The sequence below is a fragment of the Anabrus simplex genome, chromosome 2 (genome assembly GCF_040414725.1).
Source record: "Anabrus simplex isolate iqAnaSimp1 chromosome 2, ASM4041472v1, whole genome shotgun sequence".
Lineage (NCBI taxonomy): Eukaryota > Metazoa > Arthropoda > Insecta > Orthoptera > Tettigoniidae > Anabrus > Anabrus simplex.
The window spans coordinates 740,577,190-740,721,368 of NC_090266.1; the positions used below are offsets into that span (position 1 = coordinate 740,577,190).

General features: G+C 40.1%; 1 protein-coding gene across 1 annotated transcript; it reads right to left on the minus strand.

Annotated features, from left to right (window-relative positions):
* Positions 1 to 7,243: 7,243 nt before the first annotated feature.
* LOC136864424 (23 kDa integral membrane protein) lies at positions 7,244 to 88,237 on the minus strand. The gene is made up of 5 exons (XM_067141402.2): positions 88,079 to 88,237; positions 62,363 to 62,551; positions 34,189 to 34,362; positions 26,807 to 27,010; positions 7,244 to 9,839 (listed from the first exon to the last, which is right to left on the minus strand). Exons 1-5 carry the CDS (start codon positions 88,136 to 88,138, stop codon positions 9,768 to 9,770), a joined length of 699 nt encoding a protein of 232 aa, XP_066997503.1. The 5' UTR covers positions 88,139 to 88,237; the 3' UTR covers positions 7,244 to 9,767.
* Positions 88,238 to 144,179: the final 55,942 nt, after the last annotated feature.

Below are 144,179 nucleotides of genomic sequence, written 5' to 3' on the forward strand. Positions count from 1 at the left end.
TACAAGCCCTGTTTTCTTATGAGCTAATTCTTTACTTTATTTTCGTTAATTATTAGCGGAAATACACACAAAATGTCGCTCGTCGCGGCTAACGTATTTGCATAGCGCCACAGCAAGTAGTGGGGACTTTGCATATGCTGTGAGAAAGGGTACCAGGGGTATAACTTTTTGCCAGGATCATACAGAAAGCAAGACTGAGATGGTTCGGACATGTGAAAAGAATGGAAAAGGAATGGGTAGCAAGAAGGAAATTGGAAAGAGAAGTAAAGGGAAAGAGACCAGTTAGAAAGCAGAGAAGAAGGTGGATGGAACAGACTTGGGAAGGACATTGAGAAGCTGGATTGGATGTGGCAGAAGTAATGGAGCAGGAAAAGTGGAAGGACAGAAAGGACCACACCCGGGCGACTGGAGTGGAACATTGATGATGATGATGATGATGATGATGATTTTGGTCAACACTGAGGAAATGTCATGCCAGAAAGAAACCGTCCTAATTGATCTGTGCAGGAAGTCTAATTGTGACACTTTGTTATTGCAAGAGACTCATTGTGGTCCAACCAGTTCTCAACCAAATTGGGTGGGATGAGACTGATTCTTGAAAGACCATACAAATGCTGGGGAAGTGCATTGTTTATTAACCCTAGTGTGGATGTTCCTTTTGCTGCTCTTAAAGAGCAAATGACAGAGATATTTTATACAGGTGTGTCCAATTCATCTGTTACATCAGTATGCAAACCACCTGATAAAAACTTCAGTTTTCTCTCTTCTTTAAACTTTGAGGCTCATCAAAACAAAGTAGTGATGAGTGATTTTAACAGTCATGGCACCAGCTGTTATTGATGAGAATGGGGGGGCCTTAGGGGAATGGGCAGGTACAAAGGATCTCACTTTAATCCATGATCTAAATAACTTCTTTTAACAGTGGCCGATGGAAAAATGTATATAACTCTGATAACATTTTCACCTCTAGGGGTATAGCTGCTGTATATAGGAAAGAGGTGGACCAGCCAATCACAATAACTCAACACCATCTTATTATATGCTTTACCAAACTGTTTATCAAGACTCTACAACTGTCATTTAAACAACTACTCTACTTCAGGGAAAGCAAAATGGGAAACTTTGGAATGTGAGCTGGATAATGCTATAGATAACATTCCACCTAAACCAGAGTTCTACAATTACTTTGTTGAAACATTAACGAAGGTACAAAAAAAAAAAAAAAAAAAAAAAAAAAAAAAAAAAAAAAAAAAAAAAAAAAAAGGAGGATGTAGAACTCGGTACATTCCAGGCATGAGTGTTAATATAAACTGTTACTGGACAAATTCTACCAGCTTTACAAAAGTGACCCATTTTCTGATGTGGCAATTGCTGCTAGAGAAACACTGATGCATGTGGTCTGAGAGTCCTGTAAAGAAAAATGAATATTACCGCTGGAAAACCTCCATATGAAACAACAGTAGGCGAGCATGGCATATGTTGAATATTCTTAGCAGTGATTCCACAAGTGCTGCATGAAACTTAGGCCCTGTTCTTGCAAACCAAGTGACATCACAGCTCCTACTCAGTGGAATAACCAAGAAGAAGAAGAATATTGAGGAAAGAATTATCAGTGATAAGACAAAAGAAGTACATTTTCTCCAAAGCCCATTCAGTCTTGAAGAATTAAAGAAAGTCATGTCCAACTTGAAACATAACAGGCTGCTGGTCTTGTTGACATCAGAGGTGAGCAGTTAAGGAACTTTGATTCTAAAGCTCTTGAATGGTTACCATCTCTTTTCAACACATCTGTTACCACATTGTAATTTCCTAAATTGTGCAGACGAGCCTGGATTGTCAGTTAGTTGAAAGCAGGGAAGCAGCCCAATAATATAAAGAATTTCCTGCCTATATTGCTGTTGTGCCATATCTTTCTCTTGGAAAGAAGGATTCTGAATAGAATCTCTGCTATCATTGATGAAAATATTATTCCTGACAAAGTCGGCTTCAGATCAGGGAAAGCCTGCTGTGACCAGTTACTAAATGTAGACCACTTATATAAGACAGTTTTGAAGAAGGAAAGATTACTGGCCTTGCTCTTGTTGATTTAACTGCCACCTACAAAACACGAAACCACAAAAAGCTGCTGCAGAATCTGTACCACTTGATGATTTTCTCCAGAATTGTAGATTCTATATCGATTTATGAGCTTGCATTCGGGAGATAGCGAGTTTGAACCCTACTGTTGGTAGTCCTGAAGATGGTTTCCCATGGTTTCCCATTTTCACACCTTAATTGAGGCCATGGCTGCATTCCTCCCACTCCTAGTCCTTTCCTATCCCATTGTCACCATAAGACCTATTTGTGTCAGTGCGATGTGGAGAAAATTGTAAAAACAAATACAAAATGCACACCTTCAAAAATTGGCTACCTCAGCGAGGATTGAACCCATGGGATCACTAGTCTTACACACCACTAGTGATCCACTGAGGCAGCTGTTGGTGATGAGAGAGAGCTCCTGTATGTGAAGGTGGCAATGTACGAAGATGTGCTGTTTGTCCTTGTCGTTTTCTACTTTCCTGTTTATCCTGGTCTCTTCGTTCTGTGATTCTCTCTTCCCAATCTGAGACCTGTCATGTTTATACTACTAAATATTCTTATCCTCAATTCAGTGTTTGTCTGTATACCCATTAGTCCCATTTCTTGATACAGGGTCAGCGATGAGGAAAGATGAGTTTATATGGCACGTTTTTGTGGCCAGTGGTCCTTCCTAATGCCAACCTCAGTTGAGTAGCTCATGGAGATAGGGAGTGAAATTGGGTAAGGACTTGGAAGGGATCAGCTATGGCCTATGAATAGGAACTGTTGCGGTACTTGCCCGGAAGTGAAAATGGGAAGCCACAGAAAACCATTGTCAGGACAACAGGCTGGTTTCGAACCCATGTGTCTCCCTAATACAAAGCTTGGCTCCATAGTTGAAGCACGTTTATGCGTGTGGCCACTCTGCTCCCTATCCTTATTTCTGTATTAGATTTTGTTTACCATTAGGGCCTTCCTAGCCGAGGAGGTAAAGGCATGCTGGTTCACCTGGAAGAATGTGGATTAGATTCCCAGTCAGGAAATCAAAAAATTTAGAAATGAGATTCCACTTTTGCAGAGGCACATGGCCCTGAGTTTCACTCAGCTGACACAAAAAATGAGTACCAGGTTAATTCCTGGGGGCAAAGGCAGCCAGGCATGGAGCTAACCACTGTATCCACTTAGTGCTGAGGTTTCTGGTAGTGGAAGCTTTTACCTTCCACTTGTCCATGAACCTTCAGGATCTGTACAGAGATGGCTTTACTTAATCAGGCAAAATTCTTATACTCTGGTGTCTCTCAAGACCATTACTAGGTGAAGGAATATTAGAATTATTATACTTCTGAAGTATAATTAAATATTATACACAATATATTCAACAATGTTTTCAGAGGTAAAATGTAATGTGTTACAGAGAGCTGTTGGTTCTGTGCAGGAATTTCTCCAAACACATCTTTGTACTTTTTGTTGACCCAGCCTCTTTTTTGTTGTTCTTCATTTTAAGGTATGTCAGTATTCGTTAAAATCTAGAAGACACCTGTAAATGTACTGTGGAAGTAACTATGGGTTGACTGTGAGTACACGCATTGGTATAATAAAATTATAGTATAAAGATATTGCTGGGAGGAGTGAATTACAGTATACCTCTAATAATAAGAATGTTTTGCTGTGACGCAGAATATTTTAATTCCTGACTGGCCTGTAATGATCTACTTCATCACCCTTTCCTTTGTACATGGCCTGCTATAGATTTATTGTTACAGATTCCTGCAAATTGCTCTTGAATTGCCACATTTCTCTGTTTCCTAGCCTCCCCTTGACAACGCCAAACAAAGCTGCATGTGTTGTTTATTTGAAAGAACTAAAATACATCAGCAGAAATACTTCTGAAATGATCCAGTACTTAAAAACACACACTATCAGGGAGGGGAATCATCACAAAGAACACATCCGGCCTGTTCTGCATCACAAGAAGCTACTCTGTTGACAACAGTTGTGAGGTATCTAGGTAGTTATACATCCTGTCTACAGTTATTAACAAATAATACAGGATTATTCAACTAGGATGACCACCTCAAAAATCTCTTCAACTGTTTAAGATATTGACATTCTGTTTTCACTTTTGTTTGTGATATTAAGTGACTCATAGTTAAACCTGCAGTACTTTTCCAGGTTGTCAATATCTAATGAGATAATGGTAATAATTTTGCTCACCGGGCGAGCTGGCCATGCAGTTAGGAGCGTGCTGCTGTGAGCTTGCATCCGGGAGATGGTGGGTTTGAATCCCACTGTCAGCAGCCCTGAAGATGTTTTTCCATGGTTTCCCATTTTCACACCAAGAAAATGCTGGGGCTGTATCTTAATTAAAGCCACAGCTGTTTCCTTCCAATTTCTAGCCCTTTCCTATCCCATCATCGCCATAAGGCCTATCTGTGTCAGTGCAACATAAAGCAAATTGAAAAGAAAAAAAAAATGCTTTTTAATATAACTACCTTAATTTCTACACCTAGGCTTAAACTTAGTTATTACAAATTCAACACTGTGATTATCTTGAAAATCGGTCAAGTATTTCTTCAATGACACGTGAGCTGTTGACATGTAGTTTTCTTTCACCTTCTTCTGATAACTAAGCATTTGTTCGTCAGTGCCCATAAATACTGTATGATAAATTATATGATTTAATGCTCTTCATCTTGTCATAGGTAACAGGTAAAGGAAAAATGAATTCTCGACATTTCTCGCAAGAAACAGTTGCTTGGACTAGTGTCGAGACCCCGTCTCAAACTGCCCGTCGCTACAAAATAGCATAGTTACATTAAAAAGCAGTTATATATATTATTCTCAAAAATGATTGGAACTTTCTTGACGATCTAATATATTCTCTGCTGTTTTATATTTTAAAATTAATTAACAAGGGTTTTTTTTTCCTTATCAGCTTTCCTTCAGGGAATCCAAAACCGTACGTTCATAAACTTTGATTGTAGTATCCACCTATCAGCTGTCACACTGAATATCTTTGCAAAGGAAGCTGGTTAAACCAATTAGAGGTTTACATGAAATAGATATAATTTGAGTCAGTGTGTTTGCCAAATTCAATATTCCACCAGCTTCCACCAGGCTGTAGACAGAACTCTATAACCAATTTTACCACAGTAGCAGGATGGTTTTGTTCATCTTGATAATCAGAGCAATTTCCTGGAAAGGGCAAGGTTCTAGATGTAATTCTTTGGCGTATTGCATCATTCTTAGCTCTGTATTGAACATCTGTATGAAATCTACTTGCTGTATCTACAATGTATGTGTTTTGCTCCATTGTTTTCCCAGTCAACATTTTCTCATCTTACCCTTCCTAAATTTTCATTACATCTCCTAATGCCACTGATGTTTCTCCATTTTTAAAGATCACAAACTCGTAAACACATCTGATATCATCTTGACCGAGCCAGTTCAACTCCAGTTACTGCTAATTGCATCCCATTTTATGGTATTAAAGTTTCTTGTTTTTGGTTTGAAATCTGTCATTATATTATTATTTATAAGTTTCATATTCTGTATTGATTGGATTCAATGTAATAGACAAGAAAAATGTTCCACCGATCAATACATTTATTGTGAATGAATTATTGCACTAGTACCGGTTTCGGCCTATCTTGGCCATCATCAGCTAGCACACAAATTTACAGTCATTAGACAAAATTACAAAGATGTTACGTAAGAGCATCTGGATATCTAATGAAAAATGGAAGTAAAATATATTGCAGTATGTTGCGTTAAAATATCTCTGATTAAAAGTGGTGATGGTTAGAATAAACTAAAATCTATTGATTGAGCATGGACATGAGTACATAAACACATTAAAATATATATGCCACATCATAAGACACTAAAAAATATAGCACATTAAACACATTAAAACATGGTATATTTTAAAAACGTCTATTAAAATTTGAGTTCATGTTGCGTTGCATTCATTCTTCAATCCTCTTGTAGTTCTTGTGTTGATTAAGTTGTATTAGGTGAATATTGAGAATGTTCTATGGCTGATATACTTTGTATTGGTATGTTATAAGAACTCTTGTCATTAAAATTTGAAAATTGAGTACTGTGCAATTCAACTGTTGATGTAGTCAGGTAAGATTTATATATACAGCAAGATAGGGTTTAATTTTAGAGCAGTTGGTAGTGACACTTCTCTCGTCTCTGCACATTATATAGTTGTTATTGTTGTTGCTGTGGAGGTTGTGTACCGATATGTTTGGAGACTACATCAACAGTTGAATTGCACAGTACTCAATTTTCAAATTTTAATGACAAGAGTTCTTATAACATACCAATACAAAGTATATCAGCCATAGAACATTCTCAATATTCACCTAATACAACTTAATCAACACAAGAACTACAAGAGGATTGAAGAATGAATGCAACGCAACATGAACTCAAATTTTAATAGACGTTTTTAAAATATACCATGTTTTAATGTGTTTAATGTGCTATATTTTTTAGTGTCTTATGATGTGGCATATATATTTTAATGTGTTTATGTACTCATGTCCATGCTCAATCAATAGATTTTAGTTTATTCTAACCATCACCACTTTTAATCAGAGATATTTTAACGCAACATACTGCAATATATTTTACTTCCATTTTTCATTAGACATCCAGATGCTCTTACGTAACATCTTTGTAATTTTGTCTAATGACTGTAAATTTGTGTGCTAGCTGATGATGGCCAAGATAGGCCGAAACCGGTACTAGTGCAATAATTCATTCACAATAAATGTATTGATCGGTGGAACATTTTTCTTGTCTATTACATTGAATCTGTCATTATAATTATTCTTTTATATCTCTAAGAAGTTTATATCTCAAATCACTTTTGAGGGAATTATGGCAGTCTATAAGTATTTCTCTCCCTCTCTATCTGTCACTGTAAAATTTTGTTTATTCTGTTTCTAACTGAAAAATGATTTTCATCTAGTATCACTAGTACACTCTGCTTTATGAATAGAAAACTTGGGCCTAATTGTCAGACTGTAAGAATGTGTGAGAGATGGGGATATAGTGAGTATGTTGTGGAAAAATGATTTGGCTCATGCCATTGACTGGCTCTCTGTGAAGCCAAACCTATTATGAGATTCCTATACTTTTTTTTGTATGTAGATGTATGTATTAAAACTGATTTGTATATCAAATATTTTATTTTTGAAAATAATACAGTTATATATAGACAATACAAATGTATAAAACAAGGAACTAAAACTAGGGTGTTAAATAAGAAATTTACACCATTTATTAGCTATCCATTTGAATTCCATGTCATTTAAAAAAAATATATGTAAATTGAGGAATTGTTAAGTGTTGTGGACATTGGAAAATGAGATTAGTTTTAGTTCAGTATTAGCCAGATCCAGGGGCAGCCCAAAAATCTGGGTAACCAGAACCACTGAATCACCACTTGTATACAGTAGAAACTGGTTTATACATAATTTAAGGGGAACAATTTGAACTAATAACTCAGAACTATGTATAATTAAGTTTGTGTTTAAATAAATTTTCTAGTAAAAACAGTATCAGAATTAAAACAAGAAAGATCCATTACAGCATCAGGGTAGTGAAAGTACAATTAAAATAATTTTTTAAATCTTAATTTGTTTTCACCAATTTTTTAAACAGTACTAAGTTCAGAAAGTACAGGTATGTATGAAAAATGACCATATTTTGAAAAATATATGCACAATAAAACAAGACCAATCACAATCTGCTCTATATTTTTTATGGGTTTTCCTCCACTTCTCAAATACATCTCACTTTTCTTCTAAAAAGCTACATTCTGTTTTCTATCGCTCATGGGCTCATGCCTGTTGTACACACATTGATCAATCATTTGTACTGACATGAAAATGAATGAACTTTTATTCCCATATTATGTAGGTCTGTCATAATAAAAAGTCACCTCTCAGTGTTTCTCTTTCATGCAAAAATGGAATGTCAGTATGCACAGCTCATCTTTGAGATGTAAGGTAAGTTGGGCATAAATAATGAGGATTATATTAAAATCAGTCATGAATAACTCAGAAAAATATTGTATTGTGATACAATGTTGTTTCATCAGGACTTGTAAGGACCTATACTTATTTCAGAACCATGAACAACTAGGTTACATATAAACCAGTTTCAACTGTATATTGTTTCTAAATCCTGTTCATCTTTTCCTGTCCTATTACTTGACCTGGAAGAATCAGCTTCTGAGGACCTTGGTTTGACTACCATTGACAAGGTCTGTGGAGGTTTGCTGTATTGTATTCAGAGAGGGAAGTCGCCACTATATGGTACCATATCTGTTTCATTGTTAAACATGCATTGAACCTTGATGATTAATTACACCTCTTTGCTGTTTTTAATAAGTGGAAATATTCTGGTTTATATATAGAATACATCCATAAAAAGAAATGAAATTATTTATTAATAAGTATTTACTGCTAGTCTTTTAAAGACTTTTATTTTATAAAATCCAAAGCATAAACAGTAAGCACAAAAGCAAAATATATTGAGGTTAGTCCTTGTTAGCAGGTGTGTCATATGTTGATATACTTGCTAGCTGGTATATTTTTTAACTCTCTTGAAAATGTGTGGTGACTGACCAGCAGTTTTTCAAAGCTGGATGACTGTTGGTTGTGGTCATTCATATAGTCTTGGCCATAGGGAATCATTTTAATATTTCCATATTAACTAGAATTTCTGGAAATGTAACCAAAGTATATTTCTTTTGCTAGTAAGACATATTCAAGATGTACTTTTCAACAGGGTGGCCTGTAAATAATTTAGAATTAATCAATCATCATACTTCTGGTAGTTAACTTACTTGTACATAAGAGTGAGAAGTTTGGTGGTATTTGTAATTTTGCCATTAGATAGTTATTTAAATTATTTGATGTAGGATAAGTATGCAGGTGGAGATATATTGCCCACAATAATACATGTCACTGGTGTAGCTTAGGCCTAAGTGCAATTTGAAACAGTCGACAGTGGAGGAAAAGAGAATGTGTATTTTGTATTGTACAGAATTTGTATATTAGGTCAAGGAAAGAAGAGTACATATGTTGTCATCCTTGTTGCCAAGCAAAAACATTTCATAATCATTTTAAACACTAGACCGTCAAGTATGAAATTATTTCTAGATACGAGCGTACCATACTAAATGATCATAATCTTTTTAAAATGTAAATCTGTTGTATTTAAAGATCCTTACGACAAACTGAGAAAGGCAATGTTATTGTTATTAATGTTGTGATATCTGTTTTTGCTGGTGTGATGTTAAAGTGGTGTGGTTCAATTTAAGAAATGTAATTCAACCACATACCGTAGTAATTATTAGTGACGGTCATGTTCTTTAATTGATATCAAATGAGCTGTTATTGCTTGGCAATTTGTCTTTCATCATAAAAGGTATTATGAAAGACATATCACTTTTTCTTTCACAAAGTGTTGTCTTATTTATCAATAACTAAATGACTTTACTTTAGTTATTTCTTCTATCTGTTATGTATTTGGTCACAATTACAGATATACAAGGTTTTCTTTTATTATGTTGTTTGTGAATTAATATTTTTCTATAGTACTGTTCTTTTGTAAAAGTGTAGTTGCTAAGTATATAGCGTTCCTATATACACAGAAGTCTTATTTTCTTCTTATTCCAGTCCATTTCAAACAGCTCTTCTCCTCGAGTTGTTCTTTATGGTATTGGCCAAACATAATGCAAAGACAATTCCAACAAGCTGAAACAGAAGAAAGAGTGTGTCATGTTGAATACAGGAAAATTCATGTTTTCCAGTCAATAATAAAGAAGTGCAAATAAAGAAAATAGTGCATTGAACTATGCTAAATTACATTTTAGTCTCAGAATTACACCAATAAGCAATTGAATTAGGGATGGCTGCTTTCTGGAAAATTGTGCTGTGGTCGACTCAGTGACTGCAATGTTGTCGGACCTCATATTGGCCATTTGAGTGCCAGATGTTCAGATGATGTGCATGACACGAGATCTCTGCATATTTAATTGTGGCCAGAATGTAGGTGTAAGATTTATGGGCTATTCCATCTCCAAAGTTGCGCAAATATTGGGCTGTCCTTGAGCGCATGGATTTGGGGAAAACCAACCACCACCAGGGTCAACTGCCGTGGTGTACACCATGATATTACAAAGGTCACCATTGACTAGCTCCGGTAGTAAGAGGAGACAGACAGACCTAGAATGCAACAGATCTCTCGTCAATTCAGTGCTGGATAGAAATGAAGTGTGAGCAGTCATACCATCGAGAACTATCTCCTCGCAATTGGATACAGAAGCCACTGTTCCGCAAGGGGACTCTGCTCACCACATCTCAAATGGCACAATGAGTGACATGGCCAAAGGATCTCCGCTTTGGGATTTCTGAATTGTGGAAAAAGGTTGCCTGGACCGATGACTCGAGATGTCAGTTGGTTCACGACGACGACAGGCTATGACTGCTTCACCCAGCTTGTGAGACAATGGATCTTTCTTGCCAGAAGTTACAGTTCAACCGTAGTGGTGGTATCCTCGTATGAGGACTGTTCATGTGGGATGAAATGGGACCCCTGCTATATCTGCCAACGTCCCTCACTAGTGAATGTTAGGAACTTGCTGTCAGATCATGTCCACCCATTTGTTTGCCTCGACCACCCTGCAGGAAACCTTTTCCCGTATCCATAACAGTGGCCAATTGGTTCAGTGAATACTTCACAGACATTGAGGATGCTTGCCTAGTCCTGAAGGTCACCCGACCTCAGTCCTGTTTTGTACCTCTGAAATGCTATCAAGAGGGATCTGTGTGCCCTGGACTCTACTCCAACCAATCTCCGTGCATTATGAGAGGGTGAGCAGTGGTTTTGGATCAGAATGACTCCCCAATGCCTTCGATATCTTGTGGAGTCCATGCCCCCCACGTCACAGCCATCATCAGCGTGAAAGGTGACACTACACGCTACTAGCGAGTATCTCTGATTCAATTGCTCATCAGTGTGTTTTCTTAGAAAAGAACTGAGATACATACATACGTACATACATACATATTAATTATATAAGCCTTCGAAAGTTAACTATACACCTCCACTATTTTCTACGAGGGCAAGTCAATAAGTATATGCAATTTTGCTCTAATTATCTTTAGGTTGGCTCTGTGGCATTGTGTGCTCACCAGCTGCTAGATGGCACCATTGTCTATGTCTGTGGTAGGTTTCACCGTTATCAGATCAGTCAGTACAGCCTGCGCCATTGCGATGTAAAGATGGCCGCGCCACTCTCTGTTTGCACCAAGGAAGAACATCATTCCTTAATCTGTTTTCGTTGTCTGATGGTGTATCAGGAGTGGAAATTCCTAGAATTCTTTCAGTACAATACGGGGACAATGTTTTGCCACAACGAAGTGTTTATATCAGTGGATTGAACAGTTCAAAAGAGGTTGTATGAGCCTGAAGGATGAGGAAAGATCCGGGCATTCATCTACAGTCGTAACTGATGCCAATATTGAACAAGTGCATGATATGATCCTGAATAACAGGAATCTCTTGATGACGTGGCAAACCATATGCACATTAGCTATAGTTCTTCGTTGATGCAAACAGAGAGTGGCACGGCTATCTTTACGTTGCAACAGCGCAAGCTGTACTGATCTGATAATGCTGAAACCTACCACAGACGTAGACAACGGCGCCATCTTGTGGCTAGTGAGCACTTAATGCCATAGAGCCAACCTAAAGACAATTAGAGGAAATTGCAGATATTTATTGACTTGCTTACATATTTGCTACTAGCTCCGTTGCCTGATTTACTTACACAACTCTTATCTTTTAATCTTTAGAAACCGAATCCTATCATCATATTAGTCTCCCCCTGCTTCTCTTACCCTCCATGATTGAGTTAATTATTCTCCTTCGTCATCTATCCTCCATCTGTCTCATATGACCCCACCACCAAAACTGGTTTGTATCAAGAGCTTCAGCCATCAAATTCATTTGTAACTCAGCCTTTATTTCCTCATTCTGAGTACCCTCCTGCAGCCATTCTTCCCATCTACTTTTAGCTGCAATCATTCTCACTACCTTCATGTCTATTAGCTCTAACTTAAGAATAAGGTATCCTGAGTCCACCCAGCTTTCAATCAATCGATCAATCTGTCAATCCTGATCTGCACTTAGGGCAGTCGCTCAGGTGGCAGATTCCCTATCTGTTGTTTTGCTAGCCTTTTCTTGAATGATTGCAAAAAAATTGGAAATTTATTGAACATCTCCCTTGGTAAGTTATTCCAATCCCTAACATTAGTCATGGTACTTCCTTGGTGCAGAGAGCGGCACGGACAAATTTATGTCACAACAGCACAAGCTGTACTGATCTCATAACGCTGAAACCTACCACAGATGTAGACTATTGTGCCATCTAGTGGCTGGTGAGCACACAATGCCATACAGCCAACCTAAAGACATTTGGAGCAAAATGGCAGATACTCCCATACAGTAAAGTTGGTCTGAAAACAGATCGATAAAAAGATAATTTTGTCTGAGAACTTGTGTCTTTCTTACAGAATACCATTGTTCCCAAATGTAAGCTCACTTCATTAACTTCTGTCACAGCTTGATTTGATTTGATTTGATTTACTGAACTTCCATCCTGGGGAAATAACCGTTCTAAGTACTTCAAATAATCCACCTGTTCCACTTTTGCATTTCCTTCATTACATTCAGTCCTCTTATGTTTCTCCCTAACTGACATCGCTTGGAGTCTTGGGGAAGCCAGTTTTCATGTCATACCTGCTGCTTCATCAGTACAATAAGCCTATAGGCTGCAGTGCATCAGGAGCAATGCCGATGGACCCTTGTTAAAAACACAACAACAAAAATCAACTTCTCTCTTCAAGCTCCAAGATGTTGGAATGTAGGCATTCAGCACAACCTCACCATTAGGATCAAATCATTGGCAATGGCTAAGGTGTTCACTACATTTTTGTGCAGCTGAATTCCTCCCTGTCACTTTATTCCTTTCAGTAAATGATCCATTATCTTTAGTTTTCAAGACAGGTATAATACAACAGTAATTTTTTTTTTACAATCTGCTTTATATTGCACCAACACAGATAGATCTTATGGTGATGATGGGATAGGAAAGGGCCAGGAGTGGGAAGGAAGTGGTCGTGGCCTTAATTAAGGTACAGCCCCAGCATTTGCCTGGTGTGAAAATGGAAAACCATCTTCAGGGCTGCCAACAGTGAGGTTCGAACCCACTATCTCCTGGATGCAAGCTCACAGCTGTGCGCCCCTAAGTGCATGGCCAGCTCACCCGGTAATAGTAAATGAATTTGGATGTTCTGTAATTACTGTGGATTTACAAAAGTAATGATATGCATATGAAGAACTTGAAGAGGGAGAAGATATAAGACTTTGTAAAGAACTTTGAAGTAGTTTTGTTTTCTAGTCGCTATGGAGATTTGTCATTTTCAAACTACGTGCATCAAGTTTAGAGAGTCAGGCTTTGACCAGAGAACTGTTATACATGACTCTACGTATAGTGTGATTCAGCAACCCCTTCAAATATTTTTTGCTGCAGCCCAACTAACATGCACATGGTTGTAGGAGTGCTATTCCCCTGCAGGTGTACTGTATGGTACTAATGTTCAGTGAGCACATTTTGCACATGATTCTGAACCCTAGCAAAATGTATATCATCCATTTGCAAAACATGATGCCTTGAAATCATGTAGCAACGTCCTTTTACCATTTAACTATGTTAATGTGCCGTGCTTCGTGACTGGGTGTAACAAAGAGGGAATCAATGCATAAAACTAGGTAACAGTGTAGTAATTAATGTCTTAAACAACAAACCGGATGACGTATGTACTCTGCTCTTGTTGTACTACCAGCACGTTTCCAGTAGTGTAGCAGATGTGGTTAGGCATTCATCTAACAATCAACGGAATGTGCCAGCGGTGGTTTGAATCCTGCATCATTCAGATATTTTTGCATTGGTATAATGTTTGAATACATAAACACAGGCCCATATTTGCCACATTCAAACAGTAGAATGACACTGTTATTCATCTTGTGCCCTGCGCATACTCTGCTGGTTAGGGCCTAAATGTATTGTAATCTCTGCTGTTATTTGGTATGTTTTCCACAGAGGAATACGTTGACACGCTCCTCATTTATGGGGAAGCAAGATAAAATGCCTGCGAGGCACTGCGTCTGTACCAGGAACAGTATCCCGACAGGTGACTCTTGGCTGCTACGACATTCCGCAGTGTTGAAAGGCGCGTAAGGACAACAGGCATGATTTCCAACCAGCCACCAGTCCGCTATAGGCCCGTTACGTCAGGTGAAACAGAAGAGGCCATTCTGGAGGTAGCTCATAATAATCCACACATCAGTACAAGGGCGTTTGCAGACAGGTGAACACCAGCCAGCCGTCCATCTGGCGAATACTGCATGAACATAAATTTCACCCATACCATCTTGAGCTACACCAAGAGTTCCATGAGCGGGATTTCGAAGCTCGAATGGAGTTCTGTCGGTTTGCTATTAGGCAGGCTGGACATATCTTGTTCTTGGACAAATCGCACTTCCACAATAATGGGAATGTCAATTGCCACAACATGCACTATTGGAGTCCAGACAATCCTCACTGGGTGCAACAGGCGGCCCATCAAGTACGATGGGAAGTGAATGTTTGGTGTGGAATCTCGGGGGGGATCATCTGATTGGACCTTATTTCTTTGAGGGCCATTGGACAGGCCCACGCTACTTGCACTTTCTGCGTCAGGAACGTCCACTGCTGCTGGAGAATGTGCCCTTGCATGATCATTTGATGATGTAGTTGCAACAGGATGGAGCTCCACCACATTTGACTTTGCCCGTTTGTAACCATCTGAACAAGAAATTGCCAGGGAAATGGATAGGACGAGGAGGCCCTGTTTCTTGGCCCACCAGATCACCGGATTGAACTCCGTTAGACTTTTTCTTGTGGGGACATTTGAAGAACGTCATTTACACTCAAGCGCCGGAAAACCCCGACCACCTCCGGCAATTCATCACGGACGTCTGCCGAGCAATTACACCTGGAATGCTTCAGTGTGCAAGACAATCTGTTGGACACCAGGCCCAAATGTGCTTAAACCAAAGCATCGAGCATTTGCTGCAATAAAACCTTGTTAGGGCAGTTGTGTTCCTATTATTTCCGGTCTGTATATGTCCGGCCTGCTAACTAATCAGCCCTTCTTGGGGGCCACAAACTCATTCATTCATACACAGTTTGCATGAAAGTGGGTATTGAACTTACATTGCGTGTGGTATGTATTAAACAAGTTTTTAAAAAATTTGTTATCTTCGCCCTGGACTCGAACCTCACACCTGACATGCAAGCCTGCTCCACCATGCCTTTACCAACTACACTACGGTTCCGTATGGCACACTGGGAAGCTTATAGCAAGTATTAGGTTTACTGTGGTCACAATATCAATTTTGTGTTTTGCCTGCATGTCAGGTTCATATGATCTAGAGGGCACGCTCATGTCTTCCAGTGTTTAAGACGAGTATAACATTATGGCGTCCTATCATGGTGAGGCGGTAAATAGCAAGATATCTGTTTGTGTTTGCTGACCATACTGGCAGGGCAGATAATTTCAGAATGAATATGGTGGGTTGCATAAAACTACATTGTTGGAAGAGGCGGCTGAATCACGCTGTATGCACATTCTAGCCACCTGTCCTCCAACCCTTGGCCTCTATTACAGCTTGAAATCTGTGGGAGATGCTGTCTAACAGGTGTCAGAATGTCTCCAGGGGGACTATCAGTCATTCTTCCTGCAGGGCAGTTAGAGATATGGGTCTACATGATCTGAAGTGAAGTAGCCATTCCAGTGCATCTTAGAGGTGTTCGATAGGATTGAGGTTTTGGCTCTGTGCTGACCAGTCCATTTCTGGAACCCTATTGCCCACAAACCAGTCACAAACAGAATCCACTTTATGGCAGGGAGCATTATCATGCTAAAACACAGTGATCATCTCTGAACTGGTCTTCAACCATGGAAAACATGCAGCTGGTCAAAATTTTGTTATATCCTTCTACCTTTAATGTACCTTGCAGTATTATGAGAGGACCAGGTCCCATCCATGAAAAACACCCACTGCACTGTCACTCAACCTCCACCAAATTTCACTGTAGGTACTTTACAGGCTTGATGTATCACACACCACAGAAAACACTCCTATCTGACTGCCACATGGTATAGCACGATTCACCTCTCCAGATCATATGTCAATGGACCAGTGGTGGTGCTCTTTACACAACCGAACATGGTGTTTTGAATTCACCATTAAAATGTGCAGTGTCTATGCCTCAAACCACAGTGCTTGTATCTCCTGATGCACAGTCTTAAAAGAAAATGGTGCAGTAAGTTGGATTAGAATTGGCAGCTGTGCATCAGCAATGACACTGTCGCTCAGGGGAAGGTGCATATGTCCGTTTGCCTGATTGCAGGTAGAAGTGACATACAGGTACACACCAAAGCCATTGCTTCATACAAGCAAGCATAGTGGACTGCGCAGCAACCAAATTTTTTTTTTTTTTTTTCAGGTTGCTTTATGCTATACTGAGACAGATTGGTTTCATGACACCGATGGGATAGGAAAGGGCTAGGAGTGGGAAGGAAATGGCTATGGCCTTAATTAAGGTACAGCCCCAGCATTTTCCTGGTATGAAAGTGGGAAACCACAGAAAACCATCTTCAGGGCTGCTGACAGTGGGGTTCGAACCCACTATCTCCTGAATGTAAGCTCACAGCTGTGCAGCCCTAGCCGCATGGCCAACTCGCTCGGTACAAAAAAAAATTAGAGATAGTGGTACACAAAGGATTACTGGCAACATTTTGCTTGAAACTAATGTCCATTCAGCTAGTGGCTCACAAAAGGTTATACCTATCTTAATTATGGACAAATCTAGATTAGTTTTCTTTCTCTTGGCAATATAAATAATGCTCAATAATTAAAATTATATAATCACTCCTTAGTAACTTGTGATGGGGAGAAATCAATATGATTATCCTATAATATAAATTCTTCACACATTGTTATCTACAATAGACATATCTGTTGTTACTTATGTGAAACAGATGCAATTCTATCAATAAAAGTATGAAGACACATTTCTCTTGTTGTTTTCATAGCACACAACACATTACCATATGGCCTTACCTCCTCCTCTGTTGGAGGGTTCTGGCACTGTGTGGTCTGAAGAAAGTTTTCCTGGGACCTTCTTTCTACCACAGGCCCAAGTTCTGCTAACACACCTCCACTAATTCAATTAAGGATTTAGGCAAGAATCTGTAACTTATCATTTCTCACAGATGTCATTTATGGAAACAAACGCATGAAATAAAGGTCTCAATTTTGAAACACCAGAAAAGTATCAAAAATTGTTAATATGCATCATTCAACACACAAAATGAAAGAACAAAAGTTGCTACAACTAGCTGTGTGGAGATTTTTGACATTTTTCAAGATTATGCTCAATGGCCAGCCCTGCAGCCTAGGGGTAGTGAGACTACCCCATACCCATAGGCCTTGTGTTCGATTCCTGGCCAGGTCAGAGATTTTTACCTGGATATGCAAGCTAGTTTGAGGTTCACACAGCCGATGTGAGAACAATTGGGAAGCTATCTGACGGTGAGATAGCGGCCCTAGTCTAGGAAGCCGAGAACAGCGAAGAGTATTCATCACTCTGATAATTAGCAGGCCATTGGGCTGCGCACTGGTTGTTGATAGGCCATGGCCCATCAGGGCTGTAGCGCCATGGGATTTGATGTTATAGAAGCTCACCCTGCACTAGAAGAAGAATCCTCCATGGCATCTTTCTCACGACAATCCATGGTGTTAGGTAATAATAATAACAATTTCATGTGGCTATTTCTAGTCGAGTGTAGCCCTCGTAGAGCCTACATGGCTCAGGTGGCAGCGTGTTGGCCTCTCACCGCTGGGTTCCGTGGTTCAAATCCCGGTCACTCCATGTGAGATTTGTGCTGGACAAAGCAGAGGCGGGACAGGTTTTTCTCCGGGTACTTCGGTTTTCCCTGTCATCTGTCATTCCAGCAGCACTCTCCACTATCATTTCATTTCATCTGTCAGTCATTAATCATTGCCTCAGAGGAGTGCGACAGGCTTCGGCAGCCGGCACAATTCCTATCCTCGCCGCAACAGTGGGGCTTAATTCATTCCATCCCTGACCCGGTCACTGACTGTAAACCAGGTTGTAGGTTTACTTTACTGCAGCCCTTGTAAGACAGGCCCTCCGATGAGGGTGGGCAGCATCTGCCATGTGTAGGTAACTACGGATTATTGTGGTGGAGGATGGTGTTATGTGTAGTGCACGAGTTGCAGGGATGTTGGGGATAGCATAAATATCCAGCTCTCGAGCCATTTAATTAACCAATGAAGCTTAAAATCCCTGACCCAGCCAGGAATCAAACCCAGGACCCTCTGAACCGAAGACCAGTATGCTGACCATTCAGCCAACAAGTCGGACATGATGTTAGGTTAATCCGTACATACTTGAATGAAAGGAAAAGCTCAGCTGAAGAGAGAGCATCTCAGAACAAATTTTCATATACTTGAAATTCTGTAAAACATAATATGCTCATAACTATGGAAACTTGTTAATCCTGATCCTTATTCCTAGCACTATATCGTAAGTTGAGAAACGTCGTACTGAATTTGGGTCTGGGAGTATTTCACAGAAAACCCAGAAAATAAAGTGCAATATAATATTGGTTTCTGGTGTATTAGTTGCAACCGATTTGAAATTAGGTTCAATAATAGGTGATCTAATGATGAGTGGTGGGTTGTCCACCATTTTGTGTTAAGTCAAGATTGTCATGACACAGTAAAATTAGTATACCGGTAGCTCACGAATTCATGATGCATGAGAGGTATCGTTACATTTGTTTAGTCGAATTCTATGATATTAGCTATCATTGGACTATAACTTCTATCAAATACTGTATAGACCATACAGGACACTTACAGACTTAACCTTGTTAAAATGGGAGACATTTTTGAAGTGGTGCTCATAGTGACATGACCTGGAAACTAGAGTCGATTTAAAATACCAATGAAAAATCATGTATGGAAATGGATAAATAAATTACGTCTAGAAAGAAAGTGTTATTAAGATATTAACTTCAAAGTTGCTGAACCAATTCTGAATAAATGAAGGAAGAATTATATACTTAGCAGCTTATTATTTAAAGACTGAAATTACACAAATATTCAAGATATGAAATACACTGCTGTGTAAGGGCTTAATCTGTCATTCATGCATTACTTTTTTTTTTCTTTAGCATTCCTGCCTGAATGTTTATGGTTAGATTTGTCTATTCCCTCATTTAAAAATAATTGTATCTTCATATTAAGGCACTTGTCAATAAACAGATTGGCACATTCCTGCCTTTTTCTCTTGGAAGGGGTGGTAGCATTTGATGTTTTATTTTTGGGGGAGATTCTGTGTTGGTACAGATCACGGCTTTAATCTGAGAAGAGGGATAAAAGAAAGAAAAGCATAAAAATGCTGTTACCGAGCTCGATAGCTGCAGTCGCTTAAGTGCGGCCAGTATCCAGTATTTGGGAGATAAAGGGTTCGAGCCCCACTGTCGGCAGCTCTGAAGATGGTTTTCGTGGTTTCCCATTTTTACACCAGGCAAATGCTGGGGCTGTACCTTAATCAAGGCCACGGCCGCTTTCTTCCACTCCTAGGCCCTTTCTGTCCCATCGTCGCCATAAGACCTATCTGTGTTGAAGCTACGTAAAGCAAATAAAAAAAAAAATAAAAAAGCTGTCGACAGCTATGTTTTGAGGAATATTTATGTACAATTAGAGTAGGAATATAACATACCCTTCGCTGTATACTCGGGGATTTGTGAAGTTGGGCCTGGAAATTATCTGAAAAAATCTTATAATCCTATTCAAGAGTAATGTCCTTCTTTCTTATATATCTTATGCAAGTCACTTCTCTGACATTTCAAAACCCACAGTTCACATCTACAACAACACATCGGTATTGAAGGTTAACTGCTGCACTATACAATAAAATAAGCTTATTATATTTTAAGCCATTTAAAATATGGGTCATACAGCTCAGAAGTTTAGAAAGTAGTGTAAAAATCTCTTTGTCACTGGAAGAATATATATGTAAACCCTTACTTACATTTCCTTGTCACGAGGGAAATGGAAGGGAAATTGTAAATTCTTCTGCACTTCATAATTATTACAGCCAAACACAGCACATGTCTTTCTGCTCATGATGAGAGGAGATATAAGTGAATTACACATACTATTATTTACTTATTTTAACTTACTCCAAATGCATAAATAACACCAAAAACTTCACAAACTAATGCACACGCTGTTATGACAGGCTTAGTGAGTCCAGGTCACCGCTAGACTGAACTCTAAATGTTGTCCCTTGATATCTCACAGACTGTACTGTATTCGCTTCTATAACACCATGAACATGTCAGCTTAAAATGTAAATATCATGCTAAATTTGCAGCATCTGTGCCCTGTTGCTAATAATTTGTTTCAATAGGTAAAATACACCATTTTGAGAGCCAAAAGATGTTTCAATGTTGTTGAGCCCTGGCTAGTAGCCCTTCTTCTTCACAGCCTGCATCTGTAGCTTAAACTACATTCTGTTCTTCATTTTTTCCCATATATATAAAATAACATGTTCTGACCGACCGACCGACCCTCACCGAGCCAAAACTACTGGACATAAAGAAATGAAATTTTGAAGATACATTTATATTAGTGTGTAGGTGCTCACTAAGGAAGGATTTTCGGGTATTCCTTCATTAAGAGGATGGAAAGTGGAGTGAAAATTTTAAATAATGATATCTATATCTCAGAAACTTAAAAGTTTACAGATGTAAAAATTGGTATTTGGAGTCTGTTTTAAAAATAAAGAAACACATGTTTTTTGGTTTCTGGTAAATCCCATTAAGGGGGGTGAAAAAAGGGGGAAAATTGGTTGAATATCTTTTATGAGGATACTCATATCTCAAAAAACTGAAGATGTTACAGACATGAAAATTGGTATTTGGAATCTCCTTTAAAAATAAAGAAACATATTTTTTTGTTTTTAAAAATCCAATGAATAGAAGGTGAACGGGATTGACAAACGGGGTGGAATTAAGAAATATATATATCTAGGCCTACGATATATCTCAGACACTTAACATGTTACAGAGTTGAATACTGGTACTTGGAATCTCCTGTAAAAGTAAAGAAACATAGATAATTTGGTTTAGGAAAATCCACTTAAGGAAAGCTGAAAAAGGGGGTTAATTTTTAAAATGGGCATATCTACAGAAAATCTCAAAAACTTAACATGTTAAAGATGTGAAGATTGGATTTTTTAATATTTTAAAAATAAAGAAACATGTATTTTTTGTTTTTGTACGAAACCACATGGGGTAAAAAGAACTGAAAAGGAGGTGAATTTTCAATTAGGATAGTGATATCTCAAAAACTGAAGATGTTACAGACGTGAAAATTGGTAGGTATTTGGAGTCTTCTTCAAAAATGAAGAAATACGTTTTCTCGGAAAATGCACTTAAGGGGCGCGAAGGAATTGAAAAATGAGTTGAGTTCTTTGTATGAGGATGCTTATATCTCAAAAACTAAAGATGTTGCAGAAGTGAAAATTGGTATTTGGAATCTTCTTTAAAAATAAATAAAAACTGATTCTTTTGTTTTTGGAAAATCCACTTAAGGGGGTGAAAGAATTGAAAAATTAGTTCAATTATTCATCTGAGGGTACTTACATCTAAAAATCTAAAGATATTGAGTTGAATTCTTTTTATGAGGATAAATATATCTCAAAACTGAAAATGTTAGAGTCGTGATAAATGGTATTTGGATGATCCTTTATAAATAAAGAAACAAATATTTTTTTGTTTTCGGCAAATTCACTTAAGGGGGGGGAATGAGAAAGGAAGTGAAAAACGTTGAATTCTTTTTATGGAGAAACTTATATCTTAAAAACTGAAGGTTACAGACGTGAAAATTGGTATTTGGAATCTCCTTTATTTTAAAAATCAAGAAACGTGTATATTTCTGTTGGGGAATGAAGTTAACGGGTGGGGGTTGGTGTGAAAAATGAATTGTATTTTATCAGGATACTTATATCTCAAAAACTAAAGATGTTACAGACGTGATAACTGGTATTTGGAATCCTCTTTCAAAGTAAAGAAATACCTATTCTTTTGTCTTCAGAAAAAACATTTACTGGCGAGGGCGTGAATGAATTGAAACATTAGTGGATTTCTTTGTATGAGGATACTTATATCTCAAAACTAACGATGTTACAGATGTGAAAATGGATATTTGGTATCTCCTTTAAAAATAAAGAAACACTGTTCTTTTTTGTTTTTGTAAAATTGACTTAAGGGGGGATTGAAAATAAGTACAGAAGGAGTTGACTTCCGTGCATGAGGATACTTATATCTTAAAAATGGAAGCTGTCATGGATGTGATAGTTGGTGTTCTGAATTTCCTTTTTTTGTTTTCGGAAAGTCCACTGAAGAGGGGAGAGGGATGGTAAGAAGTGAAGAAGAATTTGAATTCATTAAGGGGCTGAAATGAATTGAAAAAGCGAGTGTTTTTTTAAATTATTACCGGTATATCTAGAGCAGGGGTTCCCAACCTGGGGGCTGTGGGGCTTTATCAGGGGGGCGTGAAGTGATTTCCGAATTAATTTTTTTAACTCGAATATTACAATTTTGTGTAATAAACATTTTTCGAATCTCTCCAAGTGATTGTCGCACCAAGTCAGTCGTTCAAAAGCACTGGTAATTGCCAACTGTCGGCACAAACCTCTGCAGAGCCACGAGGTTGGAGGTGAAATAAGGAATTTGATGTGTTGTGAGGAGCAAAATGAAGCCTGAGAGCAGGTGCAGGAACAAGACCACTCAACGCATGTTTAATTGCACACTTTGTGGACCTACTTGCGTGAAAATAAACTATGACCATACGCGACATGTTTCAACTCATCAACGATGTAGTAGTTGCTTTCATTTTCCAGTATTATTGTTACATACTGTACAAAGTTTTTCTCATAAACAAAATATATTACATGAAGGAGGTACTCGTATAAATGTCGGTATTATATCAAATTGACCTAGTAGTGAGAATAGCAGGGAATAAGGCAATAATAGTAGGCTAAATTATAATAAATTTATTTAATATAACACGTTAGGCTTTCACGGCTAGTGTGAAATTCTATGTAGGCTACTGGTATTTTGGGCTACAACTAATTAGTGTTTAAACACAGCAATTAATGAAACAGTGACATTTTCTCACCAAAGATCTTAACTGACAATAAGTTACTACAGTCAGGAGTCGACATTAACTCTGAAGAACAAAGAATATCGGAGTTTCAGAAGCAATAAATGAAGTGGAAGTTCCTCCTTCCCTCTCACCCTGCGGCATATAGACTCATTTTGTGGGTAGCTTGTCCTTGAATGCTCTGTTCCCACCCCTACACATTCTTATTCTTCCCTTGCAGTCAAATTGGCGAGAGCTACATAGAACAGCTGTCCCATCAGAGATGGAGCAGTAATGGCCATGTCAACACATCGCCGATAGACCATCAGTGGCCAGGCCCTTCGACTGTTGATTCTGTGCCTCGTATACTTTCGCAGTGGACGCATCTGTCAAGTTGTTTATTGTGAGTGTTGTGTATGCTTCGCTGTAACAGTGCAACTGTGTGAATTGTGTTATTTAATATTGTGACTTTTAAAAAAAATTGATAACGATGTCCAAGAAGAGACTGTACAATGATGACTACATTAAATATGGCTTCACAGTCGTTGAACAGAACGGAATACAACAGCCTCAATGCGTAATCTGCCACTGTGTTCTGAGTAACGATGCGATGAGGCCTGAGTGCTTGGAGAGACATTTAAACATGAATCATTCGGGCTTAAAAGACAAACCCACATAATTTTTTGTAACTAAACTCAACTCACTAAAACATATGAAATTAGATTCATTGGGTACTTTTAACCAAGAAAATGAGAAAGCAGTGGAAGCATCATATGAACTAGCTCTTCTGATTGCCAAAGACGAGAAAGCACACACAATTGGGGAAACATTAGTAAAGTCATGCATGTTATTAGTCCCAAATATAGTTTTGGGTGAAGGGAGTTGGCAGAAATTGTTTAAAATTTCTCTTTCTGATAACACAGAGAAGTGCAGACTTCAAGAACTGTCAGAAGACATTAAAAGTCAAATTTTGGAGAAGCTGAAAGCATCTCCAGTGTTTTCAATTCAGTATGATGAAACAACCGATATGGCCCATTGTTGTCAACTGATTGTATATTGTTGATTTGTTGACAGTGGAATTTTAAGAGAAGAAATGTTATTTTCCCAATGTTTGAAAACAACTTCGAAAGCTTGTGATGTGTTTTCTGCCATCAATAGTTTTTTCCAAGAACATGGACTTTCCTGGGAAAATGTAGTAGGTGTATGTATGGATGGTGCACCTGCTATGATTGGGTCATGTTCTGGGTTTCTCAAACTGACCAAAGATAAAAATCCAAACATCATGGGAACCCACTGTATAATTCACAGACAGGCTTTGGCGGCCAAAACTTTGCCCGAAGATTCTAATAACACTCTAAAAGTTGCTATAAGAATTGTGAACTCTGTGAAGACAAGTTCATTACAGACAAGGTTGTTTGAAGCCCTTTGTGTTGACGTTCAAGCCGATCATAAAACTCTCCTTTTCCACACAGAGGTTCGCTGGCTACCAAAAGGGAACATGTTGGCTCAACTGTTTGAATTAAGGTGAAGGTAAAAAAGATCTGTACGAAGTGTTTACTGATGCCAATTTTATCGTCTCATTGGCATATCTTTGCAATTATTTGAAGCTTTGAACAGTTTGAACTTAAAGCTCCAAGGCAAAAACTACAATAGTATGCTTGCATATGATGCCATCAGAGCTTTCCTGGAAAAATACAGTTATGGAAACGTCTGCTTCAGTTGAACAACTTCTCATCCTTTCACTGCCTTAATGAAATTTTGCCCGAAAATGAACGTGATCGTAATAAACTTAACATGAAAATTCATTCTCATTTGGATTCCCTGGAACAAGAATTCAATTTCTACTTTCCTGATATCTTGTCAGATGAATAGTCCTGGATGTTAACAAGAAATCCATTTGCCATTGGCATTGAAGCACTGCCAGCACAACTTCAAGAAGAAGCCATAGATTTGAAGTGTGATTCGAAGCTAAAAGATGATTACAAAATATTAGGACTGGGCGACTTTTGGGTAAACTGTCTTGCAGTGTATCCTGAAATAGCCAAAGTAGCATTGCGTGTCATTGTCCCATTTTCAACTACATATTTATGTGAGTCAGGATTTTCAATGCTGAGTGTCATAAAAACAAAGCAGCGCTGTTGGCTTGATGTTGCAAGTGATCACCGCTGTGCTCTGTCAAACATCAAACTAAACATACCGAATCTTACCAAGAGAAAACAGTGTAAACCTTCTCACTGACATTTGTTGACTAATGTAAGGATTTATTGTAAAAGTGTGTTCTTTGTATTGTGCTAAACGAAGTTAGTATGTCATGGATATAAAGCGAGTACTTCATATTATTTTTTCATAAATAATTGAATAATGGAATAATTCATTATGTAGTGTCAATAGGTTAGGTCTATATCCTCCACGTCAGTTTATCGGAGAGGTTATAGAAGCGATTGGGGGGGGGGGGCGTGACGACCACCCGTATCTGAAAAGAGGGGCGTCAGCTGGCAAAGGTTGGGAACCACTGATCTAGAGTATATGTCAAGAACTTAACATGTTAGAGACAAGAAACTTGGTAGTTGGAAAGTCCTTCAAAAATACAGGAACAGGTACTTTTGTGTTTTCAGAAAAGGGACTTAACAGGGGTGATGGGAAGTTGACAAATGAGTTTAATTATTTTTTATGAGGATGCTTATATCTCAAAAAATTAAAATGATACAGACATGGAAATTGGTATTTGGAATCTCCTTTAAAAATAAAGAAACGTGTAATTTTTCGACTTGAGACAAAAATGTTTCTCACATGTACATTTCTGTGTTGCATGGTCATCTTAGCCCCAAAAGGCAATACCTCAAACGTGATTTACCAAAAGTTTCTGGGGTAAATGAAACTCTGTTTTTTGGTGAGTTTTTATACTTTAGGGATTTTCAGATAATGTCTTAGTACAGTGCCAAGGAATGATTACTTTTATCAAATTATGAAATCTATGCGAACCAAGCCGCGGGTAAATGCTAGTAAGGAGATATAATTTTACACTTACGTACAAAGTTTTATAAAAATAAAATTAGAGAAATCATAATTCAAAGGAATGAAAACACTCAATTTTTAATTTACTTTGGTATTGCAAATATTATTTTTTATTTTCTAAGACTTCCTAACTGGGTTTTGTTCTGTTTCACTTTTGTTGTTGTTGCAAATAAGCGGTTCATGTTAATATTAACAAAGAATTTCTAGTACACAGTACTCTGAAGGCAAGAAATTCTCAAAATATGTTCTGAGCTGATAATCCCATTGTTTGGTCCCATAAGACAAAATAAAAATGAACTGAGATAATATAGACAATGGTTTTTAGGTGTTGTTACCAAACAATTTGTACCTCAATAAATGCAAAGCCAATAGCTACTCCACCAAGTACAATTCCAGAATCTTTGACAAACTGCTTCAGAGCTTCACTGCATCCAATTGTGTAATGTACTTTGCTACCAAGATGATTTGGACATTCGTGTTCACTTATTACACAGCATGTTTTAGGAAGCATTCCAGGGTAGTCATCTGGACCTTTGTATCCACAGCACTTGAGCTGAAAGAGAAGAGAAGATGTTGATGAGAACAAGAGGCACACTTGATTTATTGAAGTAAAATTTATAACTCCTGTGCAAGTTTTTAAGGTACATAGTGGAAGTATTAATAAATTGAGGAGAAAGCTGTTAGCTGAACATCACACTTTTCCCTTGTTTCTGCAGATCTAAGTAACAAAATAAATTAGGATTTTGTTTTTGTCTTATTGGTTTTGTTGCACCAACTCACAGATCTTATGGTGACCATGGGATAAGACAGGGCTAGGACTGGGAGGAAAGCAACTGTGGCCCCAGCTTCTTGCCTGAAAAAATCAAGAAAAATCCCTTCAGGGCTGCTGGCATTGTGGGTTCAAAGCCACCATCTCCTGAGTGCGAGCTAACAGCTACATGGCCCGATTGATGGTTTCTTTATTTTCACATATTTCTACCAAGTATATTAAGATTATTAATTTTTTAACTGGGGCATGGTGGCCAGGAGACATTACCACTGGCTTCTCACCAAGGCGACCGCAGAAAGCACATGGGATTTCTGAAATTAAGAGTCACTTTGCTGTGGTTTGGATTTTGTGTTAAACTGGGGGCCTCGAGTCTATGATCATAATATTATTTACGCAAAGCTACAAGCTAGCATGCATGCTTATGTTTTTCATTCCCTGAAAACAGGAAGTTATGTCTTCCTCTTGTAACCTTTCCTTCCATGTCAGACCTGCCAGATGGAATTTGCCTTCTCTGAGTATCAAACAAATTAAGAGTTACCGAATATAAAAGCATATTTTTGTGCATATTGTAATATTGTTTTCACCATTCTCTTAAGTATTAGTCAAATGTTTTGTGCCTGTAATGCCAAGTGATTTTATTTGTGTTTGGTTATTTTAGATTCCCTTTTCTTAGAAATACACTCATGTTCATAAAAACCAGAACACCTTGAAAGACTAGAGATAGGAAGTTCATATTCACAGGACATGCGAATTACTATGTTCTGAAGAAACAATTAGCATTTAAACCATGTCTGCCCTCAGGTTCAAGGTCCACATCAATATCTCGGCGCACCACCATCAACTGGTAAAATGTGCCTGCGGCTCTTGTCACTATAAACTGAAGGTAATGGATCAGTGTAACTTGAGCAGACGTGCAGGATGCCTCTCAGGCATATGCAAGAACCACACTGTCAAATGAGTGAGTTTGAAAGAGGTTGCATTATTGGCATGAGACCATGTGATGCATCCATCTGGGAAATTGCTGCTCGTGTGGGACGAAGTGTGTTGGCAGTGCAACAGGTGTGTAAAGAATGGTTCACAGAAGGCCGTAGAACATGACGAGATGGGTCACCACCCAGACCACCCCCAAGAAGATCGACGCCTCATCCGAATGGCTTTGCAGGACAGACCTGCATCCTCCTTGGCTCTGTAGTAACAGTGGAACAGTGTAACACATCACACACTATCAAGAGTGACAGTCCGTTGCCGTTTATCATGGTCTGGATTACCGGCGTGTTGTTCACTTCTCCGCCTACATTTGACTAATGTGCATAAACATGCTAGACTGCAATGGTGTATGGAACTACATCACTAGGGACAGGAATGGCAGCAGGTAATGTTTTAGGATGAATCCAGGTTCTGTTTGTTTGAAAATGATGGCCGCATTCGCACAAGACATACAGCGCCAACTCAAGGCATTATGGTGTGGGGTGCTATTGGGTACAACCACAAATCACAGTTGGTGCATGTCCAGGGCTCTGTGACTAGTTTGACTTACGTGAATGACATCCTCCAACCCATTGCACGACACCCCAGGTGCCATATTTCAGCAGGGCAATGCGCGACCACATGTTGCTGCACGAACACGTGCCATCTTGTTGTCACAGGATGTCAGACTGGTGCGGTACTGTGACCCAATGCCAACCACCAAAGACGAACTGTGGAACCAGGTGTACGCAGCATGGATGGCTATACCCCAGGACTCCATTCGCGCCTTATACGCTGCAATACCATCATGCATGGAACAAGTTATCAGTGCCCATAGAGGACCCAGTGTCTACTAGGCAACAGGACACATGCTGAACCTAGGTGACTGAAATGCTAATCATTTCTGAAGAGCATACTAATGAACATGTCCTGTGAATATGACCTTTCTATGTCTAGTCTTTCAAGGTGTTCTGTTTTTTTATGAACATGATTGTATTTTACATGGTTAAATGAAGTTGGAAGGTAAAGGATTCCCTGAGGAGGGAGTTGTCAACATCGAAAGGAAAAAACTACTACTACTAAAAAAAAATTCATTCCATACCCTGATGGTGTACAGCGGGCATCTGAGTTGGGAAAGCCATTTCTCAGGCCAGAGATATTTGTGTTGGTGGGTGCGGCCATGCTCTATAATAGGAACTGTTCCAATATTCGCCTTAGTGCAGGTGAATGGAAAAACATTGGAAACCATTCTCAGGACAACTGATAGTAAGAACCAGCCCCTCCACCTCCCAATGTAGAGCTGTGAAGCTGAATCCTTCTTTACTCAATGGAAAGAAGAATGTTAGGAATGTGGCCAGTTTGCTGCTGGTCTGCTGTCTGAATAAAGTTTTTTAAGCAATTTTTGGACTATATTCAATTTCTCCTGGATTATATTTCCAAGTTTTTCAGTCATATTTCAATATGTTTTGCACATCAGTACATGAATATTTCCGTAGTTAATATGTCATAGAAAACACAATCCTACTGAGAAAAACAGCAGCAGCAGCAGCAGCAGCAGCAGCAGCAGTAGTAGTAGTAGTAGTAGTAGTAGAAGTAGTAGTAGTAGTTTGAAGGAAATTCTCAGGAAATGAAATCAATACAAGAATATACAAGAATAGTAGATGCTGTTCTGCTTGGAAACATTAAGTCTGAGACTTAAACAATCAGCAATGAAAGTGAAATAGCAGGAACTCATTGAGGTAATCAAAAATTATTTCTGAATTTTTCTGAATGGATAAGTCATAGTGTAACCAGTGCAAACAGAAATGAACTTGTAGTTAGTAGTGGAAGAGAAGCTTCTAGGATAAGTCAATTAACAAGGTATATTTCATGGGGAATATGAGTGTTAAATGGGTCCACTAAGCCTCAGTGAAAGGATATTTGAACACACAGAATGTGACCTCTAAATTAAAGTTGTGAATGTTTAAGACAGAGCTAGAAAAGGACTTTCGAAGCAGTCCAGAGATTTTAATTCTGGACCGAGAGCTGGAACAGGATTCACTTACCCTTGCAAGAACATTTGTAACAAGTAAAGTTTGTCACTACAAAAGGAGTATTCACAACCATGTGTAAAAACTGTGGAGAATCCATTTCAGGAATATGTGTGATGAAAATTATCAAAAAGAAAATCTAACGGCTTTAACCTGTTGCCGTGCAATGATGAATACTATTGTCATCATGTATTCAATTAAGAAATGTATTTCTGCATATAATGATTTCATTTCATTGTTATATTCTAGATTAATAATACAGGCAGTGGTAGCACTTGTTTGCTTACAGGCCACATTAGATCTGAGAGCCATTTATCTAATGAATATATTGCTTCTAATGATCATTCACCTTGTTAATGAAATTACCAGGTGTGTTGCCTTATGCGGTTAGGGGCACGCTACCGTGAGCTCGCATCCGGGAGATAGTGGGTTTGAACCCCACTGTCGGCAGCCCTGAAGATGGTTTTTCTTGGCTTCCCATTTTCACACCAGCAAATGCTGGGGCTGTACCTTAAGGAAGGCCATGACCAATTCCTTCCTATTCTTAGGCCTTTCCTGTCCCATCGTTGCCATAAGACCTATCTGTGTTGGTGCGATGTAAAGCAAATAGCAAAAAAAAGTTCATGAAATTGATACAGGTAAGCAATATTCTTGTAAAGATTACAAGAAACAAAAAGGAACTTGGTAATTTCTTTTTTTAAATGGATGTTGAGAAAGGTTTTAGAGGTACCTAGTAACACGTTGAGCAATTGTGGTGAATAGCATGTTATTTAGGACATCTTTCGTATTGTACATTAAAACACTCAAGTTAAAGGCAGGAAGCTAAAGTGTAGCACAAGATGTTATCACAGTAGTTGATTGCAACATGCTTTATATCTCTAGCATTCGTAGTGTAAAATGTAGCCAATAAATAAACAGGTTCCAGGCACTTTTTCATGTGAAATAATAATATGCCAATGGGTCAATGCTGGAGAAATAGGGCCGATTGCAGACACGGTGTTTAGACGATGTCTACGGTTGAACAATGCCTAAGTATGGCTGCTGCTTTGCAGAGACATTATTTATCACTTAGACACTGTCTATGCCTTTGCTGGCGGGACCTAGTGTTTACACTGCACTAAGTCTTCTGGTATGGGCTAGAGCAATTTTGTTACTTTCATTGATCTGTCTCTGTCTTATCCTTGGCTTTGACAAAATGAAAGTGACTGAGGTATGAGCGATGCTAGTAATGCCATTCCTTACGCAGACAGTCCCTGCTATGAATGGTGTGAAACTGTTGCTCATAGGGTCGGTTGGTGCATGCATTTCAGTGGGCTTGGCAGACTGATATGTAATAGCAACTTCTGGCTTGGTGAGGAAAGCAACGGGAAACTACCTCACTCCTCATTTCCCGAGTATGCCTCTTCAGTGATGCCTAGGCCATCTATGACAGCTCATGGCGGAACTGTTGAGGATACAACCAGCCTTCGGGCTGATGAGTAAACATACATACAGACACTGTCTAAAACCGATGTTCAACCAGTCATGTTTAAACACTGCTGAGAGCACTGTTTAACCTCAAATGTGAGGAGTGAATCACAATCAGAGGTTACGTGCCATGAAACATGTAATTTGTATTATCATGTTGAGACGATTCCGGGAGGAAAGGTTAGTCCGACGGCCTCTCTGTGGGTCGCCCGCTGCTAAATCGCAGCAATTTATTTGACATGTTCGGGGAGATAGATCTTAAATTAAGGTTTCGCATTTCAAGAGACTTGTTTCTTGAGATTGCAAAGGGACAGTCCAGTAACTGTCAACTTGAATACAATTTTTGGCAGCCGATATATTTTATTATATACATGGGGTAATTTCCATGGAACTATAGGTCACTTCGACTACATACATATCAGAATTACGTGTCCCGATCATCAGAGGGCTATCACATACATCAACTGGGAGGGATTCACTTACATTTACTGCCAAGTAAACACACATACATAATAGTGAAAACTAAAAAGTAGATTGTATGTGGTTTATATATATATGAAATTGTATAAGTTTTTGGCAACTATCAGATAGGAAAAGGCAAGTGGTGGTGATGGTGGTGATTGTTTAAAGAGGAGGACCAGGGAAGAAGAGCCAAGACCATAATAACAGCCCTAGTATTTGCCTGGTGTAAAAATAGGGAAACGACAGAAAACAATCTTCAGGGCTGCCGGTGATGTGTTTCGAACCTAGAATCTCCAGAATGCAAGCTACAACACACTCGGTTACACATTACTATTGCTTCATCTTCCCTTCGTAGAAGCTGCCATATTTATGAGTAGATTACACTCACTGTAACAATGTTATAATCAAAGCCACACTTCGCCGTACGGTGGCGCGTCACTTAAGTGTCAATAATATTATGAGATGTCATTTCCACCGAAAGCGACACACTTATCTGTGGGCAAGTCATGCTCATGCTTAGCCATATTTGAGTAATGCGTAGGAAGACAAACAGCTAACTGGCTTTCGGCATGCACACCGACGAATTTCATTGGTTGCGACAACCAAAGCGTTGCCTGAAAGATACTTCTATCTCCATTTTCAAACCAATATTGAAACTTTGAACGATGTCTTGTTAAACATGGGCTGAACATTCATTATGCAATGGAAGATTGTGTTTAATTTAGATGTTGTTTAGGCAGACACTGTCTATGGCTTAAAACTAGGCATTGTTTCTGCATTCGGCCCATAGTCTCTTATTGCCAGTGTTGTTCAAACATTTTTCCGAATCTTCTCTTATGGCATTGTTCAAATTGCTATTAGAACTTTCTGTTAATGTCAAAATGAAAGATGTTTCTGGGGTGAATCACTTTAAGATTTGTATGGATAAGTAATATTCTATTTGTCAACAGTTGCCAAAATTCAAAAGTGAATCAAAAATTTGTTGCTTCTTCTTGTGTGCAAGGAATATAGAAAATAGGAAAAGTCTTATTGACTCATGTCAAAGGTTTTCTTCTCAGAAATTTCTAAGCTCTCGCTAGTTGAGATTCTACAAGAGACAGTGTTAAAAGAAATGCATATGATAGTCTACAGAAAATAAAGAAATTATTTATTTTGCATTTTAATGCCATATCACACACACATTCTAGAGGAACTGACAGTTTTGTCTGGGGCAGAACATTATTTCATTTGAGGAGGCTGATAAATCTCTGCAATTCTTTGTACACTCAAAAATCTATGGAGGTTCATCCTGGTCCCAAACTAAGTGAAGCTCAAAAGCTATCAAAGATCAGACATGTCAAGGAGAGATTATAATTGAAAAGAATTGTACGAGCAATAAACCATAAACACTTATTCAGAATTTTTTGAAAATATAAAAATAATCATATGTTGAGGTATGATGCTGGGCCCCATGGAGTATGAGTAATGCGACCGACCGACCGATCTGTGGGCAAGTCATGCTCATGATTAGCCATATTTGAGTAATGTGTAGGAAGACAAACAGCTGACTGGCGGTTGGTCGTACTGCTCATACCCTACGGGGCCCAGCATCATACCTCAAGATATGATTATTTTTATATTTTCAAAAAAATCTGAATAAGTGTTTATGGTTTATTGCTGGTACCATTCTTTTCAATTATAGTCTCTCCTTGACATGTCTGATCCGACCGACCGAGGCATGCCAGTATCTGCAAGCCATCTGACTGGGCAGCAATAGTCTTGTCAGGCCAAGGCCCTAATAGACTGTTGTGCCACAGTTTTCTTGTTTTATTGAGGTGTGAGTAGAGTGGCATTGTCAACAGGATCTGCCCAAGGTCACCATGGTTCGAAGTTTGTGTTATAATAATAATGTGTTTAATATCCTTTCAATGGCTACAGATTTTAGGGGACTTCTGTAAACTTTATGTAGATCTCATTTTATACAGCTAGATCAGGTTTTAATTGGCAGGCATAATGATACAGCAATAATTTACAAATTTAAAATATGCAATCACTTACCGCATCTTGAATAGTGTTCATTGTCTTGTTGGCCTCCTGATTACCAGCTTTATAATCTTCCATTATTTTGTTCAGACTGTCATCAAGAACATCCTGTGTATCATTGCTATATACAAAAGCTAATGCTCCAACTACTATTTCAAAGATGAAGATCGTGAGGAGAAAGATGGCAAACTGTAACAAAAAATTGATTGATTTTTCAGTAAGTTTTACAGTAATATGGTTGGACATGTATGGTTTACATGTACATATCTTAAAATGTGAGGTGTCCTGGGGAGGAAGGGTAACCTACTGCCAAAAAAATTATCTTGTAATTTGAGATTCTGATTTGTTGTTTCATATATACAGAGTGCATAAGGCAGTGCTTTTTTCTTTTCTGGAAAGAAGTTAATCGGTACTCATTCGACCCACCCCAAACATAGAATACTGGAGTCGCAGGCTAGAGTTTCTACGGTGTCATGAGGGTAGGTTTGAATTTTATTTTTTTGTTTTTTATACTTATTCTGGTGCTAAATAATGTTCATAACACTAGGAAACTGATAAAAATAATCTTTGACCAAATCTTCATTTGAAACTTTACTGTATCCTACAGGAGACATTAGGTCTTAATCACTTAAAATCTGATGTTCTTACATAATTATATCTTTATTATTATTGACATTCAGTGAGCTTTATTTACAAGGAAATTGAGGGAGAAAATAATCTAATAAACACTTTTCTTAAAATTTAAAGTCTGTCTATATTTTTGTGTTACTAATAGAGACTTGATGTATTGAAGTCCATTTTCTTAACACTTTACAACCTGTCATTACACACACACTTGGTGACTAAATTAATGCGCCTTACATTTACAATTCGTGAAACAGCTTGAAGCACTGTCTTTCTTCTTGCATACAGAGATAGACTGTACAAGTTGAATATTTTATTCTTGCAGAGTTGGCTTTACCACCTGGCATTCTGCATCTAATTTTGGATGATAGTGTAGGGATCTCTGGAAGATGCAAGACGTTCTTCGTCCTCAGGTGACGAGAAGGTGTCCTTGCATTGTACCTCATTTTCTTGGGAGAAGGTTCACTGGGCTCATATTCTGAGGTATCCTGTTCATCAGCTGATTTACATATTAAATAATCTGCCAATTCCATTCCAAAACCTAAGTAGTCAAGTACATCTTTCTTTGGAGTGTTCAAGGCAAGTTGGTGTCTTCAATATTCTCAAAATCTCTTTATTTGCAAATGAGGTGTCTACCTCGGTGGCAAATGGTACACTAAAATACATTATTGTCAAGCACTAAATATTAAATTAACAAGAGAAGAAAATTTTTCCTATAATACAATATTATACAATTTACGCTAACAATGTTTTCTATTAAACACACAGCTCATCCTTAATAAATTTATATTGTTTACAAAATTCTAATTATAATATCTCCTGTACTACTTACAAATATAGTCAACTGATATACAGTATGTGGAATTGCTTCAAATGATACTATAAAACCGGTATAACATTAATATTTACATTGCATTTATTTATTTACTAATTTTTTTTACCCGTTCTGGATCCTAAGTAGCATAATGACCTGCTGCGTCTTAACCAGAGCCCCTTTTTCCACCAATTTTCAGAGTTCCTGAAGGGCCTTTACAGCTACCGTAGCGGTCCCAGGGCCCTTGAAGTCCCCACTGTACTTCACCCCTACAGGCAGTCCCCTACTTTGGCTGTCCAAACTCCTTAGACCAGGGGATGGAATTCATTTATTCACACACATTTTTTTATTTACAATAACCTGCACCGGTCGAATGCCCTCTAACACTTCATTTATTTTCTCTGTTGCTGTTTATTCTCTTCTTGAATATCTGTACAGATTTTGGAAAAGGATCAAACACTACCCCTGGTAAACTGTTCCACTCCTTCACACCCTTCCCAATGAATGAAAATTTACCCCAATCGCTTCTGCTAAAATTCCTTCTAATTTTATATTTGTGGTCAGTCCTGCCGATATAATTATTTTCCAACTGAAGCCTCTCACAGATATCTCCCCATGCTTCTTCTCCTGTATAGGCTCTATATAATCCTGTAAGTCTAGTTTTCTCCCTTCTCTTACTTAAAGTTTCCCACCCAAGTTCCTTTAACATTTCTGATACACTACTCTTTCTCCTGAAATCCCCTGTTACAAATCTTGCTGCTTTCCTCTGCACACTATCTATTTCTTTTGTTAGGTATTCTTGGTGAGGATCCCAAACACTGTTTGCATATTCCAATAATGGACGAACCATACTCAAGTAACTTTTTTCTTTTAATTCTTTGTTGCATCCTTTAAGTAGCCTCATTATGACATGTAATGATCTGTATGCTTTCCCAACAATGTCATCAATGACCCTTCCAGTGCAAATTACTTTCAAATCTCACACCTAAGTATTTCCACTTGCCATCTTTTGGGATAACTACCTCATCCAAAGTATATTCAAATTCAGTTTTAAAGCTCCTGTTTGTAAAAGTTGTAACAGTTGATTTGCCTCCATTAACCTTCATATTATTTTCTTCAACCCATTGTTGGATACTTTCAAGGTCCCTTTGTAATTCTGAACAATCCTCAATGTTGTTTATTTCTCTATAAACAATTATGTCATCTGCATACAATCTTATTTTTGATGTTATATTGTTCCCTAAATCATTTGCGTATATTAAGAAAAGTAACGGACCGATTATACTACCCTGTGCAATTCCCTTCCAAACTTTCTCTTCCTGAGATACATTATTTCCTACTTTGACTTTCTGAACCCTTGAATTTAGAAATGCTTTTATCCAACATGTAACCCTTACGTCCAATCCTATTCCCTCCAATTTCTTTAATAATATTCCATGTTCCACTCTATCAAAGGCTTTGGAAAGATCTATGGCTATGCAAACTAACTGACCTCCTGAATCCAACTGATCTGATATGTCCTGCTGAAATCCCACCAGTTGTGCCTCACAAGAAAATTTCTTTCTAAATCCATACTGGCTCCTCATGAACCAATTTTTATCATCACATATCCCTCTGATGTACTTCGATATTAAACTCTCCAGAATTTTACAAACTATACTGGTCAGGCTGATTGGTCTGTAGTTCTCTGGTTTCCTTTTATCACCCTTTCCTTTATAAATTGGTATTATTATAGATTCCTTCCATTCCTTTGGTATTACACTATTATTTATGACATAGTCAAAGAGAAATTTTAAATAAGGCACTATGTACCACCCCATTGTCTTTAATACCTCCCCAGTAATTTTATCACTTCCTGCAGCTTTTCCTTGCTGAAGCAGTTGGATTTCTCTGAAAATATCTTCGTTTGTGAATGAGAAGCTTCTTGTTTCCTTCCGTCTCTCTCCCTCTCTATCTTCTGTTTCGGTTTCCAACTCTTGACAATCATCTACTGAATCTCTAAATTCCCTACTAAATAGGTTTGCTTTCTCAGTATCTGTTAAATAGTGTTCACCCCCTTCTCCCACCATTGTAGGAATTTGGACTCCTTTTCCTTTTTGATTCCTGATATATGAATACAGCTTTTTCCATTTCCCTTTGTGGTCATTACCCTCTTGAAGTATGCCATTCATATAATTCTCTTTTGCTTCCTTTTTCACTCTATTCAGTTCCCTCATTAGCTGTTTTCTAGTTTCTCTACTCTCCCTACCCTCTTTGATTTTCCTGTTTACTATTCTACATTTTCTTTTTAATTTTCTTATTTCCCTTGTATAATAAACAGGGTCTGAGGTCATTTTACCCTTCTTAACAGGTACAAATCTCTTCTCTCCTTCCCAAATAATTCCTTTAAATTTAGCCCAAAGTGTATCCACGTTACTCCCTTCACTTATCCAACAACTGAATTGTGATTTAAGGTAAGTCCCAAATTCATCAACTTTAGTTTTTCTGTACAATTTCTTGTTTTGTGTAACCCTCTTACTAAGCCTTTTTGGTACGAGTCCTACATCCATTATTACAGCCTTATGGTCTCCTATTCCTTCAATTACCTCAGTTTTATCAACAATTTCCCATGGTTTAACCAAGAATACATCTAGTAAGTTATTGAGACGAGTCGGTTCTTGTACTACTTGTGTAAATCCTCCCTCCCAAATTAACTTATTCGCCAGTTTCTGTTCATGGGCTTCACTTGCAGCTCCTTTCCATTCAACTTCAGGCAAATTTAGATCTCCCCCAATTATTACCATATCATTATTATTGTTTTTATGAGTATAATCTATTATTTTTTCAAAGATTTCCATGTCTCTTTCCTCTCTTCCAGGCCTGTATGTTCCTATAATTCCCACCTCCTTCATATTATCACAAACTAATTTTATCCCTAATATTTCATCCCTTTCATCGGTAAACCATTCATGTGAACAGTAAGTTTCCTTCACCAGAATAAACACCCCCCCCTCCATTTTTATCTCCTCGGTCTCTACGATAGACTGTGTACCCTTCTGGAAATACTTCTCTATTACCCACCCCTTCTTTCAACCATGATTCCACTCCTATCACCACATCAGTCTCATAAGATTCCATCAATGTACCGAATTTTAATTGTTTATTTACTACACTTTGACAGTTTACCAAGAGCAATCTCAGATCCCCTTCCTCCCTAAAACTTGACTGTTGCAATTGGGTAACTTGAAATTCCTTACTATCCTGAGTTTCTTTTTCTAGTTGACTGAGCCAGCTTGAAGTACAGCTGGCTCTTTCTACTAGTTTTCCTGGTCAGTATTATAACTCAAGGGAGTTGCCTGTTTTACAGTAGGCCTACATATCTTAAGATTAATAAAATCTAGAACAATATTTGCTATCTTTCGTTTACCTGAATTGTTTAGATGGAGGCCATGTTTTGTATAACAGTATCTCTCAAAACTGCTGCATTCAATAACCTGAGTATTCCGAAAATGTTTACAAATTTTAACAATATCTGTATTGACCTTGTCCACTTCAATGTTCACACACGAGTCTCTACTCAAATCATGCCTGTGGGGCACGTTCACTACAAAAACGTTAGTGTGGGTCAGCTTCCCTAGTGTATGTTTAAGTTGTGATCTTACATTCTTGGCGTCGTCGCGAGCTACGTCGTTCGTCCCACCGATGATAAGCACTGCATCGCCGCTCCCGAAGTTCCTAGTTGCTGCTTCTACGTTTTCCACAACACTGCTGATAGAAGCTCCTGGATATATTTCTCCGGTTGCTGCTATATTCTCGTCGTTAATCACTCCCGCAATTCCCCTTCCTTGGCTATCACCAAACACAGCTACCTTCGCTGATTTAGGCCTAACTGGGTCTTGAATCTGAATTCTAGGCCTAAATTTTAAACTCGGCACGGCAACGGATCGCGATGATTTGGTTTCACGCGCGATCACTTTCTTCCAGGATTAAATTATTTAGGGCAGAAAACCTATTTCTAATGTTTATTTCCGGAAATTCAGTTGTAGATTTCTTCTTAGCCGACCATCCACGAACTACTTGACACCACGTGCTTGAGTTTGTTACTTGTATATCACTCGAAGAATGGTCAGTCCCAAATTCTAGCGATCGCAGTCTTTCTTTTAATTCTTGATTTTCAACTTTAAGAGTCTCATTGTCCTTTTTTAGAATGTTTATAATTTCTAATGCACTTTTATATTCCTCATCGACTGTTTTCGGTGCTTCGTCAACGCCGTCCCCAACAACAACATTCCGAACACACTGCTCACAAATCCAGTCAACATTTTCATTAGTTTTTACGTCTCTAGGGCAATTTCCGCACTTATAATGCCACCATCGATCACATGAATCACACAACATTCCATTTTTCACTAATTTTCGACATTTTCCGCACTTTTCGTCACATTTTACGGTTAATTTACTCGGAGAATAAAACACTACGTCGTCATTACCGGGCGCCATTTTGAAAAAAAAACTTGCTGCTATCACAAAATCAATAAAATGCAAAATCATTCTGATGGTCCATTTTCTAGTTCTTGAAAAAAATCTGTAATAACTAATTAAATTATCCTGTCCAAGAGGTCGACTCCTCCCATGAAAGCATTATAATTTTTCACAGCAAGAGGATGATTTACTAGAATATATTCTTTATCCTTCTTGGACCACCAAGGGTAAACATATTGCGGATCCCTTCCTTCAATGGAGGATGCTAATATAACCGGCTTGTTATCAAACCATTTTAAAATACAAATTTGGCCATCATTTCTCACTTTCTCATCTACAGAACCTCAACCAAGTCTTTTCAACTCTGCATCAGACTTGAAACTGATGTTTGAAGGGATCTGAGACTTTGTTAGTATCCCTGTTGCTTAACACTGAGCCTTGCAATGGAGAACATCTAGTAACTGAACTGATGTAAAATATCGATCCATATACAAAGTAAAACATGGAGGCATATGTTTAGCCAGTTTCACAACTACTCTTCCACCACAATCTAAATTACTAATGTCAGGATTATTATCATTAGTGATTTGGAGTCCATGTCCTGCATAAACAACCAGTGGTAGACCATCCGGGGCAGTTGCTACAAAACATTTGAGACCACATGGGTTTGGCTTCCCTTCCCCATACTGTCTTGCAAGTGCATGGCCGTAGAAGGGAATCATCTGTTCATTGATGGAACATTAGAAGATCTTTCATTCAGCAAACATGCCACTTCAATGTATTTCAGAAGATGTCTCACTTTCCAAAATTACCTTCATCCCGTTCATCATCAGAAACCAGTAAATCATCCCTTAATTTTAAATTTTTCCTAATCAAGAAGTATCTATCCCTCGACATGTTATCAGCGATTTCAGGAACTTTAGCTTTCCGGGCCCAGTACATCCTGATTCTGGGATACTTCAGATAGGACATAACTATTGTAATTCCTAAGAAAGTTGTTGTTTCTGTTTCTGTCAGACCTAAGTTCCTGCCGGTGTCTCTTAGATTTCTCTGGTTTGTCTGTTGTGTTAGTGTTTTTATGAGATTTTCTGGAAAGTATTTATGGAAGTAGTCCTGTGGCTGTAATTTTATGCCGATAACAGTGTTGTCTTCAAAACGAGGAGCTGGAGTTGAAAAATGGAATGCACCTGATGCCACATTCTTCCAGTAAGTTCTTCTAGATATATTAGTATCTGTAGCTGGAAATAGAGCCTGCAGGAGGAGGTGATTCTTGTGGAAATGTTAGTTTCATTTGTGAGGTTCTGAGGGGTGAAGAAGGACGAGAATTTGATGACTCAGGACATATCTCAAATGAATCCTTCAGTAGTGAACTATGTGTGGTAGTCGGAGTTATAGAAAGGATAGATGTTTCAGAAGGATCTAGATCATCTTCACTTTCGTCAGTAGAGGGTGATAAGCCATCATCCTGAGGAATATAAGCTGGATCTATTATATCCTCATCATCAGAAAATAGATCACACTCAGATACATCTCCATTCAGGTTTTCCATCACAAACTCACTGAAGTATAGGTTGTCTACAAAGTAAAGTAAGACTGTGTCAGTCATTGACAGCTGTTTGTTTGCAATTTCAATAATACTATTAATAATATAATAAAGCAATTTTAATATAACCATTAAAATATAATACGGGGATTAAGTATAGTTAATTGGCAAATTATCGCATAATTTGCTGTTCATATTCAGAATGTAAAGAAAGGAATAATGTATCAAACATAACAGTACTAATAATATTGGAATTATTGTTGCCTCTGTAACTTCAGTTATGCCCATTATTACTGTTGTGTTGGCTGGTGCAAGTGACGGGTCAGCATCTGAACCGGGTACGGAAGAGCCAGCAGACTTCCATCAAACTACGTCTTCAACACTCCTATGTCTAAAAAGGACTTAAATAATGAATTAAACACCATCCGTAACATCGCTAAATTCAATGGCTATAACATCTCCTTCATAAACCGTATCATCAACAAATTCAAACACTGTCCTAAAACTACTTTATCTAAAGACAAAACCAAACCCACTGCATTTTCCACTTTCACTTTCACTCAAGAAGCTTATAAAATAACTAATGTTCTTAAAAAACATAACACGAAAATTTCCTTTAGAACCAATAACAGAAATTTTGATATATTACACAACTCTAAATCACTAAATAAATCTAATGCTTTTTCAAAATCTAGAGTACACAGATTCAAATGTAAGAACTGCAGCTCCTCGTACGTCGGTCAAACTGGCCGCAACTTCAACATCAGATACTCTGAACGTATCAACGCCATTAAATACAACAGATTCTCCGCCATAGGACAACACATAAAATCATTAACAAAGGCCCCCTCTTAAACACTACTGAAAATTGTTTTATTCACCTTGACCTATACTTCAACCCCAATTTCAACTTAAACGACATTTCTGAAAAACCCAACATCCTATTTGACTTCCTAATTCTTCTTCTCAAAAATTCTAAATTTCAAAACCTGAATTCAGTTTTCCATGCCTTACAAAGTTCCTACCCACATTTTATACCTCCAGTAACCCACCCTCCTAACCCACCCTAAACTACCCCTCCTTCATCCCTATCTTATCCTTTGTCACCACCTCTCAACTTTAAACCCTTTTAATCTTTTCTTATCCACTAATCTTCTTTCTTTATTAATTTATCCTATTTTTCTTTTCACCCATAATTTAAAATAAAAACTGCATTGCCACCTTCATTTTGGGCCCTCTCTTTCAGGTTTAAACTCATGCCTTGCGTCCGCCAACTTTGACTACTTCAATCACGACCTGAATTTTTTTATATTCAAGAAATAGCGCACTGTGCATACACGTTTTCATTTGTTTCCAGTATTGCGCTTTTTACCATTTTTTCTATTCACTATTGTTTTTTCACGTCAACTGTTCTAAAAACCTTCAAGATCTTAATTAGGTATTCAAATACATTGAATCTATATATATAAAATAACTTGTCCTGACTGACTGACTGACTGATTCATCATCGCCGAGCCAAAACTACTGGACATAAAGGAATGAAATTTTGTGGATACATTCATATTAAGATGTAGGTGCTCGCTAAGAGAGGATTTTTGGATATTCCGCCGTTAAGGGGGTGAAAAGGGGGGTGAAATTTTAAAATGAGTGTACCTATATCTCAAAACTTTAAAAGTGTACAGATGTAAAAATTGGCATTTAGAATCTTCTTTAAAAATAATGAAACGCGTATTTTTTTTGTTTTCAGAAAATCCCAACAGAAGGGGTGAAAAAGGGTGAAAATGGGGAAAAATGGGTTGAATGCCTTTAATCAGGATACCGGTACTTATATCTCAGAAACTGAAGATATTACAGACCTGAAAATTGGTACATTTGATCTCTTTAAAAAATAAAGAAACACGTATATTTTTGTTTTTGGAAAATCCAATTAATCGGAGGGTGAAAAGGGGGTGAATTTTTAAAATGAGTGAATCTATATCTCCAAACTTTTAAAGTGTGCAGATGTAAAAATTGATATTTAGAATCTTCATTAAAAATAAAGAAATACGTATTTTTTTGTTTTCGGAAAATCGCAATAGGGGGAGTGAAAAGGGGTGAAAAAGGGGTTGAATGCCTTTAATGAGGCTACTTATATCTCAGAAACTGAAGATATTACAGACCTGAAAATTGGTGTTTGGGATCTCCTTTAAAAATAAAGAAACACCTATTTTTTTGTTTCTGGAAAATCCAATTAAGGGGGGGTGAAAAGGGGATAATATTTTAAAATGTGTGTATCTATATCTCAAATCTGTTAAAGGTTATAGATGTGAAAATTGGTATTTAGAATTTTCTTTAAAAATAAGGAAACACTTATATTTTGTTTTCGGAAAATCCTAATAGGAAGGGTGGAAAAGGTTGAAAAAGGGGTCGAATGCCTTTCATGCGTCTACTTATATTTCAGAACCTGAAGATATTACAGACCTGAAAATTGCTGTTTGGGATCTCCTTTAAAAATAAAGAAACGCGTATTTTTTGTTTTTGGAAAATCCCATTAAGGGGGGTGAAAAGGGGTGATTTTTTAAAATGAGTGTATCTATATCTCAAAACTTTTAAAGTTTATAGATGTAAAAATTGGTATTTAGAATCTCCTTTAAAAATAAAGGAACACGTATTATTTTGTTTTCGGAAAATCCATAGAGGAAGGGTGTAAAAGGGTGAATAATAGGTTGAATGCCTTTAATGAGGCTACTTATATTTCAGAACCTGAAGTTATTACAGACCTGAAAATTGGTATTTGGGATCTACTTTAAAAGTAAAGAAACACGTATTTTTTCGTTTTTGGAAAATCCAAATATTGGGGGGTGAAAAGGGGGGTGAAATTTTTAAAATGAGTGTGTCTACATCTTAAAACTTTAAAATTTACAGATGTAAAAATTGGTATTTAGAATCTCCTCTAAAAATAAAGGAACACGTATTTTTTTGTTTCCTGTAAATCCCAACAGGAGGGGTAAATGGTGAAAATGGGTTGAATGCCTTTAATGAGCATACATATATCTCAGAAACGAAAGATATTACAGAACTGAAAGTTTGTATATGGATTCATCTTTAAAAATAAAGAAACACGTATTTTTTAGTTTTTGGAAAATCCAATTAATGGCGGTTAAACAGGAGTGACAAATTGGGGTGAATTTTTTGAAAGACTATATATACAGAATATCTTGGAAACGTAAAATGTTACAGACGTAAAAAGTGGGTGTTTGGAATCTCCTGTAAATGTAAAGAAACATAGGTGATTTGTTTCTGGAAACTCCACATAAGGGGAACTCAAAAGGGGTGAAATTTTAAAATGAGAATTTTTACAGTATATCTTAAAAAAACTTAACATGTTACAGAAGTGAAAAATGGTATTTTTTAATCTCTATTAAACATAAAGAAACGTGTATTTTTAGTTTTCGGAAATACCACTTGGGCGGGGGGGGGGGGGGTAAAAGTGACTGAAAATGGTGTTGAATTATTTTAATTAGGCTACTGATATCTCAAAAATGAAGATGTTACAGACGTGAAATTTGATATTTGCAATCTGCTTTAAAAGTAAAGAAACGTATTCTCGGAAAATGCAATGAAGTGGGGGGGGGGGGGGGGGTGAAAGAATTGAAAAATTAATTGACTTCATTGTATGAGAATACATACATATAATAAAAACTAAAGTTGTTACAGACGTGAAAATTCGTATTTGGATCTCCTTTAAAAACAAAAACAAAAAAAAAAAACGCATTTTGGGGGAGAAACCATCTTGGAGGGCGGGAGTGTAAAGAGTTGAATTCCTTTCATGAGGACACAAATCAAAAACTGAAGAAGTTAGAGTCGTGATAATTGGTATTTAGAGGATCCTGTACTATTAAAGAAACAAGTATTTTTTTGCGGGAAAATTCACTTGGGGGGGGGGGGGGTAGTAGTGTAAATGAAGTGGAAAAAGTAAATTATTTTTATGGGGATACTTATATCTCAAAACTGAAGGTAATAGACGTGAACATTGGTGTTTGGAATCTCCCTTAAACATAAAGATACAACCCTTCTTTTAATTTTTTTTTGGGGGGGGGGTTGGCGGTAAATAAACGTAACGGCGGTGGGGTGTAGAAGAAGGTTAGACCAATTGATTTTACTGTTATTAATGTACTTATAAGGATCCTCCGTTGCTCAGACGGCAGCACGCCGGCCTCACACAGCTGGGTTCCGTGGTTCAAATCCTGGTCACTCCATGTGACATTCATGCTGGACAAAACGGAGGCGGGACAGGTTTTTCTCCGGATACTCCGGTTTTCCCTGTCATCAGCCATTCCAGCAACACATAATAATAATAATAATAATAATAATAATAATAATAATAATAATAATAATAATAATAATAATGTTCCGGACCGTCGTCAAATGTGCGGACCGCGCTGGAAACGGCTCCTGGACGGGTAATGACTAAGAATGCAGTCCGGCCGCGGGTTCAGTGCCGCCAAGGCACCCAATATGGCACCACGCCGGATCTCCTGAAGGATTTTATCCATGTTAAAAATGATTATAGGAAAAGATGGCAAAGATTTACGGACCCAACTGACCGGGAGGAATAACTGAGCCTAGCCCGGGAAGTACGAAATCGATTGCTGGAAAGGAAGATTGAAAAATGGGAGGAAACGTGCCGTAAAATAATAGAAAACGAGTCAGATCGCGAATTTCGGCGGATTATATATCTAAAACAATAAGCATTCAATTATAAATTTCAGTATAATACCGTAGCGAAGCACGGGTATCTTGCTAGTCTTATTATAAGTATATATATAGGCACATTTTTGTGAACTAAGCAAATACTTGATCATTAATCTATCCTTCAATCTCCGTCAGCGTATGAAACTACAGCACTTGACGTTGTAAACACCGCGCCGATCTTCTGGAGTTTGCAAGTTACTTCGGTTGAGCTGCTCGTCTTCGGCTTCTTCATGACTTTAGATCTTCATATTTGGATTGTATTGTGACTTTGTGCCTGATGGTGTATGCAGTCTGGCTCATTTAATTGTTCTTTGCTTTTCGTGAACATTGTTAGACAGTGCCAAACATTGCGTGTGCCGTGCTGATGCTCGGAAGATTACGCATTACTTCTTATAAGTGACTTACATTCCACTTCGTCTGAATTTAACAGTGCCTACCCCCGTCATTTTTATATCGCCTCTTCAACTGATATTGTGCGGACTTGACCGTTAACTTCTTTCTTACATATGCATTGTTTTTCGAGTTATAATCGGCTGATGATGACCCAGACTGGGGTCGAAACCGGTACCATTTTCACTTTTAATTAAATAAGAATGTAATTTCTACATCTCTTATTTACTTGTATTGAATAGATTGAACTACCATATTTATTATTTCAATTTAACCTGGGCAAGAAATGGGCCATGGAGAAGAGTTTGGCAAAGAAAGATATACTTCAGTGCCTTCATAGATCATGAAAATGTTTGCGACCACAACCACGCTTTGCTACCACTTGGTCCGGGGTGTTCTGTGGAACGCAGAGGTAAAAGAAGGTGCAGGCTTGAATGGGTCTATCTTTGACAGTCAGAAGACTCATTTAAAACTTTGAAAATAAAGGTTATATTTCTTTTGACTTCTTTTCAGAAGTAAAAATTTGAACAATCAATTCGCTTTGAGAAAACAGGGTTACAAATTACAGGTACAAAGTAGGTAACATCGAAAACATAGACATTAGGAACCTGAGCTTGTCGCTCTTTAAATTGACAATTTAACAAGAGAACTTAGGCTCATTTTTAACACATTCAAGGAGAAATACCTCCCAATTTTCTTTTACAGGATATTGATAATCAAGGGCACTTTTGTTCCAAAATAATACATGTTACGGCCTTCCAAAGGCACCCAGTTTACATTACAAGAAAGAGCCTTATATGCTCTACAAATTCTACCACGGAGACTGTGCTCCCAAACTCTTACAGCCTTTAACTTTTACACTTGTGGTTAGAAATCTTGCTCAATAAAACCTTCACTCTCAGACCTCTCTAGGCATAACCTACATTTTACAAAATCATATCAATTGTCTTTTAAGTTTACACAGGGGTATCAAGTACCCATTCTACCGGGCCTTCGTGGAAAATAATAGGTTCAATTACTGGCCCAAAAATCAAAATATATGGAGGCGAACACTTGCGCTCCTTGAAACCAAAGGTTAAAACCCTACTTGGGCTTGTGGCCCGATGATGCAGAGGCTAATCCTAAACTACTGAGGTGACTAGATGGACAAGTTAATTTACAATTTACAAGTGAAAAGCAGTTACAAAATCGTAGTCACCTCAAGATGAATTGAAGGGGAGGGCAATGCACTCTCTATCCCCTGTTTTCAGTTAAGTACTTTTGACTTACTTGAACTTTTACATGAGAAGGAAGAAAGTTTACATATTCGGAAAATGACTGTTACATATTTAAAGATAGTAGCCTTCCCCTCGAATCAGCTTGCAGAGATAACTACAAAGGTAGAAAAATGGTGGCCATTACCTTAGCTGATGTTCTGCCTGCCGAGGGGTGAGGCCCCCGCCTCCTCTCTCAGCACACACACTCAATAGTATGATGATCAATAAGACAAGTTAGCTCAAAAAGGCATCAGCTTTTATACCCAAGAGGAAGGTTCAAGACTAAAACCAGACACACCCTCTCACTTTATTGGAAGATAAAATAGGTACAAGAAGCGTTTGACTGGCTGAAAATTAAATACACAAAATTTCTGACTGGCCAGACTCCAAAGCTGGTGGGATGAGTAAGAAGTGTTGCAAACCTTGAAGTATCAAAAATAAAATAAGAAAACCTATAAACACAAAATTTATTTAAATTTCTAGTTGTTCCAATTTGCACCAGAGTGCCTGACATCAGTTCTTTAATAGAGACATCTATGGAGAAAAGTCCAAGATCAAGTACACTCCGGATCAGTAGAAGAGGCGATATAAAAATGAACGGGGGTAGACACTGTAAAATTCAGAAGGAGTAAAATGTAACTAGTTGTTTCAATTTTTATGTGATAGATAGCATTCATCAAGGCGCTTCATTTAAATGCACGGGGTTGAGGTGTACCTACTGGTACAATTACTATTATTGCTGTTGAAGGAATTATTGTTGCCTATAATGACGTATTCTTCTATGTATGTTATTGGCGAGGACCAATGATCGAACACACAACTTACATTCATGAAAGTCAAACCGTACTAGCTTATGGCCTAATGTCTACAGGATACACTAGAAAAAAGTGAATGTTTCTAACCTAGAGGATAAGACTATCACAAAAGTAATATGGTGTTTATAACTATCAGTATCTTAGGTTAAATAATTGGTGGAAATCGGATCTTATCAACAGAAACTGCCAACAAAATAATTAGTTAATTACATACCAGCACCAACTTCTGCTCCATCCTTCCTCCTAGAAACTTCCATTTTCAAACAATTGGCATCACTTTGTCAGTACCTCCAGGATGTCCAACTCACTCTCAGAAAATACCGACAACTGTTGTTAATTTAAAGTTAAAAATTTCATTGTTCCGTATTGAAGAATATTACAGTTAAAATTGAAATAATTGATAAAGAGATTCAACCTATTCAAAAGAATGAGAAATGTAGTGAATTACATTCTTTTTTAATAATAAGTAGAAGTGGTACCGGTTTTGACCCTAGTCCAGGTCATCATCAGCCGATTAAAACATGAAAAACAATGCATAGGAAAAGGAGATAAAAGATCAAGTACACTCCGGATCAGTAGAAGAGGCGATATAAAAATGAACGGGGGTAGACACTGTAAAATTCAGAAGAAGTAAAATGTAAGTCACTTAAAAGAAAACAGTGCGTAATTTTCTGAGCGGCAGTATGGCACACGCAGTGTTAGGCAAAGTCTTATAATGTTTATGAATAGCGGAGAACGGTTAAATGAGCTAGTTTTTAAACACTGTCAGGCACAAAGTCATATCATAATCGAATACATACGAAGATCCATAATCGTGCAGGAGTTGGAAGATGAGTAGATCTATTGAAGTAACTTGCCAGCTCCTGGTGATCAGCGTGATATATTTAACATCAGGCACTGTGGTTTCAAACGCCAAAGTAAAATGGAGAATAGCTTGATGATCCAGTAATTTTCTTTGGTTGCGGGAAAGTAAGTATATAGATAAATATAATATAATATAATATAATTCAATATAATTGAATAAGTAATTGTGCTCCTATAGAATTCTAAGAACAGTTGACATGAAGAAAACAATTGTGAAGAGAAAAAAATATAGTAAAAAGCGCAATACCGGAGACAAATGAAAACGTATATGCACAGTGTGCAATTTTTTAAAACGTAAAAAATTCAGGTTATGATTGAAGTAGTCGAAATCGGTGCAAGGCAGGAGTTGAGTATGAATGAGAAGAACCAAAATGAAGGTGGAATTGAATTGATTTTTTTTAAAAGAAAAGATAGAATAAATTAATAGAGGAAGAGGAATAGTGGAATAAGAGAAGAATAAAAGAAATTGAAGTTAAATGGTGTTGAGGAAGGATAAGATAGGGAGGTGAAGGAGGGGTAGTTTAGGGTGGGTTAGGAGGGTGGGTTATTGGAGGTAGAAAATGTGGGTAGAAACTTTGTAAGGCATGGAAAATTTCTTTTATTCTTCTCTTATTCCACTATTCCTCTCCCTCTATTAATTTATTCTATCTTTTCTTTAAAAAAAAATCTATTCAATTCCACCTTCATTTCGGTTCTTCTCATTCATACTCAACTCCTGCTTTGCACCGATTTCAACTACTTCAATCATAACCTGAACTTTTTATGTTTTAAAAAATTGCACACTGTGCACATACGTTTCCATTTGTCTCCGGTATTGCGCTTTTTACTATATTTTTTTCTCTTCACAATTGTTTTTTTCACGTCAACTGTTCTTAGAATTCTATAGGAGCACAATTACTTATTCAATTATATTGAATTATATTATATTATATTATATTATATTATATTATATTATATTATATTATATTATATTATATTATATTTATCTATATACTTACTTTCCCGCAACCAAAGAAAATTACTGGATCATCAAGCTATTCTCCATTTTACTTTGGCGTTTGAAACCACAGTGCCTGATGTTAAATATATCACGCTGATCACCGGGAGCTGGCAAGTTACTTCAATAGATCTACTCATCTTCAACTCCTGCACGATTATGGATCTTCGTATGTGTTCGATTATGATATGACTTTGTGCCTGACAGTGTTTAAAAACTAGCTCATTTAACCGTTCTCCGCTATTCATAAACATTCTAAGACTTTGCCTAACACTGCATGTGCCATACTGCCGCTCAGAAAATTACGCACTGTTTTCTTATAAGTGACTTGCATTTTACTTCTTCTGAATTTTACAATGTCTACCCCCGTTCATTTTTATATCGCCTCTTCTACTGAACCGGAGTGTTCTTGATCTTTTATCTCCTTTTCCTATGCATTGTTTTTCATGTTTTAATCGGCTGATGATGACCTGGACTAGGGTCGAAACCGATACCACTTCTACTTATTATTAAATAAGAATGTAATTCACTACATTTCTTATTCTTTTGTATTGAATAGGTTGAATCTCTTTATCAATTATTTCAATTTTAACTGTAACTGTTGTTAATATCATGCAGTGATACCAAACTATTATAATAATTCTTTCATGGTCTACTGCTAATTTCAAAAATACATTGTTAGTGTCTCCTACAGGAGACATCAGGACTGGGGAGGTTAGTTAAAAATGAATTTAAAACACACAGTGTACTTACCATAATGTCCAATCCAATCTATAAGGCAAAACAAAACTTAACCTAATCCTTACATTAACTTTCAGACTTCAACATAGGTAACTAATAGTTAGTAAAAATGAAGACATGATGTTAGTACCATTCCCTTTACAGTAACTTCCAAATTGCACCCCGACCTATCTGTGTCAGTGCGACGTAAAGTCAATTGTAAAAAAAAAAAAAAAAAAAAAAAAAAAAAAAAAAAAAAAAAAAAAAAAATTGCACCCATAATGCTGGTGCTGCCATCTTCATATGAACATTCCTTGCTCTTTGTGTCTGTTGCAAGATATTCTCCTTTCAGGTACCAGCAGTTGACATATGGTAGAGTTCAAAAATCTCATAGAGGAGAACTACCAGCTTGATAAACATCAATGAATTCACACTTGTCAGGTGTAGAGAAGCCCTTAATTTCATTTGCGATAAACCATGTTCACACTCAGAGCTAGAAATGGGAATGCTGTTGATGGTGTTTACAAGTGGTAGTAGTGATGCTCACATTTTCTTCTTGACAAGGAATTCACGATAACCTCTTAGAACTTGCCTGTCTTGAAACCTGAATCACCTACACAAATTCTGTTCTTCAAGTTCACCAAAAGTGACATTCTTCTCAACATTATCTGGCCAATATTCAGGATACAGTACTTATGTCCATTCTGGTATTTGTGCGTCTTCTTTTATTAACAGATGATTTTTCCATCTGTTGTCTTAAGCTGTCAGAACATTTCAGGTTTAAGAGAGCTTTCTGCATTGGCAGGTTGACTTTTTTCTCTCTTCTCTTAATAATAATAATACTTTATTAACGGTAATACGACTTTACATAACAGTAGAGAAGAATAAACAAAACAAAACACACTAAAAAGAAAGTTCAATGGAGTATAAGTAGAAAAATATGTACAGATATATACACAGGTTATATTACAAGTAAGCACAGGAAAGTAATAGTCAATTCTGGAGATTATATAAGTGATTTCTAAATTTTTACAATCAGCAGTTAAATATATCAATATCCACTTTGTTTAGAGATCTTGACATTCGTTCAATTGGCCCATTGAATGCGTAGTTAGTTCTATGCCAATTTGTAGACAATGTATTCTTGAACCTTGTGCGTCTGTCTGGTACATGTACGTTAATTTTTGCAAGGAGTTGTGGACAATTCACCAAGGAATGAAGCAATTTAAAAATGAAAAGTGTATCCAATAATTCACGGCGTTGTGACAGGCTATGCAGATTTAAGGACTGTTGTAGGGATGTATAATCAACATTAGCATATGAGAATCCTGCTCTAAATGAATATAGACGAAGAAATTTATGTTGTACTGAATCTAATCTATGGACAGAGGTCTGATGAGAAGGGTTCCAAACAGGTGTACAGTATTCTAGTAAAGGGCGTACCATAGACACATACAGAAATCGATAGGTAGCTAAGTTTGAAAATTCTCTAGAATATCTACACTGACTGACAGAGCAAATGCAACACCAAGAAGGAGTGGTTCGAAAGGGATGAAAGTTGGGGAAAAAACAGAGACGGCACGGACGAATAATTGATGTTTATTTCAAACCGATATGCAGGTTACACAATGCGCACGGCATCGACTCAGTAGGATGTAGGACCACCGCGAGCGGCGATGCACGCAGAAACACGTCGAGGTACAGAGTCAATAAGAGTGCGGATGGTGTCCTGAGGGATGGTTCTCCATTCTCTGTCAACCATTTGCCACAATTGGTCGTCCGTACGAGGCTGGGGCAGAGTTTGCAAACGGCGTCCAATGAGATCCCACACGTGTTCGATTGGTGAGAGATCCGGAGAGTACGCTGGCCACGGAAGCATCTGTACACCTCGTAGAGCCTGTTGGGAGATGCGAGCAGTGTGTGGGCGGGCATTATCCTGCTGAAACAGAGCATTGGGCAGCCCCTGAAGGTACGGGAGTGCCACCAGCCGCAGCACATGCTGCACGTAGCGGTGGGCATTTAACGTGCCTTGAATACGCACTAGAGGTGACGTGGAATCATACACAATAGCGCCCCAAACCATGATGCCGCGTTGTCTAGCGGTAGGGTGCTCCACAATTACTGCCGGATTTGACCTTTCTCCACGCCGACGCCACACTCGTCTGCGGTGACTATCACTGACAGAACAGAAGCGTGACTCATCGGAGAACACGATGTTCCGCCATTCCCTCATCCAAGTCGCTCTAGCCCGGCACCATGCCAGGCGTGCACGTCTATGCTGTGGAGTCAATGGTAGTCTTCTGAGCGCACGCCGGGAGTGCAGGCCTCCTTCAACCAATCGACGGGAAATTGTTCTGGTCGATATTGGAATAGCCAGGGTGTCTTGCACATGCTGAAGAATGGCGGTTGACGTGGCGTGCGGGGCTGCCACCGCTTGGCGGCGGATGCGCCGATCCTCGCGTGCTGACGTCACTCGGGCTGCGCCTGGACCCCTCGCACGTGCCACATGTCCCTGCGCCAACCATCTTCGCCACAGGCGCTGCACCGTGGACACATCCCTATGGGTATCGGCTGCGATTTGACGAAGCGACCAACCTGCCCTTCTAAGCCCGATCACCATACCCCTCGTAAAGTCGTCTGTCTGCTGGAAATGCCTCCGTTGACGGCGGCCTGGCATTCTTAGCTATACACGTGTCCTGTGGCACACGACAACACGTTCTACAATGACTGTCGGCTGAGAAATCACGGTACGAAGTGGGCCATTCGCCAACGCCATGTCCCATTTATCGTTCGCTACGTGCGCAGCACAGCGGCGCATTTCACATCATGAGCATACCTCAGTGACGTCAGTCTACCCTGCAATTGGCATAAAGTTCTGACCACTCCTTCTTGGTGTTGCATTTGCTCTGTCAGTCAGTGTAGTAATGCAACCCAATCTTTGAAACGCTTTCTTACGAATATTTTCAAGATGTTCATTAAACGATAGGTTAATAACTGAATAAAACACCAAGGTCATTAACTTGTGAAACAGGAGTTAGAATGTTGTTATTACTAAATTTGTTCTGAAATGATATTTTTTTCTTGTTTTTAAAAAAACGATATTATTTTACATTTCTCATGATTAAGTTTCAAACCATTTTGAATACAGTACATTTCCAAATGATGTAAATCTTCTTGAAGTAACTCCCTTTGGTAACTCTCTTGAATGTCAAATTCTCAGCTGCATTTCAAGCATCATGATAGTAAAACCCACTATGTAATTTCCTATTTTCAAACAGAAGAATCTACCTGGATAATATTTTGAGTCTTATGAAGAGTCATATCATGTGCTTTTAGTTCAATGCTGAGTTCTGACAACTCTTGAAGAACATCTCACATGAACTCCAATATGCCTTAATGAAGGTACAGGCCCAAGCATGGCCGAATTAAAAATTCGGCCCAGGTCACTACCATTCACTTCTTGGAGATCAATTTAAGATTCAAAATCACTGAATAAAATCAACATTCATAATTGTTTCAAGAGACTATCATGCAAAACTAGGGGGCAGATGTTGATGACCTAAAAAATCACTGAAAATGATCATTTATGGAAAAATGCTATAAAATAAGTAAAAAAGACTTTAAAATATTTGCTCAAACAGAATTATGGTGATTGTACAACAATGGTTTTACAAGTAATAAGTCCCAGTTATATTCACTGCACAGCTCTTGTTTTTACAGAAAGAATTGTCTCCTAATTTACTTGGAAGTGTATACAAATATGGACATAATGATTTGCTGGATGTGGCAGCATTTTGGCGCTGAAAAACCTGGGAGCACTTGTTGGTTTTCAAATTCATTACAACTTTCAGATGGTTTTTTTTGTTTAACCCTAAACCGGGCGCGCTGGTGAATTTCGTTCACCAACTTGCGTATTTCATCTGTAGTTTTTAGTTCCTAAGTGCTATAGCCATCGCGCTGCTAGTACCTTCTGGCGAAATCTTGTCGATACTCTCAGTGTAGCGGTATCTGTTCAGGAAGTTGTACGTGTCACGCTAATCGACCTTGACTCGCATTTGCTGTCATTTGGTGAACTTTCTTCACCACGCGCCCGGAAATGTAAGTAAAATTCTACCTTGGACGTTCTAGGAGTTTTATTGTTTTAAAATATAGACAATATAGGAAACAAAAGTAACTACCTATTTGTATTGTAGAGCGAAGTTTGTGAAGGTTGAAGACGTACAAATGCTGTTACAGGAATTATCTGATGAGGAGGAAGGATCTGAGAAAGCTGAAGTTTGTGATTTTTCTGATGGTGAAGATGAAGTGGTAAATTATTCAGACATTGATCATGACAGTGAGAGTGAACAAGAAGGTGATGTAGGCGTAGTTGATAGCTACGAACACGATGAACTAGAGAAGGATTTTTTCTTTGGGAAATACGAAACAATGTGGTGCACCAATAACTTTTCAAGGGTTACCTCTAGGATTGAAGAATCTTTCGTTTCAACTCATGAATAAGTGATTGGTTGAATGAGTTAAGATAGGAACACTGCCTCCAGATATCTCAGCAGTGTTATCACCATACCATCAGGAAGAAACATCAGAAGAAATAAAAGTGCCATCGAAGAGAGGCCGATGCATTCACTGTGAGTGGAAACAAAATCAAGTCACCACAATGATGTGTTATCAGTGTCATAACTTTGTGTGTAAAGCACACTCTAAAAGATGCATTAGATGTGTAAGGTGTGAGAATAATGATAATGATTAATGAAGATTGTTAGAAGTGTTTAATTTGAAGTTCTTATGTTTTAAGTATTCATCTGTTTCAATTTTACTTTCTGTCTTCAACCCATGAACATTTTTACCTTTTTTATTATATGTATGTACTGTCACTTGCAATTTATGTTGTAATTATTATATCTAAGGATTATAAAGCACATGAGGATTAACAATATCAGTCGTGTAAGAGTTAGTACCGGTACTTGTTAACCAGTTGCTAAGACTAAGAAAAATGAATGGTGAACAAAATTCACCACAGGCCCGGCAATGTAACATTTATAGGCTTTAGGGTTAATGTGATATTGTACCACAAGCTTTCTTTTCATACTCACTTTAACCCTGCACAATTTATTATTACAAGATATTATAATCATTCCATATTGACGGTTTACTCTTTACAAAGAACAAAATTAAATGTATCCTCCTATTCAATACAAAACATAATTCCATCATCAGATGGAGTAATAAAATTCAAACATGTTTTGACTCATTTGAGCCATCTTCAGTGAAATAAGGGGGGTTAAAGTAATTACATAATACAAGCTAAAAATGTGCTAAAAACATAATGATGGAACAAATGAAAAACAAAAGAGACATGATGGAAATAAAAACAATACAATATACAATATTTCCATCATTAGATGGAGCAATAAATAACTCATTGAGACAAATTCAGTGAAAAAACGTTAATATAAAACATAATTGAATCTAAAAAATCTAAAAACTAAGAAGAAAAGAAATGAAAACAAATGACACAGAAGGAAACAAACAATAAGTGCTTATAGTGAGGCTATGGACCTCTTAGTCTAAAAATTTTCCAGTTTGATAATAATTCAAACAGGACAAATCACTGTGTTGAAAATTCAAGCTGACAGTCTGTCTTTGTAGTCACCATCACCACGAATGGCTAGGAGGGGAGCGAAAAAGCTTGAGAAACCAAGTTTGAGAGGAGACAACGTGCCAGGTGAAATGTATGTGACAAGTGATGGAAAAACGCCGATGAATTTAAAATTTTAGAATAGCAGCTTTCTCAATTTCTTCTCAATTTAGTGGTCCCGTCCTTCATGATTGTTTCAAAAGTTGGCTAGGTGTATTTGCCTTATTTTAAATGGTCAAGAGGGTAGTGACAAAATCGAGAAGCTGTGTTAGAGAAGATAACAGCTGTATGGTAAACTGTATGTGACCATAGTGGAAACCGTCAATGAAGTTCCAATCTGTAATGCGAAAAATGAGGTTGTGTGAGAAATTTGGGCTGATAAGTAAAAGGTGTAAAATGGGTGTGAAGAAACTTTAAACTTACGGTACTTAAAAGGTGGTTGTCCTCTCAGAACGGCCTGGCCTTCTCAAAGTTAATGGTCCCGTTCGTACGATCATGTCTATTGTTGGCTCAGCTGTGTTTGCAAGGATGGGAGGAGTGTAGAGGGAAGGGGGGTGCAGGGTTGGTGGGGGTGGGGAGGGGGAAGTGGTGGTGAGTTGGAGGCAAGGTTTGTTTTTATTATAGAAGTTCTGACAAATGTATGGAACGAATGCTTCAAGTAGAATGTTCTTTTTTTTTTTTTTTTTTTGTTGATTTCATTTAAATTGTGAGGGGGGTTCATAAACTGATCTAAATCGATGTGGATGCTCTCGAGAATGTTGAGCAAGGTGCCTTTTTGCTCATAATGCAAGATCTTAAGATCTTTATCTATTGATGTGTATTCGTGGCTGGATGCTTTATGATGTTCATTCATAGCTGAAAAACTATTATATTTGAGAGCATTGCAATGTTCAGCGTATCTTATGACAAAATTGTGGCCTGTTTGACCTACATAGCTGGATTACAGGATTGGCATTCTAATTTGCAAACTCCGGAGTTCAAATATCTATTATTGATGTTATTATTGTTATTGTTGACAGTGTGTGGATTGAAAATGAGTTTGGAAACAATCATCGAGAATGGGACCGCTAAATTGAGAAGTAATTGAGAAAGCTGCTATTGTAAAATTTTTAATTAATTGGCATTTTTTCATCTTCTTTCACATACATTTCACCTGGCACGGTGTCTCCTCTCAAACTTGGTTTCTCAAGCTTTTTCACTCCCCTCCTAGCCATTCATGGTGATGGTGACTCTTCAAAGACAGACTGTCAGCCTGAATTTTCAACACAGTGATTTTGCCCTGTTTGAATTGTTATCAAACTGTAAAATTTTTAGACTAAGAGGTCCGCAACCTCACTATAAGCACTTGTTGTTCATTTCCATCTGTATCATTTGTTTTCATTTCTTTTCTTCTTAGTTTTAACACACTTTTCAGATTCAATTACATTTCATATTAACTTTTCTTCACTGAATTTGTCTCAACGAGTTATTTATTGCTCCATCTAATGATGTAAATATTGTATATTGTATTTTTTAAATTTCCATCAAGTCTCTTTTGTTTTTCATTTGTTCCTTCATTATATTTTTAGCACATTTTTAGCTTGTGTTATGTAAATTACTTTAATCCCCCTTATTTCACTGAAGATGGCTCAAACGAGTCAAAATATGTTTGAATTTTATTACTCCATCTAATGATGGAATTAAGTTATGTATTGAATAGGAGGATACATTTAATCTTTTCCTTTGTAAAACCTGCACAATTTAGAAAATAAAGCATGCCCTTCTGTTGTAAACAGGTATTTTACAAATTCATTCACTAGCTGGTTTAAAAATACACTTTGTGGTGATTTCTGTTTTGGCATTTTTCTTCCACGGAACTACTTGGGAATAATTCCGTACTAAGACAGAAATAACTGTTGTTTCCAATCCCTTCTCATTTCCAATTATTCTTGGCCTTGAGATACATGGGGGTGAATAACTGACTGTAGGGGCGTGTGCAAAGTCTGTTGCATTCCTTGTGCTGGAGACACGTTAGCAAATTGTAGAGACATTCTGCAATTGTCCTGACATACACAAAGCACTGGGATCATAAATTATGAATTTCATTATGGTCCGTATTGACAATTGATCACTATCAAAGGGTAGGAAGGGTCCACCACATCACACTAATGGTATTGAATAGGTGGACCCATCTTACCCTTTGATAGTAAGCACTGGAATGTCAAAATTGTATGTTTTTTATGGAATTTGCCAGGTCATCAGTAAACAAAGTTTAGGAGGAGTTAGAAGCCTCTGGCGGTGATGTGTGGCATGTAGCCAAGTACAAAAAGCATTCACAGCATTCAGACAGTATGAGGGCACCACAGTTCATGCAGCAGGTGCAGAATATTATCAATGAGTACCAGAACGTCTATGAAGAACATTGTCAGAGATCTCCAGATGTCCGACAGCACAATCCACACTGTGGTGCTCGAGGACATTGGATATGTCATATGGTGGAAGAAAGGGCAGTTCCCGTCAGTACCCGTGTAAGAACAATGGCAGCTGCAAGCAAACCACTACTGAATGAGTTGGCCAGCTCTAATATTTTTACAATGAAGAATAAATTCTACCAGGATCATAAAATGAATGGGAGAAATGGCATGTTGTTATGTGCAGATCCTTCTGATATCCCCCCATGTTATGCACACAGAGTTCTGAACAGCTGTGTTAGTTCTAGGAGTAGTGAGAAGCAAAGGGCAAGCCATACCATCCCACTTCTTTTCACAAAGGTGGGATGACACAAGATAGGACGGCAGTCAATCTGCACAACCACATCACACCAAACTTATGGTTACCTAACTTAGAAGACCTAAATTCCCTAGATTATTAAGTGTGGGGCATTGTTGAATAGGAGGCTAGTCAATATTGCCATGATACAACAGATCACCTAAAAGCCGTCATTACCTGACCAATGTCTGATTTCAATAAGGATTATGTGATTAATGCATATCAATGCTTCTGGTCCTCTATTGAAGCTGTCATTGTGGCTAAATGTGATATGCTAGTGAAATGAAACATGGGCAGTTGTTAGATTTTAAGACTGTAATATACGACAAACTCAAAGAAAGCGGTCTCTAATGATTGTGATGTACTATTTTAATTGTTAGTGTAAGCAACTGAGAATGATCCATGGATTGAAACTAGTACTGAAATTTAGATATAAATAAATAAAATTTATAACATATATAGTATTGATTAGGTGGGACATCAGAAAAATCTGTAGTTGTGAGTCATAATCCATCAATTGTGGAAAAATGAAACTAATCACACAGAACAATGTGGAAATTGTTCTTGTCCTTTTGTGTTTTCATGTTTGTCTTGTCTCCTCTTTCCCTCATTTCCTTTACTCACACTGGCATGTCATTGTAAGGGTTGGAAAGGAATAAACAAATGCAAATAAAGTAATATCTAGTAAGAGGATCATAAAAAGAAACACGTAATAAGGAAAACACGACAGGTCAGCGTAGGAAGAGGAAGAAATGGAAAGAAAACACAAAAGGACAAGGATAATCTCTACTTTTTTCTTTTACAGTTTGATTTACAGTATGTTGCACCGACACAGATAGGTCTTATGGCGATGACGGAATAGGAAAGGGCTAGGAGTGGGAAGGAAGCGCCAGTGGCCTTAACTGAGATACAAACCCAGCATTTGCCTCGTGTGAAAAATGGGAGAATACAGAAAACTATCTTCAGGGCCGCCGACAGTGGGGTTCAAACCTACTATCTCCCAAATTCGAGTTCACAGCTGCGCGACCCTAACTGTATGGCCAACTCGCTCGGTAATCTCCGTTTCTTATACTGCCGTCCTCTCTCCTCATCAATCCCAGTTTCTTCTTGGTCCCCGACAAGCTCATTTCTGCTTCATCAGGAGAGTGGGTTTAAACACTCATTGAAGATCTTCACTCACTGGAGGATAAGAAGAAAGATAAACACAGGAAAAGGGGAAAAAATAAAAGGATAAATACAGGTGGTAAAATACTAGGAACCGAGGAGAAACATAATAGGAGAAAAGGAACCCAAAGCATCTTCTCCCATTGACATATCATATTTTTCCTATTATGTGTTCCATTTGATGTTCCTGTTGTTTTATGCATGACTTGTGATTGGATTTTTCCTTCTATGTGTTCCTATTCATGTTATTAGTCCCCAAATAACTCCAGACACTATATGTACACAGAGCTATTTCTTGAAATTTGCTTGCCTTAAGGCCACATGGACATGAAAAGTAATCAAATGTTCATTTTTGGGTGTTTCACTTCTTTGAATAGAATAAGCTTCCCTCAACAAAAGTGTGTTTTACAAGACTTTTTTAATATATCGGTACCACTGCCTCCTTAGCTCAAGTTGGCTCAGTCCAGTGGTATTTGAAGGTGCTCAAATACACCAGCCTCCCTATGGGAAAAAATTCTGGCACCTCGGCATCTCCAAAAAGCATAAATATAATTAGTGGGATATAAAACGAATAACATCATTATAGTTACATTTCTGAAAGTGACATTAAAAAAAAAAAAAAATTAGGTAGACTTTTCTTAGGAACCATAAAAGCTATAGCAATCAAACTTGGAACTGTCGGACTCCTTGGCTGAATGATCAGCGTTGAGGCTTTCGGTTCAGAGCGTCCCGGGTTCGATTCCTAGCTGTGTCGGGGATTTTAATCGCATATGATTAATTATTCTGGCCCATGTGTGACACAGTTCGCACCTGCAACCCCACCAAGCATGGGAAATAAAATAAAACAAAGAAGAAGAAGAAGAAGAATCTTAGGGTACTACTTTAATTGCCTAGAAACTACAAGGAGAATTTCAAAACATATATTTCCTGCTAAAATATCAGTAGGAGACATACCACCTGGATATATATTTTTTTTTTGTGGGGGGGGATATTTACTTTTTGAGAGCCCATTTTAAGAGGGTAAAATAGTTTTTGGATACTATGTTCTTAGGTCTTTTGTTTTAGGTACCAGTGTTTTTCACGTACACAACAAGGGTTATGTCTCATCCTCCACTGAAAACTGCATGTAAAATTGTGGACAGAAATTTGAATCTATAAATGTGATTTGTTACTATTTACATCCCTGTTGATGAAATAAGGAAAATAGATCATTCATAATATGCATGTTTCTTTGCCCTAATTGATGTTAAAAAGTTAATAAAGTTTGGCAGTCTTGGAATTGGAACAAATAGTTTCTTAGATATGAATCTGCAAAACTGGCTTAAAACATGCAAGTTGCATGTCCAGATTCCCTTCAGGCTAACATAGTGACGTAGTACAACAACCTGCTCGTGAAGTTGATTTAGGATGTTAAGACTTACCGTGATCACCATACAGTGGCTCTCCCGAATGGCTCCACAGCAGCCTAAGAATGCTACTACAAATACTATGCATCCAATAACAATGAGTAAGATCGGTGGGGCATGAAATTTTCCTGCTAAGAATTCTTGGTATACTTCTGTCTCAGTTAGTACAAGAATTCCAAGAACAAGGAGTGCCAGACCTGATAACTGAAACAGAAGAATAACACACCATTAGTTCATACTATTATATTCACAATTATATATACTTACATTGGAAGTAACAGGCATGAAAGTAGCAAGAATGATCGCTGGTAAAAACAGATGGGGAATAATGGTACTCGGGATGAGGAGATAAAGGCTAAGTTACAATGGAAATTGATGGATGAAACTGTATGCATAAACCAGCTTTGGCGGTGGGGTCATGTGAGGCGAATGGAGGAGGACAGCCTTCGTATGAGAATAATGGACTTGGTTGTGGAGGGTAAGAGAAGCAGAGAGAGACAAAGGCGGCAGTGATTAGACTCGGTTTTGAATGAAAAGATAATAGGTATGGAATTAAATGAGAACACAGAGAACTGTGGAGGTGTTTAGTTAATTCATAGAGGCTCTCAGACTGAATGCTGAAAGGGCATAACAGTCTAGAATGATGCATGTATGGTTATCTTTAGAATGCTCACTTTAGTTACTTTATAAACATTATGAGCTAGTTCTCTTTGTGTATTAATATCAGTTGAAATTGTACAATTTGCTTTATGTTGCAAGGACACAGACAGGTCTTATGGTGACGATGGGATAAGAGGAGGCTAGGAGGGTGAAGGAAGCGACTGGCCTTGATTAATGTACAGCCCCAGCATTTACCTGGTGTGAAAATGGGAAACTAATGAAAACAATCTTCAGGGCTGCCGGCAGTGGGGTTTGAACCCACTATCTCCCAAATGCAAGTTCACAGCTGCATGACCCTAACCAAGTTGAAATTGTAGCACCTTGCAAAGCTATACAAAATGTAGGTGAACACTACCGACAAACTTCAGAGACTGTTCAGGGATTTTGGCCGAGTATTTTGATATAGAGGACAAGTGGTTCCTGTATCTTGTTACTGAGTAATACAGTGTCTTTCTGTTTTAAATTCGGCTAATAATCAAACCCGAACCGACTGAACTGGAAGCTACCGTACTAACTCACCTGGCCACCATGGTGCTGAATGACCAAGAAAAGTGGGTTCGAAGCATCATTCTACAAATTTCTGTCCTTGTGACCAATGGGTAAGTATAGTAGCTTTGCTTTCTGTTGACCAGGTTCACTCTCTAGCTCTGCCATAAATTTAGGACTGATTTGGTGGTGAAACAGGATTCAGTCAACATCAGGTATGGCATGGCCAGTGTGTGAACAGACAATTCAGGTAAACTTCCACTGCTAATTTATGGGGGCACAGCTGCTCCCTATTCACTCATAGCACCAAGCAGCTGCGGACACCTCACAGGGTAGCCATAATACCATTCCTAACAGGTTATCAGCCAAAATGTTATCTCTCTCTCCTGCGTGTGCGGTCAGTTCTTCGCAAACAGAGCAGATCTTAATTTTCTCTCCTCTCATGTGCACAACTTAATGCTGGAAAGACAAAACTGGGCTCCATTCTTCAATCTCTAGTTTTGTGATCGATCCAGCTGTTCTTATTTTACTGACCCACGAGACGCGCTGGGTTGTTGTTTACTATGTCCTTTGCCCCTAAATGAAGCATCTGCTGCAATACCAAGGGTCTACACAGGTATTTTCAAAGCTTTATGATATAATGTCCATCAGCATTCCATTAGCAGACTGTAAGTTATAAATAATTAACAATAAGTCTACATTTATTTCATCGTTTTTTATGCAAAATTCCATTCATGTTTCATAAGCCAATTAAAATTACATAAGAAAAGTGGGGACAAAACACTAGCTTGTAGTTTTACATGACTGTTAACATGATTATAGCCACTGACTTCTAGTTTTACGTGGAATCCGAACATGACTTTTCATTTCTTTAAATCTATGTCCATTGACTGGGATTCGAACGACATCTGCCTTGGTGAGAAGCCAGTGTTGATGTCACTCAGCTATGATGTCAGTAGTAGTAGTAGTAGTAGTAGTAGTAGTAGTAGTAGTAGTAGTAGTAGTAGTAGTAGTAGTTTTTCACTTCGCACACAGAGCAGGGCTTAATTTTCTTCTCCTCTCATGTGCACAACTTAATGCTGGAAAGCCAAAACTGGGCTCCATTCTTCAGTCTCTAGTTTTGTGATCGATCCAGCCGCTATTATTTTACTGATGCTTTTTAACCCGATAGCAGTAGGAAATCTGAATACCTGTACACGACACAGTGTAGGAAGTGTTATGCGCTACAGTCTACTCTACGGTATAAGTATGGATAAACCCGTAACCACTCAATAAATAATCCACAAAGTCAGCAGACACCACATAGTTCAGAACGAAGCGATACATGGAGTCATAAATGGATAATGAGTGCAGCAGTGGTGGCTGATTCTTAAACAAATACTGATTACAGTTTATATGTAGACCTACTTTGGACTACAGTAAACAAATAAAACATTTTTTTTACTTTTAATTTTATCTGATTTTAGAGAGTAGATGGATCAGAGTCCTGCAGAGCGGCCCAGCCCATGAGCTACTTCAGCAGTATACTGCAATGGGCTTTGAAAGGCTCGAACATACGAAGCCCGTGACGTCATCTCACGGGCCGGTCTGGGCAGCGCTGTCATTCGTACGCGGTAAGCCAAGGACAGCGCTGTGGTAGTTCTATGGGCTGACTGCTGCAATGTGTACAGTGTACTGAGTGTCAGCGGAGTGCGTTGCATTACGGTCGAGTGGAGATGATCAAGTTTGCTGTGGTTTTCAGTTTGACTTCTCCGTCTATCCTGTTATTGGAAACAAATGTGGACTGTAGTTCCAAAAGAAAAGAAACCGTGGCAAAAAAACAAGAAGTAAAAAAAGAAGAAACAAACGAACTAAAAACCACACAGTACAAAACTTCTGAACCGGATCCTAAACTTAAAAGTTGTATTTGGTTGGTATTCAAGCCGGCAGTTGACGGTGATGGGAAAGACTTTAATTTTGTGTGCTATACCATCTGCGGTGAACTTTATGTACACACTAGCAGTTACCCCCGACTTCTCGCGTGGATTTCGTAATTTGATAAAAGTCATCATTCTTCCGTACTGTACTAAGACATTATCTGAAAATCCCTAAAGTATAAAACCTCATTGAAAAATTGACTTTCATTTACCCCAGAAACTCTTTGTAAACCACGTTTGTGGTATTGCCTTTTGAGGCTAAGATGACCATACGACATAGAACTGTACACGTGAGAACGTCTTCTATTAAGTAAAAAAAGAATTATTTTTAAAGGAGATTCCAAATACATTTCCACATCTGTAACATCTTCAGGTTTTGAGATATAAGTATCCGCATAAAAAGAATTCAACCCCTTTATCAGCCCTTCCTCCACCTCCACCTAAGTGGATTTTCCAAAAACAAAAAAAGACAAGCTTCTTTATTTTTAAAGGACATTCCAAGTACTGTATCAAGTCCCATGTCTGTAACATGTAAAGTTTCTGACATACACTGTAGATATTCCGGTACTCATTTAAAAAAAATCACCTGCTTTTTCAATTATTTTCAGTCCCTTAAGTGGTTTTCTGAAAACAAAAAATATGTCTTTATTGATGAAGGAGCTGCCAAATACCAATTTTCACGACTGTAACATCTTCAATTTTTGAGATATTCCTATCCTCATGAAAAAAATTCAACACCTAATTCAATTCCCCCTCCCCACCGAAGCTGATTTTACCCGCAAAATGAGTGTTTTTATTTATTTTTAAAGATGATTTCACATACCCATTTTCACGTCTGCAAGATCTTTAGGCTTTTTAGATGTAAGTATCCTCCTACAAATAATTCAACTAATATTTCAGTCCTTTTACCCCCCTTAAGTGGATTTTCCGAAACCAAAAGAATACGTATTCCTTTCTTTTTAAAGGAGACTCTAAATACCAATTTTTACGTGTGTAACAACTTCAGTTTTTGAGATATCAGTACCCTAATAAAAAATAATTCAACCCCCTTTTCAGTCCCTTTACCCCCCACGTTAAGTAAATTTTCCCAAAACAAAATAATACCTGTTTTTTATTCTTAAAATATTAAAAATATCAATGTTCACATCTGTAACATGTTAAGTGTTTGAGATGGACTGTAGATATGCTCATCTTAAAAATTCACGCTAACCCATATTTCAGTCCGTTTTACTTCCCCCCCCCTCCCCCACAACCTTAAGTGATTTTTCGGAAAACAAAATAATACATGTCTCTTTATTTTTAAACGAGATAATAAATATCACTTCACGTCTGTAACTTGTTAAGTTTTTTAGATATATTGTATATATGCTCAGGGATTATGTGTACAAATTTTGGTTGGCAGCTATGCCCAAACGTACACGCATAATCTCGCTGCAGTAGAATCCTGGAGCTGACGTTGCCATGGTTACGGCAGCTCATTTCTTTATTCGATTCCGAGAGCAGGGGTAGTGTGGTGCCAATATCTCCATAACGGTTGGTTTTAGAGCCTTAAAACATGGTTATGGCTTAACCAGTTTTGTTTTTTGCGTCAAGGGGCTTAAAATGAGCTTTGTCTCGTCCTTGTACGAAAAATTCGATATTTCGCCTATATTAGCCTATTATTTTTATATCTCCCCTGTCGCCCCCACCTTGAATTGTTTTGAAAATAAAATGCAGCCCATGTCCGTTAGGCATAATGTATATTTACATTAGTAAATAGATTTTTAGAATCGGTCCAGTCTTTTCTGAGATTACCCTCCAGATATACACAAACTAACAAAATTCGCACTCTGTCTTTATTATATTAGTGTAGATTAAAGGAGTCGAATGATTTTGTCTTTTTTTATGATTAGATAAAAACTTACGATGAACACGGTGTGCTTGAATGACGAGCATCCTAATGTTTCCGTGTCATCAGACTCCACGACTATGCCACAACCTGCCAAAGTAATGAAGTTTTCTTCGTGAACTGACATGCATGATGCTCCTGTTTCAACAGATGAGCTGGAAGGATATTTAAAGCAAAATTGTGGAATGGAAGAAGATAGATATATCGTCCTTTTGGAGAACAAATGGACAAAACTATCCAAAATTTCACCAGATCGCTAAGAATGTATCATGTACCGGTATGCAAGCATCAAGTTCAGCTTCAGAGAGAAATTTCAGTTCAGAGGGCTTCATTCTCAACGCACGACGGTCTCTTCTACAACCAGACAATGCTGATGCTCTTCTTTTCATTCACAGTAATTCCATTCCACCGCCATTAGCAATGACCAATAAACTACGCACACTAAGTAAAAGCTATCTTCAGGTTTGTTTTTGTTGTTGGCATATTGCACGTCATTTCAGTTTGTATTTTATTTTAAGGTAAACGCGAATGATGTACTATGAATATGCTTCGTGTTATTTAGATTCATTTTCAGTTAACTTGATGTCAAATGCAGACGAATATTAGTTTATAATAAAGTTTCTGTTTGTTTTCAATTGTTATTGTTGCAGTGCACGAGAAATGTCTACCGTTTAATTTCAAAAGCCGATTAGCCTATTTTGAAATATGTTATTACCGAGCTTGATAGCTGCAGTCGCTTAAGTGCGGCCAGCATCCAGTATTCGGGAGATAGTAGGTTCGAATCCCACTGTCGGCAGCCCTGAAAGTGTTTTTCCGTGGTTTCCCCATTTGCACACCAGGCAAATGCTAGGGCTGTACTTTAATTAAGGCCACGGCCGCTTCCTTCCCACTCCTAGCCCTTTCCTGTCCCATCGTCGCCGTAAGACCTATCTGTGTCGGTGCGACGTACAACAACTAGCAAAAAAAAATTATTAGCGTACGGGAATTCGGAGAGTGAGTGATCCGAATAGTAGTGTGACGTGAACATTTCGTTGTGCACGGCGCACATGTTATTGTGGAGAAGTACTCGAGGTTATTCTACTGAGCCCGCCAAGTGCGGTTGTGTGGGCTGTATGAGACCAGTGCTGTGGGCCAGTACGCGGCCGCGTCAGAAGAGAACGGCACTACACGGGCTAGGGTGCCGGAGCCCGTGGGCCTGAAGTGCTGCGCGGTGGGCCTGGCTGCAGGACTCTGGTTCTCGTTCCTCAAGAGCGGGGAGCAAACTAGCTCCGAAGGCATTTTGCTCTCGATTGAAGATGCCTGGTCTAGAAATCAGAGCCTCCGTGGCTGGGTTCCATGGTTCAAATCCCGGTCAGTCCATGTGAGATTTGTACTGGACAAAGAGGAGGCGGGACAGGTTTTTCTCCGGGTACTCCGGTTTTCCCTGTCATCTTTCATTCCAGCAACACTCTCCAGTATCATTTCATTTCATTTAATTTCCTTTGTCAATCATTAATCATTGCCCCAGAGGAGTGCGACAGGCTTCGGCAGCCGGCACAATTCCTATCCTCGCCTTAAGATGGGGGCTTCATTCATTTCATCCCTGACCTGGTCATTGACTGGAAAACAGGCTGTAGGTTTTTATTTTCAGTTTGGAAGTTACATTACACATTTCGACGCTGGGTGTAGCAATCGACATTGTTATTTATGCGTATACTGTATTTTTCTAATGTAGTTTTCAAATATCGCTAGTATAAACGTATAGCCTGTAGAATTAAGTCACATTTTGAATAAGTACACAACTTGTTTCGTAGCATAACAGTCTTCCTTTACATTTAATTTGCAATGAACATTTCGTACTACTGTCCGACCAATTGGCTGAATGGTCAGCGTTGAATCCTTCGGTTCAGAGGGTCCCAGGTTCAATTCCCGGCCGGGTGGGGGACTTTAATCGCCTCTGATTAGTTCTTTTGGCCCGGGGACTGGGTGTTTGAGTTTACCCCAACACTTTCCTCTTCATATTCAGACAACACACTACACTACCAACCACCAAAGTAACATGCAATAGTGATTACATCCCTCCATACAGGGTTGGCGTCAGGAGGGCATCCGGTCGTAAAACAGGGCCAAATCCACATGTGCGACACAGTTCACACCCGCGACCGCACAGGTGTGAAAAAAGTGGTAGAAAAGAAGAAGAAGAACATTTCATGCTAGTGCTAAATATTTGAGAAACTGTTAGAATTACTATTTTTGTTTTCATCACTGCTTAACATTAGTTACGGTTGTCCCTTTAGTTCAATTGTATTTTGTTGAAATAGTAGAATTATACACTGGCTGAAAAAAAAATTAGTACGCTTGGAAAGACGACATCGATTTTGATCCGACGACAGCAGATGCCACCTGGAGGATAGTAGATGTACTGATAATGGTTTTAACGTCGTCCACCAACTGATAGCGTAGTACATATCTTCCAGAGCGCCATCTGGATGTACCCTTTAATAGGCAATGTTTACAGCCATAAGGCGTAGTGTGATGTAAACGTGTGAAGCGAAAAGGCGCCATGCCACGGGGACGCACTCGTGCTTCCTACAGCCAACTGAGCGAGCTTGACAGGGGTTAAATTGTGGCCTTCCGAGTGGCGGAATGGTCCTTTCGGAGAATTGCCACACATGCTGGACGTGCTGCGTCAGTTGTGCAACGATACTTTTTGCAGTGGTCACGTGAACATTCTCACACCCGTAGATGAGGTTCTGGACGTCCACTCAGCACAGACGTCCGCCAAGATCGTCGTATTGTAAGGGCAGCAGTGGCAGATCGTACAGCTACCACAGCACAGATAAGAAGGTTTGTGAGCCCAGAAGTGTCAAGACGAACTGCTGGCAACCGGTTACAAACAGTGGAACTACGGGCACGCACACTTCTCACGCCACATAATTGACGTGCACGGCTCGACTGGTGCCGTCAGAGGATCACTTAGAAGATGGAATGGCGGGTCGTGGTCTTCAGCGATGAAAGCGGATTCTGTCCGTACGCAAGTGATGGCCGTTTGCGCGTACAACGTAGACCTGGCGAGCGCTGTCTCGTAGAGTGCATTCGTCCAAGACACACTGGCCCCACCCCAGATCTTATGGTCTGGTGTGCGATAAGCTACAACTCTCGTTCACCTTTGGTGTTTGTGGAGGGAACACTGACCAGCGCTCGGTACGAGCAGAATGTTGTAAGACCCATTCTTTTGCTATTCTTGCAACAGGAAAGCGATGTGTTGTTCCAACAGGATAATGCTCGTCCACACACTGCACGTGAAACTCAACATGCTCTGCAAGACGTGTAGCAACTTCCCTGGCCAACACGATCTCCTGACTTGTCTCTCATCGAACACAACTGACACGTGCGACTCGTCAACCCACAACTCTTGCAGAACTACGTGAACAGGTCGAACAGGCGTGGAATAGTGTATCCCAAGACAGTATTCGCCATCTGTATGATCTAACGGATGTCAGAATCAGAGCCTGCATTGCCGCCCGTGGAGGATACACCACGTACTAATATGGGTGTTTCAGCATGGATCGACACCTGGTACCTCAGTACCACTTGAGCTATTGATCTGTAAATGTAATCATTTCATGTACTCCATATGCACTGTTTCAACAATAGCCTAAATTTTGAGTCAACTGGAAAACTCTAAGAGGGTGTACTAATTTTTTCCAGCAGTGTATTATGTCATAATCCCCGTACACGTTTTGATTTGTTGACAATCCATACAATTTGATTAGTTTGAAACAGAGAATCATATTTTCTGATCAAATCACAGTCGCATTGGAGTATATGACTCCAGGACACTATAATGAGAACAGGCATGGCTTGTAAATTGACTTAGTAACAAACCAAAACGATCTCACATTACAGAACACATTCGTGCTGGACGTGTTTGCGTATCTGTATCATACATGGTGGTACTATTTCCTCGGAATCGATTGAATCGACTTTTCGCGATTCCAGTCGCCACCCATCACTAGCGACGGGAACTGCATGCAATGAACATTTGGAGTCTGTCACCTCGCAAGAGGCCATTGGCGTATAGCCTGAAGCTGCGCGCCTTCAGTGGGCTAGAATTCATCGAACGTGGACAGTGTTTGACTGGCGGAACGTAATGTGGTCTGACGAATCAAGTTTTTGCCTGTATTCCAATGATGCACGTCGTCGAGTGCACCGAAGCCCAAATGAAGCATGCCATCCTGGATGTGTGCAAGGTCAGATTCAAGCCAGAGGTGGTTCTGTGATGTTTTGGGAGTGTTTTTCGTATCACGGATTGGGCCCGCTCACTGAGGTGACCACTAATATGAACCAGAATATTTATTTATTCTCGATGTTTAGGTATTGCCTTTCAGTCAATATCTGTATGATGATTATGCTATTGATACCCCGATTTTTCAAAATGACAACAGCAACGTTCATCGGGCTGGACGCATATGTGACTGGTTTTATGAACACTCCCCTACCCTACTACATCTCAATTGGCCTGCAAAATCACCGGACTTGAACCCCATTGGCATGTCGGAACAGCGGATGAAACGCCGACATCAGCATATCTGCATTTTGGTGGAATTACGCGATCAAATCCTCAGCGAGTGACTTAACCTGGATGCGACCTACCTGCACAACCTTGTGGACTCACTTCCTAACCGAATCCAGGCGGTTATCAAGTCCAGAGGCGGAGTTGCACGGTATGAAATGATGCGTGTAATAATTTCTCCAGGGGTGAGTATTTTTTTGTCCAGTGAGCTTAGTTTATACGCACAAATATGAATTTCAAGGAAACATATCCGTGAAATGATACGCAATTTGCCCTTGCAGCCATAAAGTGCACAGGAGACTGACATTTTCCTTCAGAGAAGTATATACTTCAATTTTTCGGGAAGCTCCAATGGTGACAGTGCCAAACACTCCAGCCTTTGTTGAAACTTGTATGCGACTGCAGCAGCAGTGCCACCTGTAGTGGATATTTTACCGACTATACGGTCTGCCCGAACACTTTCTTTTGCGCACAGAGGAGCTCGCCTCTACAAGACATCACGTGTTTTCAGGCAGTACGACTGCATATCTCGTCAAAAATTACTAAGAAATAAAATATCCGGGAATCCGAAGAGTTAACCGCAGTAGAAGAAAATATGAGACAAGGAGATCAAGGCCGCACCCTGGAGAAAACTGAAAACGTATATTGTCTTAATATTATAAATGTTGAAATACGTATATATTTCAATAGTTAAAATCCTAGAAACTTGATTTTTTGTCTTCTGTTTTTGTAACGTGTTATCAGTCCATCCATGTGGATCATGTTTCAGCTATACTTACGAGATGCTTCTACTTTTATGGTATTTTTCCCAGATATCTGGGATCAGGACTAATGTAGCTTAATCCCTGTTTAACGGATACCGCGGATGCCCTTCCTGACGTCAACCCGATGTAGGGGGATGTATTTACCATTGCGTGATTCTGTCGTAGTTAGTAGTGAGATGTTTTGTGTGTAGTCGAAGACGTGTAACAGGAGAATTACAAACACCCAGCCTCCGAGAATTAACCAAACGTGGTTAATATTCCCTGCTCGACGCCAGCACGGTGAAGCCGGCCATACGCGTTGCGGCGTACCGGAGAGGTTTACCTGTACAGTTGATCTGAACAGGGGCGACGACCTCATACACGGTACGGTTTGCCCATCAGTTGACCTCTCGGATTCCTTCAACTTTGTCAATAATTTAGTATAAGCGGCATCTCTCAGTGCACGATTATGATACTCCTTGCTCTTTACACGCCACAGACAAGGTTCAGATTTGTACAACTCGATAAACTTCTCTAAAACTTCAGTTCGCTTACGGTTTGACATGTTTCGTATAGTATGCTATCAAAACAAAACAAAAAATCACCGGTAACCAAAAATAAATTACAAAACAAAACAAACCGAATGGTTTTGTAAAAACAAATGAACAGAACGCAAGACCCTCTTCCTGCGCTTGTCCTGCTTCAATTGAGCTGAAACCTGTGCAGGTCTTGGGTGAATCACACAGACGTGCAGTTATGTTCAACTGCGCAGGTAACGGAATTGTTTTTCGATTCTTCCTGGCTCGCCTGTACAGGTCTGGCCACCTGTGCAGGTTCATCGAACGTAGCTGCCACCCACGCTCCGGTTTACCTGCGCAGGTCAACTGTACAGGTAAACCTCTCCGGTACGCCGCAACGTGTATGGCCGGCCTGACCATTTCGTCCTGGGAGGCTTTACTGTCTTAAGAGAATTGTCTACACTTTATAGCAATGAATTCAAATAGCCGACTCGCTTTTGTTAACACAGTATTCAGCTTTTAATCTCAAATTTGTCAGAGACCTACAAGACTTCGTACCCAGTAGCTGTGGTCCATTCATGTTTATGAATAAAAAATAATTATTTTTAAACAGATCATGATGGTCACTAAGAAAGTTCATCATGAATGTTCATTAGAAAAAGTGAGTAAAACCGTTGCCTGCCTCAGTAGATTAACAAGAGACCACCCTAACTCAGAAGCATGAATAAATACTAGCAAAAGGGAACCTCTAGCCTGAGGGAAACCCAACAAATGTGGTACAGAAATTGGAGGAATAGCCTAAGAGGTGAGGGGCATCTATTTCCTAGCCATATACATTTTAGTTACTTTCGTTATTTCCACGTAAAAGGCCATATTTTCAGTACATAAATGAAGAAATGGAGCGAAGTTAGTCTAAAACCGTACTCGGACATTGCGCGTCTCAACACAGTATCGCTGTAACTGCCAGTTTATTGTTAAATATTAATTAGCTGTAGTTTGATCTGATTCCCGAGTCAGTTATTCTAACATTACAACACATCTGCAAGGTTTATGGAAACGTATTTTAAACTATATAAATTGGCATAATAGACGTTATTGCTGTAGTTTATTGGACTATGGGGATGAAATGATCTTAAATTGATTGTATGCAACAATATACATATTATGTAAGTAGACGTTAGGAAATAGTTACGTTTGCTGCATAACAATATTTATGTACACGATTTATAAAATAATCTTTTCTTACCGAAGTTTCTTCTCTACGAGCGGAAAGAATGATGTTTATCATTTTGGAAAAGTACATATTAGGGAATATATTTATAGACCACTTAAATCTGAAAACTGGTACGAACAAATTATTGCTTACAACATTATGTCCAAAGACAACATTTCGTATCTACGAAATAAAAAAAAAGCGAAAATTAATTGTCTTCATCCCCACATTATTTGAAAAATTAATTCCTGACACACGGACTTGAAGAATGAAGTGAAAAGTTTAATATAAATGAGTAAAAAATTGTGAAGTGGCCCTTATTTCACAAGTACAAAAATTAAATTTAAATAATCACTTTTAATAAACATACAGAAATATTATCATGGTATCAAGTTACTATAAAATTTTTCTAAAATTAGTTGAACTTGTAACTATCTTTTATAATAATTATAGTGAAAAAAATATTTTCTCCATTTTTAAACAAATGACGGAATTCTTTGTCTCGCGCGGCGCTGCCCACTATGCCATAGTTACTTTATCTTTCCACTTAACTCGTTGATTTGTAAAAGGTACTGCTCTAAAGTGTCTGAGCAGTTTTCATATTTCATACCTAAAAATATAGGGTTTATTTGGTGATGGTTGTGATTATTGCTTTAATGGTAAGTTCAACTATGCATTGTCCGTATTCCTAGCGTGCCTGTTGGCGCTATTAGGTGTCGTCATCGGAGGCCCCGCTTTCGATTCCCGGTACTGCCAGAGAATGAAGAATGGTAGGAGGGCTGGTACGAGGTTAAAATGGCACAAGCTGCTCACCTCCATTGGGGTACGTCTGAAAAGAGCTGCACCATATCGGGGGGAGGACATGAGTTTTGTCCGGCTCCATGGCTAAATGGTTTAGCATGCTGACCTTTGATCGAAGGAGTTGCGGGTTCCATTTCCGGCCAGGTTGGGGATTTTAACTTCCATTGGTTAGTCTTCTAGTTCGGGGCTGGGTGTTTGTGCCGTCTTCAGCGTTAGTATTGTTACGTGCTCAAGCGACCGTCAGCCTTGTCGCAGCCCCTTCGGTATTACCTGAAAGGGGATGACCAAGCCAGCTCGGGGAACCTCCCAGCCCGCCCGAGGACATGCCACGGCCCATCCTCTATTGTTCCTTTCATCTAGTTTCTCCATGCGCTTTCTGGAAGATACGACACGAAGGTTTGATCTCCAGCCGAAGCCTGAATGTTCTAGTGGCCCAACATCGAGGTATAAATACAAGGCCCCTGCGAGCGAGCTTTGGTTGTGGTGTCAGAGAGAGAGCAGTGTGTAGGTGCAGGTGACAGAACGTGTTCGTGTGAATTTTTGGACTGAGGATCGCCGTGAGCCAGCGAGAAAACCCACTATCGTGAAGTGCCAGGATAATTGGACCTGTGTTAATGTTCGCTGTTGTGAGTATCGTCTTGCTGTGGAATACTGTTGGGCTGTTTATGTAGTTGTTCACTGCATGGGACTGTGTGAAGAACTGGACCATAAGTGGAGTCGAACCAACGAACAGTCGTCATGTGTTGTATAGCCAGTGTTCAAATCCAGGTGTCCACGCACAGCGGCTGTAGGAGGTGACTGGACTTTGGGAAAGTGAAAGTAAGGATTATAGCCGTTCCCAGGTAACAACCGGCCTGGACTCCCAGGTGTGTGCACAGAAGAGAGATTTGTATATAGACTAGTAATTAGTGTAACTGGTTAGAATTGTTTGTGTTTAAATATATGTGCGTGTGCATTTATTAGGCCATCCTGAAATAAATTAGAGTAACGAAACAGATGGAGTTTTATATTCGTAATAATATTCATCTTAGGCAGGGCACCATCCTCACAGACGCGCAGATGTCCTATAGGACGTCATTTCAAAAGACCTGCACTAGGCTTCTCCAGAGGCCATACGCCTTTATTATTATTATTATTATTATTATTATTATTATTATTATTATTATTATTATTATTATTAAACACGCGAATTAATCCTCTATGGACTGCGTGTTAACAACCAATCTCATTTTCAGTGTCTAGTAGATATTCTTCGTTTGCCGGCTTTGACGTCCTGCCAGTATCTCTTGAGCCTATCGATTAGCGCAGGGCCTCTCAAACGCCCAAACTCTCACGCGTGCAAACAGCGGTGCAGAGCTCCTCTGCACAGTGCATCGGTCCCGCTCGATATATTAATATCTTAGATAGAATGTAACTGGGTTATGAGCTGCAAACAGCATGAGAGCTGAAAGATATGCTCACTGGTTTCTCGTAGGTTCGTGGTTCGGATTCTACGTAAGACTGAAGGTTCCGTGTCCCAGTCACGTGAAACTACAAGCTAGCTTGCTCCTTTGTACTACAAAGATTTCCCAGAAGAGAATCAGATGATTGAGACTAAAGGCTAAGAAATTAATGACGGGGAAGGGGGGCATATCCAGACTCTGTGTAACGAAGTATTAAGGGAATGACAATACGCTGACAGATAATTTACTGCACTTTTAATGTACCAATTACATGAGAATTGTTGAATTAGGAGGTGGTAATACAAGCTATAATCTATCTAAGTGTTTGTATGTTAAATTCAGAACACTTTTAACCCCGCTTCTCCTGGAAAAAAATTCCTGGATATGTTACTGCAAGAAGTGTAAGAAACATTAGAGGGTAAGGATGTCTTTAGAAATGGCATCCGACCCAAAAACAGAGTCAAGTCCATATTTGCTACATAGTTCGCACCCACGACCCCGCCATGTGTAGGAAAGGTGGAGGAAGAATAAGATGAAGGGCAAAATGAAATAATGGATTGAACGGCCATACTGAATCATGAAACAAGAATATGTGGACGACCTGAATTAATTCATGGAAGACAGACGGTCAAGAATGATACATGAGAAACAAGAAATGGCGCAGATGATTGAAAATTGTAACAAACAAGCATAAAATGATTGGGCTGTAACAAATTTCATGTGACATGTTGAAAGGAGATTTTGTGCTTTTTGAGAAGCAACCTTCGATAACGGAAACACACACAATATCAGAAACAAATTACCATTAAGAAGGAGCACTTTCCTGAAGGAAAGTAATTTGCTGACGTCTAATATATTCAGACACTAGATGGAAATGCTTAAATATCATGTCATTGATTGAGCAGCTCAGACAGTAGCCCAGACTGGTAGGTTTGACCCCGCCTCAGTCCGGTGGTATTTGAAGGTGCTCAAATGCGCCAGTCTTGTGTCAGTAATTTACCAGAACATAAAAGAACTCTCATGGGAGAAAATTTGAACACTTCGGCATCTCTGAAACCGTACAAGTGGGCCTAGTTAGTGGGACAGAAGACCATATTATTATACTATTATTATTACTACTATTATTATTATTATTATTATTATTACACTGACTGACAGAGCAAATGCAACACCAAGGAGGAGTGGTTCGAAAGGGATGAAAGTTGGGGAAAAAACAGAGACGGCACGGACGAATAATTGATGTTTATTTCAAACCGATATGCAGGTTACACAATGCGCACGGCATCGACTCAGTAGGATGTAGGACCACCGCGAGCGGCGATGCACGCAGAAACACGTCGAGGTACAGAGTCAATAAGAGTGCGGATGGTGTCCTGAGGGATGGTTCTCCATTCTCTGTCAACCATTTGCCACAGTTGGTCGTCCGTACGAGGCTGGGGCAGAGTTTGCAAACGGCGTCCAATGAGATCCCACACGTGTTCGATTGGTGAGAGATCCGGAGAGTACGCTGGCCACGGAAGCATCTGTACACCTCGTAGAGCCTGTTGGGAGATGCGAGCAGTGTGTGGGCGGGCATTATCCTGCTGAAACAGAGCATTGGGCAGCCCCTGAAGGTACGGGAGTGCCACCGGCCGCAGCACATGCTGCACGTAGCGGTGGGCATTTAACGTGCCTTGAATACGCACTAGAGGTGACGTGGAATCATACGCAATAGCGCCCCAAACCATGATGCCGCGTTGTCTAGCGGTAGGGCGCTCCACAGTTACGGCCGGATTTGACCTTTCTCCACGCCGACGCCACACGCGTCTGCGATGACTATCACTGACAGAACAGACGCGTGACTCATCGGAGAACACGACGTTCCGCCATTCCCTCATCCAAGTCGCTCTAGCCCGGCACCATGCCAGGTGTGCACGTCTATGCTGTGGAGTCAATGGTAGTCTTCTGAGCGGACGCCGGGAGTGCAGGCCTCCTTCAACCAATCGACGGGAATTTGTTCTGGTCGATATTGGAACAGCCAGTGTGTCTTGCACATGCTGAAGAATGGCGGTTGACGTGGCGTGCGGGGCTGCCACCGCTTGGCGGCGGATGCGCCGATCCTCGCGTGCTGACGTCACTCGGGCTGCGCCTGGACCCCTCGCACGTGCCACATGTCCCTGCGCCAACCATCTTCGCCACAGGCGCTGCACCGTGGACACATCCCTATGGGTATCGGCTGCGATTTGACGAAGCGACCAACCTGCCCTTCTCAGCCCGATCACCATACCCCTCGTAAAGTCGTCTGTCTGCTGGAAATGCCTCCGTTGACGGCGGCCTGGCATTCTTAGCTATACACGTGTCCTGTGGCACACGACAACACGTTCTACAATGACTGTCGACTGAGAAATCACGGTACGAAGTGGGCCATTCGCCAACGCCGTGTCCCATTTATCGTTCGCTACGTGCGCAGCACAGCGGCGCATTTCACATCATGAGCATACCTCAGTGACGTCAGTCTACCCTGCAATTGGCATAAAGTTCTGACCACTCCTTCTTGGTGTTGCATTTGCTCTGTCAGTCAGTGTATTATTGAAAATGAAATGACCTGTTTCCAGTCATTTGACCGGGTCAGGAATGTAATAAATAAAACCCCCATCTAGCGGCGAGGATAGGAATTGTGCCGAAGACTGTCGCACTCCTCCGGGGAAATGGTTAATGAATGACAGATGAAATGAAATGATATTGGAGAGTGTTGCTGGAATGAAATATGACAAGGAAAACTGGAGTACCCGGAGAAAAACCTGTCCCGCCTCCGCTTTGTCCAGCACAAATCTTACATGGACTGACCGGGATTTGAAACACGGAACCCAGCGGTGAGAGGCCGGCGCGCTGCTGCCTGAGCCACGGAGGCTTATTATTATTATTATTATTATTATTATTATTATTATTATTATTATTATTAATAATAATAATAATAAATATCCTGTTCTGTAGTAGTAGTAGACTTCATTAGTTACGTGCGATGACGGGATTAGCTCATGTAAAATGATCTTCAAACGGTCTCTCTAGGGCTGTTTCTTCACATGGCCATTCGTGAATCAACGGAAAATCTTAGGGAAATCTTCTTCCTATTATAGTGACTATTCATCCGGCCAAGTTAAGTGACTCACGTGGTGCCGGAAACGACCATGTTGTCATCTACCTGTATGGTGCAATGTGCCATTTCCACACAGACAGCTGTTTCTACCCTTCTGCTTCTTTATTCTAGTTTTAGGCAAGCAAACTAGCTTGGCTAGTTAACTTATGATGCCTAGCTCCGTGGCTGACTTGGCCTTCGAGCCTCGGGTTCGATTTCTAGCCGGTTGTTGAACGATTGATTCCCTTGGCTCGGTGACTGGGTGTTTGTGCTGTCCTCAACACGCGACACACTGCGTTAACTTCCACCAGACCAATACTCAGTTTCATAAAAATAACTGGCCTTGGCCACCCTACTTACAAATGCTGCAACAGCTGCAATAGTAACGCGAATTATTATTATTATTATTATTATTATTATTATTATTATTATTATTATTATTATTATTATATACCAAGCGAGTTGACCGTGCGATTAGGGGCGTTCATATGTGAGCTTGCATTTGGGAGATAGTGGGTTCGAAACCCACTGTCAGTAGCCCTGAAGATAGTTTTCCGTGGTTTCCCATTTGCACACCAGGTAAATGCTGGGGTGGTACCTTAATTAAGGCCACGTCCACTTCCTTCCAACTACTGGCCCTTTCCTATCCCATCGTCACCATAAGACCTATCTGTATCGGTGCGATGTAAAGCCGATTGTGAAATATATTATTATTATTATTATTATTATTATTATTATTATTATTATTATTATTATTATTATTATTATTATTATTATTATTATTACACTGGCGGAAAAATATTCAAACACCATGAAATAAGGAATGTAGAATACGGAAATGTTGGCAATATATTTGTCGGGGTAACATACTTAATTGATTAAAGGTACAAGACTACAGATTAATATCCGCGCGAGGAAAGCCATCGCAAGTGTTCCATGCTGGTCCATTAATAACTGTTGTAATCGCCTGACTATTGAATGCAGGCATACAAACGTCCGTGCATTGTGTCGTACAGGTGCCGGATGTCAGCTTGTGGGATGGAGTTCCATGCCTGTTACACTTGGTCGGTCAATACAGGGACGGTTATTGCTGGTTGTGGATGACGCTGGAGTTGTCGTCCAATGATATCCCATACGTGCTCGATTGGGGACAGATCGGGACATCGAGCAGGCCAAAGCAACATGTCGACACTCTGTAGAGCACGTTGAGGTACAACAGTGGTATGGGGGCGTACATTATCCTGTTGGAAAACTCCCCCGGGAACGCTGTTCATCAATGGCAGCACAACAGGTCGAATCACCAGACGGACGTACACATTTGCAGTCAGGGTACGTGGGTAACCACGAGAGCGCTCCTGCTGTCATAGGAAATTGCTCCCCCAGACCAGAACTCCAGCTGTAGGCCCAGTGTGTCGACGCCGTGGACAGATGGAATGCAGACGCTCACCTGGCCTCCTTCTAACCAACACATGGACATTACTGGCACGAAGGCAGAACCGGCTTTCAACGGAAAATACAACGGACCTCCGCTCCATCCTCCAATGAGCTCTCGCTTCACACCACTGAAGTCGCAGACAGCGGCGGTTTGGGGTAAGTGGAATGCACGCCGCGGACGCAGTCTGCTGCGCCACAGCCATACGCCGAATACGGCGGTCCTCCTTCTCGCTGGTGCCACGGGGACGTCCGGAGCCCGGTCTTCTTGCGAGCGTACCTTCTCGTGACCACTGCTGCCAGCACGCATGCACAGTGGAGACATCCCTGCCAAGTCGTTCTGCAATAGCGCGGAAGGAAACTTCGCCTTCATGTAGCCCTATTTATACGGCCCCGTTCAACCTCAGTGAGCTGTTGATACTGGCCTAGCGCTATACTAATGGGATTTGCGGGAAATGTGATTCAACGTCATCTTTCAGATATATAAACACGACTGGCAACGTTCGTTAATCTAACACAACCCCTTCTTGGTGTTTGGATTTTTTCTGCCAGTGTATTATTATTATTATTATTATTATTATTATTATTATTATTATTATTATGTGATAAAAAGCCACGGGGCCTAATTATTACGTAGAATCCGAACTACAAGAACGTGACGTTTCTGTTTTAATTTTTAGGAACTGCGAATTCGTGGTCATCTGCTTCGTGTTCTTTCTGAGTATGGGTTGTCTGAGGAGCAATTGTGGTACGTGTTTTATCACGTCTATTTGTAATTGAAGAGGCCTTGAATTAGCGAAAGGGGCCGTTCTTGCATTTTCAAAACTGGCTGGAAAATGCATCGAAATTATTAGGTCACTAAGTAGTGTAAGAATTGAATGCATTACGTTTGGGTTACGAATGATATGATGTCCTGAACTTGAAACAGGGGCGTAACCAGGGGGCTGGTATTTACTGGGGATTAGACCCCTCCCCAATGGAATTTTTACAAAAGGAAAATAAACAGAAACTGACAATAAACAATAAATTATACAAACATTCAGGGACTTAATTTTAAAACTAACAGATCTCTTGAATCTATTTTCAAAGAATCCTCGAAAAATGTTTTTTGGATTGTAAACTGAACATACAATTCACTGTAAAACTGTTGAACTTGATCGTATTGTTCTTGTCCTGTATATTAACGTAAGATTTTGTCCTTTACTGCAATCTGAATATCAACATAACTCACTAGTATTAGTGTCCTTGTAATGAAAAGTCATGCCTGCACCTTCATTGTGTTCTATCAGCATTTTGTAACTATAATCTCCCACCCATCGGCCGATCCTTGCTACCAGTATTCGGGAGATAGTAGGTTCGAACCCCACTGTCGGCAGCCCTGAAAATGGTTTTCCGTGGTTTCCCATTTTCACACCAGGCAAGTGCTGGGGCTGTAACTTAATTAAGGCCACGGCCGCTTCCTTCCCACTCCCAGCCCTTCCCTGTCCCATCGTCGCCATAAGACCTATCTGTGTCGGTGCGACGTAAAGCAACTAGTAACAACTAGCAACTAAAAACCTGGCTACGCTACTGACTTGAAACATTCTCTTATTGAATGGTTGCCGCATTGGGGGACATGAAGAAGAGGACACCTTTTAAAAATCCAATAAATAAACATAACGGCACGGTAACTGTTACCTTTTAGCATGAAAAAGGCGGGTATCGTACATACTAATATACAGAATAAGGCTGCAGCCTTAAACATAACTTAAATTGCAGACAAGTTAATGAATCATGTTCTAAATATATCTAAAAATACAGTTGAAGACAGTGTACAACCAGTTCTTGTTTTACTCTGCCCAATCGTAATTTTATTATTTATCACATGATCTTACTTGACTGAATAACTTCGGCATTCCTTTCGCATATTGATAAAACTGTTGACAAGACATATCTTCTAAATTGTACTGAAGAATTAAAATTATCTTAATAGATTCTGTAGTTAGCTTAGTCAACTTCTTTCTTTGCACCACTGTGTCTGCATTAACCCTCCGGTACCGCGGTCCGCAGAGGCCAGTTCGATTTGCTGGACCTGTACCTCCCACCCCAACCAGCGGCTAATATTATTCTTGGAGAGTCCGACTCGTTGGCTAAATGGTCAGCGTACTGGCCTTCGGTTCAGAGGGACCCGCGTTCGATTCCCGGCCGGGTCGGGGATTGTAACCTTAATTGGTTAATTCCAATGGCTCGGGGGCTGGGTGTGTGTGGCGTATTCAGCATCCTAGGTAGGGCCCTCATCTTCACAGACATGCAGGTCGCCTACAAGAAAAAGACTCGCACCAGGCCTCCCCGGAGGCCATACGCCATTGTTATTATTCTTGGAGAAGCGAAAATAAAGTAGTTGCTATACTGCAAATATGTCTTCAGCAATGGAATGTGTTTATCGTATGTGTCATCCGATAACTCTTATCTCTATTTACCTTTGGAGTGTTTACCTTGTGTGATTTTCAAGAGCTGTTGAGGATATTTCCCTCATCTAGCACAAGCTAGTACCGTGGTTTTCTGAAGAACGTAAACAGATTTACCAGTGCATTTTCCTCGCCCCAAACACATCTCCTTGTGTTATTATATATCGTATGGCTTTTATTGCCGCGAGTTCTAAGGACTTGTTCGGCTCGCCTGGTGCAGTTCTTTCTATTTGATGCCCATAGGCGACCTGTGCGTGTGAATGTGGAATCATGATGATAATTAGGTAGGGAGATGGAGAAACCCGGTGCCGTCACATAGACTACTCCTGATGAATAAAACCAAGGGGTCTGCTGAAGGCTTAGATATGAAGGGCATTTGGGCTGAAAAGAGGTTGAAGAATACAGATGAAGACAGGGGTATGGAGGATGAAATAATTAGCTCCCCAAGTGGGTCTATCATACAATTAGTGAAATCATGAGGTCAGGAAATTAATGCGGGGAAATGTGATTACAGGAATGATTTAAACATGGCTACCGGTAAGATGTGAATTACAAATACTGGGTTATAATATCTGTAGTAAAACGAAACAGAGAAGAGTTCGTAAAGGGTGCTACTCGGGAGAAATATAGGTGTTTATAAAGAATGAACTGTGTAATCAGGCAGTGCGAGTGGAATCAGACATCGGTAAAGTAATCTGGGTGAAAATAATTTAAGAAAAGAGGGAGAGAGAGAGAGAATTTTTCATAGGTTTCTGATACAACCACCCAACTGCGTGTCCTTTCGAGAAGAAAATAAAATTTGATGACCTTGTTGTGGACTTAAACCAGATTAAATTAAGAATGAAGAAGTGGAAATAATTACAAGGGGAGATTTTAGTGCATGGGTGGGGAAAATATTCGGTGTACGATAGATAAATAGAAGAAATATTAATAGGAGGAAGCAGAAGTAAATAAAAAAAGAACAAGAATGGAGAGAAGCTATTATAAAGAAGTGCAGTAGAGGAATTATACATACTGAATGGTGGGTGGTTGGAGGATGAAACAGGGAATTTAAGTTATATAATCCATTTAGGAGAGAGTACTATAGATCTGGCTTTTGCATCTAGAGGGGCACTACAGTACTTATATTAAATCCATACAGGTAAAGAACTGGGCAGCTTCTCATCGTTACCCAGTTATTATTCGCTTACAGAGAAGTGAAGGACAGCCAAAGGAAAAGCGACAGGTTACGAATGAACAGAAACAGTTGCTAAGGTATAGATGAAAAGAGGAACACAGAGATTAATTTTGAGGTTAATTCAGAGGGAAAACGTTTGCAAATTTAAAGATAGGTATTAATAAAGATAAATAGCATCGATGAAGCCACAGTGGCTCAGACGGCAGCGCGTCGGCCTCTCACCGCTGGATACCGTGGTTCAAATCCCGGTCACTCCATGTGAGATTTGTGCTGGACAAAGCGGAGGCGGGGCAGGTTTTTCTCCGGGTACTCCGGTTTTCCCTGTCATCTTTCATTCCAGCAACACTCTCCATTCTCGTTTCATAGCACCTATCACTAATTAATATAAATCACTTTGAGAGTGGCGAGCCCATCGTAATAACAGCCTATATATACGATTCATTCATCACATCCCTGACCCGGTCAAAGACTGGAAAACAGGTTGTAGGTTTTCATTTTCAGCATCGATGAAGCAATACGAATGGTAGGAAGTTCAATAGTAATAGCTGCCAATAAATGGTTCTAAGAAGGAGAACGGATAATAATCAAGACTTGTGGTGTAATGATGACTGTAAAACAAAGGAAACTGAAGTGATAAGGGCACCAAAAGCGTACACAAATGAGGGATCTGAAGGGTTAAGGATGTAGAAAAGGAAAGACTACAAAGATTTAATGAGTTAAAATAGAAAAAATTGGCAGGACAGAGAGATACAATTATTATAATTAAATACGTATTAAAAAAGAATCATAAAGTGGGCGGAGGATTGCACTATACTCTCGGTGTATCAATCAGGATTTAAGAAAGGAATGAGAATCACATATAATGTATTTGTCATTAAAACAAATGGATAAATACATAAAGAGAAAAGTGGTAAATTATATATTAAACCTACAGACCAGCAGAAAGCTTTTGATTCGGTCAGCAGACAGGCTGTCACTGCGAAGTTGGCCAGAATATGGGTGCGACATAAAATGTTTAATTGCAAAGAAAAACTGTATACAGAGATGATATGTAAGATTAAAGTAAAATCAGACTTAACGGTATGAGATATGTATTCAAATATTGGACTAAAGCAGGGATGTAAATTAACACCAATATCGTTCATAATTTTTACTAACGACGGTTTGAATAATGAAGGGAAGGAGGATAGGACAAGCCCGTGTCTGAACAATAAAAGCATTCCTGACCTGGTTTTCGCAGACGGCATCCTTCTGGTCTCTCTAGCATCAGTTGGTATCCAAAGCAGTATTACGAAATCTGCTGAATATTGCAGATTTTTTTTTTTTACAATCTGCTTTACGTAGTACCGACACAGATAGGTCGTATGGCGACGATGGGATAGGAAAGGAATAGGAGTGGGAAGGAAGCGACCGTGGCCTTAATTAAGGTACGACCCCAGCATTTGCCTGGTTTGAAAATGGAAAACCACAGAAAATCATATTCCGGACTGCCGACATCGAGGTACGAATCATCTGTCTCTCGATTGGAAGCTCACAGCTGCGCGTCCCTAACCGCACGGCCAACTCGCTTGGTGCAGAAAATGGAATTTGATAATTAACACAATGAAAACAAAGGCAATGGTATATGAGGGAAAGTAAATTAAAGAAAAAAGAAAGGTGGTTCGTAACAGGCAAGGGATTAGAAGTAGTCAATAAAATAGAATACTTAGGAATTATACTAACATCTAGTAGGATGTGGAATAAGACGAGATAGAATGAAACGGATAGCCGCTCTATTGGAGAGGAGGATGCCAAATGCTCAATATAAGCTGCAGAAAAAACATTTTAAATGCGCTTATAAAAGTCAACAACATTGTTTAGGACGCTGAAGTAGATAGAAAAGAACTAGATGTAATAAGTAATAAATTCTGCAAAATAATAATGGGTTTACCTGATTGTGCAGCTAATAGAGGAGTTAGAATGCTATGCGAAGGTATAAGCGTAGTGTATGGCTATACAAGCAGATGTAACTAGAAAGGTACCGGTAATAAAATATTGGTTAAGATTAGGAAGGGGAAACGGCAGGGAAATATTGAATTTAGCATACAAACACCAAATGAAACATTCTGTTGATGATTACTGGCTAATGAAAGTTAAAAGGTTGCTTGGCAGAATAGGAATGCGATAGTACTGAGATAAAGAGATTCAGAACAAAGATAAAAAGCCGAACAAGAAAGTAACGTTATTGATATAAGTAAAACGCCAGGCTGACAACCGAAACACTGGACTTCTGAGCCCAAGTTGACGGGTTTGATCCTTGCTCTGTCTGGTGGTGATTGAAAGTCCACAAATACGCCAGCCTCATGTCGGCAGATTTACTGGTACGTAAAATAGTTCCTGCTGGAAAACATTCCGGCATATCCGCATCTCTGAAAATTGTTAAATTAACTGGTGGGAAGTAACACCAATAAAATAATAATAATTATTATTATTACTATCATCATCATCAGAAGAAGAAGAAAATACGAGACCATTATTATCAATCGATGATTTTGTAGGTCCCGGCCAGGATTTTTGAAATGTAATTCACGTCCCAATTGAACCGTGGTCTACAAGCCTGGAAATTTCTCCTGTATTCATCACGTCCCTGCGATTCGGATTCCAGAAAAAACTGGAGGTTCCATGACCGTGATCGTAATATCAACAATTATGTAAAACTACACACCTTTTTGCTTGCTTTAGAAACATTTAATCAAAGTAAAGACACAAATAGGCATACTACATCGAATGTGTCATAAAGTAAATCCAGTTTCCTTATTTAGTATACTTCCCTGATCAAGAGAAATAATAATAATAATAATAATAATAATAATAATAATAATAATAATAAACGTGTTGTCTGAGTTACATGTGATTTGACATCGTTGTAAGCTGACTGCTTGTCAGTTTCGAAGTTTCATTTTAGTCCACAAGATGGCAGAGGAATACATCACTGTCGGGTGATCCATGGCTGGGTTTTAAATGATTTTATCGGGCGAACACCAAATGTGTCATTAAAGATTGTTTACATGCCGACATCGTACGGCACGGTGTACCGCTGTCGGGTCTGAACCAACGATCTTGGGATCCGGAGACCTATAGACACTCTACCACTGATTCACTGAGGAATCCAAGACGATTACGAGACATGCGACTTATTTCCAGCAACTATAAGACACAGCTCGATAAACCTTCTGTAATTACTCTGGTATCTCTGAACGGTGAGAGAGTTCTATAATAAGCGTTATCTGTGAGACTGCTGCATGAGTAAATCACAATTTATTAGTTCACGTACGGTATCAATGAAATAAAGAAACTTACCGCAAATACCAGGTTAAAGATGAAGAGAAGATATTTCACAAATGACATTCCACAACCCATGGTGCTAGATTGACGTGAACAACGCTGTTGCCGAAAAGACTAACTCAACTCTGTCCACTTGCTAGTCTTGCCACACTATCTTATCTTGGCCGACGTCACCTGTTGTATGCAACTCGACAACGGAATTATTAGTGCGTCATTTCCGAAAACTCAAGAGCTGGGATTGGTTAGTTTTACATCTATGATACCATGAACAGCTGGAATAACGACGTAGGGCGTGCGTAAATACGGGATATATCACTCAATTGTTTAATTCATAGAAATACCTATTATTCGTCACTTACAAACACATGCGGAAGATTTGATTGTGTGCTGTTCGCTTAACTCAGCTATTACTCAACAATATGAAATGTTAGGAAGTTGCTTTCAAATTTACCCGGACTGACTAATGCATAGGGGCTTACGACAGGAATGACGTATTCCCCAGTGTTCCAATTTTCGTTTGGGCTCGTAGCCAACGACTCTCCTCAGTGTAGGTGGTCAGGGAGGAGGATCAGATGGGTTATCCAAGAGTTCCTTGATTCGTTAACCATCACTAGAGATATAAAATATGAAATTTTATATTCTATGCCAAGGATGCTAACGTTATGGGAAGAAGGATGTTTACGATTTGTAGTGTGTACAATTCATTTCGCACGATTTTTTTTGTTTCATGAAAATCTTCTTATTACTTCTTATATTGTAAGATTACAATTTTTGTTTGTTCTTAGACGATAAGAATCATATCCTTTTTCAAATTTTGCACGCTTCTTCCCTACCTCCGTTAATATTTCCAACAGCAATTAACCTGGCTCTGCAGAAATTGTACCACGACTATTTTTCAGGAAACACACCTGAAATCCCATGCTGCTCTTTCACACAGCAGTCTAGAAACGCCGATTGTACTCCTTCCCTGCGGCGCAAAAAGGAAAAGAACTAAAATGGAAAAGCCACTTGTAGCGTATTGTAACTAGGATTAAGTCCATCTAGAGTAACCAGTGATTTATTTCGTCTCCAGGGCTTCGTGAGTAAAGGTTTCGTGATGATAAACTATAAAATTGTCATTTATTGGTATCGCATTATTAAATAGATTGTTGACAAAACTTAATCTATTTAGGCTAATGTTATAAATAATGATATTAGCCTGCTCTGGTCGGCTTAGGGGCAGTGATATTTTTAGCATTAAAGAGTTTAGGGCTACAATAATTGAAACAAAGGAATTAAGTACAGGGTCATTACCAGGAATGTATTCTCTAAGAAAACAGGAATTTTGGACAGGTGCTAATGGTAATAGAATATAAAGTTTATCCTTTTATTAGAACATGACAACCTGATCGAATTTAAATCTACAAAATAGTGCCTCCCCTTTAATAGAACAATTAATTTTTTTCATGACCATACACTTTTTATTTTATTGATAATTACTATTCTAGTAGCCTATATTATAGGAAGTTTATTATTCAATGAATTAACACATCATTACTTACTTGAAGGACAAACGATCGAAGTAATTTGAACAATTCTCCCTGCAATTACACTTTTCATCGCCTTACCATCTCTCTGACATCTTTATCTTCTTGATGAATCAATGGATCCTCTTATCACGGTAAAACTGGTTGGACAACAATGATATTGAAGCTATGAATATACAGATTTTACCACTCTTTATGAATTTGACTCATATATACAGTACTTCCTTATAACGAAATCCGGAGTGCATCCGGAGCAATGTTGACGGGCCCTAGTTAAACAATGTATTTTATACTTAGATTTTTTCATATTTTCGTATTTTGACAAAATGTTCTTCATATTCTGTCTGTCTCCCGCAATCACAAAGAATATTTTGAGAAAAGATACCTCGCCAATGTATTGCTTGGGGTATGTTTTCTGCAGGGTGCAGGGAAATTAGCGTCTAATAATAAAAAGCCGTAATTAAGGGGATCAACAGAGGCTTACAGGCTGAATTAGGGGTGAAGTTCTTTTGGAAGCGGGAATTCTGCAACCTCCCTTTCCCCCCTCACTGAATTCGCATGAATAAAGACCAACCTGAAGTATTCCATAATGCTTGGAACTCAAGTCCACCGTGAAAATCGTGGCTGTAATACATTGCGTGTTAATTCCTCATGCACGTTGTCATATAATGTTAAATTGTCAGTAAAAAAATACACCAATTAAACATAAAATTGTTCTTTCTTTGAACTTCCCTGTACCGTCATTGTTTTTAGTTACTGCATCGAGGCTCTGGAATACACTCCCAATGGACTTTCGGCACTTTACTTCCTCTCATAAATTCAAATCTGTCTGCCGAACGATTTTTCTGGGAAAATATAACTGAGTTGTGAGATTCATCGTGTGTATGTTGTTGAATGGGGTTTCTTTAATCAATTATGCACTTCAGTTATTATTATTATTATTATTATTATTATATTTCCTGTTTATATTCTTATTATTAGTATCACTCTAACTACCCTTGTGATAAGTCAATCAATCAATGAATCAATGAATCAATGAATCAATCAATCAATCAATCAATCAATCAATCAATCAATCAATCAATCAATCAATCAATCAATCAATCAATCAATCAATCAATCAATCAATACTGATCTGCATTTAGGGCAGTCGCCCAAGTGGCAGATTCCCTATCTGTTGTTTTACTAGCCTTTTCTTGAATGATTTCAAAGAAATTGGAAATGTATTGAACATCTTCCTTGGTAAGTTATTCCAATCCCTAACTCCCCTTCCTATAAACTAATATTTGCCCCAATATGTCCTCTTGAATTTCAGCTTTATCTTCATATTGTGATCTTTCCTACTTTTAAAGACACCACTCAAACCTATTCGTCTACTAATGTCTACTAATGTAACCTAGTCTTAGCGTACCTGTCCGTAGCATTATTTATTTTTTGTATAAATTACTGTATCTTACATTTACTTTTATGTTTACGTTTGTGCATTTTATTATTTAAAGTGGTTAAGCGTAAGAGAATGCCGTGAGCTCTAACTTCGCCACAAATGTAACTCAGGAATGAATGAATAAATAAATAAATAAATAAATAAATAAATAAATAAATAAATAAATAAATAAATAAATAAATAAATAAATAAGACAATAGATCATGTTAACATGTACTCGTAAATACAGTATAAAACTAACCGCTTTACTCGAAAGACGATCACGGACTGAAAGTACTGAGGGTTGAATGAGATATTTACCCCGGGGATGGGGCAATAGATAGCTTAAAATGTACTGTCACTTCCCACTTGGTTGTCTCAATGAACCAGACGGCTAAAGGAGGCTCCTAGAAGGATCTGGAAATAGAGGTGCACTTCGGCCTGGATCTCGCTTTAGCCAAGTATAAACTATACTTCGTTGTCATGGCAACCAACCGTAAACATACAGTTGCTTTGGAAGGAGCTTCAGCCAGCAAGCCAAAGGCAAGCAGGAAGTTCTAACAATACATTAATGAACTCTTGTACACCCTTCGGTTCGGAGGGTCCCGGGTTCGATTCCCGGCCGGGTAGGGGATTTTAATTGCGTCTGATTAATTCTTCTGGCTCGGGGACTGGTTTTTGTGTTTGTACCAACACTTCCCACACACCACACTACCAACCGCCACAGAAACACGGAATAGTGATTACATCCCTCCATAGGGTAGCGTCAGGAAGGGCATCCAGACGTAAAACAGGGCCAAATCCACATGTGCGACGCACTTTACACCCGCGACCCCACATGTGTGAGACAAAGTTGCAGAAAAAGAATAATAATAAAACATTAATGAATGAGTGAAGTGGCACTTAATTAGCTTCACGCCAGCGGCTGCTACTGGGGCAATTATTATTATTATTATTATTATTATTATTATTATTATTATTATTATTATTATTATTATTAGCCTCGGTGGCTCAGGCAGCGCGCCGGCCTCTCACCGCTGGGTTTCGTGGTTCAGATCCTGGTCACTCTATATGAAATTTGTGCTGGACAAAGCGGAGGCGGGACAGTTTTTTCTCCGGGTACCCGGTTTTCCCTGTCATGTTTCATTCCAGCAACACTCCCCCAATATCATTTCACTTCAACTGCCAGTCATTAATCATTGCCACGGAGGAGTGCGACAGGCTTCGGTAGTCGGCACAATTCCTATCCTCGCCGTTCATTCCATTTTTTCCCGGTCGAATGACTGGAAGCAGGCTGTGAATTTTCATTATTATTATTATTATTATTATTATTATTATTATTCCGCTACTGATTACTGGACGGCATTTTCCCTACGTCCTGATTCCTGAATATAAATACAAATATAATTTTGCCTGTACACTTTAAAGTTTCGCCTCATAGGCTACTTCATTTATAATTCGAATTAGATAGGCTATGCGAATGTCGAAAATGAGGTCAAGGCAATGTTTGTTAGTTTGTGTGTTTTATTTGTTAAGATATCAAGGGAAAATGGCGTGACTGAATTTCTCGAAATTCTGTACATTAAATTGAGTAAGAGACGCATTGCGCACTTGGCTATATTGTATTTTATTAGTATTTAGTGGTGTAACCATTTTGGCGGGAGGAGTCTAAACAAGAATTGTAAAATAACTCCGTTAATATTAGTTGTATTGAAAAAAAATGCACCTAACTAAGTTCATAAAGGATAATTTGTAATCTTCTATGTTCTACATACGTTTATCGTACAATGAATAAATGTACAAATGTCGAAATGTCCCTAAATGCTGTAGGAACTACCATTTAAAACTTTTACTTTAAGAGCCATGGTAATGGAGAGATCCAGGAATTCAATGTTTAAGTTTATCAACGGCAAGAATCGTTGACGTGTAGAAATGTCATGTATAGGGGCGGACTTTAATGACATAAATGTGTATAATATATGCAAGCAAATGACCTAAAATGCATTCAAATATCATTTAATACACTGACTGACAGAGCAAATGCAACACCAAGAAGGAGTGGTTCGAAAGGGATGAAAGTTGGGGAAAAAACAGAGACGGCACGGACGAATAATTGATGTTTATTTCAAACCGATATGCAGGTTACACAATGCGCACGGCATCGACTCATTAGGATGTAGGACCACCGCGAGCGGCGATGCACGCAGAAACACGTCGAGGTACAGAGTCAATAAGAGTGCGGATGGTGTCCTGAGGGATGGTTCTCCATTCTCTGTCAACCATTTGCCACAGTTGGTCGTCCGTACGAGGCTGAGGCAGAGTTTGCAAACGGCGTCCAATGAGATCCCACACGTGTTCGATTGGTGAGAGATCCGGAGAGTACGCTGGCCACGGAAGCATCTGTACACCTCGTAGAGCCTGTTGGGAGATGCGAGCAGTGTGTGGGCGGGCATTATCCTGCTGAAACAGAGCATTGGGCAGCCCCTGAAGGTACGGGAGTGCCACCGGCCGCAGCACATGCTGCACGTAGCGGTGGGCATTTAACGTGCCTTGAATACGCACTAGAGGTGACGTGGAATCATACGCAATAGCGCCCCAAACCATGATGCCGCGTTGTCTAGCGGTAGGGCGCTCCACAGTTACTGCCGGATTTGACCTTTCTCCACGCCGACGCCACACTCGTCTGCGGTGACTATCACTGACAGAACAGAAGCGTGACTCATCGGAGAACACGACGTTCCGCCATTCCCTCATCCAAGTCGCTCTAGCCAGGCGTGCACGTCTATGCTGTGGAGTCAATGGTAGTCTTCTGAGTGGACGCCGGGAGTGCAGGCCTCAGGCCTCCTTCAACCAATCGACGGGAAATTGTTCTGGTCGATATTGGAACAGCCAGGGTGTCTTGCACATGCTGAAGAATGGCGGTTGACGTGGCGTGCGGGGCTGCCACCGCTTGGCGGCGGATGCGCCGATCCTCGTGTGCTGACGTCACTCGGGCTGCGCCTGGACCCCTCGCACGTGCCACATGTCCCTGCGCCAACCATCTTCGCCACAGGCGCTGCACCGTGGACACATCCCTATGGGTATCGGCTGCGATTTGACGAAGCGACCAACCTGCCCTTCTCAGCCCGATCACCATACCCCTCGTAAAGTCGTCTGTCTGCTGGAAATGCCTCCGTTGACGGCGGCCTGGCATTCTTAGCTATACACGTGTCCTGTGGCACACGACAACACGTTCTACAATGACTGTCGGCTGAGAAATCACGGTACGAAGTGGGCCATTCGCCAACGCCGTGTCCCATTTATCGTTCGCTACGTGCGCAGCACAGCGGCGCATTTCACATCATGAGCATACCTCAGTGACGTCAGTCTACCCTGCAATTGGCATAAAGTTCTGACCACTCCTTCTTGGTGTTGCATTTGCTCTGTCAGTCAGTGTATGTCCTTACATGTTATTACGTGGCAGCCCCGTGGTAGCTTCTTTCGGTACTTCCAGGAAGGGGCTGGTGACTCAGACGACCTGGAATCTCCCAGCTGGCCAATGGGGTGCGGCTGGCATTTCCGTGTAATGTTCTCGGCGGCCGACTTACCTTTGAGTTCCTTGGAGATTCAACGGGAATATTTTGCCTGTAGTGAGATCGTGAAATTTCTGGATCAAATCAATGCCACGGACATTCAGTCAGAGTTGGACCCGGATTCAGAATCGGAATCCGTGGGGGAGTCAGTGTGACACTCAATGAGTTGGGGTTCGGTGGCTGGGCTGAGGTGTTGGCTGTTGCCAGTGTCCCACCCAGGTCTGAACGAGGTGCTGTTGTTGTGGTGTCAGGGAGACCAGTGAGTGTGTAACTGGAGGCGACAGAACGGTAGGCTGTACTGTGTGTTCGTGTAATTCTGTGGACTGAGAATCGCCGTGAGCTAGCGAGGAAACGCGCTATCGTGAGTGCGAAATTTCCAATTTCTTTGCGATCATTTAAGAAAAGGCTAGGAAAAGAACAGATAGGGAATCTTCCACCTGGGCGACTGCCCTAAATGCAGGTCAGTAGTGAGTGATTGATGACTGATTGAGGATAAATGGACCTGTGTTAATGTTCGCTGTTGTGAGTATCGTCCTGCTGTTGAATACTCTTGAGCTGTTTGGTCGTTCATTGCATGGGACTGTGTGAAGAACATCTGTGGAGCCGAACCAACGAACAGTCGTCGTGTGTTATACAGCCAGTGGTACTGTGTTCAAATCCAGCTCTCTACGCCCAGCGGCTGTAGGAGGTGGCTGGACTTTGGGAAAGTGAAAGTACGGATTAGCGTCCCAGGTAAAGGAACGGGCTGGATCCTTGCTGCGCCATAAGGTAGAGAGAATTGTAAATAGACTGGTAATTAGTGTGGCCATTCATAACATATTAGAAATGCTTGTCTTTAAATATGTGTGTGTGTGTGTGTGTGCATTTATTAGGCCATCCTGAAATAAATTAGAGTACCGTAATGAAACGGATGGAGTTTTTTTATTCGTAACAATATTAATTCATTTATATATAAAAATGTGATCCTACACTTTAATGAATTCACATACAGTATAACATATCATCATCATTACTGTATGTTTCTTGATACGGGGTCGAGGATGAGGTGAGGTGCCCTTCCTGACGCCAACATCAGTAGAAGAGCAAATACCGGGCGAGTTGGCTGTGCGATTAGGAGCGCGCAGCTGTGAGCTCGCATCCGGGAGATAGTGGGTTCGAACCCCACTGTCGGCAGCCCTGAAGATGGATTTCCGTGGTTTCCCATTTTCACACCAGGCAAATGCTGTGGCTGTACCTTAATTAAGGCCACGGCCGCTTCCTTTCAATTCCTAGGCCTTTCCTGTCCCATCGTTGCCATAAGACCTATCTGTGTCGGTGCGACGTAAAGCAACTAGCAAAAAAAGAAAAGAAAAAAAGCAAATGGAGATGAAATGAATGATGGTGAATGAAACTGGGTAAGGAGGTAGAAGGAATCGACTGTGGCCTATGAATATGAACTGTCCCGGTATTTTCCTGGAAGTGAAAATGAAAACCATTCTCAGGACAGTCGACGGTGGGGTTCGAATCTACTCGCCTCCCGAATGCAGTGCTCGGCTCCTAGCGCGTTAACACGCCCGGCCACTCCGCTCGGTATATAATAATCACATATTATTTCTATTATCTATCAGACAGTTCTTTGTTCCACTTCGCCTTCAGCTATAGCAGGTTATGTGCCCTGAAAAGAAAACAATCAGTCACGAAGTACTTGGCTACTGTCTAATGAGCAAATAAAAATAAGAATACAATATTCGTACGTGGCATTAGTTCCCCTGTCTTTTCAAGTTGGCAAACAGGAAGCCTCTTTGGTTCTTAGACTGGGTGATTTTATACCTGGAGAAACTCCGCTCGACATCACATGATGTTAAGTGAGCAAACTTGAATAAAGTTATTTCACCCGGAGAAAATTTATCGTGGTTCAAAATCCTCAAGTTTTGTTTCGTGTCCACAAAGAATGTCACTTATCTTATAATAACCTACACTAGACCCTTTCCAATTTTGCACTAATTGTATCGGCCACTTCACCCTTTGCTCGCTTTAGATCGTCCTCAGTTTGTTTCCAGTGAATCAGAAAGCGAAAGCCGTGCAGTTTCAAGACAAGTGATTGGTCTTGATATTCCGCCGAAGTTTGATGTTACGTTTGCTAAGTTTCTGTCCAAGCTCTCAGAAGAAATCAAATCTTGCACAATTAATACATGACAAATCAGAAATATAAAAACTCTTAAATTACCCTCCCAAAGGAATAATAATTTCTGCAACAATATTTAGTAGCATCAAGCTGCGTCCTTCAGTGCGCAAGACCGAGCTCGATAGCAGCAGTCGCTTAAGTGCGGCCAGTATCCAGTAATCGGGAGATCGTGGGTTCGAGCCCCACTGTCGGCAGCCCTGAAGATGGTTTTCCGTGGTTTCCCATTTTCACACCAGGCAAATGCCGGGGCTGTACCTTAATTAAGGCCAAGGCCGCTTCCTTCCAATTCCTAGGCCTTTCCTATCCCATCGTCGCCATAAGACCTATCTGTGTCGGTGTGACGTAAAGCAAATAGCAAATAGCAAAAAAAAAAAAAAAAAAAAAAAAAGCCAGTGCGCAAGGATAGATTGAGGAGGAAGAGGTAGTGCAGGGGCTGTTTCTTTTAACTTCTGTACTAGAATCGGAGCTTTCGGGAACATCTTATTTCCCTTAAAATTTAGCTTGTCAACGTCGGGGTAGTTGCTTCGAATCTCTTCTTGCATTCTATGCAAAACACACGCGAGACACTTAACATGGACCATTTTGGGGTAAAGCAATAATTAGTAGAAGTCCTTTCACCGCCATGGTAATGTACGGGGCGATATCGGTTATAAACAGTAGAATGTTTCTCTCTTTACATCATCTGGCCAAAGTAGCTTCATAGCATCATCAAACAGCACTGTAATGGCGGAATGATTTACTTTCTCGAGAACTTCACATGGTAGAAGAAACACTTTACCAGGCCGGACCTCTTTCATTCCACCGATTGGACCATGAGTTAGGCCTCCCCGTTAGTTTAAACTGTCGCGGTATTGCCGACTGTGCTGTTATCTATTCTCAACTGTCTGAACTATCATATATTGCAGGCGTTTTATCTTTTCGGACTATACTGCTAATAATAAGAGTTGGTGTGTGACATTTCTTAGAGGGAGGTCCGTTTACTGCCTGCCGAGGCGGGATAAAGGGAGTGGCTGTGTGGTTGCCATGGAAACGAGGGTGGGGCGACTGCGGTTGCCATGGAGATAAAACTTCAGGGCAGCTCGTCTTGCTGGGAGTTGCCAAACCTGTCAGTGTCACTGATAAGAACCTGATTGTTTGTATAAGAGTGATCGCAAGTGGGACGACACCGCCTGGCCAGGTAGTCTACAACAGATCACAGCGGTCAGAATGAAGGAGGAAACAAGTGAGCCGGAAGCGAGGGGTAAGAGCATGTAGAAAGGAATGTTGGAATGTGGCAACATCGTGAAATGGCACGTGCAGTGCTCCTCCCTCCAACCTTACCTGTCAGACGCCAACTATAGTTAAGTCTAGTATAGAGGTCTCTAGCATCAATTTTCTAGTGCTACCAGGTGTTCAGAAACTCTAATTACGGACGAGAATGTTTGTATTTCAAATCTGGGTAACTTAATCAATGTTCAGTTGAGGACCTGAATAGCGTTAGTCTACTTACGATCTTTTTGCATAAACATCATATATTCAAAATCCTTGAACACTCTGTTATCCAACAAGCTATGTCTTACAACTGTACACAGCTTCTAGAGGTAAGGAGATGACAGAAATGAATGGCGTGAGCTACGCTGTTGTTACAAGGGACGAGAGCGATCCTGCATCAACAGCGTAGGGAAAATGTCGCGTGCTAGTGAGATTATGCACGGGACACATTCAATCTAGTTTTTCACATTGTAATGAGTCGGATGTGATGAACAGGAGATAGATGAAAGTTTTACAACTAGGTGTAGAGGGAAGGAAAGGAAGATAAAATACCGATAACTGGAAGAGAAATATTATAAAACGTGTTTCTAAGAGTACCTACTGCAAAAGGGTATACAATTTCAATCCAGAAATACGTGAGGCTTCATTACAAGAATGCCATTGTATCTGGGTCTCAGCCATATTTTTCCAACTTTCAGCCATTTGTGTTCATAAATAAAAAGGTTAACGTTCTGTCTTACAATGATTTACAATTACGTAATATACATAAGCCAGGTGTGAAAGCACAAAAGAGGGGTGATACACTATAAATCAATCAATCAATCAATCAATCAATCAATCCTGATCTGCATTTAAGGCAGTCGCCCAGGTGGCAGATTCCCTATCTGTTGTTTTCCTAGCCTTTTCTTAAATGATTGCAAAGAAACTGGAAATTTATTGAACATCTCCCTTGGTAAGTTATTCCGATCCGTAACTCCCCTTCCTATAAACGAATATTTGCCCCAATTTGTCCTCTTTAATTCCAACTTTATCTTCATATTGTGATCTTTCCTACTTTTAAATACGCCACTCAAACTTATTCGTCTACCGATGTTTTCCCACGCCATATCTCCACTGACAGCTCGGAACATACCACTTAGTCGAGCAGCTCGTCTCCTTTCTCCCAAGTCTTCCCAGCCCAAACTCCTTGTAACGCTGCTCTTTTGTCGGAAATCGCCCAGAACAAATCGAGCTGCTTTTCTTTGGATTTTTTCCAGTTCTTGAATCAAGTAATCCTGGTGAGGGTCTCACACACTGGAATCATACTCTAATAATATAATAATTTCGTGTGGCTATTTCTAGCCGAGTGCAGCCCTTGTAAGGCAGACCCTCCGATAAGGTTGGGCGGCATCTGCCATATGTAGGTAACTGCGTGTTATTGTGGTGGAGGATAGTGTGTAAGTTACAGGGATGTTGGGCACAGCACAAACGCCCAGCCCCCGGGTCACTGGAATTAACCAGTGAAGGTTAAAATCCCCGACTCGGCCGGGAATCGAACCCGGGACCCTCTGAACCGAAGGCCAGTACGCTGACCATTCAGCCGACGAGTCGGACGGAACCATACTCTAGTTGGGGTCTTACCAGAGACTTATATGCCCTCTCCTTTCCATCCTTACTACAACCCCTAAATACCCCCATAACCATGTGCAGAGATCTGTTCCCTTTATTTATAATCATATTTATGTGATTACCCCAATGAAGATATTTCCTTATATTAAGATCTAGGTGCTTACAATGATCCCCAGAGGGAACTTTCACCCATCGACGCAGTAATTAATAGTGAGAGGACTTTTCCTATTTGTGAAACTCACAACCTGACTTTTAACCCCGTTTATCATCATACCATTGCCTGCTGTCCATCTCACAACATTATCGAGGTCATTTTGCAGTTGCTCACAATCTTGTAACTTATTTAATACTCTGTATAGAATAACATCATCTGCAAAAAGGCTTATCTCTGATTCCACTTCTTTACACATGTCATTGATATATATAAAGAAACTAAAGGTCCAATAATACTGCCTTGGGGAATTCCCCTCTTAATTATTACAGGGACAGATAAAGCTTCGCCTACTCAAATTGTCTGAGTTCTATTTTCTAAAAACAGAGCCACCCATTCAGTCACTCTTTTGTCAAGTCAAATTGCACTCATTTTTGCCAGTAGTCTCCCACGATCTACCCTATCAAATGCCTTAGATAGGTCAATCGCGATACAGTCCGATTGACCTCCTGAATCTAGGATATCTGCTATATATTGCTGGAATCCTGCAAGTTGAGCTTCAGTGGAATAACATTTCCTAAACCCAAACTGCCTTCCATCAAACCAGTTATTAATTTCGCAAACATGTCTTATACGAAAAGGGAGAATGCTCTCCCAAAGCTAAGTACTTAAAACCTGAAAATGTTGAGTGGTATAAAAAGGTCTTGTGTGTGAGCCGTGCATCAGGAAGTTCAGAAAGTGATTCCGAATGTGACAATGCGTGAGTGAAATTAATGATTAAAATGAATGAAAATCATGTTAATTAATTCAATGGATCATCCAAATCTATTTTCCAATCATAGTTGGTCCATATTCAACTGATGTAATTACTCAGAACCTGCGTTTATATATTATTTCGGAGTTCCCTGCAATAACAGCGGAAACTAAGAAAATTTAACTCATTTTATCCTTGAATCCAGTCAAGATATTTGAGTACAAACGTTAGATTGTTAAATATCATATTACCTCTTATTTGTATTTATATTTTAGTTATACAAATTTAAAACTTTGCCGTCCTGTTTCTCAAATCAACTTAAATCTACTAAAGCTGTTACGGTATTGCATCTAGGTCCGCAATTGTGTATTTGGCTTTTTGGAGTTACCATCACTGTGATTCAATTGATCCACCAAAGAAATGGCTTGATATCAACATCACATCAGCCTATCGAAATTGGCATTACATAATTTGACCTAGAACTATCTGCCAGTGTGGTTTTTGAAACAAGTATCTTGCAGCAGTGTATTATTGAGTGTTCTGCGTGGGTGAGGAGATCTCCTTCGGGAGATGGAGCGTGGGCTGGCATGAAACGGCGACAATAAACCGCCATACGGCAGTACTTTAACTATGTGAACTTTGCTAAGTGTGAAGATAGGGAAGATTCCAGCATTCCCCTTTAGCATGTAACTGTTAGGTCGTCCGGCTTTTATTTCATTTTAATGTAGGGTTTTCTCTTTCAACTTAAATTAAATGCAGTTTTCTCTAGCCAGTTTTCGGACTTTAATATTTCTCTTCTAAATGGAATTTGTTAAAACATGAGGATTCACGAGTTTTTACCCTCGTTTCCTTTCTTCTAATTTCTCTTTTTGGGCGACTAAGATTTATAAAATTTTCTAAATTTATTATTCTCTTTTCGGCCTTTATGATTTTCTTCCGTTAGTCGTCTTATAGTATGGCTTAGAGTCTGTGTCATCGGGCCTTATGTCCACTTACGTGTTTACTGTTGAACTTAAACATGGGAGTGCTTGGTGTTTCAGACTCCATTGTAATTTTCTTCCTCGGCCTTTCAAGTATAACCTTCCTTTTTCTTCTTTTTCTCTCTTTTCCTGGCTGTGTAGTGTGGGCCTTATGCCTCGGATTACTTAAGGATTTTTCGAATGTATTAACTTAGTATCTTATTACATCAGTATGTATTTGTTGCTTCAGGTGTCTGTGGTATCAGACAACTGTGATTATTCTATCCTACTGGCCCAATGATGGTCGCTTTGTAAAACTATTTGTAAGTTGAGCTCCAGGGTTCGAGACACGTGTTGTGTAAATTTGTACTAGAAGCTACGGCTTCTTTCTCTGAAGTGTACTTTTCCCGGATATGTAATAGCTAGCTTATCCTCACCTACTGTAATGTAAATTTTCGAGATCTACTGGTCATAATTCTTTGACTGCTTCTTTCAAGATGGGGTTTTCAACCCCAGATGTTGTAAAATCTCGGAACTTACGAGCTACGTATTGTAAATTCTCTGAGCTGACGAGCTATATATTGTAAATTCTCTGAGCTTACGAGCTACGTATTGTAAATTCTCTGAGCTGACGAGCTATATATTGTAAGTTCTTTGAGCTTACGAGCTCCTCTTGTAAATTGTCGAGCTTCTGAACTCTTAAGGGGAATCCTTCCTTTGTTATACGGTTATTGCCGTTGTTGAAAACATCAATTCATAGGAAAAGAAAGAAGTAACATTTTTCTATAATTTTGTTAGCAATACTTTTATTCATTGTTCAGCCATTTACTCATCACGTTTCTGTCCCTGTCTCGACCACAGAAATACCCAGAACACAAATAATATTAGCTTCGTATTTCTCATTTACATCGGAAACGCGCATCTTATTGCTGAGAACCGTAGATCTTCTTTAACACATCTCTATAATAATAGGATATATAATTTTTTCTAAGTTCTGATTCATTAAGATTTGGGTGACTGATGTACTTCTCTAAGAAGATTGTTTTTTTTTTTTTTTTTTTTTTTTTTTTTACAATTTGCTTTACGTCGCACCGACTGAGATAGGTCTTATGGCGACGATGGGATAGGAAAGGGCTAGAAGACGGAAGGAAGCGACCATGGCCTTAATTAACGTACAACCCCGGCATTTGCCTGGTGTGAAAATGGGAAACCACGGAAAATCATCTCCAGGGCTGCCGACGGTGGGGTTCGAACACACTATCTCCCGCGTGCACGCTCACAGCTGCGCGCCCCTAATCGCACAGTCAACTCGCCCAGGAAGAGGAATCTGAAGCTGGCACTATTTAACTTATATTTGCTTTTTAAATATGAATATTGAAAGTAACCATCATCATGCAGAGATCTGTACCAAATTCTGAAGTGTAATCTAAGAAGGCCGTATTGAAAGAAGCTACATCGAAAAGCTGACGCTGCCTGTTCTCCGCTGCGAAAGATCGTGTTAAACATCTTTGATGCCTACCGGTAACACAGTGTTGTTGGGCATTAAAACGCTTTTGAACCATTACCTGAATTAAACAGATGTAAAAGTATTAAATAACACAATCATTACTAAAATCCATTCCCCAAATTCTTGAACGAATTGCCTAATTTTTCGCATTCTCTGAACATTTCTCTTCAGGCACGTTGAAGTCGCACGAAAGACTGAAGTTGAGATCTGAAATGACGGTCAATTGAAGGGTAGAGGGGAGGTTAGTTCAGTTGCCCGTACTTTTCCAGGAAACAAAAATTCAAAATACTGTCTTTCACTGTCAAGGCTGAGCTCATTAGGAAATTCCAACAAGCCTCCTTTGACCATGCTTTTACTGCTACCTGCTAAAATTAGACTAAAGCTGAGAAATTTTCCTTCCGCAGAAAGACACCACCTACCTGTTGCAGCAGAAATATTTGAATGTTTGCCTCAGAAACTCATGTACCGGTAATACACAATTCTATGGAATATGACTAAAAATATGACTTGTAAGGCAAAATAAATACCCCGCAATTTCTTTCAGAAGACTCATACATATGTTTTTACATAGTTGGAAGTCAAAATAAAACTCTTAGAACAAATTGACATGTCACAAAATTCTGCCCCTTAGTCATATATGATAATTTCGTGTGGCTAGCTCGGTGCAGCCCTTGCAAGGTGGATCTTACTAGGAGGGTTGCCGGCGTCTGCCGTGCGTAGAAAACTGCGTTTGAGTGTGGTGGATGATAGTGCTGAGTATGGTGTGTGAGTTGTAAGAATGTTGAGGAGAGCACAAAAACCCAGTCCCCGAGCCAAGGGAATTAACCGCATAGAAATAAAATCCCTCAGTCCGAAGCCCCGAGGACCATGTTAACCATTCATCCATGGACCCGGACTAAATATAGTACGCGAACCTTTTCTTGAGCCCTGACCTCCATAGTTCTGAATGGGAACTAGGGCTCAAGAAAAGGTTCGCGTACTCCCCTACATCAAAGTAACGAGTTACGATGGTTTTATAAGGTGTAAAATCACGTGGCCATCAGCCTCCATTGGTTAGAAAAACGTGAAGAACTATCACTCGAAGAATGCGAAGGAAAGAATCATAAGGGAGCTTCCATGTCCCCAGGAGAGGTATCGTTCAGCGACGGTGAGTACTCCTCGGTCAACACGTGATGAACATTAAAATTAATTGAGCGCTTGGTTAATTTAAACATCACTCCTTAGGGAGAAATAAAACATACCATTAATCAGATAATTAATTAGATAACTGACATAAAATTGGCATGAAAAACATAAACAAATGTGAAAGATTAGGTGAATAACTGAAAGATGATAACTTCTTTTTTTTGCTAGTGGCTTTACGTCGCACCGACACAGATAGGTCTCATAGCGACGATGGGATAGGAAAGGCCTAGGTGTTGGAAGGAAGCGGCCGTGGCCTTAATTAAGGTACAGCCCCAGCATTTGCCTGGTGTGAAAAGAAACTACGGAAAACCATCTTCAGGGCTGCCGACAGTGGGATTCGAACCCACTATCTCCCGGATGCAAGCTCAAACATGATAACTAGGGAAAGGATTTCAAAGTGGAAAGTATTGTCATAAAAGGGGGTAAAAAGGTTCCAGAATACATACAAAAAGTGCAAAAAAGTTGTTTATGAAATCACTTTATTAAGGTTTTAACCAGTTGCATTTACTTTTTTTATCCCATTTACTGGGTTCTAATAATGAATAAACTTGTTACCTTCAATTACACATAATATTTCAATATTATTAACAGTAAGTCGCTGGCGCTTTAAGTTCAGTATATCCTTCTACAGGTTGCTCAGAAACAACGTGAACGAGTATATTGGCGTTAGAGCCTTGGCTATACTGATAAGTAATTTAAAAACAATACGTCAATATATCGCGCCGTTGTCTTTTTATGAGCTGCTTCATTTAAGCAATCAGATCGCTTCGCGGGCGAATTCAAATGGGCTTTACGAGGCGATGTTGCGAAATCTGCACATGGCTTATGACCGATTTGAGAACATGCCGAGAAATGAGCATCAAACACTAACACACCGTGGGTTTCGGCCAGTGCCACCGTAGCGTGCCGAGCTTATCAGCAGGGAGGTTCTTGTTCAAGTTCCTCCCCTGGAGAAGTTTATTTTTTCTATTGGTGCTTTCAAGCCGGTCATAAGCCACGTGCAGATTTAGCAACACCGCCTCGCAAAGCTATCTGAAGTCACCCGTAAAGCGATCTGATTGGCTACCTTCAGCAGCTCATAAAATAACAACGCTGAGAGATATTCAATTATCTTTTTTTAATTATTTATCAGTATGACCAACCCTATAACGCTCATATATCCGGTTCACGTTGTTTCCGACCACCCTGTATATAGGGAAACTCCACTCATCAGCTACAGAAGCCAGTGTTGTAAGCACTCGTAAAGGGAGTTCAGACAAATTGCAAAGGTTTACACATCTGGATTGTTCTTCAAATTTAATTCGAATTTGTCTTTAGAAAATCCATCAAGGTTGTGCCTAACACTCATGAACTTCTTCCACTGTTCCTCCTTCTTCTTCCATACTCTGAATCACACCAGGCAAATACTTGTAGTCGTGCACTGCAAAACGTTCCAACACTAGGTCTTTGCTGTTGAGTATTTTTGAGCCTGCTTGATGGCTGCTGCGTCCGTTTAGCCTAGTGCACATATGAAGCACTCGATTACATCGAAGTTTTTACCTTATGGTGAATGGAAACTGTGGAAGATGGACCCCAGTCACATCCTGGTACAGAAGACGACCGGGAGCCTTTATGAGAATCTTCTTTAGAGCAGCAATGAAGACATTTATCGTACTGTAATTCTCCCTGATACTTGCACAAACACAGTGTAGTCCACGGTTACTAGACTAGACGGTAGGGGTCACGCGCAGGCTCGCTTTGGCTGGTGACGTCATCTGATCCCCACTGCCGGGCTTGCAGTGAACACGACCCATTGTAATTGTGCGTTTCTATTAATGATTTGCTTGTTTTTATTTAACCACTTGCTAAATATTTTCAGTTTTGTCAAATATAATTGCCAGTTGTTAATGTGTAGGTAATTATATTGTAATTTATTTCAGTATTTTTCAGAACACTACAAGTAATATAATAATACTGTGCTTAACACGAACTATTCCAGTAGCTTTCTCACTAATAAATTATCTTTCGCCACGCAAATAAAGTATTTACGGTTCGGTTTTCGTATTTTCTATCCATCCAGTGATTTTAGAACGATTTTATACGTAGTTTTATTTCTAAAACTAGTTACAAAAATTAAAGAAACATGACCAATCGCGCGGGATGCTTTTTATCGTTGTTTTGGTGGATTGTTGGTGTTAAGTAGGATTAAAACATCTAATATTATATTTATGTATAAGTTATTATTTATAAATGTGTATTGGCCGGTGGAATGTTGGTAAAAATCCCCTGAAGAAACGTCAACCTCTTCCACCATATTAGGGGGCACAACTTTTTGGTGGGGAAAGAAGTTTCCACAGGCTTAGGCCATATAGAAATGTGGTGCGGAGAAAACCCTCAGTCAGAAAATGCGATCAAATGTTCAATATTTAAAAACACCTAATGAATACTCCTAATTATTATTATTATGGCAGTGAAAATATTTACACCAGATTTTTACTTGGTTGTTTTACATTACTTCAAAATCAGTCTATCAAGGAACTCTTAATTTTTTCACACTTCTTTTTTCATTAGGAGTTCGTTTACACCTCTTGCAAGAATTCATGTTCCTATGTTTGTTTATGGTTTTCATCCTTATGCACGTTCTGGTTCTAACGAAACATAAAACAACGAAATCTTCAAGATCAGGATGTTTTTCTTTTCTTTTTCCTTTAGAAACCTAAAATCTCCTGGACATTTCTTAATGTAGTTTCCATGGAAGGCACTAAATTCATTTTCCATTTTCTTCTTCTTAATCTGTTTACCCTCCAGGGTTGGTTTTTCCCTCGAACTCAGCGGGGGATCCCACTTCTACCACCTCAAGGGCAGTGTCCTGGAACGTAAGACATTGAGTCGGGGGATACAACTGGGGAGAATGAACAGTACCTCGCCCAGGCGGCCTCACCTGCTATGCTGAACAGGGGCTTTGTGGGGGGGATGGGAAGATTGAAAGGGATAGACAAGGAAGAGGGAAGGAATTGGCCGTGGCCTTAAGTTAGGTACCATCCCGGCATTTGCCTGGAGGAGAAGCGGGAAACCACGGAACACCACTTCCAGGATGACTCAGGTGGGAATAGAACACACCTCTACTCATTTGACGTACGGAGGCTGAGTGGACCCCGTTCCATTCCTCGTACCACTTTTCAAATTGCGTGGCAGAGCCGGGAATCGAACCCGGGCCTCCGGGGGTGGGCAGCTAATCACACTAACCACTACACCACAGAGGCGGACTGATGTTTACTTTTGTTATCTAATTCCTTTCTCAAGATTGCATTATTAACATTTTCTGCTTCAATTGGCGCCTGCGATTGTAAAATTTGCCATATCTCCTTACGATGATTTCGCTTTTGTGCCCTTATTTCACGATCTTTACAGAGCTGACTCGCTAAATCATTACTACTCAGTGGCAAATTTTAATGTCGGGCCGTAAATCACGTCAAATTTTAAAGTTTCACTGTTCTTTGGAAAACGATGCAATTTAATGTCTAAGTCCTTCTGATGTCTATCGTGGTTAGAGCAACCAGCGGCAGCACAACACACCATGGCACAGCACAGCACAGAAAAATTAAACTCTTACACTGTTGAGAAGGTAAACACCATCACTAGACTAATGGTGTTCTGCTTCGTTTAGCGAACATGGGGAACGCGTGACGTCAGGAGGCGTGGCTTGCTACTGCGCACCCAACTGATGACCCCTACCGTCTAGTCTAGTAACCGTGGTGTAGTCCATGTTCAATACATGTCACATACAGTGTTGGCGATAAAGACCCCACAGACCCCGCGGAGCGGGGGGCCCATGGCGTGTGAGGGGCTCATGACTGTTTCTTACTTCAGTAGCTGAAGAGTGATGTTACATATTGATAAAGCTACAGCACACAGCACAGTATTGTTTTTATTACAGAGGGTTGTTCCTAACTTAGGCCGTCGTAGTGCAGAGCTTCTTTCGTCAATAGGAGTACGGTACTTATTTCCGAAAGAATATGGTTTTCCCAGCCTGTTCCAATAATAACCATCCCTTGCTACCACTCACGACAATCAACACAGCTTTTGAAGTACTGTAATTTCCCAGTTCTGAGAACCCAGTAGCCAGCGAAGATGCGATAGCAAAGACTTCCTCCTTATCTAAACTCTAAAAACTGAAGTTTCGAGCCTGTTTATAACTCTCGGCAGTCAGTGTAGCTAAGTAGGCCTACGATGGACGGTTGAGTTGTAAATTGTTTGGTCCTAGCGACGAGATTATTTCTTAATATTGTGATGGTCAGCGTCTTTTGCTTACTATAATTGGAATATGCATTTCTTGTGTGTGTGTGTGTGTATGCGTGTGTGTTCGTACCATATAAGTTATTATTTTAATTCATTCGGATATGAAAAATAAATTGTGTAATATATTATTATTATCGTCGTATCTATTCATTGTAATAATATACAGCCTTGTAATACGAAATATACATGTAACATTCCTTATCGGGTTATCAGGAAACGAAGGGACCCATTTTCAATTATTGCGCGGGGCCCAAGCTTCTTAGCGCCGCTACTGGTCACATGGCTGAGGTTGGGGTACATGCCCTTCAGTTGTTGGAAAGCCGAAAGCATGTAGGGTACTTGATCAATCACCACAACCCTGACTTATTCGCATTGTATGCCCTCTGGCCACAGGTTCATACATGAGCCATTGAATGTCATTGAATGATTGCATTATTGTGCAGGTATTTGTCTTCTCGAGTTAGTATATTTTAAATAGCACAGTTTTCACCCTTTCACCAGATAATGAAAATGTCAACACATTCAAAACTTATCTTTGCAGCTCATCAGTAGTTTCGTCTAAAATGAATCCCACTTCATGTTTGTTAAACGCCTCTTTTATTTTCTTGAAGACTTTCTCATAAATTGGCTGTATGTAATATTTTTTCTCAGAGTGCCGTCATCTGGTATTGACCTTTGTGTGTCCTTCTCAGTGAATGATTTGAATGCAGGATTTGTGGAGTGGAATTCCTGGCTAATGCCATGGCAACATCCGCATTGAACTCATGCAATGACAACAGCTTTTCAGATTCTGAAGCGAAGGCGTGTATCAGTGTTGTTTGCTTAGGTTTTGACTTGTTAAGTTCAGTGTTATGTTTGATGTACTGGTTTATTCTGTTTCTTGTCATCGATTGCAATATTTACTTCGCAGACGGCACATCGAAGAATGATACCATCAGCTTAGGTAAATTCCATCTTACACTGACTGACAGAGCAAATGCAACACCAAGAAGGAGTGGTCAGAACTTTATGCCAATTGCAGGGTAGACTGACGTCACTGAGGTATGCTCATGATGTGAAATGCGCCGCTGTGCTGCGCACGTAGCGAACGATAAATGGGACACGGCGTTGGCGAATGGCCCACTTCGTACCGTGATTTCTCAGCCGACAATCATTGTAGAACGTGTTGTCGTGTGCCACAGGACATGTGTATAACTAAGAATGCCAGGCCGCCGTCAACGGAGGCATTTCCAGCAGACAGACGACTTTATGAGGGGTATGGTGATCGGGCTGAGAAGGGCAGGTTGGTCGCTTCGTCAAATCGCAGCCGATAGCCATAGGGATGTGTCCACGGTGCAGCGCCTGTGGCGAAGATGGTTGGCGCAGGGACATGTGGCACGTGCGAGGGGTCCAGGCGCAGCCCGAGTGACGTCAGCACGCGAGGATCGGCGCATCCGCCGCCAAGCGGTGGCAGCCCCGCACGCCACGTCAACCGCCATTCTTCAGCATGTGCAAGACACCCTGGCTGTTCCAATATCGACCAGAACAAGTTCCCGTCGATTGGTTGAAGGAGGCCTGCACTCCCGGCGTCTGCTCAGAAGACTACCATTGACTCCACAGCATAGACGTGCACGCCTGGCATGGTGCCGGGCTAGAGCGACTTGGATGAGGGAATGGCGGAACGTCGTGTTCTCCGATGAGTCACGCTTCTGTTCTGTCAGTGATAGTCACCGCAGACGAGTGTGGCGTTGGCGTGGAGAAAGGTCAAATCCGGCAGTAACTGTGGAGCGCCCTACCGCTAGACAACGCGGCATCATGGTTTGGGGCGCTATTGCGTATGATTCCACGTCACCTCTAGTGCGTATTCAAGGCACGTTAAATGCCCACCGCTACGTGCAGCATGTGCTGCGGCCGGTGGCACTCCCGTACCTTCAGGGGCTGCCCAATGCTCTGTTTCAGCAGGATAATGCCCGCCCACACACTGCTCGCATCTCCCAACAGGCTCTACGAGGTGTACAGATGCTTCCGTGGCCAGCGTACTCTCCGGATCTCTCACCAATCGAACACGTGTGGGATCTCATTGGACGCCGTTTGCAAACTCTGCCCCAGCCTCGTACGGACGACCAACTGTGGCAAATGGTTGACAGAGAATGGAGAACCATCCCTCAGGACACCATCCGCACTCTTATTGACTCTGTACCTCGACGTGTTTCTGCGTGCATCGCCGCTCGCGGAGGTCCTACATCCTACTGAGTCGATGCCGTGCGCATTGTGTAACCTGCATATCGGTTTGAAATAAACATCAATTATTCTTCCGTGCCGTCTCTGTTTTTTCCCCAACTTTCATCCCTTTCGAACCACTCCTTCTTGGTGTTGCATTTGCTCTGTCAGTCAGTGTAAATTCTCCTGAAAGTGCATACAGCTTCTCCTTTAAACATCTGTTCAAGAAGAGAAAATATAAAAACACAGATAAAAGTGTGGGTACCGAGCGAGTCGGCCGTGCGCGTAGAGGCGCGCGGCTGTGAGCTTGCATCCGGGAGATAGTAGGTTCGAATCCCACTATCGGCAGCCCTGAAAATGTTTTTCCGTGGTTTCCCATTTTCACACCAGGCAAATGCTGGGGCTGTACCTTAATTAAGGCCACGGCCGCTTCCTTCTAACTCCTAGGCCATTCCTATCCCATCGTCGCCATAAGACCTATCTGTGTCGGTGCGACGTAAAGCCCCTAGCAAAAAAAAAGTGTGGGTGTGGGGGAGGTACTGAAGCATGAAATAGAAGGTTTTTTTGATATTTGCTTTACGTCGCACCGACACAGATAGGTCTTATGGCGACGATGAGACAGGAAGGGGCTAGGAGTGGGAAGAAAGTGGCCGTAGCCTTAATTAAGGTACAACCCCAGCATTTGACTGGTGTGAAAATGGGAAACCACGGAAAACCATCTTCAGGGCTGTCGACAGTGGGGTTCGAACCCACTATCTCCCGAATACTGGATACTGGCCGCACGACTGCAGCTATCGAGCTCGGTGGTTTCCTATTTTCACACCAAGCAAATGCTGGGGCTGTACCTTAATTAAGGCTACGGCCGCTTCCTTCCCACTCCTAGGCCTTTCCTGTCCCATCTTCGCCATAAGACCTATCTGTGTCGGTGCGACGTAAAGCAAATAGCAAAAATCCTTTCACTAATTATTGCAATAAATATTATAGCCAGCAATTTAGGCTACATTCCTAGTAACAGGAAAACATGCAAATGTTAGAATACTGCGATACATTACAACAGTGTGTCCGCCTACGTAGAGTAACGGTTAGTGCTAGCCTATTAGCTGCTGTTGTCGGGAGCGGGGTTCAATTCCTGGTACTGCCAGAAATTTAATAATGGTAATAGGGCTGGTACGTGGTTGAAACGGTACATGCAGCTCACCTCCATTGGGGATGTGTCTGAAAAATAGCTGCACCACCTCGGGATGAGGACACGAGTTTATTATTATTATAATAGCGTGATATATATTTTACATAATAATAATTATTGAATAGGTTATGCAAATTTTACATGGCTGTTATCAAGAAAACTGTGATTAAAGTTTAAATAATATGTATGAATTTGCGAAATTAATAAAATTATTACAATGATTATTACAATGAATTACCATTACAATAATTTGCAAACAATTTTTATATAGGCCCACAAGCACTGAAGGCAGCTCTCTTCTTTCTGAGCCTTCCTGACACACGAGAAAGACTTTGGGGGATTAGGAACATCAAAGAGTGTCCAATTCATTGGCTGAATCGTCAACATTTGAAACCTTCAGTTCAAAGTATCCCGTGTTCGATTCCCGTCCGGGTCGGGGATTTTAATCGCATCTGATTAGTTCTTCTGCCTCAGGGAAGGGGTGTTTGTTTTTTTCTCAACACTTTCCTCCGGCATCCGGCATCTGGCCGTAAAACAGGGCCAAATCCACATATGCGACACAGTTCGCACCCGCGAACCCATATACGTGGAAATAGCGGCAAAAGAAGAAGATCCATTCATTCATTCCAATATTCTTACAAGTACCATACAGTAGAGGGAGACTGCATTGACGCTGGTTTATCATTGCTGTTAGATTCCCGAGAGCCGGGGAGGGGTACTCCATGGCCTTCAGCATCCTCATGAATCGACGGTTCATGGCCAATCGAAGGATATTAATCCTGGACTGAGGGCTGGAACGAGGTTGACTCAACATTGTTAGACCAGTTGAAGAGCTGTTTGATATGAAAGGTAGAGTTTCCGGTCACAAAAGGGAAGCAATATGGCTTACGATGTCGTCATAGAGACCACATGGCACCCCAGTATTTGCAGACTATTTGGCTGGGCAGCAGGCATCTTAACAAGCCAAGGCTCGTTATGAGATGTGTGCCACGGGTATGTACTGTAATAATAATAATAATAATAATAATAATAATAATAATAATAATAATAATAATAATAATAGTTACATGTTTCACTAACTACTTTTACGATTTTCGGAGAAGCGGCGATTCCGGAATTTTGTCTCGCAAGAATTTTTTTTTTTAATAAGTTGCTTTGCGTCGCACCGACACGACAAGTCTTATGGCGACGATGGGACAGGAAACGGCTAGGACTGGAAAGGAAGCAGTCGTGGCCTTAATTAAGGTACAGTCCCCTCATTTGCCTGGTGTGAAAATGGGAAACCATAGTCATTTTAGTTCACTTAATTTAATTTTATAATTTTAAACATACTTGTAGTTTTGATTTAGGTACTAATCTTATAGTTGGAGTAGGTAATTATTACTATGAGTTGTCATAATTCAACTTTCAAGTTGGGAGTATTAAGCAACCAGGAAACAAATGTCTCTAATTTCAGTCTCCTTTCACTACTGTCCCAGGCAGGGCCCTGTTTCATAAAACGTATTTCACTAATATTGTTAGTAATAAACCAATAATATTAACTAATAATATTAGTATTATGTTTCATAGAGATATTAGCTAATAATATTAGTAATTAGTTTATGAGTCATAATTATTAGTAGATATTCCTAATAATATTAGTAAATTGTTTCATAGACAACATGACTAATAAAAGTTACTCATATTATTAGGATTATTTCCATGAGTGTATTTTGACTCATAATTCATATTATTAGTGAAACCAAATATTTTGGCATAATATCGTGAAGATCACTGAAATGGTCGACTCTGATTCAAATAGTGGTAAGGAACAATTGTAAGTATTCACCGTTCAGTAAATGTCACGTCAAAAACAGCCTGTACTGGCATGTAAGAAACATATGAATACAGTGGGAGATTTAGGTTAGATTACAGAACTTTTGAGTATTTGCGTAATAAGATTGGTAATAGAACGTTCCACTTCAAGGAATGAAGCATAACCTTAAAATAGCAGCTTCGCATTGCACTCCACCGGCTGGTAGTGATACACAGTATCATTGTGTTTCTCTAGTGCAGTTCTGCTCGGACACTCCAGGTATCCTTTAAAATCTCGGCTTACATCACCAGTAAACCAAGATGATGGTGGTGGTGATGATTATTGTTTAAAGAGGAAGTAGGCTACAACTAGGCAACCATCATCTATAATAACACTAATAAGATAGAAAAATGGAAAGGATCCGACATTTTTAAAAATGAAGGTATTGGCCAAAGAAAGAGAAGGACCACGAAGGGCGTGAAAATGAAAGACTCTCCCAGCCTCGCAACCTAATACTGTCAGGGTCGGAAAAGAACAAGAGTTGAACAAAGGAGGTCAGAAAGGTAGATGAAAGTGAGGAGCCTGGCACTAGTGAGTTGAAGCAATGGCAGGACTCATCTCAGTGCCCCGTGTTCGCCAACACACGCTCCCAAGTTGAGAGCCCTAGGAAACCTTTTAGTCGCCTCTTACGACAGGCAGGGGATACCGTGAATGTTATTATACCGCCCCCACCAACAGGGGGTAGTAAACAAAGATTTTGCTAGTCCATCTCAACAGAGATTTTTAAGAGCACATGAAATAAAAAAAGTAAAAAAAGGAACAAGGAGGGTTATAGCGTGCAAAAGGCTGCGAATAGTTGACGCTTTAACTCAATCACTTTGCACAAAGACACTTTCTTTTCTCGCATTATTTCCACTTCTTTGATCCATTTTCATATGTATCAAAGTCACAACAACGAAAATATCAAGTGAGCCTCTCGAACATGTGGATTAATAGTCGGGTGTAGTCAAGCATTAGCTTACTGCTAGGAACAAACCCAAACCAAGAACAAATGCAACAGACCGATTCTAACCTCCATTTGTATCAAATGACTAATGAACTAATATTATTAGTGAAGATATTTTATTAGTCATGTGTAAATATTTATGAAACAGAATTTCGTTAACTAATAATTATTTTTATGAGTTCTAATATTATTAGGTAATATTATTAGATAGTTTATCCCAACGTGCCAGCCCCCTCGTAGAATACCGCTAACCGTCTCAAAGACATTCTTGCGCCCTACCTTACTTCCCTACAAATAGTACATGCTAATTCACAGGGCATTGTCCCACATTTCTCAGAATTCTCCGAAATATTTTCAACCTGTAATCTGTATGCTATAATGATTTCTGTCCCTTCAGCACTGGTTAAAATGAGTGGATACACAGGAACGAGAGGTAGGGAAAGCCCGGAGGCGGAGTCGGAAGATTCATATGTGATGATTTGCAATGTAAGGTAATATTTAAATCACCAAGTGAATACTCTCACAGACCGGAGTTCTTGTTCGTAAAAATTGAATTTCGTAAAGTGTTTACTCGATGTAGTGTATCGCCCACTAAAGACTGGGAACAACACGAATCTAGAGGAAGCGCTACAGGATTTGATATCCAGGTATGAGTCCGGCTCCATGGCTAAATTGTTAGCGTGCTGGCCTTTGGTCACAGGGGTCCCGGGTTCGATTCCCGGCAGGGTCGGGAATTTTAACCACCATTGGTTAATTTCGCTGGCACGAGGACTGGGTGTATGTGTCGTCTTCATCATCATTTCATCCTCATCACGACGCGCAGGTCGCCTACGGGAGTCAATTCAAAAGACCTGCACATGGCGAGCCAAACATGTCCTCGGACACTCCCGGCACTAAAAGCCATAAGCCATTTCATTTTTTCCAGGTATGAACATGTGATTTTAATGGGAGAGTTTATAACAATGACCTGACAAATGAAACTACTGAGGAGAGGCGAACAATATGCATGTTTGAATCCATTAATATGACAATTCTGCCCTTACAATCCACACACCATGTGGCAATCTCGCACACACTCCTCGACCTGATCACTGTAAACAATAATGACCGTATATTGTCCCATGGACAGATGCCTGTGCCAGGCCTTTCCCGCCATGATATAATTTACGCTGCATACTCTGTGAAGTGTTTAAAATACAAGCCTAAGATAAGATAATATAAGATAAGATTTCAAACATTTGAACGAAGAAGCCCTCATTGAGGACGCTCTGAACATATCATGGCACATAATTCAGTATATAAAGGACATTGACGACAAGGTATCTCATTTTAACGAACTTCTTTTAACTTTATACGACAGACATGCCCCATTACGTACTGCTCTAGTAAAACGACCTTCTAACCCTTGGCTCAATCAAGAAATTCGAGGTCAAATGAAAGACAGAGACGCAGCCTATAATTATTGTGTGAAACATGCAGCACAGAACAGTTTTGTGAAATGTAAAAGAAATGTCAAAACAACGCGCTACGGGTACGAAATTTTAAATTCACATAACTCTGCTGTTGTATGGAAAACTCTCCGCGATATGGGTCTAAATAAAACAAAGACAAAGGATAGTAATTGTAATATATATTTGGACGATCTGAATGATTACTTTAGCTCAAGAACCGTCCAGACGAACGGAAATACCAAGAGAGCCACTATTGACAGAATATCTTCAAACGGAAAGTATGGCGGAAAGTATGACTCCAGGTGATGTAAAGAGCGCCCTCAATGACATAAAATCAGGGTCTACTTGACATGACGGAATAAACCTGTCCCTTTTAAGAAAAATTCTAGACATCATTCTTCCTACAATAACGCACATTATTAACACCTCACTTATGACGGAAATCTTTCCTGATAACTGGAAAAAATGCCGACAAATAGTACCCCCACAACCCTTGACGATTACCGCCCTGTTAGTATCCTCCCTGTACTGGGGAAAGTACTGGAGAGAGTATTACACAAACAAATGACAGACTATCTTTTACAACATAACTTACTCGACAGATATCAATCAGCGTTTAGAACAAATTACAGTACCAATACAGCATTAGTAAAAATAACTAACGCCATTCAGCTAGCAATGGATAACGGACAAATAACAATTCTAATTCTTCTCAACTTTACAAAGGCCCTTGACTGCGTAGACAAAGACATTTTACTAGCCAAATTATAAATGATGACATTTTTTAATAATGTATATTGCTGGGCACGTCCTTATCTCAGTGGTTGGTCGTAAACAATGTGTGTCAGTGGGAGTTAATGTGTCTAGATGGCGAAACACTGAGAGGGGGTAGCACAGGATGGGATTTTATCACCCCTTCCATTCTCCCTATACATGAATGGCCCATCAGAACATCTGACGAACTGTAAATATCACTTATACGCAAACGTTATACCAAGCCGAATGACATACAAGAAACTACCATGAAATTAAACGAAGACCTATGTAACATTAACGAATGGACTAGTAGCCACTGCCTGAAGGTAAACCCATTAAAATCGCGAGCCATCCTTGTACCGGGAGGTACACCTCAACGCCGCGCATTCAAAATTAGCGCCTAAAGGAACTCCTCTATCAATCACAAGTGAAACTAATAACACAACAAGTTGGAACATTAATCAGAAGATGTCTCCACTGAAATGTTAAGTAATTTTTTTATTGTGCAGTTTCCTAAACTCCTTGTTTTGTTTTGATAAACATCAAGAAATTTTGGACATTTTTCCACAGATGACATTACCAAAAAACTATGATCATGCACCCTGGTGTAAGGTGTAAGAACTTATAACTTAAAGAAGTTTAGTATTCCTAGGTTTTCCATAACTGATCTATGTTCATTTATTTTTGGGTTGGCAACCCTCCTTTTTTCTTTCCACCAGTTTTGAATCTGGCCAATCAAAAAATTCTGTAATTAATTTTCAACCTATTGCAGGCTTCTTGTTCGATTCGGAGTGTAACTTTGAGATTAACCAATTAAATTGAGAGGGTGTGGCTAGTTTATTCTTGAATGATCTCGAACCTTCCCTGAGGGTTTATAAACTGCGGCTTTTCACGTTTATTGGCCAACTGATCGTCGTCTCTCTGAGTGTGTGTGTGTAAGCAGGAGGCAAGCGGCCTCTTTCGTCGACAGCAGAACATCTATAAGGTAATGACCACATAAATTACATCTTTCTTGTTGTAGCTACCTCCGCAGCTTAACCCGAGCGGAAAGGTCCGAATCTTTAGTTATGTAACCTACTTTTCTAAAATGTAACTTTCTTCCGGCTAATGTAAAGATTTCATAAAATCTTTAACTGTAAACCGAGGATAGAGAGTGATGTACCCCTCGAGCTCCCCTCCATCTTGGTTTGAGGTGACTACGTTTTGTAACTGTTTTTCTTCCTTTCCGTAATGCGTTAATTGAACCTTTATTCGTGTCACCTCAGTAGCTTGGGATTAGCCCCTGTATCTCTGGGCCAAGTGCCCCGTTAGGATTTTATTCTTCATTATCTAGGAGTGCAAGTGTACGTCTCCATTCATTTTGTGTTCGGGCCTTTTTTAACCTGTTCTTTTTCGTAAAGGCCCTGTAGATTGGGTACTAGATACCCCTGTATTAAACCTTGTTATTTGTAATTCTGAGAGTGTAACTTTTGAGGTAATATTGCCTTGAGCAGGCTGTAAGAAATGGAGAGCTTGTTTGCTCTTTTCAACGTTTGTAATTGTGAAGGGTGCCTCTGGAAGGCTTGACATTTGTAATTGAGGGAGCAAGTGCTCTTGAATTAGGGGATTTCTGCCCTTAACTAAAAGATTTCTTATTTTAATTGAAGTTCTGTAAACTGAATCCGGTATCTCTGGCATTGTAAAATACGGGCTTGAATCCCAAAATTGTTAAAGATCTGAATCTTGGAATTTCCTAGTCTTGTTTCAAGATTGCTTTGTACCTGATATATTGTCATGTTCACTCAGTGAAAAATATTGTTAAATTTGTTTTTGGAAAATAAATGTAACCTTTTAAGGTTTTAACTCAATTTTTGATATTGTAGATAGACCCATTCACCCCAGCACCTTCTTTAACCTCCTTCTGCTCCACGGGTAACCCCGGAACAAGTGGTAGCAGAGCGTGGTTGAATGGATCTAAATTAAGCCTTTTTTGTCGGCTAAACATAGAATCCGCATCGAACTCTAAGAATTTTCTCAGTCGCTGGATTTTTTTTTCTAAATTTGTAAATTTTTCTATCATCATGTCTGGCCCTCGTGAAGTCCTTCATCCCGGGTACTTGCGAAAGGAGGAATTGATTTATGAATTACTTATTAGGAATTTTCAATCTGGAGGTACGGTTGCGGCAGATACCACCAAGCTTAAAGAGTCATTAGAATTACCTATTTGCATCCCAAATTTGGGGGAAAAAGAAATTGATGAGGCTCTATCCACTATCACTGACAATAACACTGAACTAACTTCGGTAGTAAGTTTTTTGAAGTAACATCTCCTAATCAGCTTAAGAGAGTACAGGCTAGACTGTTCCATTTTTACCACAGGGTTAGGGACCTATTGTCTTTCAAATTAAAAGAAGATCATGCTAAGGAGGCTAGTAATCTTGTTGAGCACCTTTCAAAAATGTCTAATAGAGTCAATCAATAGTTGACTGGGGCAGCTGCTCCCAAATCCGATCAACCCCTTTAGTCAATTTGCCCGCCGAAGAGGATTCTTCCAAAGGTTTAGAAAGTAGGAAATCTGTGGCAGCTCAACAAACATCAGCCCCATTGGAAACTGAGTCGGGTCATTCAAAACAAATTCCACCTTTCTTTTTGAATAATGCGGTGCTAGAGACTTCTCAACCTTCTAGGCCGTTACCTATTATGTCGCCTGGGTTTAGTAGTTTGCCTCATCCATTGGCTATGTTGCTTAGGGGAATTTCTAAATTTTCAGTAAACTCCACCAATGATATTATTTCATTTCTAAGATTCCTAGTTGAATTTCAGTATCACGCACTAGTGTTTTCCCTCTCTCACTCTCAAATTCTTCAAATTATTTACCCTTATTCCATAGGTAGCCTCTCGGATAAAATAGTCAAAGCAATAGCTGAACAATCTTCCATAGAAGATTTCCACGCCCATTTGTTGGCTAACTTCATTCCGGCTCGAGCCATGTCTTCATTAATCCAAAAGTACTATTTCAGAGTGCAGCGACTGGATGAAAACCTTGCTGACTTCATCCAAGATATTAAGTTCTACACCAGGGTATTCGCTCTTCATTTCCCCGAAGATCAAATTGTGCAGACGATTATTGAAGGTATTTCCCCGCCCTATAGGTCGTATTTGTGTTTCGCGTCGCGTCCTCAAAACTTTTCAGAATTAGAGGGTATGGCGGTCTCAGCCGAAGGAGTTAGGTATGCCGACACCTTACGAGTCGTTAAGGAACCCCGTCCATCTTCTAGTAGTCTTCGGCCTCCTCCTCGCCGAACCATCACCACCCGCAAATGCTATGCTTGCGGGTCTACGGAACATCTCCGTAACAAGTGCCCAGTGATAAAATCGAGTGGGACAAAGAATGGAGCGGGGTCATCACAAGGATGTTTCAAATGTGGCTCGTTTACTCATATCGTCAAAAATTGCCCTAATGCCAATAGCAACCCCTCCTGCTCAACTTCTGGTGCAAATTCCGCGAACTCCAATAATATAAAGTGACTAGTGTCATCGGCTGAGTCGGCAAGTTCATCTTCCCAAGGCTCATCCCCCGTTAAACCCACCGAAAGCTCAGGTACGGGTAGAAGTTCTTCTAATCCAGCATTTGAATGCCCTAAAGAATGCCTCAGAATTGCGGCGGAGACCCCCGCACCTGTACCTTTTCTTAAAGTTGAGTTGAATAGTGAACCGGTCACGGCTCTATTAGATTCTGGGAGTGTTTGTTCTCTAATTTCGGCTGAGTGGTATTCCAAATTAAAGACTGTTTGTAAATTTTCTGATTATTGTCTGTCTTCGGTCCAATGCGTTTCGGCTAATTCCTCTCCATTAGAAATTTTAGGTTTCATCTTTGCCAAAATTCGTATTTCCAAATTGACCTGGAAAATAAAATTGTTTGTGGCCAAACACTTGTCTTGCCCCATAATAATAGGAGCGGATTTCATGTCTTTTACCGGTCTGGTGCTCGATATTCAGAGCAAGACGTGCACCTTCAAATTTGCTAATAATTGTAAAATTCCTTTGCTAAAATGTAATTCTGTGTCATGTTCATCTGTTTCGCCTACCCAGGATGAGATGTTGTTAGACATCTACCTGAGGAGCAGGCTGAAAGAATTCGTAAGTTGTGTCAGTCGCTTCCGGATGTATTTTCCGATACTCTTGGTGTTACTGACTTTATTGAATACAAGATTGAGGTTACGGACTCGATCCCAGTTAGGTTTCCACCCTATAGGCTGTCTCCACCTAAAATGAAGGCTCTTAAAGAGATCATCGATCAGATGTTAAAGGACGGTATTATTCGACCCTCCAAGTCGGCTTATTCATCGCCCATTTTTCTGGTGCCGAAACCCCAAGGTGGCTTCAGGCTTGTGATTGACTATAGGGCTTTAAATCGGAAGGTCGTGTTACAATCTGTGCCTCTTCCTGACCTTCACTCTTGTTTTGCATGGTTTCGGAAAGCTAAGTTCTTCACCATCCTTGATCTCAATCAGGCGTACAATCAGATCCCTCTAGCTGAAGAATCGAAACATCTAACAGCTTTTGCCACGGATTGGAACTTGTATGAATACAACCGCGTGCCTTTCGAGCACCCCACGGGGGCAGCCGTTCCCACTAGACAGCTAGATAGGGTCTTTTCCGACATCAAGTTTGAATACTTGTATCACTATCTTGATGATGTGTTTTCTGAGACCTTCGAGGAACATCTAGATCATCTAAAGGAAGTACTCAATCGCCTTCGTAAGGCCGGGTTGACTGTGAAGTTATCTAAGGTCGCCTTTGCTAAACCTTCCATGTCATTCCTAGGGCATATTGTGTCACCCGATGGGGTTTCTATTGATCATTCTAGAACACAGGCCATTCGTAATTTCGAAACCCCTAAGGATATCAAAGGTATTGCCAGGTTCATCGGCATGGTGAATTTCTTCAGAAAATTTATTCCAAACTCCGCTAACAGAGCGGCGCCCTTGAACTTACTCCGTAGGAAAGACGTCAAATTTGAATGGGGGCCTTCTCAACAAGCCGCTTTTCAAGACCTGTAATTAGCACTCTGCAGCGCCCCTGTCCTTGCTCTGCCTGATTTTTCGAAGAAATTCATCGTTCAAACCGACGCCTCGTCATCGGCGGTGGCTGCTGTGCTTCTTCAGGAAACTGAACTCGGAAGGCAACCCATTTACTATGGGTCTAGGACATTATCGGCCCAAGAGGCCAAATATTCCATCTATGAACTTGAGGGTTTGGATGTATTTGCGCTAGAGAAGTTCCGACTCTATTTGGAACATGGCAAGTTCGACCTGGAAACTGACAAACAAGCCTTAAGTTGGGTATTAGCTAGGCCGCGTCGTACTGGACGTATAGCCCGTTGGTCCATCAGGATTTTTGCTTTCCAGTTTGATGTGAGACATATTAGAGGATCTGAAAATGTTGTTGCGGGTGGACTAAGCCGCATGTTTTCTCATGATGTGCAGACCACCGAACAGGAAAATAGTTCTTCTCTTCCCACGCACATGCTATTCTAACTGATGCCCCCATGTTTTTTAGGGATATTGAAAAATATCAACGTGAAGATCCTGTGCTGGCCCCTATTATTTAAACCCTTTCTTCTGGGTAACATGTCGTCCCTTAAGCGTTGAAGAACTGGGTTTTGTGTTGCCCGTCGAGGCATGATCAAAAGATGAAAATAGTAGTTCCAGCTGTTCTTGTGCCTATGATCTCCAAGTACTATCATGATACCCCATTAGGGGGGCATTTATGCATTTTCAAAACTCGGGAAAAGATCCTAGAGATGTTCATTTGGGAAGGTATGGACAGCGAAATTCGTGAACTGGTAAAAGCTTGTAAATCTTGCTTGCTTAGTAAGCGAACCTTGTCCACTAAGCTTGGTCTATTATCTTCTCATCAAGCGTCGCGCCCCATGGAGTGCCTATAAATAGACTACGTCGGACCCTTCCCCCAATCAAAGGGTAACGCCAACAAATAGATTCTTGTGTGTGTAGATGGTTTCACGAGATTTTCTTGGTTATTTGCGACTAATCTGGCAACCGCTCAGTCCACCATTTCTTGTTTAAAAACTATATTTGCTTCTTTTGGCCCCTGCCAATATATAGTTTCTGATATTGCTAAGGCATTCACATCCAACTTATCCCGCAAATTCTGTTTTGATCTGTCTATATCACATGTAACTACATCGGCGTATTATCCTCAACCATCTCTAGCTGAGCGGGCCAATCGTAATCTTAGATCAGCTCTCATCGCATTTCATCATGAAGATCATTCCAGGTGGGATACGTCCCTGCATCGGTTGGCCTTTTCTTTAAATACGGCGGTCATGAGTCCCATAAGTTCACACCAGCTTCTCTTATGTTTAAATTTGTTCCTAACACGCCGCTCTCTAACCTTTGGTCACTGAAATGAAATGTCGTATGGTTTTTATTGCCGGGATATCCCAGGACGGGTTCGGCTCGCCAGGTGCAGGTCTTTCTATTTGACTCCCGTAGGCGACCTGCGCGTCGTGATGAGGATGAAATGATGAGGAAGACAACACACACACCCAGCCCCCGTGCCATTGGAATAAACCAATTATGGTTAAAATCCCCGACCCGGCCGGGAATCGAACCCGGGACCCTCTGAACCAAAGGCCAGTACGCTGACCGTTCAGCCAACGACTCGGACACATTTGGTCACTTAATGAGGTTTTACCACAGACAATAGATCCCGATAATATTAGGGATCTATGGAAGAAGGCTAAGCACAACCTGAAGGTTTCTCATGAAAAGGTTAGGGAAAGATATGATCGTGGACGTAGGCCCACCAATTTAAAAGTTGGAGATCAAGTCATGGTTAGGAATTTTGTTCCTGCGGGCAAGCTTGTCCCCAGATTCCATGGGCCGTGCGTCATTTTAGATTTTATGACACCAGTTACCTTATTAGTAAGTAATCCAGCCACAGAGAGGATCTTTAGAGTCCATCTCTTCCAGGTGAAACCTGTATAATTGGTTTTCTTATATTCGTTAGCCATTAAATTTAGCAGGAGTTTGAAGGTTATATTCTTTTATTATTCGAGGCCTTCTGCCCCAATTATGTTATTAAATTTGGTATATGATCTGTATGTACGATCTTCCCCCCTGTTTTGCGTGCTGTCAATCCCTGGTGGCCATTACCAAGCCCCCGTCTCCTGCATCCACGCACTATTAACAAACAAGCACTTTCCACGCCGCCCGCACCTCTGCCTCTCAAATAAAAAATCGTACTCTCCTAACTCTAGCAACAACACTTCTCTGTCGCCTAGATCTTACTGTTTCAGTGCCCCCTCAGACATTCGCCGCCGTACTGTAACACCTGGTGAGAAAAACAGAAGTGGGGTAAGGGCCCACTCCACTCCCGTGAATAATCCTTGTGAACGGCGCGCCGGAGTCCATCTCCCGGCAAAGGCTGAAGTGCGGTGACCCTACCGCCAACTTATCTGGGGACTGTACATATACTTATCTGTGGCGACCATCACCACGTCTACCCCTCTCATAGTAGCGGGAGAGTACTTGAGGGGTCCAGGCGACCTCAACTGGGTATCGGCAGCGGCGCCAGGTCTTGCCGTCAAATCTATCAAAATGTATTCAACCGCTACAACAACAAGGACAATCTAAATCTGCATTTAATAATTTATTCTACAAATCAACTTCCGAAAAAACTTAGAAGTTTTCTTCAACTGGAAATGTTTTCTTAAAATTCTTCTGCGTCACCCCAAGGAAGGATATTTGGGGGAGGGGGGAGGGCTGTACCGGGAGGTACACATCAACGCCGCGCATTCAAAATTAACATCTAAAGGAACTTCTCTATCAATCAAAAGTGAAACTAATAACACAACAAGTTGGAACATTAATCAGAAGTTGTCTCCACTGAAATATTAAGTAATTTTGTTATTGTGCAGTTTCCTAAACTTGTTTTGTTTTGATATACATCAAGACGTTCGGGCATTTTTCCACAGATGACATTACCAGGGTGCATCCCTGGTGCAAGGTGTAAGAACTTATAACTTAAAGAAGTGTAATAATAATAATAATAATAATAATAATAATAATAATAATAATAATGTTATTTGTTTTACGTCCCACTAACTACTCTTTTATGGTTTTTGGAGACGCCGAGGTACCAGAATTTGGTCCCGCAGGAGTTCTTTTACGCGCCAGTAAATCTACCGACACGAGGCTGACGTATTTGAGCACCTTCAAATACCACCAGACTGAGCCAGGATCGAACCTGCCAAGTTGGGGTCAAAAGGCCAGCGCCTTAACCGTCTGAGCCACTCAGCCGGGCTTAAAGAAGTTGAGTATTCTTAGGTTTTCCATAACTGATCTATGTTCATTTATTTTTGGGTTGGCAACCCTCCGTTTTTCTTTCCGCCAGTTTTGAATCTGGCCAATCAAAAATTTCTGCGGTTAATTTTCAACCTATCGCAGGCTTCTTGTTCGATTCGGAGTGTAACTTTGAGATTAACCAATTAAATTGAGAGGGTATGGCTGGTTTAGTCTTGAATGATCTCGAACCTTCCCTGAGGGTTTATAAACTGCTGCTTTTCACGTTTATTGGCCAATTGATCGTCGTCTATCTGAGTGTGTGTGTGTCTACGCAGGAGGCAGGCGGCCTCTTTCGTCGGCAACAGAACATCTATAAGGTAATGGCCACATAAATTACATCTTTCTTGTTGTAGCTACCTCCGCAGCTTAACTCGAGGGGAAGGTCCGAATCTTTAGTTATGTAACCTACTTTTCTAAAATGTAACTTTCTTCCGGCTAATGTAAAGATTTCATAACATCTTTAAATGTAAACCGGGGATAGAGAGTGATGTACCCTCTCGAGCTCCCCTTCATCTTGGTTTCAGGTGACTACGTTTTTTAACTATTTTTCTTCCTTTCCGTAATGCGTTAATTGAACCTTTATTCGTGTCACCTCAGTAGCTTGGGATTATCCCCTGCATCTCTGGGCCAAGAGCCCTGTTAGGATTTTATTCTTCATTATCTAGGAGTGCAAGCGTACGCCTCTTTTCATTTTGTGTTCGGGCGGTTTTTTTTTAACCTGTCCTTTTTCGTAAAGGCCCTGTAATTTGGGTACTAGATACCCCTGTATTAAACCTTGCTATTTGTAATTCTGAGAGTGTAACTTTTGAGGTAATAATGCCTTGAGCAGGCTGTAAGAAATGGAGAGCATGTTTGCTCTTTTCGTTGTTTGTAATTGTGAAGGGTGCGTTTGGAAGGTTTGATATTTGTCATTGAGGGAGCAAGTGCTCTTGAATTGGGGGATTTCTGCCCGTAACTAAAGGATTTCTTATTTTAATTGAAGTTCTGTATACTGAACCCGGTATCTCTGACACTGTAAAATATGGGCTTGAAGCCCAAAATTGTTAAAGTTCTGAATCTTGGATTTTCCTAGTCTTGTTATCTTGTACCTGATATATTGTCATGTTCACTCAGTGAAAAATATTGTTAAGTTTGTTTTTGGAAAATAAATATAACCTTTTAAAGTTTTAACTCAATTTTTGATATTGTAGATAGACCCATTCACCCCAGCACCTTCTTTAACCTCCTTCTGCTCCACGGGTAACCCTGGAACAATCATAATAGGATCTAAAAAAGCGCATGCCAAATTAGAAGGTTATCAAGATCAATGTAACACCTGTAACATCGAAAGACTCCGTTAAGAACATTGGAATAATTTTTGATAAGTATTTGAGTGGGTCAGAGCACGTAACAAAAATTTGTCAACGTGTGCTCGGTTCATTACATCAATACGATCCCTGCTGTCCATCCCCAACCACTACGCTAGTACGTATAACAACTCATTTATACAGGGGAGCATACGTTCTTGGAATTCTCTCCCGGCTACTTTTTTGCCATTTGCTTTACTTTAAATATAAATTTGAGTTAAATTACGTTTTACGTTAACTTTAAATTATACTAAATTTACTTTTAATTGTAAGTAGTTATAATGCTCAATATATTATGTTTATGCAGGTTTATTGGCATAATAGCAGGCTTCATAGTCTGAGGCTGCCATGTACAGAAAGTAATAAATAAATAAATAAATAAATAAATAAATAAATAAATAAATAAATAAATAAATAAATAAATAAATAAATAAATAAATAAATCCACTATCTCCCGGGTACTGGATACTGGCCGCACTTAAGCGACTGCAGCTATCGAGCTCGGTGAGGAGATTTTTAACGTGCTAGTAAATCTACCAACACGAGGCTGACGTATTTGAGCACCGCACTGAGCCGGGATCGAACCCGCCAATTTCCAGCGCTCTTCCGCCTGAGCTACCCAGCGCGGCATCCCAAGTATTTAGGCCTACTTTGGATATGACTTTTGCATGAAATAACATGTTATTTTAATGTGTTCTTAGTGTTCGTCTGCCTCATTAAACCAGCAGTTATGATCCTTTTTACGTCCCCGACATGACATCACCTCCAATTCGAAAAGTGACTATAAATAGTACAGGTCGTTCCCTAGAAAAGACGCGTATACTGTAGTTACTGGCCGATCATACACACGAAGCCTTATGTGCTGATACCTTATCAGAAAAGTTTACTTTTCAAAATTGATTACATGTACCTCATATATCATTTTATCATTGTGTGTATAGGTGTGTCCGATTCTCTGAAGCGGATGTTATCTCACTTACGTAAAAGTGTGAGTGTATCCTGAGTCTTGCCTGATCAATCAGTGATGACAATAGACCTTCGAAACTCCTGTAGCAATGTACAGGACAGTTCAAAAGTGTACGGCAACTTAAACTGCGGCAATCCTCTCACCCTTATATGCTCCAGAGTCCTCACACATCCCTGTTCCCAGGTATTTCTTACATAGTGCCTTCTTATTTTTAACCTCAGTTTCCGTGGAGTCATTCCACCATACTATTGTTTCTTCCTTTGTGCAAATCTTGACGTTCCATAGCTTTCCTTCGCCACCCTTACCAGAATGGTCCAAAAATTCACCTAGGCTTCCTCCAGATCTTCTGTTACTAAATTTGTCGAATCTCTGCTCTTCTTGGGATAGAATCTTGATACTGAATCCCTGTATCTGGATCACTTAGTTTACACACTTTAACCTTGTTCCTTCCCTTTCGTTTTTTCCTCCTCTTTCTTCTTTGTGAAGCAGTCAGTACCAATGTCAATAATCCTTGCTATAATACAGCCTGTTTATAGAGTATTCGGGAGATAGTGAGTTCGAAGCCCACTGTCGGCAGCCCTGAGGATGGTTTTCCACGGTTTCCCATTTTCACACCAGGAAAATGCTGGGACTGTACCTTAATTAAGGCCATGGCCGCTTCCTTCCCATTCCTAGCCCTTTCCTGTCCCATCGTCGCCATAAGACCTATCTGTGTCAGTGCGACGTAAAGCCAATAGCAAAAAAATAGCCTATTTGCCTGGTCAAGGTGGTAAAGGCGTGGTTGGTTCACCCGGGTGGACGCGGGTTCGATACCCCGCTTAAGAAGTGGAAAATTTAAGAAACGAGGTATTGAAGGGTCTTCGTATGGTTTTAAGCGTAATAAAGATGTGTAGATTATTTCATTACTGGCACTCTTATACATTTTGTAAAATGTTCGATATATTTTACAGTTAAAATATCAGTTGACAGATGCTGAATGCCCTAATCCAGGTCAGTAACTGCGCACGATGCGGCTGGTTGAGAATATTATTCCAGTGGCAAGCATGTTCTCTGAAACTCATCTTGTCATGTCATCTTATTAAAATCGTTGTTTTCTATTGTTGTGCATTCCAGATCAGGCATTTTTTTAATAAAGAAAACGAAGAGAGAAGTCGTATGGCTTTTAGTGCCGGGATATCCCAGGACGGGTTCGGCTCGCCAGGTGCAGGTCTTTCTATTTGACACCCGTAGGTGACCTGCGCGTCGTGATGAGGATGAAATGATGATGAAGACAGCACACACACCCAGCCCCCGTGCCATTGGAATCAACCAATTAAGGTTAAAATCCCCGACCCGGTCGGGAATCGAACCCGGGACCCTCTGAACCGAAGGCCAGTACGCTGACCGTTCAGCCAACGAGTCGGACGAAGAGAGAAGTAAATGAAACTGAAGAGAAGTCCACAAGACTCTTGATGTAAGTGCAATGGACTAGTATAACATGGAAGCAATTCTCTAAACCCATGGGTAAATTGTGAAAATATCGAGCTCTGTTAGTAGGTGTTATTGTTATTATGACTTGTGATGTGTGGCTATGAAGTTGTTTACGTCTGTTATTGTTATTATTATTTACGTAGTGCACCTGTCCAGGGTTCCAGTGCATAATGATTTATTATAATTCTCAAATGCGATGGCTGAATGGATTATTTTAGATGAGACCTTCGGGAATAACCCGAAGTCCCATCACCCCTACTTAAGTAGTGTGCACGGTTAAGCTCGGGAGCATATGGGTCAACGGTCTTTCCGGAAAAGTGGGCAATAAACTAAATATCTATAAAGTAGGGGAGTTTAATTATGAGAGGAATGCGACATCACTACTAAAGGAGAAGAATGGTTTCCATACTGTACAACACAAATTTAATAAACTGAGAAACACATGTTAAATTCTATGCGAAAGATATGCCATGAAATGTACACATAAAAAGGAAATATATGTCTGACTTAAGATGAGCAAATTACAGTAATGTCTGTCAGTCTATACCTGATTCCGCATTTTTCACTTCATAATTTCATAATGTCGAAAGGGCGTCCCCTTTCGGACTAATTAACACTCGCAGATAGATATTATGTAACACACTGTGATAAACTAATCAAATACCACTAAATGAAGGCATATCTCGCTACGGTTCATTATTCTTACATCATGATTTTACATATTACAAATTAATATTTATGATGTCCTAATATCATTGTGATTGAGGTGTACAACAAAGCTTTCTTGAGCGCACTTCCTAGACATGTGAAAGTCGTATCACAACATTACCTTCTATTTGAATATGTTATTTCGTATTGAATTATACAAAACGCTTGTTTCACCAGGATATTAATAAGCAATATTTGACAATACATATTTCAAAACAACGTTGCTTCCTGTGGGGCAACACATTTAGCGAACCAATATGAAACACAATAGACGACACAAATATCAACACTCTCTGAAAAGAAAAGACAGGGAATAATACACTTTATATTTACAAGAAAGCTAATGAATGGTATGGCCCATCTACGGTCACTAACAGTGATCATAGCCATCACTGCCACATGGGATTGAACCCACGATCCTCTGGGGTGCATTCCCTGAAAATCCCTACATCGGACTAATTAAATACAAACAGAAAATGGGAGGAGTTCTCTCATCTAATGAAATCTCGAGTCTACTCGACGATGGTAATCTCTGAATTTTTGCATGTGAGTGTTACACCGTAAGAGGCAGAGTGAACAGCTCGCATACATGTTCCAAGTAGCGGTAAGGCAGATTTCGCTCAGGCTGTTCCACTCGTCAACAAAGCCATAAATCTGTCAGGCGCGCCCGCTGTGGTCGCTCTCACTTTTCATTTCCCAGACACAACGGAGCAGTTCCGTTTCTATTTTTATTATTATTATTCCCGCGGAAGAGTACTTCTCTTCTTTAATTCTCCGGATGCTATCAGCATCAATGTCATATTCTGGCCCTTACCTAGCCTCAATACCATTATCCTCGTGCGGCATTCCACATCGCACTTAACACACAATCATTTGGGGAGAGTTACATTTTCGTCTACAATCTCAGCATTCAGGACAATAACCTGCGAGGTAAGCTCCGCTCTCCTCCCCGATATCTCAAACACATGCGTCTTTATAGAGAAGACTCTAACCTTCGGGTCTAAAATTCACTATAGCACTCGCGATCTAAATAACACCTATCTCCATCATCTTGATCAGCAATCTTAAATTTACAGGTTGTAGGGTTTTCCTACATTATGTGTGAAGTGCAACGTTGTAGTGAAATTGTAAGTGCAAGAACATTTTACGACTCATATTGACTTATAAATTGATGATGGCTGGAAAACATCCTACTGAACATTAACCCCTTTACGTTGCAGCACTTTACACGTAATTAGTGCTATACATCAAGCACTGCATTTTCCTGATCATAAATGAAATAAATGGCTACCCAAACCATGAAGAAAATGCCCCTATAAGAATATAATAAACAAAAGAAATAACTACCATCCCTTTGAAACAGCGTAACAGTTATCTGAATTATGAATTATTTACATGCATAAATTCATTATTTACAGCTATAGTGTAATACGACTTTTTCATGCCAAAATTTGGAAATGTACTCATCTCTTCAGCATTGCGATCAGCTGTCATCAGGCGGGTACAACCATGGGGTTTTAGGCTGTCATCGTGATGGCTTCAATGGTGTGGAGTCCTAGGTTCATCTGCTTCTGGATCACGTTCATGTTGGCTGCATCTTCAACCCGCGTCGGAAAATCTAGAAGTTCTCTGCTGCGTTGGAATGAACACAAGGCAAACTGCTCGAAGACTCCTTCCGGATCCTACGATCTTGCTGGTTCAAATATCCAAATGAGGAAATTGATTGGTTATAAATTCGTTAATTTTATGTCACACATTGTAACTCGTTGCGACTAGAACTACTCATAGACTCGAGTACACTAGCCCAGTAGCGGTATTGTCCTGTAGCCCGTTACCGATCCCCTCTCATTTGCTTATCTCGATTATTAACAGCAATCTAGGTCCCGAAGCAACACACGTTCACCTGGTCACAGTCACTGGATACAGAATGTATAATTAGCTGAACACTTAACGTGTTAATGATATTACGTTCGCCTAATTTACGGCACTGGCTAATTGTAAGACAGAACACTCACTGCATTTTAAGGTATCTAGCAGACGCTGCCCGTACTGTTAACATCGTAAATAAGCTGCTCATTCTTTCACCCAATTCGCTTCCTGAATTTGCTATCACGAAGTTATAAATTCTCCTATAACACTTTCCTCTCTTTGTCTGACCTATCGTTTAGTTACATTTCGTGCATACTATAACAGAGGCGAACTGCGTTCACTTCACTCACTTGATGTGGTTTCACACATAGCATTAAACTTCACAAGGGTAAATAAATACACAGCTCCCTGACGTCTCGACACGTAATCTGCACAGATCAATATTACTACTGTGCTTACAAATTCACTAGAGGCAAATTGTATTTACACCACACATTATGAAGAAATCAGTGAGAGTATGTTTGAGTTCACAACGAATCACGACTGATCACTGATTCACAACTGCACACTAAATAAAGACTGCATGAATATTGGACACTGAATAAAGACTGACGATTGAATAAAGACTGCATAAAGACTGGACATAGACTGAACAAAGACTGGTTAATCGGCCTCAAAGCTCTTTCGTTTTATAGATGAACCGGCCGGGCGCAGGAGAAGGGGCGAACCGCGCCCCCTTGCCAAACGTGGGTCAGCTAATAAGGGGTTCTCGACATTGGTTGAGGTATCACATTAAAGTTTGAATATTCTTCCTTTTACTGATCGATTTTCATTCTGATCGCATCGTAGGTTTGATCACAATCTCAAAAGCTTCTTCAAATATTTTCCGCTTGGTGAGGCCATGCCGCGGGGGATTCTCGACCTCCCTCTCACAGTCAGAACCCAACATCTGTTCACAATTTGGCTGCACCCTCATACGCTGCGTAGTTGGTGATATAGACCTTGGCATTCGCTACCTTTCTTGGCAATACATTTGCTCTACAGCTAGGCATATCCTTTTGATTTTGGAGGCATCCCCTTTTCATTTAATTAACATATTTGGTTGTTTACATGTAAAACTAATTTTCCTCCGGGATTGCCTCCCGTAAATCAGTTCTGATTTAATGCACGCGAGTTGGAGCTATGCGTCTTTCACTGAAGCGTTTTAGGAAAGGCGGCAACTCCAAAGGCCTCTGCATTAAGTTTTAAATTCTCGTTGTTTTCATTTTCCTTGTAAATCAAGTTGTATAGTTGATTTCATTTTCTTTAATATAACCTTAAAATATTACCGTCTGTAATTACGATAGTGCCGGTTACGTTTCATCATGCACTTGTGTGAAGAGTTTTGTGTTTTCTGGTTAAATACGCCTTTAAAGAAAAGAAAGGTAAAAATGTTTTTAGTGATTGATGTGTGGCAGCACAGATTCCTGTAATGTTAAATTTGTGTTTTCTGAAAAGTCATGAATACGAACCTCGTGGTTCATTTACATTATTCTTTGTTACACCTTTATTGCCCATGTTACCTTTGTTTTAATTCGCTGTTGTTCTGTTTTTATGTTAAGCCTTCTTTTAATTTTTCAGTAAATGTGGACTGAAGGGTAACCGCGTTCACGTTTCTTTCCCTACAACGTCAAGTAATACTCCATCCTCTTAGGGATCCCAGCCCTATTTCCGACATCCTTCACTAGTTGTCATGTTCGTAATCCTGTTTGTTTTATATCTAGCAACGTGTGTTTCCGAAACTTGCGATGGTTATAACTGTTGTCTCGTCATTTGATTATTACTCTTATTGATTTAAATGTGTTCTTTTATTTAATGTTGCCTGTTTTGGGGTGTCAAATACCTGCAATGTTCTAAACTCCCAATATTTCACTGGCAGACTGCTGTTGTTAGCGGAGGTGTGCTTTGTCTCTTCTGCTGCCATTTGATGGCATCACTGCTGCAATTATAAATCTAACCCTCAACGACGGATACAGGACTGCTTGTGAGATATTGAGTGTCGTAGAACAGATAAATATCTTGAACATAATTTGTTTTGTATACAGCATGGATTCATGAGTGGTTCAAAATTAGCAGTGACACATTAATTTTTAAAAGGACTATGGGCATACCAAAAATATGAACAATAAATTCTCAAAATGTCTTTGGTGGATAGTGCAAATTATGTATCCTTTCAGGATTCAAATTGTCATAAATATTGATATTTCTACCAGTGGAAAATATAATCAATTTTTAATGGGATAATGAACTCCTCGATCAGACACAGAAGCCCGCGAGCGGCTTAAACAATAGAATTAAGAGTTATCAATTGTTGTAAAAATTTGGCTGCTGGCGTTCCTCTAATGGACTAGAAGTTAATATTTCGCATGCAATGTTCGAAACCATGGTTTGGACTGTATGAATGTGTAAGGAACATTAAGAATTATAATCAAACGCATTTCCTCTCCGAGGAGGAAAGAAAGCACGTGTTCCCACAGACTTGCGGACCATAACGTACTCAGTACTTCAATAGCAGATTTTAATGAAGACGACGGACTGCAGTAAATCATTTATCACAAAGCATGATAAGGAGATAACCGAGATGTGTGTTGAACTGAACTCGTATTTATACCACTAGCTTATAGGATAAAGTAAACTCATTTATCTTCTATAATGATAACTTGTATATTTAAAAATAAAACAGTTAACAAGCATCCAGTCCGCCTCTGTGGTGTAGTGGTTAGCGTGATTAGCTGCCACCCCCGGAGGTCCGGGTTCGATTCCCGGCTCTGCCACGAAAATTTGAAAAGTGGTACGAGGGCTGGAACGGGGTCAACTCAGCCTCGGGAGGTCAACTGAGTAGAGGTGGGTTCGATTCCCACCTCAGCCATCCTCGAAGTGGTTTTCCGTGGTTTCCCACTTCTCCTCCAGGCGAATGCCGGGATGGTACCTAACTTAAGGCCCCGGCCGCTTCCTTCCCTCTTCCTAGTCTATCCCTTCCAAATCTTCCCATCCCTCCACAAGGCCCCTGTTCAGCATAGCAGGTGAGGCCGCCTGGGCGAGGTACTGGTCATTCTCCCCAGTTGTAACCCCCGACCAAGAGTCTGAAGCTCCAGGACACTGCCCTTGAGGCGGTAGAGGTGGGATCCCTCGCTGAGTCCGAGGGAAAAGCCGAACCTGGAGGGTAAACAGATGATGATGATGATGATGCTGAACAAGCATCCGTTTTATACAACCAAAATCCTAATGGATGAATATTCAAAGAATATATATACTTATTTCTTGTACCACACTTAGAAAGTTAGTGTTTATACTGTACGCGCACTTTTTAGTGATAGATTTTTGTACTGGGTTGAGGAGTAAGGAGCGAGCACTGCCGGTTCCGGTAATACTGCCAACTGAATGGAAATGAAATCTGAATTGAATCGATATGAATTTTCTAAACCTTTATTATCTTACGCCAACAACTGTGTCGAACACACAATATATAATACTATATAGGCTAACATTTCTCGATGCGAAAAGTGTTCCTAGCTTGAATTCTATAGTTTGGCTTTCCTGTGTAAACGACAACAGTACGAGTGCTTAAAGTGTACGCCAGATGTCGCACAGCGATCATAAGCGATTCTTAGTTTGTGTTTCAAAGGTTGCCAATATGAATCTCGAAGATAACCGAAGTCGACCGATTCAGCACTAGGGTGTAAATCTATCGCTAAAAAGTGCGCAGATAGTATTTCTCTCTCCTCTTAAGTCAGAAACATACATAGGCTACATACATTAGTACGTCATATAGGTCTATCTGTTAGAGACTGGTATGCCTTTCAGCGTTCAGTCTGCAAGCCTCCGTCGATTAACTAAACGCCTCCACAATCTCCTGATTACAACTGGCTCTTTAGTATCGTTTAGTATTACCATGCCCTACATCGACATTGTCTTCTTTCTTTCGCCGATGCCTTCATTCTTTGATGTGTCGGACCCCTTCAATATTTTCCTCACTGATCAGTGTTAAAGGAGGATGGTTGACAAGCTGTACTTCCTCTTAAAATAATAATCACCACCACCACCACCATCTGACATCCTTAGGTAACCTCTACTCTTCCATTCGCCTCAGGTGATCCCACCACCGCAGCTTTATACCCATACCTTCATCCATCAAATTCACTCCTAACATAGCCCTCATCTCTCTACTTGTGAGTGTCCTAATGGCGTTGTCCCCATTTTGTTAGTGTCAGCCATCATTCTCACTGCTTTCATATATGATACTTCCAACGTATGGATAATATATCAAATCACCCTGCTTTCACCCGCGTACAACAGAGTGGTGTCCGCCTCCGTAGCGTAACGGTTAGCACTATTAGCTGCCGTCATCGGGGATCCGAGTTCGATTCCCGGTACTACCAGAAATTTAAGAATGACAGGAGGGCCGATATGTGGTTAAAATGGTACATGCAGCTCACTTCCACTGGGGGTGTTCCTGAAAAGAGCTGCACCACCTCGGGAGGAAGACACGTGTTTACTTTTTTTAGCACATTGGTGTAAACATATCGTTGATCGCGAATACGAGTTCCTACATTAGCTTGGTTCGATTTCACTTTGTATAGTGTCATCCTGGGAGAATGAATTTACCGAACGAGTTTGGCCGCGTGGTTATGGGTGTGTAGCTGTGAACTTACTTTCGGAAGAGGGTGGGTTCGAATCTCACCACTGGCAACACTGAAGATGATTTTCCGGTTTTTCCCGTGTTCTCACCTTATTTAAACCAAGGCCACGGCCGCTACCTTCCCAATCCTAGTCATTTCGCATCCTTCCGTCACCGGAGACTTTCGATGTGTTAGTATTACGTTAAACCAGTAGCAAAATCTTGGGTTCAATACTCAGAATAATGTACCTGTTTTGGCTCTGTATTTCCGATCTCATGGTCAGTCCTCTTAGGTTTCTTCCTTACTAACATCGCTTTAGTATTGACATAGCGAGTTGGCTGCAGAGTTCGAGACGTGTAGTTGTAAGCTTGCATTCGGGAGATAGTGCGTTCGAACCCCATTATCAGCAGCCCTGAATATGGTTTTCCGTGGTTTCCCATTATCACACCAGGCAAATGCCGTGGCCGAGCTGGGCCTTAATATAGTCATATTGATGGCAACATTAAAATTCCTTCATATCAATCAGACTGAACTCTTACCTCACTAACCGCAGACAACGAGTGGTTATGAAGAATAAGACTTATCTACGGGGAACCACAAGGATCCGTACTTGGACCATTGCTTTTTCTTGTACACACATGGCATAGCATCTAAACTGAAATATTGCAATTACCATTTATATGCTAATGAGCTTTATATATACGATCGCAAATAACAAGATATTCGCATAGCAGCTGACAGAATGAATGCTGACTAGCAGAATATATCATCATAAGCTAGTGAAAACTCTATATTAATAAGTCTCTCCAAGACAAAAGCCACCATAGTTGGATAATCGAAATTAATAAACATGACGAAGACTTTAAACATCCCTCCACTCACTCTATCTGGTACCGAAATTCCTTATGAAAGTTCGGTAAATAATCTAGGTGTCAATATAAATGAGAATCTACATTGGGATGAACATTTCACTCGTATCTGTAACAGAATATATGCCTCACTCCATTCTCTGAAATACCATCAAAATACATTACCACTGAATATGAAAGTCAAGCTTATAAAACAGTAGATCTTCCTATATGCTATTACTATAATGCTGTATTCATTGATGCGACAAATGAACATATTAGAAAGATACAAATGACTATGAATTCCTGCTTCAGATTTATATTTCCCTTGCGCTATGACACACTTATTACTTATGACTTATTACAAGCAACTTTACCTCCTGAAATTTGAAGAACTCAAAAATCTTCATTTCGCCGTGTTGGTGTTCAGATCCTTAACATAGAAAACTCCCCAGTACCTGTCCTAAAAATGTACACCCCTTTCCTCTTTTCACCAGCATAGTACATTGCTATTTGCTTTACGTCACACCGACACAGATATGTCTTATGGCGACGATGGGATAGGAAAGGCCTAGGAATTGGAAGGAAGCTGCCGTGGCCCTCATTAAGATGCAGCCCCGGCATTTGCCTGGTGTGAAAATGGGAAACCACGGAAAACCATCTTCTTAATATGATAAACTCCCGAGATAGTCAACGCTCAGTCACAAAAAAAATGCAGGGGGAGTAATTGATTCTACTTTTCGGGGCAACTATCAAACTGACACGCCCAATATTCGGCAATTACAAACACTTTTAGTAGACTGATACACACAACAGTGTACGATCATGGTGATCAAAGATTTCAATAGATCCTATAATAAAATATAGAACAAACAATGTAATGCATGCTAATATGCTACTTTTCAGCATAAAACGGCCTTTAAATGGTATATGAGTTGGGGCGAACTCAATAAGCAAGGTCTTATCACCAGCAAACAAATCAGCTTTAGGTATCGCTTATCTCCATGTCACGTAACCATGTTATCACCTCATGTTTCAGAGAACGTGGTGGCCAAGATTAATGAAATTCTATTGAGTAGTGAGATATTATAGCGTAAGATGGAAGTCTTAATCCATTATGTACGGTACTAAACAGGCTAATCTGCTAATCGCAGAAGAGCATCCCGCTTTTCTTCAATCTTCTCTTATCTAATGAAATAATTTGTTTCACAAAAAGATATCATCTCAAGAATCACTCAGCTACCCTAATCCGAACTGAAACTTGTGCAGTACTGAAAAATGAAAATCCACAGCCTGTTTCCCGTCATTCGACCGGGTCAGGAATGGAATGAATGAAGCCGCCATCTAGCGGCTGCCGAAGCCTGTCGCACTCTTCTGGGGCAACGATTAAGGACTGACAGATGAAATGAAATGAAATGAAATGAAATGATACTGGAAAGTGTTGATAGAGCGAAAGATAACAGGGAAAACCGGAGTGCCTGGAGAAAAACCTCTCCCGCTTCCGCTTCGTCCAGAACAAATCTCACATGGAGTGACCGGGATTTGAACCACGGAACCCAGCGGTGAGAGACGGCGCGCTACCGTCTGAGCCACGGAGGCTCTTGTGGAGTTTTATCAGTTCTTATTTCGTTCACTTCTTCCATCAGATGTGAGAAAGGGTTTAAAATTCCATACTATACAACCATAGGATTGTTTCTTCCGTGCTTTCATGCTGACCTTCCAGACGAATGGTGGGATAGAGTATTTGGCATTTAGGCGACAGACTCATCCTTTCCAATCTTAAGTCACGATTAACTACAATCAAACATCAGTACAGACGCAGGTCACCAGACTTCACACAAACAAAGCTGTGCGCCGGGCGAGTTGGCCGTGCGGTTAGGGGCCCGCGGCTTTGAGCTGGCATCTGGGAGATAGTGGGTTCGAATCCCACTGTCGGCAGTCCTGAAGATGGTGGTTTCCCATTTTCACACCAGGCGAATGCTGGGGCTGTACCTCAATTAAGGCCACGGCCGCTTCCTTCCCATTCCTAGGTCTTTCCTGTCCCATCGTCGCCATAACACCTATATGTGTCGGTGCGACGTAAAGCAACTAGCTGAATGGTCAGCGTGTTGGCGTTCGGTCCTCGGGCCCTGGATTCAATCTTCATCCAGTTCAAAGGATTGTGATCTTAAATGAGTTAGTTCCTTGGCTCGGAGAATGGCTGTTTGTGCAGTTTCCATACACGGCAGACCCTAGTCGTAGAGTGTGCCTTACAAGGGCTGCGCCATGCAAGCAATAGATACACGAAATTATACCTATATATAGCAATAAAGACAAGAACTATTTTTGTAAAACGAATCCACAAGACCGACGGAAGGGCTGTTGCATTGCAGTGGTTTTAGAAATTCTATCCTTTTTGTATAGCGAACGGGTTTATATGAAATATCTTATTTTTGCCACATTTAATTTTAAAGTTAAATTAACACTCAATGTACGAGATACGTAATGAGAGATGTAAAATTAAATGAGCATATGAAGGAAGTAGTGTTCCAAAATTCTACACTGTTGGATATTAAACTGTCATACACTACCAAAGATAAGGATGGAAAAACCGTACTCTCTAAATAAACACCTTACAGGGTAATAGTTAAATGATTACACTAAAATTTCAGTGCGACAGGGGAAGCTTACAAAAATCACTAGGTCGTGGGGCCATCATGGACGGCAGCAACTCCCGCTTCAAGGGGCTGAGAGACGTTGGAGGTGTATGAGGTGTGTAAGTCCATACAGTTTGGATGCTTTGTCTCAGTTAATCTGCTGTAACAGTTAGTGGTCTGTAAAGTGCCAATAGTTGACATTAGTGATGGGTTGCGAGTGGAATCACGAAGAGTCGATTCCGTATGCCTGGGGAATCGGGTACCCGATTCCGGAATCGACTCCGAGGAACTAGTAGCACCATCTATGATGTAGGTACGTAAACACGTGCAGCACGAATGTGTTCTGTAATGTGAGTTCGTTTTGGTTCATAACCAGGTCACTCTACAAGCCATTGTAGTGTCCGGGATTTTATACTCCAATATACGACTGGAATTTGATTAGAAAATATGATTTTCTGTTTGAAACTAACCAAATTGTATGGATTGCCAACAAATCAAAACTTGTTCGGGGATTATGACATAGTATAATACTACTATCAATCAATCAATCAATCAATCAATCAATCAATCAATCAATCAATCAATCAATCAATCAATCAATCAATCAATCAATCAATCAATCCCGATCGGCATTTAGGGCAGTCGCCCAGGTGGCAGATTCTCTATCTGTTGTTTTCCTAGCCTTTTCTTAAAGTATTGTAAAGAAATTGGAAATTTATTGAACATCTCCCTTGGTAAGTTATTCCAATCCCTACCTGCTCTTCCTATAAACGAATATTTAACAATTTGTCCTCTTGAATTCCAACTTTATCTTCATATTGTGATCTTTCCTACTTTTAAAGACACCACTCAAACGTATTCGTCTACTAATGTCATTCCACGGCATCTATCCGCTGACAGCTCCGAACATACCACTTAGTCGAGCAGCTCGTCTCCTTTCTCCCAAGTCTTCCCATCCCACACTTTGCAACATTTTTGTAACGCTACTCTTTTGTCGAAAATCACTCAGAACAAATCGAACTGCTTTTCTTTGGATTTTTTCCAGTTCTTGAATCAGTAATGCTGGTGAGGGTCCCATACACTGGAACCATACTCTAGTTGGGGTCTTACCAGAGACTTATATGCCCTCTCTTTTACATCCTTACTACAACCCGTAAACACCCTCATAACCATGTGCAGAGATCTGTATCCTTTATTCACAATATCATCTATGTGATTACACAAATGAAGATCTTTCCTTATATTAACACCCAGATACTTACAATGATCACTTGTTATTTGTGTGCGATGTGTCAGTGAAATGGATCAGGTGGGATATTTACAAACCAAAACTCTAAATTACGACGATCGATCGCTTGCAGAGGAATTACAGCGGGTAAAATAAGTATTCATACACTGCAAGTGCGGCTTGTCACATATCTTTAATCAAAACACAAATACTTGATGCCTTAGTACATGAAACATATTTCTTAATGAAGTGTGAAGAACCACCGATGGATAGAAATTATGCAGCCTATACAACAAAATAAAATTAACATAATTTTCTGTCCGCAAAATTAATATTCATACATGTTGAAACGCTGTCCTCAAATACATACAGTTTGACAATCAGTACTGCGTATTCATTCCCTGGGCATCTATATTTGCTTGAAACATTTGTGACATGGACCTTACAGGGTTTGATACGGTTTCGGCAGCGATTTTCGACCATTCCCACTTCAGATGATCGTTGAAGAATTCTCTTGACGAGCGGGGTGGGTTGAAGGGTATCGCCGTCTATCAGACCAGGGAGATTTGATTCGGTGATGTGATTTGCGGAGAAGGTGAGGTGGGTGTGAACCGTAGCCTAAAATAGGAACTGTTCCGGCATTCGCCTTAATGCAGCAGAATGGAAAACAACGGAAAACCATTCTTACAACAGCCGGCGACGGGGACGATCCCCTCCACCTCTCGGATGCAGAGCTCTAGGGCTATAAAACTAACCGCTGTGAAGCCGAAGTCTACTCGGCGATGTGTTCACAATAGCCTTTTCTAAAGCGTATCGAACAGCGACATGCTCAACCGCACACTACAGTAAAGAGTAATTATGTGTTAGATACTAGTCGTATTACCATTTCTGTTTAACAGAGCGAGTTAGCCGTACTGATAGGGGCGCGCAGTAGTGAGCTTGCATTCGGAAAATAGTGGGTGCGAACACCACAGTCCGCAGCCCTGAAGATGATTTTCCGCGGTTTCCTATTTTCACAGGACACGGCCGCTTTCTTCCCTCTTCCTTGTCTGTCCCTTCCAACATTCCCATTCCCCCCACACGCCCCTGTTCAGCATAGAATGTGAGGCCACCTGGGCGAGTTACTGGCCCTCCCTCAAAGTTGTATCCCCCGCCCCAAGTAAAGAAAAACAAAGAAAGGTTTACCTTACTCAGTACTATTGTACTCTTCACACCTAGATACTGGTCGTATTACCTACCTCGGTACTATTGTACTCTTCACACCTAGATACTGGTCGTATTACCTACCTCGGTACTATTGTACTCTTCACATGTAGATACTGGCCGTATTACCTACCTCGGTACTATTGTACTCTTCACACCTAGATACTGGTCGTATTACCTACCTCGGTACTATTGTACTCTTCACACCTAGATACTGGTTGTATTACCTACCTCGGTACTATTGTACTCTTCACACCTAGATACTGGTCGTATTACCTACCTCGGTACTATTGTACTCTTCACACCTAGATACTGGTCGTATTACCTACCTCGGTACTATTGTACTCTTCACACCTAGATACTGGTCGTATTACCTACCTCGGTACTATTGTACTCTTCACATGTAGATACTGGCCGTATTACCTACCTCGGTACTATTGTACTCTTCACATGTAGATACTGGTCGTATTACCTACCTCGGTACTATTGTACTCTTCACATGTAGATACTGGTCGTATTACCTACCTCGGTACTATTGTACTCTTCACATGTAGATACTGGTCATATTACCTACCTCGGTACTATTGTACTCTTCACATGTAGATACTGGTCGTATTACCTACCTCGGTACTATTGTACTCTTCACATGTAGATACTGGTCATATTACCTACCTCGGTACTATTGTACTCTTCACATGTAGATACTGGTCGTATTACCTACCTCGGTACTATTGTACTCTTCACATGTAGATACTGGTCATATTACCTACCTCGGTACTATTGTACTCTTCACATGTAGATACTGGTCGTATTACCTACCTCGGTACTATTGTACTCTTCACATGTAGATACTGGTCGTATTACCTACCTCGGTGCTATTGTACTCTTCACATGTAGATACTGGTCGTATTACCTACCTCGGTACTATTGTACTCTTCACATGTAGATACTGGTCGTATTACCTACCTCGGTACTATTGTACTCTTCACATGTAGATACTGGTCATATTACCTACCTCGGTACTATTGTACTCTTCACACCAAGATACTGGTCGTATTACCTACCTCGGTACTGTTGTACTCTTCACATGTAGATACTGGTCATATTACCTACCTCGGTACTATTGTACTCTTCACACCAAGATACTGGTCGTATTACCTACCTCGGTACTATTGTACTCTTCACATGTAGATACTGGTCGTATTACCTACCTCGGTACTATTGTACTCTTCACATGTAGATACTGGTCGTATTACCTACCTCGGTACTATTGTACTCTTCACATGTAGATACTGGTCGTATTACCTACCTCGGTACTATTGTACTCTTCACATGTAGATACTGGTCATATTACCTACCTCGGTACTATTGTACTCTTCACATGTAGATACTGGTCGTATTACCTACCTCGGTACTATTGTACTCTTCACATGTAGATACTGGTCGTATTACCTACCTCGGTGCTATTGTACTCTTCACATGTAGATACTGGTCGTATTACCTACCTCGGTACTATTGTACTCTTCACATGTAGATACTGGTCGTATTACCTACCTCGGTACTATTGTACTCTTCACATGTAGATACTGGTCATATTACCTACCTCGGTACTATTGTACTCTTCACACCAAGATACTGGTCGTATTACCTACCTCGGTACTGTTGTACTCTTCACATGTAGATACTGGTCATATTACCTACCTCGGTACTATTGTACTCTTCACACCAAGATACTGGTCGTATTACCTACTTGTTCCTCAGTGCACATTATAAGGATGCCTGTTAACACATTTGCTGTTTTCTTCAGATAATGCAACAACGTAAAAACAAGTCGGCAATTCCTGAAGGAAGTATTTTCGATTATAAAATATTATATCTTATAACTGGAAAGGCGCTTCAGTCTGGCGGAACTAATTTATGAATAAATACAATTTAGAAAATCCGTAAAAATACGTAATGACAGATTATACTTGAAAAAGAAAATTAAAGTAGAATGGCAAGTTTCGTTCTTGAAAGGACATACTCCGTTTCTATCTAATCAAACACTTTTGAATATTTGTA

What these genes read in the sequence shown, in the direction of transcription:
- LOC136864424 (XM_067141402.2), bottom strand. Translation starts at nt 88,138, where the DNA reads ATGGGTTGTGGAATGTCATTTGTGAAATATCTTCTCTTCATCTTTAAC. An exon ending in GCCACTGTATGGTGATCACG is followed by an intron (nt 34,363 to 62,362) that starts GTAAGTCTTAAC and finishes TTTTTGTTACAG; the next exon opens with TTTGCCATCTTTCTCCTCAC. An exon ending in TGAACACTATTCAAGATGCG is followed by an intron (nt 27,011 to 34,188) that starts GTAAGTGATTGC and finishes CTTCTCTTTCAG; the next exon opens with CTCAAGTGCTGTGGATACAA.